This window comes from Euprymna scolopes, chromosome 6 (assembly GCF_053919585.1).
Source record: "Euprymna scolopes isolate OS-2025 chromosome 6, ASM5391958v1, whole genome shotgun sequence".
NCBI classification, from domain to species: Eukaryota; Metazoa; Mollusca; class Cephalopoda; order Sepiida; family Sepiolidae; genus Euprymna; species Euprymna scolopes.
In genome coordinates, this window is record NC_136487.1 from 13828485 (window position 1) to 13972663 (window position 144179).

At 35.5% G+C, this 144179-nt stretch overlaps 2 protein-coding genes across 3 annotated transcripts; one reads left to right on the top strand and one right to left on the bottom strand.

Annotated features, from left to right (window-relative positions):
• Positions 1-22613: 22613 nt before the first annotated feature.
• Positions 22614-64717, top strand: LOC145277523 (uncharacterized). Of its 2 annotated transcripts, XM_080128963.1 has the most exons (3): positions 22618-22914; positions 36308-36522; positions 61664-64717. In XM_080128963.1, the coding sequence occupies exon 3, from the start codon at positions 61721-61723 to the stop codon at positions 62858-62860; it is 1140 nt and encodes a 379-aa protein (XP_079985089.1). In that variant the 5' UTR covers positions 22618-22914; positions 36308-36522; positions 61664-61720; the 3' UTR covers positions 62861-64717. The 2 variants fall into 2 exon arrangements, with proteins under 2 accessions (XP_079985090.1, XP_079985089.1); XM_080128964.1 differs by lacking the exon at positions 36308-36522 and having other exon boundaries at positions 22614-22914.
• A 65683-nt stretch (positions 64718-130400) lies between these two features.
• Positions 130401-131303, bottom strand: LOC145277453 (uncharacterized). The gene has a single exon (XM_080128815.1). The coding sequence runs from the start codon at positions 131301-131303 to the stop codon at positions 130401-130403; it is 903 nt and encodes a 300-aa protein (XP_079984941.1).
• Positions 131304-144179: the final 12876 nt, after the last annotated feature.

Genomic DNA, 144179 nt, shown 5'->3' on the forward strand with positions numbered 1-144179 from the left:
ATATATATATATATATATATATATATATATTTAAATAAAATGGGTTAAGAAATTCCAACAAAAGAAAGATGTATATTTAAATAAGGGAGTAGTCACCAACAATGTGTATTTTTTAACATTATTTTATTATTCCGGGTCTTGGTTTTTCATTGAGAATTATGTTTGGATCATTGTAATAATGTTTTTAAGTCATTGAAATCGTTTTTCTCGCGCGTTTCAGAAAATAATTTCTGACGAGGACGCTTCACAGAAGTCTGAAATACACATTGTTGGTGACTACTCCCTTATTTAAATATATATATATATATATATATATATATATATATATATATATATATATATATATATATATATATATACATAAGAGGGGTTTGTGTTTTTCTCGCGCATGTTCTAAACATACAAGACGGTTGACGTCATTCCTACGCCAATTGGTTACATTTACTGCGCGTATGAAAGTAGTTCCATGATATTACGACATTAACTAAAAATATGTTTTATAGAAGATAGGTCTGGGCATTTATTTTTGAGCGTAGTTTTTACTTTTTTTTCAAACTATTGCACATTATTTTACGACGTTGCCAGTTTCACTTAAGGTTAGTAGTAAAATATTTAGTGTACATCCGTAAACCATTAGAATAGCTAAGAAATTATAATCATTTCATGATAAATTTATATATAAAATTGATCTATTCTAAGTTCAAAATTTGTTCTTTTTCCTTTTCGGGTAAGTTTTACAGAGTATTTACACGTAATCACTTTAAAAAGTAGAAATTCATTTTTTTTTGTTGGGGATTTAACTGATGATATTAAACTACGAATTTTCCATTATTATTATTATTATTATTATTAGTAGTAGTAGTAGTAGTAGTAGTAGTAGTAGTAGTAGTAGTAGTATAACTATTATTATTATATGTACCTTAGTTTTTTTTATATTAAAAGAAATAAATCTATTGACCAACAATATATTTATAGGGTTAAAGAATATTAATATACTTTGTATGAAAGAAAGCTTAGAATATTTGAAAAGCCCTCCCCTACATGTTAAGAATGGTTTTCTAAATAGTAACATTATTATCTAGAATACATTCTTAACATAGAAGGGGATTTCTCAAATATTCTGTACCAAAACCGTTTTCTTATTTTGCATACCAACCGTCGATTATTTTCAGTTGTTTATTAAACAAAATTTAATGGCATTTATACACAAACGATGAACTAATAAAAACCAGCTTTGTTTTAAAATCAAAATAAATGTTAAACGGCGATTTTAAGTAATTTGAAAATAAAAAACGCAATGAATCTTTAATTAAATACTTACAACCAGTTTAAAAGAACCAGAATCAGCAATTGTATCGGGGAAAAAAGATTTAAGAAAAGTTTTTTTTTTTTTTTTTACATTTTCACCTCAAACAAAGCACATTGCCACTGTGGTGTAGGGGGCTACTATCAGGAGCAGCAACTGCTGGGGCACTATGTTGGGATTTGGCCAGCAAGATGTCGGTTCACGTTACACTTGAACTTCTGCATGTCAGTACAGTAAGGGAAGCAGGGACCTGGAATGGAATTCCACAGTCTAGCGGTTCTGGGGAAGAAACTACTGGAGTAGAAAGATCTTTTACATCTAGGGATCTCTACTGTGTTGGGTGGGATTTAGCTGCGTGTCGGTTTTGTCGAGGGTGTCTACGTCGTGGGGGCACAAGCGTCTGCAGTTCCCCAGAGCATTCACCATTAAAATACTTGTAGAACAGGCAGAGGGATGGAACGTTATGGGACAGAGGCTGAAGCTTAGATGCCAGTTCAGGGCCTATCAGATTGGCGACTCTCTTTTGAACCTTGTCTAGGAGCGAGAGACTAGCAGCAGATGCACCAGCCCAAATATGACAACAATACTCCATACATGGGCGAATGGTGTCCTTATAGAGGTACAGGATACTTTCAGGTGTCAGTAGTTTTCTAGCACGGTAGAGAAAGCTTACATTTTCGCAGTGGCCCTGGCAATGCTTTCAATATAATTGTTCCAACTCATGTTTCCTGTGAACGTTAGACTGAGGAGTTTGAATGACTCTCAGATAAAGAGTCACTGGCCATTGTTATTGGTGGCAGAGAAGGTTTCTTGTAATTATTGAAGGAAACTAGTTTAGTCTTAGCAGCATTGAATGTGACCATCCATTTATGTCCCCATTTGACTACAGATTGGAGGTCATCATATAGTTTTTTTGCTATTTCTTTAGTTATGTGTTCATTTTTTTTCCTGTCATGCCTGTTATAGAGTGTGGTGTCATCAGCATATATACCCATCTCAGAGGCAGTTTTGTCGGGGAGGTCATTAATAAATATTAGGAACAATAGAAGTCATGGCGTATTCCGTATGTATAATTAAGTAAATAGATATTTGGGCAAGTTTTCAGTAAATGCAAATAGATAGAAGTTGTGTTAGTGTTTCTACTATTGAAGGGAGATAATTTCAGTTTTCATTTAAGAGTCATCATCAAGCGTTTTGTATGACAGGGAGTATCGGATTTGGTTTAGTATTGTTCGTTGCAAAACCATCTAGGAAGAGGCAATTGTTATGTAATGAAGATCCCTTTGCATCCGAGTGCATACTTTGGCTGGTAAGTACCAAACTGGATAGGAATGAACTCTAATGCATGTCAGAGGTAGAAATGTATAGATGTTTAGTGATGATTGTTAGGCGGTTAGCATGTGAAAGTTAGGAGCTTGAGGCTAAGGATTCCACTACTAAGGCGTATGTATAATGTAGGGTTTTAGTGGCAGCTAGAGGGGGGAGCAGATTGTTAGCTTTCAAGGGTCGGGGTTATTAACTTACAGAACACAGTAAAGTTTCATTTGGATTTAGAGTTTACAGTATCGTTTTAACTTGGGAGAAAGGAATAAAATCTTCCCTTCTTTCCCCTATTTTGCATGCAGGTTAGACATAGGCAGTCATCTTGGAGGTAAAGAGAAACAATTATTTCGTCGTGATTCGGAATTCATATTTATAGGCAGTCGTTAAGGTTGGGGACAAAACAATTGTATCTATTCAGAAAAAAAGTCCTAGTGACGCAGCTAAGATCACTGTAGATTTCAGTTACAGTTTTAGTACAGTTAATCATAAGCTATATCCAGAGGTTTGGTAGAGAAATAAACAAGGCGTCTTTATTAATGCTAGCGAGCATATGGCAATTGTAGATATTAAGTATATTACTTAAATAAAGTTCTTCTGACTTCTACGGTAGAAAAAATAAATCCACGCTTGTGTTATTTTCGGAAAATTTATCCTGCCTAATGGTATTTTATCTCTAGCCTTAGTACAGAGCGTGGAATTATTTAAACTGGAAGAGAACGTGGTTGAGTTTTGCTTGGTGGGGGGTGAGAATTCATAAAACTAAGCAGAGAAAAGACAAATGCATATATAAATTAAAATACACAGAATTACAAAATCAAATAAGAAATTTAAAAGAGATGAAATAACAAAGTTAGTAATTTTTAAAACTAGGATGATTTAGGATAATACTTACCACTTAACTTGCTCCACGCACGACAACACGGGTTTTGTTTCAATATTTTTCTTTTGCACTCGGTTTCCCTGTTTTAATGTGGCTTTTCCCCAGTATGAGTTCTCATTAGTTAAAAAAAGAAATTCAATATGAAATCAGTTGATTGATGAGTTACGAGCATTTGATAATAGAGAGTGACATTCCAATGTATATGTATATGTTAATTTTACTTCTTTTTTCCTTTTTGACTTTAGTTCTTCTCGCTTCGAAGGTAGATAAAATAAATCCATGTTTGTGCTAATTTCGGAAAATCTATCCTGCCTACCGGTATTATTATTAAATTCTCTCTTATTTAAGCTGGAAGAGAACGTGGTTGAGTTTTTGTTGGGGGGGGGGAGAAAGAATTTAAAAATCAAATAAGAAATTTAAAAGAGAAGAAATAACAAAGTTCGTATTTTTTAGGACTAGGATGATTTAGGATAATGCTTAACTTGCTCCACGCACGACAGCACTTACGGTATCACGGCTAACCAAATTTGGAGGAGGGGGGAGTGATTTCTCGAACCGGATATTGTGTGTTTTTGTTGGATTCCAGCAGCTTACTTATGACACACAGTAGACTTATTTGTCTGTACTGAGAGGGAGATGAATTATCACCTGAATTCTTAAATACAGGGAATACTGATGAGTTTTTCTAGGGTGTTGGAAAGCACCTCTCCTTAAGGCAACGCTTAAACAGTTTTGTAAGTATGTGGGCAAGTTCTAGTTGAAGCTTTTTCAGCACTATAATTGGAATTCCAACAGAGCCAGTTGCTTTACTGGAATCAAGGTTCTTGATTAGCTTAGCGACCTCACGCATAGATATTTGTATGTTGCATGGCGTGTTGTGTGTCATAGGAGGAAATACGGGGAGCTGATGGCCTTGGTCGCATAGAGTAGAATTAGCTGCAAAGTTCTTGGCAAATAGTTTGGCTTTGTCTGATGCTGACGAGATGACCTCAGGTCCATTGATGATGATGGGATAAAACGCACGCTTCTGTCCAGGATCCTGTTCGCTATTTGCCAAAACTGGTGGAAACCAAGCCGCTGCTCAGCTACTTTGGATTTAACAGACTGAGCATATAGCTGTCTTGCATGTTTTATTACTCTTTTATAGTGGTTGCTGGCAGTCACGGAAAGCAGCTTTAGTCTCAGTACATCTACTACGCTGGTAGCTATGGAGAAAGTGATGTCTGTGCGCGATGGCAGCAGCACATTCAGGGGAGAACCATGGCTGGCTGTTAGGTTTTTGTTGGAATTTTTTTGATGGTATGAATCGGTCTATGCCTACAATTATCCATTCGGTCAGGTCTGACACAATAGAGGACACATCATTGTCTTTCTATTTTCCATTCGACTTCCGGCGAACATCTGCTTTCTTTGAGTTCCCAGTATTTGTTTGCTAGAGTTGTTTTCATTCGGTCTTTTTTATTTTTTAATGTACTTTTGTGGTCATAATATCAGATTTTGAAATCTAAGGAAGTCATTCCTACTTAATATTTCTTGTTATTCAGGGTTTCTTTGGCAAATATTGTGGCCTGGTAAACTATGCTTTTGGTTAGACATTTATTTTGAAGTGAGCAAAGTGTGCATTTATCTTGTTCGTTAAAAGTATTTTTATTTTTATTTCTAGTATGGTTGTTGTTGTCCGGAGTTGGCTTATTATTATTATTATTATTATTATTATTATTATTATTATTATTATTATTATTATTATTATTATTATTATTTCTAGTAGTTACATATGTGTCGTTTGTGTTAGTTTTATTTTTGTCATGGTGTCGACTTTTTTATTGCTTATTTTGTTGTTGTTTTAATTGCTGTTATTTAATATTTTGTTATTATGTGCTTTAATTATCATCTCTAAATTTTCGCAGCAGCTGTATGATAATCAATGCCTTACACAAAATTTTCAATAAAATAACCTAAAGTTATGTTATCCTACAGCGGCTTTTTAAATCATTTTAGCTACAACGAATAAGGGAAATTGTATATTGATGTAGCAAAAAAAGGATATTGAACTTTAAATCGAAAGTGTATGCTAAATCCTGTAATGGACGTTCTTGGTATTCGGCAGGTAAAAAGATCCAACGCGTATTGTAATAAATCCAAGGAAGCTGGTAACAATCCAATATATACATATTTTCACAGTTTTTCTTTAGTTTGATTGGATATCCAGCAAATCGTTGATTATATTAATCCGGTAAAAATAAATTTTCATATATCAGTTTCAAAATTCAGTTGAAACCAAAACATATCTGTAGACAAGCAAATAAGATTAAATAAAAATTAAATGAAAAGTGAAATTAAAATCAAATGAAAAGTGAAATAATTAAATAAAATAATTGTTTATTAAACCAAAGCAAAATAGTCTTTAAAAATCAGATGCAGTTTTTGTTATCAAGATTATATTTGTAAGGTAGCACAAGTGAAAATATTATAATCTATATTATATGTGGATTTATTACAATACGCGTTGGAAAATATGTATATATTGGATTGTTACCAGCGTTTTGGTTTTATTACAATACGCGTTGGATCTTCTTACCCACCGAATACCAAGAACTTCCATTATAGGATTTAGCATACACTTTCGATTTAAAGTTCAATATCTTTTTTTATGACTGCATCAATATCCAATTTCCCTTATTCTATGTAGATAAAATGATTTAAAAACTTTAAAAGCATTTCATTAAATTTTCTATGTTCATTACCTTTAGCAAATCAGGTGCAAACCTTTTATAATATTTGCTAATATTTTCCTCCGAAATTGAAAACTCATGAGTTAAGGAAATATATTTTACTATACTGCATTCTTTGTCTTGCATACAATGAAATTTCTATATTTGAAATTTAACTTTTTCAAATCACAAATTTTAAATTCCTAAATTATGATTTATTTGTTTTGTCTAGTATATTGAGTAATTTTATTTAGCTGGGATAGTCTTATATAAAATATTACATTCAATGATATTTTGTAAGACCGATAATCACTGAATTTGCACAACAGTAGATTTATTGTATTTCACTACTCTGAATTATATATATATATATATATATATATATATATATATATATATATATATATAAAGCTGAATGTGTGTGTGTGTGTGTGTGTGATCACGAATAGCCGCCTATATGGTTGACTATCTTAAAAAACCGATTACATATAATGATAGAAGATGTATCAAGACACAGTAATGGGTATGTTTGATCTCGCAGAGCGGTGGTTCATTAAAATTGTAGGGTCTGCGTTCGCGCCTGGTCCACAAAGAATGGAAATAAAAAGATTTTAAATTAAAAAAAAACGTTTACAAGTGTTTTTGATATAGATGTACATAAGAATATTTCGATAAGTATGTTTCAACTTAAATAGGGAGGGTATAATAAAATTGTGGGGTCTGTGTTCGCACCTGGCCTCCATAGAATGGAAATAGGCACAAACTTTAATACAGACTTTTCATATCTATCTGCGATAGTATACTTTGATAATTATGTTTCAGTTTGAAGAAATATGGTATAATAAAATTATGGAGTGTTCGTTCGCGCCTGACCTCCATGGAATGGAAATCTGTCACAAGGTTTAACAGGGGTTTTTTTTAATATAGATCCACAGAATATTGTGATAAGTGTTTCAATGTGAACAGGTATGGTATAATAAATTATGGGGTTTATCTATTTTATTTTTACTTTCATCATATTTTACTTTGGTTTTGATATCCCCAAATTCGAAGCTATCTTTTTACAACCCTTCCTTTTCATAACCTATTATACTTTCATAAATCAGAGTCCATTTTCTGCAGTCTGTTTTTGAACCCGGTCAACGACGGGTAGTTTTTCTGGAATATATATATATATATATATATATATATATATATATATAATTTACTGTCATAACTACACTACACTGATGATTGAGTTAGCATGAAGCAGTAGTTTATGTAGCTTTAAATAACAAATTATTATATAAATATATATGTACATATAATTAAATAAAAAGGCGTATATATATAAATTTATATATATATATAAAATTATATATATATATATATATATTTATATTCTAGCAGGAATTGATGACTGTGTGAGCAGAAAACACTAGTGTGAATTGGTCTAAATTTATAATTTTTTACAAATCTTTACGTAATATAATTAAATAAAAATATATATATATATACATATATATATATATATATATATATATATATATATATATATATATATATATATATATATATATATATATATACAAAGGTACGTAGTGTTTACCTGATATACGCAATGGTAAACTTCAAACTAATATAAATAACAGTATTTAAACTGTAGAAAATTTAAGTCCAACCGAATTAAAAAAGCTCAATACACAATAGAGAGTAGAGCTTATTATAAGAGAAAGAAAATTAAAACTGTAAGTTGAATGTTACAATCAAAATTTATCGTTCGACTGAATACTCCAAAAACAATTTACAAAGTGCTTATTCCGCGGAGTTTCAAAGAATGCTATTCTTCTTATTTTTCTTAACAGAGGACATAAAGAAATCAGCAAATTATATTTGTAGCAATATTAGAATTTTCTAGTTAAGGCATTAAGTGAAACCGCAATTATAGTGATTATTAGGGAAGGGTGCATAGCTTCACCCCCTCAAAATAGAATTCAACTCACAATTGATTATGTAATTATAATAAAAAAATTAATTATGTAATGTTATAAATATAATTTAAAAACATTTTTAATGATGCAATTTTTTAAGTTGTAAATTTATTATATTTTTTACTAGAATATCTTGTCCTTTTCTTTTCCATTTTTAACAACTAGTCCTTTACTTTTCCTTTTTACTGCTCGCATTTTTCGATTATAATCCATGATCTTTCCAGACTTCTAGTAAATTCACTTATTCTTTGTTTAATTTCAGTCTTATTTTTTGCCCCCATAAACATAACATACACATATGTAATGACAATGTACGCCACTCGTCTGCTTTCAACAAAATCCATCAATTATTTTTGAACACCAATAAATTCATTTTTTGTTTTATTGAACGAAAATTGAAAAAATAAATTTCACAATATAGCTGAGAAAGTGATCTATAAACTATAATAATTGTTTGAAATTTGGTCGAAAGATTAGTGAGCGGTGAACCTTTAAAGCAGTTCTAAATGACTAAAACTGTCACTTAACCATCTATTCAAACACTAAATACGCATTAGATACGTTTGAAGCCAGAACAACGCATTATAACAAAATAAACAGATGTTTATTTTGTTTGAAATTTATATTGAATTTTATAAATATATTTCGAAGATACACTTTATAATCAGTTTTTCTTTCTTTTTTGTTTCCATGTTGTTGGAGCATTTTATTCAAACTCAACCAGCGCTTCTATCAAGGAACACAAACCCTAACGTGAATTCCGCGCGACCAACGCACCGTTCCAAGATTCAAAAAGACTACCGTAAAAACAACAAACGGACTTCTACTGATTCTAATAAACAAAGAAATAATTCAAAAAATAAAATAAAAGCATTTATGAACAGATCTTTTATTATCTATATTTTATTGTTTCTCAACATATCAGGGTTCTTCCAAAATATAGCCTCAAATTTTTAACTCAGAACATTGAAGATCTACGTAGACGGGAGTTTTAGCATAATAACGAGCGACCTTTTATGCTCCAAAATTTATTTTTCTACATAGTCACCACCCTTCTCAATGCACTTTTCGTGGGAATTAAATGACACATTTCTGCTTTTGACGCACGCCTACGCAGTTACTTTCTTAAAGTCTTACAGCGTCAATATCTGCAACAGACAGATGAAACTTGCAGGTCATGACTGCATAAGTTCAGACATCATAACAATCCAATTTGCAGTCGGGGGAAAAAATAGGAGGCATTACTTTTAGAACGGTTATCGCAATTGGAGTAAGTGGGATTGTAACACTAAAGAGAGGCCACATCAGACCTGTAGGGTTGATGTGACGTTTCTTTTGGTTGAAAGTAATTTTTTGTTCCCGGACGATGACCGGGTTGAAGTAATAAAAATTATTATTAATTTTTATTTGTGAATAAATTCTGAGCTAAGTCTGTTGTTGAAATGGCGGCGGCAAGAGTGCCTTTGTAGCGAGAGGATAAATCAAATGCTGGACTTCAAAAGCGAAAAAGAATGCATAAAATATGTTAGCCAAAATACACAGGCGTTTGATCTCCAAGGGCCGGAATCATAGTGGTACAGTAGCCGGAGGGGTGGGGATTTCACACCCGCAATTGGCAAAACTATGAGCCAAAGTTGACCTGGGAATTTGACAAGTTGAAAAGTCGGGTTGTTTTTGATCTAAGAGAAACACACGCAGTGACTCGGCATTATGTTTAGAACAAAGAAGAGGGAAAAAAATGAATTGTCCGAAATTTCAAAACAATAAAATAACGTATCGAGAATTGTCATTTGGTGAATCAGGTCGAATGTAAGTTATTAAATATGTTTACTCGGATGGGAAAATGTGTTGTCCGATAAGTTCAAAGCGACAAATGCATTCTTGGTCTTTTGACGTAAACAAAATGTCTGATATAATAAAATGGCCGACAACCAGAACTTAATTCAAAGATAAACTAAAATCCCTTTGAATTATCAAAGCGAAAGGTGAGATCAATAGATAATTTTAAAACAAATAAAATCGCGTGATTTGCTTTAAGTCAAAGGAAAAATAATTTTCCTGGATAGGGGGAAATTCCATTAGTAAGCCAGGGAGGAGTTAATTAATACAACGTGTAAGTTGGGCGTTAATTAAAGGAGGAGTCAATCCAATTTTGGAAATGGACCAATGAAAAAGGGCCCTGTCGAAGTATAATCAACCAATGAGAAAAGGCCCCGTCGAATTATAATCAAGCAATTTGATTGGTCGATGGCGAACATGGGTGTCGTCATCATTCCATAATTGTATTATAAAAGAAATGAAAAATCAGAGTGAAGAAAGTAAGAGAGTCAGAAGAAGAAGAGAGAGTCCGGAATCAGAGTCTCGGCAGAATCACCTCTCTCTCTCTCTCTCTCTCTCTCTCTCTCTCTCTCTCTCTCTCTCTCTCTCTCTCTCTCTCTCTCCCTCGCTTGTTGCCTGATAACTCAACGCTTATAACGTGTCGATCACTTAACGAGAATTACGCAAAGTCCACGATACCGACCAGGTATTTCAACAACAGAAGCTCAGTTGTAGAACTAACTGCTTGCTTGAATTAATTGTCAACTATATGTATATGCTGTAAATACTTCTTTTATGAATTTCCGAAATATATATTATATTAACTAACCTCCGGAGTTTTGTTGCTGATGTGCGTTGATCCGTATATATGTACATTCTTTATTTGCCATTTGTGACACCGTATCCGTCAACGAACACCCAGGATAACTAGACGATCCACGGAGAACAGGCCTTGAGGACCGAGCATCCGAGAAGAATCCCCAACGCCTTAACGAAGAACTCACTGGGTGACGCGACGTACTAACGGTTGGCAGACCTGGTTGCCCAGTCGACATATCATAACTTCACCGACCAGGGTGCAGATCATAGCTGGGTCGCGATCAGAGGGTCAAGGGCGTGTGTAGGCACACGTTGAAAGGTCACATCTGGTGCCGTGACCAGGATTTTTACCCTGAAAAGCTTCTACGGCACATCAACCGGGAGGAAAAACTCAGAAGAAAAACCACGGCACAACGTCATTGAAGAACCAATCGACAACAAACACTACCACGGCACAACGTTTTTTTAAGGAAATCATAAACTACAGCGCAGCGTTATTGAATTGAAGGAGAAAACCAACCAGCAACCAAAAACTGCAACGGCTGCTTGCATTGAAGAACCAATCGACAACAAACACTTCCACGGCACAACGTCATTGAAGAGACAAACCAACAACAAGAAACTACGACAACGCGTCATTTGGAAGTTAAAGAAGAAAGAAGAAAAAGAAATCACAAACTGAACAGTATAGACTTTTTTCTTGCGCTCTGTGAGTGAGCGTGCAACCCCAAACTACGGGAACTCGACTCTCGGAACCTGAAGCGAAGCGGGATATAGGTGAGACCCTCTTATTTTTTTTGTGATTTTTTGACTTGGGTATTTTTTCCGCAGTGGTTTGGGGGCGCCTGGAGGCATTACTTGTGGAAATAGTGAGAAAGGGATAGACAGGCGAATCCCCGTTTGACAAGAATGACGGAGCCGGTGGAACATAAGAGCGAGGCTTTGGGGGGAGCAGAGAGGGTGGTGACGGAGACTGGGACTGAGAGAGATTGGGCGAGGGAGTTACTCAGACTGCTACAGGAGGCAGCTGAGGAAGTGGCGGAACTGGCTGAGATGGCAACTAAGTTGTTGTCGGAGGGTACCCTGAAAGAAAAAGGGGCCATCCAGGCTAGGCCGGCCAAGGTGCTAGAGAAGGGTAGCACAGAAGGGAAGATAAGGGCAGACAGAGCCCTATCCAACGGCCGAGAATGGACACTGATCCACGCCACATTATCGGGAGAGGCGAGCACACAAGGACCACCTCGGAGGAGGGGGCGCTCGGCCAAGCGGACCCGACAAACCCCGCCCCAGCCCGAAGTCGAGAAGTTCGAGAGAGGAATGTCTCGGATGTCCAACTTTGGGGGATCGAGGAGGATTGGGAGACAGAGGCGGAAGCTGATCCCAACATAAGAGAGTTGGGGAGCGCTGCAGGGGATGTGTCACTGCAGCCCCAGGAAAGAGGTACGAGGGCCAACAAGGGGCCCCAATCCGGCCTCTGTCAACCGACCCCTGATGAAGGTGAGTGGTATTGTTTCACTTACCACCCTGATGGGCACATAAGGAAAGGATGTCCCACCAGGAAGGGGGAGCCGCCCGGGGCGGACCCCAGAGAGAAAGTGCTGAGAACGGACGGATCCCTAGGAGGCCTGTTGTTACCGGCCCCTATGTCCGCGGCGGTGGCAGGATACAGGGAGGACCTCTGATGATAGAGGGCCCACTGGCGGGGGGCGCAACTGCCGGAGGGGAAGTTAAGGGAAAAGTGATCGGCAGCGAATTTGTTCGAGGTGCGACCGTCTATATTTGTCCTAATGAATAGGTGAGTACGGGTGGGCAAGGGCTCTGCCTAGGCGTATCACCATCGATGAGTGGGACGGTTCCACACCGGATCCTTTGAAGCTGAAGCACCCTAGTACCGAGAATACCCCTGGCAGGGCGGCACGAGGCCAGTGTCCGGAGGAGAGTTGGGGGCGACAGGAAGTTGCGACCCGCCAACTCTATAAGCACGAAGAGATGGATTAGAGAGAGAGAGCGCCCTAGGTCACGATGAAGACAGATTAGTTGGAACTAGGAATAGAACACTAGGGTAAGCTCTCGGACTAAATCTATTATAAGAGATACGAGAATAAGTCGACCGAAAGCACGAGTATCGGCCGCTTAGTTAAATGCTAGTTGTCTGGAATACGCATTAGTGGAAAGGAAAATCTAACGGGGATCGCATGTTAGGAAGAAGATAAGCACCCTTAACGTTTCAGAAGAAAAGCACAAGAAGGAAGAATTCTTCAGAATGTCTTCTCGTTAATTCGAAGGACGCCAACGGTAGTGGTGTGCACGGGCGGAGACAACCTTCTGTAGCCGTCATAATTGTTGACGGGAGAAACTATAAAATTCGGCAGAAAAGCCGGGAGGTCTCAGTCAAGAATGGTTGACGGGAGAATAAGTAGACTTGGAGGTCGATAGAGTGGGCGATAATACCTATGACAGGTAGGTCCTGAAAGAAGGAAGTGGATAAAATTCGGCAGAAAAGCCGGGAGGTCTCAGTCAAGAATGGTTGACTGGAGAATAAGTAGACTTGGAGGTCGATAGAGTGGGCGATAATACCTGTGACAGGTAGGTCCTGAAAGAAGGAAGTGAATAAAATTCGACAGAAAAGCCGGAGGGTCTCAGTCAAGAATGGTTGACTGGAGAATAAGTAGACTTGGAGGTCGATAGAGTGGGCGATAATACCTATGACAGGTAGGTCCTGAAAGAAGGAAGTGAATAAAATTCGGCAGAAAAGCCGGGAGGTCTCAGTCAAGAATGGTTGACTGGAGAATAAGTAGACTTGGAGGTCGATAGAGTGGGCGATAATACCTATGACAGGTAGGTCCTGAAAGAAGGAAGTGAATAAAATTCGGCAGAAAAACCGGGAGGTCCTAGTCAAGAATGGTTGACTGGAGAATAAATAGACTTGGAGGTCGACATAGACGGGCGGTAATACCTATCATAGGTAGGGCCCGGGGAGCTCTGTTTGGTGTGGTTGCTGAGGAAAATGTCGAAAGTATTTGACAAAGATTGAGGGCCGTGGAAAACGGCCAGAAGACATTAGCCTATGTAAATGGAGCGGTCTCTCCATACTTAAGATGAAAATAGAGCAACACTTAAGCACCCTTATTGGGCGTTTTGCACACCTGCAGGAGGAAGTGTTAAAAATTCGGCAGAGAAGCCGGGAGGTATATCAGTCATAAAGGCTGACTATACAACCTGAGGGGGCACAGGGTGTGCCCCTTCCCAAAATGCCACGGATGGGCATGCGCATTCTAGGGTTGAATGCCACAAACATCCTCAAGTGATTGAAGTCTGTTGTCTGAGGTCTGCAGTGCATGATTTAAACCCTACGAACCACGAACCAAAAGAGAAGGATTACGAGATTAGCCCTATAGGGGTTAGAGCTGAGGTAACTCCGAAAGAAGGTGCATCTTAGAATAGTCGAAAAGGGACAGTTAAGACTAGATTAGTCTATTGGAATCGCCTGGTTATGATTAGACAGCTTACAACGTCAGTTGGACCACATAATTAAGCAGGAGTCAACGAGCGACCCTCCTAACTTGGTGATGGTGGGGGTCTGACGGGTGGAATAGGGGTTATAGCAGGGCTATTAGTGGTGGTGATGTGTTATTTGAAGAAGTGGATGTATGGAATTGAGTGTTCGAAATGCCTCTTGGAGACCCATGGCGCTGCGGGGAGCAGCCCTGGTCAGGGATCACAAAGGGTTCGCATTAACCTGGCGAAGCTACAGACGAGCGACGAGGAACCCGCCCCAAATCCACCCCTACGACAAGAAGCTGAACCTACAGAATATTTTTAAACACTATTAAGTGATAGGACTAATTGCATGCTTAATGTTCCAAAACGAAGAAAAAAAAAGAGACACTTTTCATTATTACCGATTTTGTTACACGAACTTTGTGCTTATGAAACCACCACTACGAACAGTTATTGAACACTCTGAGTTAAGGCAGTAGCCATTTATATGAACTTTCAACTTCTGCATGATTATTTGTTTTGCATGTAATTCAGCAATTTCTCGCTTTCAGAGTAGGCCAGAATTGTGTTATGAGATGAGAGAATCTCTTTGAGTGTTAACGGACATGGGGCGCCGTTATCCTGTGGAGAGCGTCGCCCCATGGGGGGCGAATGTAACACTAAAGAGAGGCCACATCAGACCTGTAGGGTTGATGTGACGTTTCTTTTGGTTGAAAGTAATTTTTTGTTCCCGGACGATGACCGGGTTGAAGTAATAAAAATTATTATTAATTTTTATTTGTGAATAAATTCTGAGCTAAGTCTGTTGTTGAAATGGCGGCGGCAAGAGTGCCTTTGTAGCGAGAGGATAAATCAAATGCTGGACTTCAAAAGCGAAAAAGAATGCATAAAATATGTTAGCCAAAATACACAGGCGTTTGATCTCCAAGGGCCGGAATCATAGTGGTACAGTAGCCGGAGGGGTGGGGATTTCACACCCGCAATTGGCAAAACTATGAGCCAAAGTTGACCTGGGAATTTGACAAGTTGAAAAGTCGGGTTGTTTTTTATCTAAGAGAAACACACGCAGTGACTCGGCATTATGTTTAGAACAAAGAAGAGGAAAAAAAAATGAATTGTCCGAAATTTCAAAGCAATAAAATAACGTATCGAGAATTGTCATTTGGTGAATCAGGTCGAATGTAAGTTATTAAATATGTTTACTCGGATGGGAAAATGTGTTGTCCGATAAGTTCAAAGCGACAAATGCATTCTTGGTCTTTTGACGTAAACAAAATGTCTGATATAATAAAATGGCCGACAACCAGAACTTAATTCAAAGATAAACTAAAATCCCTTTGAATTATCAAAGCGAAAGGTGAGATCAATAGATAATTTTAAAACAAATAAAATCGCGTGATTTGCTTTAAGTCAAAGGAAAAATAATTTTCCTGGATAGGGGGAAATTCCATTAGTAAGCCAGGGAGGAGTTAATTAATACAACGTGTAAGTTGGGCGTTAATTAAAGGAGGAGTCAATCCAATTTTGGAAATGGACCAATGAAAAAGGGCCCTGTCGAAGTATAATCAACCAATGAGAAAAGGCCCCGTCGAATTATAATCAAGCAATTTGATTGGTCGATGGCGAACATGGGTGTCGTCATCATTCCATAATTGTATTATAAAAGAAATGAAAAATCAGAGTGAAGAAAGTAAGAGAGTCAGAAGAAGAAGAGAGAGTCCGGAATCAGAGTCTCGGCAGAATCACCTCTCTCTCTCTCTCTCTCTCTCTCTCTCTCTCTCTCTCTCTCTCTCTCTCTCTCGCTTGTTGCCTGATAACTCAACGCTTATAACGTGTCGATCACTTAACGAGAATTACGCAAAGTCCACGATACCGACCAGGTATTTCAACAACAGAAGCTCAGTTGTAGAACTAACTGCTTGCTTGAATTAATTGTCAACTATATGTATATGCTGTAAATACTTCTTTTATGAATTTCCGAAATATATATTATATTAACTAACCTCCGGAGTTTTGTTGCTGATGTGCGTTGATCCGTATATATGTACATTCTTTATTTGCCATTTGTGACACCGTATCCGTCAACGAACACCCAGGATAACTAGACGATCCACGGAGAACAGGCCTTGAGGACCGAGCATCCGAGAAGAATCCCCAACGCCTTAACGAAGAACTCACTGGGTGACGCGACGTACTAACGGTTGGCAGACCTGGTTGCCCAGTCGACATATCATAGCTGCACCGACCAGGGTGCAGATCATAGCTGGGCCGCGATCAGAGGGTCAAAAGCGTGTGTAGGCACACGTTGAAAGGTCACGGGATTGTAACGTGCTAGATATAAAAAATTAATTCGCTTAATTGTTGTATTCACACCTGAGAGTATCCTGTATCTCTACAAGGCCACAGTTCGCCCATGCATGGAGTATTGTTGTCATATCTTGGCTGGTGCATCTGCCATTAGTCTCTCGCTCCTCGATAGGGTTCAAAAGAGTCGTAAACCTAATAAGTTCTGAAGTGTCAACTAAAATCCAACCTTTGTCCCGAACGCCGAAATGTAGCATCCTTGTACATATTTTACAAATATTTCAATGGTAAGGGATCTGAGGAACTCCGATCACTAGTACATCTCGACGACAATACCGTCGACAAACCCGATAAACAGCAAAATTCCACCCCTACATTGTAGAGATCCCTAGATGCCATAAAGCCTTCTCCTCACATAGCTTTTTCCCCTCGGACTGTTGCATTTTGGAATACCCTCCCGGGTCCCTGCCTCTCTGACTATACTGACATGCAGAAATTCAAATGTAATATAAACAGACATCTGGCTTCCAAGCTCCCTACATTGTATCAAAATGTAAATCTGGTCCCAAACAGTAGTTTCTCACGACTAAGTAACCCTATGACTTGTTGGGTTGAAAGGACAATAAAAAAATAGTGTCTAGAAATTCATTTCAGTTAATGTATGTGAAAGCCGTATTCGCAGGTTGTGTGTTCGGCTTAAAGTCAAAAAGCCACACAAGAGATATAAACTTCATATCGAATTCAGTAAGCCCCTAAAAGTTGTTATGGTAAAAATAAATACCGTAATATTTATACCCTTTGAATTAACAGGGACCATTATTCGATGAGGTGGGGTCAAAAAATTTTATTGTATAAAAAAAATATTTTTCTTTCATACTTTTTAAGATTTCTAGATCGTTCCAAAATATTTTCTATTTAGCTAAATTTCGTCAAAATCGATAAAGAGATGGATAGATAAATAGATAGACATATAGAGAAAGAAAGATAGCAAGAGAGATTTAAAAAAGAGCGTATTTATTTACAGCAAACAGTTTTAATAGCTGATTTCCTTGTCTTATAGATCTCAAAATGCATTGCAATGCTAATGAAATATCAATAGAAAGACTTTTATAGAATTCTATTTTAAAATAATACACACACACACACACACACATATATATATATATATATATATATATATATATATATATATATATATATATATATACTAGCAGACTAGTCGTTGACTGGGTTCAAAAACAGCCTACAGAAAATGGACTGTGATTGATGAAAGTATGATAGGTTATGAAAAGGAGGGGGTTGTAAAGTGGTAGGTTTTGATACTCAAAAAATTTACCATAAGCAAAATATGATGAAAGTAAAGATAATTTTCGCGAAAATATATTTTTTATATCAACTTTGTTTCCATTCGTAGCCAAGAGTGACCAACAAAATGATGTTTCCTTACAGAGAGAAAATGTATATATATATATATATATATATATATATATATATATATATATATATATATATATATATATATATAACTACTTCATTTATTCGCATAAATTTAATATACGAAAGTATAGATAAGCCTGACGAATCCTATAGTTGGATGAAACGCAGAATATTCAGTGTAGCTTAATCGCCATACATATTTTATAAATTACTATATATATATATATATATATATATATATATATATATATATATATATATATATATATATATATACAAGAAATAAATGTTAACATAGTCAATAAAAGTTACTTTTATGGTAGAAAAGTTCATTTCATTGGTTTGTATTTTTAAGTAGTTTGTAAAAAGTTTTTTTTTAATTCACGAACCGATTTTTAAAAAAAAAATCAAAATGGCAGCGACTTTGAAATGGAGAGCCCCATTTTCAATTTGAAGGAGGGGCACCTGAGTATTCTGTGTTAACAATTTAAGAGAGTTCCGTCAACGTAAGGAATATTTATAAACATATTTTAATGTTTTCCGTTATTTTGTGCTGGAGGAATATTCGATTATGGCATGTGTAGTTTATATAAAAATTCATTTAAGTAGGTATCCCCTCAAATTTCGTTTTAATTAAGGTTCGCTGAAATTATTTTAATTAAAGAGCATTAAAAACTATTTCAAAACAAAAAAAAACACGAACTGAACTTTTACTGACTATGGTAACATATATTTCTTGTATATTTATTTTTTTCAGGTAGTCGTTTGTTGGCCTTTCTACTAAACACTCTTACTAAATAATATCGACGAAATATCGAAAAACAAAAAAAAACAGTTTTGAAAAATAATGAAGTTTTACTTACTTTAGTAAAATAACTCGAAACAGCAAAATGGGATATTAAAAAAAGTAAACACGTAATTACTTTAGTTTTTTAAAGCAAAGAACCGATATAAACATGAATAAGAAGAAAATGGCGCCTTTTTCAAGCAGAACAGCTTCGTTTCAGTTTTACAGTATTGAACGGTGTAGTATTACGCAGTCGAATTCAGGGCTGTACTATTGTAATATAAAGAACACGCAGAAAGGGTTGTAATCAACTGAATACCTTCTAGTACACTGACAAAAAAAAGCTTAAACAGATATATAAATAAAAATAAAAAGGTTATGCAAATGTTTTTAAAAGACACGTAATCACGTGAGCAGGATTTTTTCCTTCTTTTGACACGATAACAAGTAACGTTCTTATTTTTTATTATTTATCTATTTATCTATTTTCGAAAGAGTGCCACGTGCAAGTGGAGAAGGAAAAAAGCAGAGTTATGCAAAATTTGTGACGAGAATTGTCTAAAGTTCCGATTTTTTTTTTCACTTTAATAAGAACATGAATTTATGAGGTGAATTTAGACACAATATGATTCAACTCAAAAAAATAAATAAAAGCTAACGTAAATTAAGATTAAAGTTAAGGTGTTATTGCGTACCCTCGCCCCTTTTTTTAGAAAAAAAACTTGTTAAACTTTGTGACATATTTACATTCTATTGAGGTCAGGGGCGAACGCACACCCCATAATTTCATTATACCATATTTCTTCAAACTGAAACATAATTATCAAAGTATACTTACGCAAATAGATATGAAACGTCTTTATTAAAGTTTATGCCTATTTTCATTCTATGGAGGCCAGGCGTGAACGCAGACCCCACAATTTTATTATACCATCCCTATTTAAGTTGAAACATACTTATCGAAATATTCTTATGTACATCTATATTAAAAACACTTGTAAAGGTTTTTTTTTAATTTTTTCATTTTTTATTTCCATACTTTGGGTGCCAGGCTCGAACGCAGACCCCACAATTTTTATGAACCACCGTTCGGCCAGATCAAACATACCCATTCCTGATCCTCGATACATCTTCTATCATTATATGTAATCAGATTTTTAAAATAGTCAACCATAAAGGAGCCTATTCGTGACCAGATACACACACACACACGTTCAGCTTTATATTATAGATATATATTATTCACAAAAAAAAAGGATTTGATTTGGGAATCGTACGTAGGACAGCCCCCGGTGTGCTTGTGGTATTATGTTGAATGAAAACTCTACCTAGGATCAGCATAGACCAATCAAAGGTACGGTGATGAGGATGGCCATAGACTCCCTAACTTTTTTATTGGCCTTGTGTCCATTTTTTGTTTGTAAATTTTTTTCAGGATAAAAAATATATCAATTAAAGACTATTTATTATAAATTTTAGTGAAGGGCGTCACAATTTTGTGGACCGGGATTTTTTTTTTCTGTTTACAACGAATCGAGTGACTTCAGTCATACGAAATGCAAGAGTAACTTCGCAGATATTTTGAAACTTAATTTTCATATCGTTTATTTTTAGCACAATGTGACTCACCACATCTTCACCAACGACCAACTTGAGCATGGAAAATCTCAGCTATTAGTCACCTAAAAAATTAAGCCATGCAGAGTTAAATTTACGTCACAATCACATTGACACACCCGTTTTCGCCAGATCACTAAAGTTAAGCAACGTTGAGCCTGGTCAGTACCAGATGGGTGACCATTTGGGAAGTCTAGGCGCTGTATGTACCTTATAGGAAGGTTGGGCGTGGACCAGCACCCTCACCCTGAAAAAAGAACCCCTCGCTATAAAAGTATCTCACAAAATTGTGGATGGCCTGTGCCCCTCCGGGATCTAAAGATTATGGATAGAGAGTTAAATTATGCAACGCAGCATAATTCCTCACTCGTGTAATAACTAAGAATTGGTCTTTCATGGAAATAGCTACAGACAATGCATGAAGCCAACTGATATAAGAAGTAGTTTTTGACACTATTGATCTATTTCCTATTTATCATTATGTAGTCCAGTTGAGCCTTGTGTCCATCTGAATATGTGAACGTCCATAGTTTTCCTTCTCTCTTCGGGAAACGATTGTTGACACAAATCAGATCATTTTCTATTAGAAAGCGTTCCATGTGTTATCTGTTTCTATTTGACGTTTGATGATATGCAAATTTTTGGCGTTGGTTTGTGCTTAACTGTGCATCGAAGTCGTCGTCGACAATAAGTATATTATGTTTTAGAATAGAACTGATGACAGATGAAAATCATCGTTAAGGTCAAGATCAAAGGAAACAGTCAAGACGAGCGTTTGAAGAAATGGAAGTGCCATTTTAAAAATCTACTCGGCAAAGAGGCCATTCTATTTGGGTTTTCCGTCCAAATTAATCGTAAATACCAGTTAGCAATAAAAAAAACAGGGCAATTCACTGAAACTGAACTGGAAATAATTTTAAGAAAAATATGATGAAAAAAAATCAAGAAAGCAGCCAGTTTAGGGTGAGAGGTGCTAGACAAAGTGGATATGCATAGCCACCATCATGCAACACAAGTAGACTATCAGCTTCATCCACAGGAATATGATGTCGGGAATGCCCACCAGAGATGAATGCAGGGTTTCTTTCCATACGCGACATGACACTACAAAAATCCCGATATTATAAAACTATTAGCAATGAAAACTGGGTTATTCACTGAAAATGAATTGGAAATAATTTGGAGGAAACTATGATAAAAACATGAAAGCAGCCAGTCTTGACAAAATTCCAGCTGAAGTATGGAAAACTGGCAAATGTAATGACCGTATGCTATATTATTGTAACGAAGTATACGCTATATTATTGTAACGAAGTATACAAGGTCAATGCGAGTAAGTCATGGACTGAAAATTGCATGCTACCCTTCCCAAATAAATGAGATTTCAGTCAGATAAATAATTATAGAAGCATCTCACTTACACCAATAGCTGCTAAAATGTACAACGGGGTGCTTCTCAATACAACTTGGAATAGAAGAGATGATCAAAAGAAATCAAAATGGGTTCAGAAAAATCTTAGTAAAAAAAAAAAAAAAACTTAAAAGTAAGTTAGATGGAATTTAAACTAGAATGCTCCGGGCAGCGTTTAACTGACAAACACACCCAACAGTCTGTAAAGTCAGTAATAAGAGAAAATAATGCTGTGTTTGATCTAGTAATGAAGTCGATTTAGGATTACGATTAGTATGAAGTCTGATTTGAAGCTTTTTCAACTGTTTCAAGAATTATTTGTAACGTGCACAGATGTGTTTGTGCGTTATTCGGTTGGAGTATTTGATAAAAACATATCTGATACATTTATAAGTGCATATTTTGTGCAATTTTGCAAATCAGAGGAATTGCAGGATATTTTGAGATGGTTTCAAAGTGAGAGTTCCAAATATGACAAATAAAAAAAATGGTAAAAATAAGAAGCAACATTCATAATGCCAAACAAAATAATCACGTTTACACAACGACTCCCGGTAGATCCTCGAATGTAAGCAACATCGGGTCTGGTCAGTACCAAATGAGTAACCATTTGCGAATACAAGGCGCCCTATGTAAGAAGACGTCGACATCTTGCAAAAAAATACAAAACGTCATCATCTACCATAGCCGGCATACGCATGTGACTGGGAACCGCCTACGAGTTTCATATTCCATTGACACTTTCTACTTCGGGGGAAACCAGTTCAACCCGCCAAGCATTTTCCCACGAGCCTTTATTTTGACATTTATAAATCTACGTTTTCTTTCTGCTGGTCTTCTGCGGCATTTACGTGACAAGGTGTGGTTCATTTGAACAATTCGTGCGGATCAATAAATCTCAGTTTGAAAAGTCGACCAATCGAGCAACGTTTTTAACAAATATCGATTCATTACTTCGCTTTATCATCGACGTTGAAAGTTTTTTCTAAACGAATTCGACAGCAAAAACAACGACAAACAAATAGTGAAGGTGGGTGATTTTTCTCATTTATTTGTTTCCAATTATTATTTCATACTTTTAATAGCTTTATTTAAATGCATTTGTTCACGTTTCATTCTGTTATAAAGTAGTGAAAGATGCATATTCAATTACCGAATTATATATATATATAAATATATATATATATATATATATATATATATATATATACATTTTCTCATTTATTTGTTTCCAATTATTATTTTTTCTACTTTTTGTAGATTTATTTAGATGCATTTGTTCACGTTACAAAATAGTGAAAAAAATTATTTTTATTTCCAATTTTATTTTCTTAAACAAATTTACACTAATTTATTAACAATGTTGCTAATGTCCAATACCGTGACTATGTAAATTTGTCCGGAAATCTAATATATATATATATATATATATATATATATATATATATATATATATATATATTTGTGTGTGTGTGTGTGTGTGTGTGTGTGTGTGTATAAACAACCTAAGATATGGGAAATTTCAAATCAAGGTGAATAAATAACCGCCAATCTAAAACAAAATCGCCTTACATCTTCATACTAATGACAACTTAAACACGGAAAATAGAATTCCCCCTTACCACACCTCCAAAAAACACTACTACTCACATTCACGAAGTATACACACCAATTCTCCCAGAATGTAGATCGCACTCAAATATCTTATAAAAATAAAACAATGTAATTTCGACAACCGTTTACATATCAATTTCATTTTGGCCTCAAGTGTTGTCTGTGTATTGGGACTCCACTGAAATCAAGTATGCACATATATAACAAATAATATTTGTATAATAACCAGACTATATATATATATATATATATATATATATATATATATATATATATATATATATATATATATATATATATATATATATATATATACTAGCGTTGCCCGGGTGTTTGGAGATGTATGTTGAGCAAAAAAAAAAAAAAAAAACGGTAAATTTTGTTGATTTTGACCACGATTATGATCCCTTGACATTAATGGCGCAAATCAAGTTATTAAGTTAGATCCATGTCCAAGGAATTGATATCTAATTGGAGGAGGAGTCAAATCGTAGAACTTTTATTTGTTAACAGCAAAATTTCTGGCCAAAACCGATCACAAAAATTTTTTCAAACCTTAGTACACTGTATATCAAATTTTGAGTCTGTAGATTTAAATTGATAGAGTTATTGCGTAGGGAAATGTACACAGACACACACGCAGACACACACAAAGCCATGTTCATTTTATAGATATACTAGCATTTCAACCCCGTATTCCCCGGGTGTTTGGATGTGTATGTGTTACATAAGGGCTGTCCCCTTTTCATGTAAGTATAAAAATAGAGAAATTAGTTAAAATGAAAATGAAATAGCAATAGACGAAATTCGAACCTCGTAATTTAGGTTTAGAAACAGATTACGTGTGAGAATTAAAAAGAAGGAATGTAAAACAAACGATTGTTTAGAATAGAGATAAAATATTTCAAGAAAAGAATGTGCACTGTCAAGTTTGTTATGAAATTTTAATTGAAAGAATGCAGCTATAAGATAATGTTTTTAACATATTGGAAAAATAGGTTACTGAGTATAGGTTAAAATTCCTTTTGTAGAAAAAGGAAAAGTTTTGGACACGCATGTCCAGAACACGTGAAAGAAGGCACATGTTTTAACATGTGTATGACGTCACGGAAAATAGAAAGTTCTAGGGATAGAGAAAAAAACTTTAGAGTAGAAAAAGACAGTCAATTAGAGACAGTCGGTGAGAAACTCAGAGAGAGTCTGGAGTTTGGAATTCGAACGTCTAGGAAGCGAGACGTCACTTTGAAACTAAAATGCGAAGCTTTGAATTCTTGATGAGAAAACCACGGCCGGTCGTGTGAAGAATAAACTCATCTGTGTTTTTGTAAAACGCCGTCTTGTGTTTATGATTCTTACAAAAAGGTAAAGTGAAAATTGTATTATATATTTGTGTTATAAAATGTCATTGCATACACGTCTCGACATCTCATGTCTACACAATGTCTGAACAGTGAACACTATCTCATCATTCTAAGAGCTTTCTTCTTCTACACGTCTAAGGAATGAACATTTAAAATATAGGAATCGTAATAACATTAACAATCTCTCATAACATGAACAATCTCTCTAAGTCTCTTACAACAACATCTCTTTATCTCTAAGACTCTCTTTTAATGAAACCCCTATATGTAACATATGTTGAGCAAAACAAAAAAACAAAAAAAAAGTGGTAGTAGAAAGGCAGTCTCGAACCCGTACCGCGAAGGAGGAAAAGAGCGGGAAAAATCTGACATCTTTGCTGTTACGACCACCGCCAAACCGGAAATGACTTATTTTTACATTAAGGCTAGGCAATCGAAAGGAGAGGATGACTTTCAAAAATATCAGCGAAAAAAGCGGCTCCTCCCTGTAGAAAGGTGCCCAGTTGAAAGTGAAGATATTAATGTTTTTAGCCAAATTTTCGATAGTTGTCGTCTGAAAGGTCGAACTTCAAACCGATACTGATCTTGGTAAAATCCGTTGCCTCTGTCGAAAGTTTTAGGCAGACATGCAAACATACATACATACATACATACATTTATATATTGGTAACTAAAAATCTTCGACCCAAACCGATTTAAAAGCTTGCCATATCTCTGGATACTCTTTATGTCAAATTTCAAATGTTTCGACCAGAAATTGTCTGAGTAATTTGTTAGAGACCGCTGAGGTCAAAATTTTTTTCACTTTGACCCCTATTATGAACCCTTAACATTTATTGTTTTTGCCTCAAATCAAGTTATTAAGTTAGATCCATGTCCAAAGGAACCTATATCTAACATTTCAAGTGTTTAGACCCAAAATTGTCGGAGGAGTTTGGTAGAGTTCTCAAAGGTCAAATCTTTGAACTTTTATCTCTTACCAACCAAAATTCTGGCCGAAAACCTATCACAAAGATTTTTCCAAATCTCAGTACCCTGTATATCAAATTTCGAGTCTCTAGACTTAAAATTGAGAGAGTTATTGCGTTGGGAATTGTGCACGCACACACACACACACACACAGAGATACACAGATACGTCCCCTTTTATAGATATGTGATTAAAAGTAAAGAACCTTACCTCAGGCATCGTGCGGCTCGAGTTACGAAAGAAAAAAAAGAGAATATAAAAATGGCCGCCCCCCCCTGGTATTTATGGACTGATGATCACGTGATGTGACGAGAGGGGGGTATGCAAATGAGATGTGGTTGGGTCTCTCTATAAAAGAGCCGTCTTCTTTATTTTGGGCGTCAGTGTGGAAAGTGCAGAGAGAAGAGAACAGTTGGATTTGAGTTTGAGACTTTTGATCTGAGGTTGAGTTCAAATTCAACGTTAAGATAGATAGATAGATAAATAGATAGATTAAATAAACATATATACGTATACATAAATAAATATGACAACAATTTTGTGTTTACTGTAAACTTTTTACGCAAATATTACGCAAATATAAATCATATAGAATATCTGCATGAATATAATTACACGTACTAGTTAACTAAAGAGGATCATCCCATAAGAAAACAGAAAAAACTAATAGAAAATTAATTTAAATGAATGTTTTAAAGAATATGCAAATTAGCTAGTTTTTTTTTGTTTTTGTTTTTTTTGCTACTGACTGCAATTCCAGAACCCATATATATGAAAATTTTATTTTGTTTTTAAATAAATAGAATACAGGGTTTTTAATATGAATATCAATACCCACAAAAGAAAAACGAATTTATTGGAGTATATATACACTTGTGCCCGATATTATTCATACCCCTCCTTGAAAATTGAGTTTATTAGGTGTAACTTTGTAAGAATTTATTGTTTACGTCCATATTGATACATATTCTTAATAAACCTCTTCTGATCATTTTCGTCATTTTAAAATCTCGGGATACTTGTAATAAAAGAAATATACAGCTATTTATAAAATCTGCAATGTTCAAAAATAATCATACCCCCTTATTTTTTCAGTATTAATCGAGTTTCTGACTGTTTGTTTCCTGTTTGATTCTTATTTTGAATGCTTTTATACAACCTTTGATTAATTTCATTTCGTTTTTTGCATTTTTCAGAAATTAAAATGATATCAACTGAAAACCAATAAAAGAATAAAAATTATTAGAATGGGGAAGAAAAAAGAGCTTAGTAATGATCTTAGTACTAAAATTGTGAATTCACATAAGGATGGTTTAGGTTACAAGTCAATTTCCAAGAAATTTGAGGTCCCTACAGCAAAAGTACAGAGCATCATCCAAAAATTCCAGAACCACCACACAACAAAAAACTTGATTGGTAGAGGAAGGAAAAGGAAACTGTCTGCTAGAGCCACCAGGAATATTGTAAGAAGTGTTAATGCAAATCCAACCACCACTACTAAGGACATTTTAGAAAATCTGGAGTCTTCTGGCATAAAAATATCAAGGCAAACATTGCAAAGGACTCTGCATGAAAATGGTCTGAAAGGAAGAAGACCAAGAAGGACTCCATTGCACACCGGAAAACACATTGCAGCACGTCTAAAGTTTGCTAGGACCCATGTGAATTCTCCAGAGTCCGTTTTCTCAAGTATTTTGTGGACTGACGAAACAAAAATTGAATTCTTTGGCCATATGGATTCTTCTTACGTTTGGAGGAAGAAAGGAGAAGCTTACAACCCAAAGAACACCATACCCACGGTGAAACATGGTGGTGGTAGCCTAATGTTTTGGGGCTCCTTTTCGGCTAGTGGTCCAGGTAGTTTGGTCAAGATAGATGGAACCATGAAGAAGGAGCAATATTTGGAGATACTCCAGAAAAACATTAGACAGGATGCGGAGAAGCTCCATTTAGGACCAAACTGGTTCCTTCAACAGGATAATGATCCAAAACATACTGCCAAAATAGTCAAGAAATGGTTTGGGGATAATCAAATTAATGTTTTGGAATGGCCTAGCCAGAGTCCCGACCTGAACCATATCAAAAAACCTCTGGCACATATTGAAAACTGAGGTTAAAAAGCGGAAACCTAGAAATTTGAGGGATTTGGAGAACTACTGCATTGAAGAATGGTAAAAAATCAGTGTTGATGCTTGTAAAAACCTTGTTGATAAATATCCAAAACGGTTACAGGCAGTTATTAAGAATAAACGGCATGCTATTGACTATTAGTAAGAGAGGTATGAATAATTTTGAACTAGTGCCATTATTGTTTTTCTTTGTATAATGTTTCAAACTTGCATAATTTATTTATTTGTTGAGTTTACATTACATGCTTATGCTTGATTTATTGTTTGAAATCCCTTTAATATTGTCTACCTTCTGGTTTGAGCAATATTCTTATAGAAATCTCAAAGATCCGAGGGGTATGAATAATATCGGGCACAAGTGTATATATATATATATATATATATATATATATATATATATATATATATATACTTGTACTTTTTTTTAGAAAAAGAAATCCCATACAGTGCTATATTATTAGGGAAACCCCTTTCTCGAAATAAGAGCAATATATTTTTTTGTATAATATATACAGGAATTTACATCGGTAGTCGGTACCGACGGTTTCAAGCCCGGTAGTTGAGGACTGCTCTTAATGTCCGCCTCAGGCTCTCTTCAGCCGACTCTCATCTCAGGGATGAGAGTCGGCTGTAGAGAGCCTGAGGCGGACATTAAGAACAGTCCTCAACTACCGGGCTTGAAACCGTCGGTACCGACTACCGATGTAAATTCCTGTATATATTATACAAAAAAAAAAAATATATATATATATATAAATGTTTGGAGGTACAAAATTTATATATACATTTAAATAAAAGGGGCGGAAATCTCTCAAAAGCTCTTTCGACTATCATCTCGTCAGGAGAGAATCGATAGTATAAAAAAATTAAATAACAATGTCGAAATAAAGAGCAAAAGGGGGGAACGAGTAAACAAATACTAAAAGTGCCAGAAAGACGATTAAAAGTAAATTTAATTGGTGAAAAGCGTTTAAAATGGCACCGCGAGGGAAGGACAAAAAAAAAAAAAAAAAAAAAAAAGGGTTATCAAATTTCCCCGAAGAGATTCAACGCCTTCACCGTATCCTTCTGCCGGCATAAAGATGGTTTACGAAAGGCAATAGAGACAGACTCCAAAATTCTTAAATGATTTTTGGAGTCCGCTCTATGCAGTACCTCAAACCACTCTATTTTATACTGATTGGCACAACATGGATTATCAACCAAATGTTGGCCAATAGCAGAGTCCAAAGTTGTAGAGCAAGGAAGATTCATAGATCCTGCTCTACCCTGTCTAATTTTAGAAGGAACGTGTTGGTTTATACGAGTCCACAAATGCAAGGAGACTTTTTTTTTTGGTCCTTCCCTCGCGGTGCCATTTTAAACGCTTTTCACCAATTAAATTTACTTTTAATCGTCTTTCTGGCACTTTTAGTATTTGTTTACTCGTTCCCCCCTTTTGCTCTTTATTTCGACATTGTTATTTAATTTTTTTATACTATCGATTCTCTCCTGACGAGATGATAGTCGAAAGAGCTTTTGAGAGATTTCCGCCCCTTTTATTTAAATATATATATATATATATATATATATATATATATATATATATATATATATATATATATATATATATATATATATAGATAAGAAAATACACTTAGACCGATCCATTGGTTGTGTTTTCTGAGCTCTCCCACTTAATATTTCATGCAGAATCTGCACTATTGTTTACGGATTAACATTCTCTCTCTCTCTCTCTCTCTCTCTCTCTCTCTCTCTCTCTCTCTATCTATCTATCTATCTATCTATCTATCTCAGCTTTCATATAAATTCTATCTAGGTTATTAAGCATTGTCCAAATCAACATAAGACTTAATAAGAATAACATGATATTATAATACATATCAGCTGTCTTTAGATTATTGAGTACATTTAGGTTCAGCATCTACACTTCCAATTTACCTACTGCCTTATTGCAAGCACCTGCCATATCTACAGAATTGAGCACTATTTTATCTAGCATATAATATTTACCTTACTGCATTAATAATTTATTGCTCTAGAGTTTGTTTTAGATTATTGACAGAGGGCCATAAATAAGATGCAATATTTTTAAATCATGTAAAAAAGAAAAATATTTAGAAGGAAATAATGAACATATTTATACTTGTTTCATTAAAAAATATTAATTCGTAATGAGAAAAATCAAGATAAGATTTAAAAAAATAAAAAAAGACAAATTTAAAACACAAACATCAAAAACGAAACAAGTTTAAAACACAAACATTTACAGTCGACAAAAGCGAAAGTGCAGTCAGTTAGAACTTAGATCAGATAAACATAAAATAATTTGAGTCCTGGGCATTCGCGTGAGAATTAATATATAAGAGGTTTTTTTTTACACAGTGATCACCACTTATCAAGGCCCAGAAGCCACTCAGGGATAAGGGTTATTGCAAATACATTACGTTAGTATGGAGATTTGATGAAGTGTTTACTTAAGGGGGCGGTTCATTAGGAATTTGTTAACATTGGACTTGAACACATCCAAGTTGTAGTCCGGTAGGAAGCAGGCAGACGGAACAGAGTTCCACAGGCGTGCAGTTCTAAGAAAGAAGCTTTGTTCATGGAATCCGCGTTTTGATTTAGTAAGTAAAATTTCGAACATTATTAACTGAATAATATTGCCAAAATTTAAATTAATACATTCATTACATATTGTTATCATAATCATCTTCGAAGCGACCGTACACAAAAAATGTTCTTGATATTGAAATCCATAGAACAAAAAAAAATAATGTCTTGAATTTATATTTTACTTTACTACAAACACACACACATATATGTGTGTGTGTGTGTGTGTGTGTGTGTGTATGTGTGTGTGTGTGTGTTTAAAAAGCGTTGGTAAAAGCATCTTGAAATGGAAAATAAAGACTAAACAGATAAACTGCTTTAGAATAAGCTTTTAGATATAAAAATAATATTTCTTTTTTGTTATACTTAATTCCGGATTTAAAAATCCCTCCTCAGAGAGAGAGAGTTCTTAAGTTTTGTTGGTCTTTTTTTATTTTTCTCGGAAGCAAAAGTTAGATGTTGTGTTATCGAGGTTGCATTTGCTAGTATTGCTCGTAGAACTCTATTTATGACATATTGTAATCATATTATATCATAATCGCCTTAGAAACGATCGTACGCAAAAAATGTTCTTGATATTGAATTACATAGAACTAAAAAAATAATGTCAATAATTTATATATCTTACTCTAATATATATATATATATATATATGCATATATATATATATATATATATATATATATATATATATATATATATATATATATATATATATATATATATATATATAGCAAAAGTGCCCATCGTTGACTGGGTTCAAAAACAGCCTACAGAAAATAGATTCTGATTTATGAAAGTATGATAGGTTATGAAAAGGAAGGGTTGTAAAGACATAGCTTCGAATTTGGGGGTATCAAAACCAAAGCAAAATATGATTAAAGTAAAAATAAAATAGATAAACCCCATAATTTATTATACCATACCTGTTCACATTGAAACACTTATCAAAATATTCTGTGGATCTATATTAAAAAACCTTGTTAAACTTTGTGACATATTTCCATTCTATGGATGTCAGGCGCAAACGAACACCAAATAATTTTATTATACCATATTTCTTCAAACTGAAACATAATTATCAAAGTATACTATCACAGATAGATATGAAAAGTCTTTATTAAAATTTGTGCCTATTTCTATTCTATGGAGGCCAGGTGCGAACACATACCCCACAATTTTATTATACCATCCCCATTTAAGTTAAACCATACTTATCAAAGTATTCTTATGTACGTCTATATCAAAAACACTTGTAAAGGTTTTTTTTTTAATTTTTTAATTTTTTATTTCCATACTTTGTGGACCAGGTGCGTACGCAGGCCCTACAATTTTAATGAATCATCATTATGCCAGTTCAAACATACCCATTCCTGTGTCTCGATACATCTTCTATCATTATATATGATCAGTTTTCTATAATAGTCAACAATATAGGAGCCTATTCCTGACCAGACACACACACAAACGTTCAGCTTTATATTATATATATTAACAAAGTGTCAGGAGAAGCATTTTGAAATGGAAAATATAGAATAAACAGATAAACTGGATTAGAACACGCTTTAAATGCGAAAATGATATTTACTTTTCTTTTTTATTCTAATTAATTTCGGATTTAAAAATCCCTCGTCAGAAAAAGAGTTAAGTTTTGTTGGCCTTCTTTCCATTTTTTCCCCTCAAAAGTAAAAGTAAAAACAACCCTGATTTTGTGTTATCTTTTGCTCGAAATAGCAAATGATACATAAACATACAAAATTCCTCTCTCATAAGAATAATAAATATATTAAAAAACCAAATTCAATTTTTTCATTGTGTATACGGTCCCGAGCAACGCCGGGTAGCCCCGCTAGTCTATATATATATGATGTTGTGTTATCAAGGTCGCGCTAGCTGGTATTGCACGTAGAACTCTAGTTTTCCTTTATATTTATTAAGATGGAAAAGCGGGCGGACGCTAAATTATAAGTTGACCAAGTGTCGGCAAGTAGAAGCATCTTGAAATGTAAAATATGGAATAAACGGATAAACTGTTTTCAAACACGCTTTTGGATGCAAAAAAAATGAACTAGTAAAAATAAAATAAAATTCTTTTTCGCATCCAAAAGCGTGTTATTATATATATATATATATATATATATATATATATATATATATATATATATAACTATTTCATTTGCTGACATAAAATTAATATACGAAAGTATAAATTTATGCGTAAACTTTAAGTATTTACTTCAAAAGTGCTCAATACGTAGGTAGAGCTAGTTAGTAAGTTATAAAATATATATGGAGATTAAGCTCCACTGAATATTCCGCGTTTCATCCACTCTAGGACTCCAGGCGCATAAGAATGAAGAGTGGATGAAACGTGGAATATTCAGTGTAGCTTAATCGCCATATATATTTTATAACTTACTATATATATATATATATATATATATATATATATATATATATATATATATATATATTACAGAATTATTACGTAATATATATATATTACGTAATAATTATACGTAATATATATATATATATATATATATATATATATATATATATATATATATATATTACAGTAGACCGCAGGTTTTTACATCAGAGTTTCCTTCTCCCAGATGCATGTCTTAACATTCATTACTCCCAGTGCATTATTCCCAGTGAATTTGTATTTTAGTCAGAGAGACCAATTATTTAAAAAGTGTCATTAAAATTAATATTTGTTTTCTCAAAATATAACGATAATTTATATTTTATTAGTTATTTTGTCTTCATATCAACCTTTATTTTGTATTTTGTGCAATAATTTGCTTTAAAAATATTTGAATTCAGTAAATGTGAAAGTGAAAACCTAAAAAACACAACACACGCATTTCGAAAAAAAACTTTAGAATTTTGGTTTAAAATTAATATTTGTTTATCCAATCATAAAACCAAAAAGATATACAGGGATGTTTTTGTCTTATTTTTTTTACAAAAAAGGAGAAATTATTTATAGTAAAATTGGGTAAAGAAATAACTATTTAAAGAAAATAAAATTATCTAACGGGAACAGGAGTAATAATGAAATTTTAAGAAAAATAACATCATTAAAATTAGGCTAGACTACAGGGTGACCCAAAAAAAACAGGACATTCAATTGTTTTTCTGAGCATTTTACAGTCAACGAAGAAATAAAAAGGTCAAACACCCTAGTGTTTTGATGTGATGTTTTGAATATAATAAACTAGTTATGACCAAAGTTTCATTTCATTCGGACAAAAGACTAAGAAACGGGGGCTAATTAGAGTTCGGGTCCGTTTTTGGGGGGTCACCCTGTATAAATATTCCCAGTTTCAGAATCTCGAGCAATATTGACGTATTAATTGGAAAAAAAGAAAAGAGAAGAAAGGAAACGCAGGAACCAAGCAAGATATTCTGTACTTGGAGTTTGTCCCTTGCCGTTGAACATTTACGGAAGAAAAGTGCGAATATTTTTCATTAAATTTTGTCGTTGTTTGTGAGGACAAAAAATAATTGTCAAATAATATGCATCGTCTTAAAAGACAGAAAAAACTCTGTAAGAAATTAAAAAGACAAGTTTTATTTGCTAAGCGTGTAAATATGTTGAATATTGAAGGTGACAGCCCTCGCTTGTTAGTTAGAAACGAAGTAATTAGAATCGAATATTATTATTGAGGTAAAATTCTGAAATCGAACGCAGTTATTAAAGGTTAACATGAATACATTTTTGATAGTTAGATACGATTCCATGAATGCAGTGAATTATCCATTGTAGTAAGAAATACAGGTTTGAAATAACTTATACAACAAGGAATACAGGTAAACAGAAAGTTGTGTCGGTTTAATTTGGGTCCGAGTAGGAATAATGGAACAATGGAATTAAAGAATGTCCACAGAGAAAATCTGGGACTGGTGTTGCCAGGACACGTGTTGGAAGCAGGTACATATGCATGTGTATGGGATTCACTTGTTTGGACCGCGTGCTGACGTCACTAAGAAGTATAGAATTAATATATTAGTCAGACTAGTATGAGTCCGAGTCAGTCCTAGTGAGATTCGGGAGAGAGAAGCAGTTAGTCCAGCAGACTGACAGACTTAACCGAAACTCCTAAAAAGCAAAGAAGTCAAGAAAAGTCGACAATGTAGCAGCGTTAGCAGGCATCGAATTCCAATCACCAGCTGATAATGAATTAATGTCTTGTATTTGTTATGTAAGCCTTTTGTCTTCGTTCGACTTTGAACCACAAGGTAATGTGTTTTGTCTTCACCCCATTGTATAAAGAATTTTGTATCGAAAGCCTCCTTCCAAAGGTTGACTGCATCCCCCTCTTCGATAATGCATCTTCCTCCTGTTTAAAGAACTTTCATTACACTTCTCTTCGCATCAATTGGCCCACAGAGTAAGATCAAAGTGCAGTATCTGGTCTTCAGATGCTGCACTTCAATTTCTTGTTCTCTCTCAGTGGATTAGCAATATTTCACGACGGAGACAATGTTTTTCTGCCTTTTCTCCACGTTAAAAAACGATCCTGGTGTCTAACTCTGTTCGTGGGGAGGCATTGTAAATAGGAACTAAGGGATGAAGAATTGTTCTCTCTCTCTCTCTCTCTCTCTCTCTCTCTCTCTCTCTCTCTCTCTCTCTCTCTATCGCTTCTATTATAAATGTGGACTCCCCAAGTATTGGGTCTTGTCTCGTCTCTGTATACCCCGCAGCGCAACAACAAGTATTTTGATTCCGCTTGACGTAAAATACATTTAAATATATTTAAAATCATGCTATTCGTACTTATAAATAAAAACACATGATGGCAAACGTATGTTTAAAAATGACTTGATGTCATCAGCTAGAATCGAAACCAAAACATGTCGCGTTCCAGCCGCGTTGTCTACTGTTTTTTTTTTTAGAGAAAGGTAACAAAGTCTAAATATTAACACACTTGAAGAAATGAATGTTATGTGAGCATGCGCCGAAAGAAGTAAAAACATGGCGGCCAATTGAAATGACCATTTCGTATTTCAATTTGCCAATATACGACTGTACACGTTATTCATCAACCCAAACAAAGACTTTACTCGTTATGAACCATCCTTGCTGTATAATTCCTGTTTCTTGTTTATCTCAGTTTCATGTGACCAGTAGTTTTAGAATTGACCTGTTAAATATTTACACTTACATATATCTATTGCTTTTTTATAGAGATTTGAAAAATTCATATCAAATCAATACATTTTGTTTTTATTTTTATTTTTATTTTTATTTATTTATTTATTTTTTTTTTTTTGCGTTTCGAATATAAAAAAGAGATGCATTGACATTTAAAACCAACTATAGATATTTTTGTAACAGGTGTTTCTTTCAAACTTTGGACGAAAAGGTCAAGGTTGAAAATTTAAAACGAGATCATGAAGAATCAAACAAAAGTTTTTGTTGTTGTTTTTGTTGTTGTTGATAGGTTCTTTGTGGTTGTCGTTGTTGTTGTTGTTGGGTTCTTTGTTGTTGTTGTTGTTGTTGTTGTTGTTGTTGTTGTTGTTGTTGTTGTTGTTGTTGTTGTTGTTGTTGTTGTTGCTGTTGTTATTGTTGTTGTTGCTGTTCATAGAAGTTAATCAAATGAATCATTATGGTTATATAATAGTGCTCAATAACATGTAGAGCTATATGTTTATTTAGTATAATTGTTTTATTTGAACAAACATTTTGCCATGTGTGGAGTATATGGATATAACGTTATTTTAGGTTTGCCCCATCGTCGGATCAAGTTTTTAAGATGACAACAAAATGTGTAGCCAACAGAAAACTATATATATATATATATATATATATATATATATATATATATATATATATATATATCGAAAGAGGTGTGGGGAGATTGTTGTCATTTAAACCCCAAGGAACACTACCAGTTATTATCAGTAACCAATCCCTGATGATGATCTCTGTGAAAACGTGTGAGTATAAATACAACTACTACTACCACTAATAATAATAATAATAATAATAATAATAATAATAATAATAATAATGTAGAAAACTATGGGAAGGGGAAGATTGAGATGTTACAGAGGACGGTAATGATAAAACTTTTGAAATCTTAAAGGCAATCATCGAATGATGAAAGTAATTCACATAAACTACAAACACTAACCAGCAACGTAGAAACTGCGTTTATATATATATATATATATATATATATATATATATATATATATATATATTGAAAAATAATCATACATTGAGGTGAGCAATGATAGACGAATAAACAGTTAGACATTTCTCTACTCAAACATACCCGTCTGTCTGCTTTTGTTTGTTTTTCTTTTCTTTACTTTCATGATTCCGGTCTTTCGTCACATTGTTTTTGGCTTTTAAAACTTCCATATATACATATTCCTTTACCAACAATGCTTCAAGCAAACTACTACCTACTCTTATATATATATATATATATATATATATATATATATATATATATATATATATGTATATATATATATATGATTAATAACTTAATATTCTATCTTCTCCCACCCTACTATTTTCTTTTTTATTATATTTATAATATTTAAATATTTTTATTTTCAACTAATATTGAACACGTCTAAATATTGCAATCAGACAAATAGTTAGCTTCAAATATGTGTATGTTGATTTATCCAATTTTGCTAAACTTAAATATGTCATAATTCTTCTTATATTTATTTTAAAATAAATTATTCATTTTCCATATATTTCTTATTCCAATTTATAAAATATATTTATTTTATTACAATAAAAGATTCAATTCCAATCATTCTTTTCTTTTTTAGGTTATTTTTAGATCATAATAAAACAATATTGTTGAATCATAGTTATCAGATTTAAATTAAATTCTAAATAATATAAAGCATACCACCCTATTCCATGTTGTTATTTATTTATATCCTATTATAATCTCTATATATAATAAAAAACGTCGCAGTTTTCCCCCTCTGGGCCAAAATACTGTAGGTTTACAACAACAGATTCCACATGTAAATGCATTATGTTTAAACTATTAGCCAATATATTTTGTAACTATAGAACAACATTATATACACATTTAGCCGCTATAATAAAATCTTATGTTAGTCCGAGGAGCATCACGATCACAATATCACCATCTTTAATTATTCTGTACTTCCACCGCTCTCACTTGACACCGGCACTATTTCTACATATTCCTACTCTGCTTAACTCTACCAATACCCACTTTTCAATTAAATGGACCATCCTAAAAAAAGTTAAGTCTTATACTCCAGGATGTAAGTCTTGTCACCTGTGTACATCTGAAGCTATAACTATTATAACCTCCCCTAAAAGTAGTAATATAATAAACTCTAAAAACGAACTGATCTCTTATTGCAAACATATGTCCAAGTTTAAATATGGTAAATTAGAAATCACATAGCTATTAATTTAACCCTTCAAATATATATCTTTTCCCATAATTTTTTTTTTATAATCTTACCTTCTAAGCTTTTTATATTTTTAAATTTTTTTAATTTTTTTTAATTTTTTTTGTTTTTCTTTATTTCTTTGGCCGGTTTTCCATCTGCTGTCTCCGTTTTATGGTATAAGTATACCGATTAATTAAATATATACATCAACCTACTCATTTTTATTCTATGTATTTGTTTACTTATATTTAACTATATGCATTTACATACACGTTTATTTGCCTTATTCCGGAGTTTGCAGATACCGGCCTCTCCTCTTATTTTGTATGTAAGTATGTATGTTTTTTGTTTAACTTGTATATGTTTTTGGATATGTGTATATGTTTATGCATGCGTGTGTGTTTGTATATATATGTATATATATATGTGTGTGTATTATTGTATATGCATTCATATATGTGTATATATATTTATATGCGTGTTTGTATGCATATACATGTATGTGTGCATTTGTGTGTCTGTATGTATGTATATGTGTATGTATGTATGTATGTATGTATGTATGTATGTGACTGTATATATATAATTTTCTATTTATTTATTTATTTATTTTTATTTCTTATTTTATATTTTTATTTATTTTTTATTTTATTTTATTTTATTTTATTTTTATTTTTTTATTTTTTATTTATTTTTTTTATATATATATATGTATGTGTGTGTTTGTGTATATGTATATGTATATATATATATATGTATATATGTATGTATATTCATAACAGACGCCCCATTTCTTGAACTTGGCCATTTATTTGTTCTTCTGATCAGTTTTCTTAATTTATTTCTGAGACTTTAACGTGCATATCTAAGCTGACCTAATTATTAACGCTAACTTTCGCGCTTTTTGTCTGGGTCAGTTTGACCTTGCTTTTCAAATTTAAATTGTCACCGTTTTTTCGGGTTTTTTTCAAGCCTTAATTTTTTTGATTCATCCAGCCTTGACAGACGTGTTTCAAATATTATCTCTAGTACTTTTCTTTTAATGATTTGGAATTCATTCCATTTGCACTTTTTTCCAAGAAAATCTGCCTTTTGGATGATTTTGGACCATTTGGAATTTACCCAGTGGATTGAAATTTTAAATTCGACTGTTTAGGATTTTACCATTTTTGGATTTTTACCCTTCACCGGACTATCAATTCATGTGAAATCTTTTTATTATTTTTCTTTTGCCTCCTGTTTCCCCTTACCTCACCCTTTTTTTAACCAAGTAAGATCTTTGACTTACTTGTAGTTTCATTAAATACTTTTATATGCAAAATCCGATCCTGCATTTTGCTAATTCCTGCCCTCTGATGAGAAGGAGATTATTTCTTCGAAACTCCGCGGATTAAGGACTATCCACTTATCTTGTGCTTCCTTTTTTAAAATTAAATATGTTTTTAACTCTTTTTCAAGATGTCTTTTAACATATTTTATTAATCATTTGTTCATATATACATATATATATATATATATATATATATATATATATATATATATATATATTGAAAAGGGGAGGTCCCTTTCTCCCGAAATTAATCAAAGGTCCATACCACCAACGGACTTTACATACACTGGACATACCAGCAATTTGGTTACAAAATAATTATACATTGAGGTGAGCAATGAATAAAAAATTAGACATTTCTCTACTTAAACATGCCCGTCTACTTTTGTTTGTTTTTCTTTTCTTTACTTTCATGATTCCGGTCTTTCGTCACATTGCTTTTGGCTTTTAAAACTTCCATATATATATATATATTCCTTTACCAACAATGCTTCAAGCAAATTACTACCTACTCTTATATATATATATATATATATATATATATATATATATATATATATATATATATGAATTATAACTTAATATTCTATCTTCTTCCACCCTACTATTTTTTTATTATATTTATAATATTTAAATATTTTTATTTTCAACTAATATTGAACACGTCTAAATATTGCAATCAGACAAATAGTTAGCTTCAAATATGTGTATGTTGATTTATCTAATTTTGCTAAACTTAAATATGTCATAATTCTTCTTATATTTATTTTAAAATAAATTATTCATTTTCCATATATTTCTTATTCCAATTTATAAAATATATTTATTTTATTACAATAAAAGATTCAATTCCAATCATTCTTTTCTTTTTTAGGTTATTTTTAGATCATAATAAAACAATATTGTTGAATCATAGTTATCAGATTTAAATTAAATTCCAAATAATATAAAACATACCACCCTATTCCATGTTATTATTTATTGATATCTTATCATAATCTCTATATATATAATAAAAAACGTCGCAGTTTTCCCCCTCTGGGCCAAAATACTGTAGGTTTACAACAACAGATTCCACATGTAAATGTATTATGTTTAAACTATTAGCTACTATATTTTGTAACTATAGAACATTATATACACATTTAGCCGCTATAATAAAATCTTATGTTAGTCTGAGGAGCATCACGATCACAATATCACCATCTTTAGAGTAAGTAGTTCCTATTTTTTTTCTCTAATTATTCTGTACTTCCACCGCTCTCACTTGACACCGGCACTATTTCTACATATTCCTACTCTGCTGGGTTATAACCGCTGCTAACTGATTATTCGACACACACACATACAATAACTTTTACATATTCCTATTTACAAATAATTTCTCCCTCGCCGAAATTCGGCACACCTGATTGGCTGCTAGGTAGACATTCTCATATTGTGATATTCGCATCTTCCACCATTAAACAAACGGTTCGACACTTACAATTCACCACCATTTTTTTTACATATCCATTCGTTCATTTACAAAACTTTTGCTCTAGATTTATTATTTCCTCATAAGCTACATTAACTTTTCATTGCTAGACTTTTCTGATATTAAATTAAACCATATATAAACCAAATTAATACATATACTCATAACGAGGGATATATATATATATATATATATATATATATATATATATATAATATAAAGAGAGAGGGAGAATGTGAGGGAGATACAGATAGAGACATATAGAGAGTGGAACAGAGAGACAACCGTGTTACACGTTTATTTGTAGTCACTAATTCATTCACGTGTTATAAGGGTTACTTCGAGGCCCAGTAAAGTGACCAATTCGACAAACGCGTTTACTTTTTATCGTCTCCTTTTTCACTCTGAGCTCCGCTTGGCAGTGTTGGTAACTTATTTTTTCTTTTTAGTTCGCTCGACACAGTACTAGATGTTATTTGCACTTTTTTTTATATGGGGTTGCTTAATTTTTTAACTTTTTTTTTTCACCTGCGTGCGTGCAAGAGTATTAACTATTATTGAATGTTTTGCTTCCATTTATAAATCTCCGTAAGTCACAAACCAAAATACAATTGTAGTTTGCTTTTATGTGGACATGAAAGATACCTGAGTGTAATTTAGATAATTTTAATTATGTTTAAATGCAAATACATCACAAACCTAATTATTTTACTGTGAACTATATTTATGTCAAAAATACATAAAATGAGAATCACTCTCACACTTACGAAAGCCGTTTAGGGCGGTTGGTGGTGTCCATTTTGAAAGCCGTTCTAAACCTGAGGGGGTTGCTGGTTAGGCTACAACAGCAACAAAAGTACTTTAATGTTTTTACGCGGTGGATGGGGGGTGCATACTAATACCGGGTAATGCCGGTTAACGGGTCCAACTAGTTTTATTATAACTGTCATAATTCTATTATTATATTTAGTTTATTTATTTGGGTCAGTTTTACTTTAAATCACAACCTCATCCTACCTTATTTGTTGATTTGATTTTATCTTATTTTATATATGCATTTCTTTATTTCTTTATTTAATTTATTTCTTTTTATTAATATTTTCTCTAAGATGTATCTTTTCATTTATGATGTATCTTTTCATTTGTGATACATCTTTTAATTATTCCACTCTTACACATAATTATGTTTTAGTCGAGACAGAATATACTTAGATCTATGCTAACAATTTTGAACTGTTTCTTGTTGTTTGTTTAGAATGCTTTCTTTAGATATTATATAAAATGATTCTAGATTGCAGATGTGGAATCGCCCAGACTTATTAGATGAGTATTCACGAGCACTTTCTAGTGTAAACCATTTCAATTTGTATTCAATGTTATTCATTTTTAATTTCCTTTTCTTTTTCTAATGATGTTTTCTTATTATTTACAATAGGTATTTTAAATGTTATTAAATCTTTCTTCGAATCGAAAATCCGTGGACCCCAATATATGTTCTGGTTCTATTATTATCAATTACTTCACATTTATATACTATATTAGAAATGGGACATTTACTTTCTAGCAGACATTCGTCAATATTTATACAGTTGCAAAGTGATTCCTCTAATGTTTTGATTTAAGAAACCACCTTCTTAATTTAATTGTCTATTTTTGCATTGTTGCAACTTAGTCTTCACTGAATTAGTAGTTGTAGAGAAAGATAATTTAATATTATTTCGGTTTATAATTTTTCCCAAATTAGTTCTTTTTGGAAAATATTTGTCAATAATTTGAAAGAATCGTTCGGTAAATTACTTTTATGACGCGGATAAAACCATACGTATTTTCTACGTTTAATTATTATTTTTATATCCGATAATATTTTGTGGATTTCTCATATTGCTATCGTCAATTTATTATTACTAGTATTATTGATTCTATTTTTTCATGCGATTAGATTTGCCCATTACCATGCTGTATGATAGAACCTGTGACGGTTTCGGGTTAGATACTTTTCCCTTCATTAATTTATTATTTTTATTTTTAATATACTTTATTTCATTTACTTTCTAACGGACACTTTCAATATTTATACAGTTGCAAAGTGATTCCTCTTCAATACTTTGATTTAAGAAAACACCTTCTTAATCTAATTGTCTATTTTTGTATTGTTATATTTTATTACAGTTTTCACTGAATTGGCAGTTGTCGAGAAAGAGAATGTAATATTATTTCGGTTTATAATTTTTTCCCAAATTAGTTCTTTTTGGAAAATATTTGTCAATAATTTGAAAAAGTTCTTCGGTAAATTATTTTTATGTGTGTGTTATAAGGCGGATTAAACCATACGCAATTTCTACGCCTATTTTTTATTTTTATTTTCGATATTACTTTGTGAGATTCTCATATTTTTATCCTCAAGTTATTATTGTTTCTATTATTGCTTCTATTATTGATACGATAAGAGTAACCCATGACCATGTATGTATGATGGAACATGTGATGGTTTCTATATCCTCTATATCCTGATCTAGCTAATGCTTCATTCTCACTATCAATATATGTCTATTATAAGATAATCCGGATATTCTTTTCGTTAATTAGATATAATGACTTTCTTTTGTGGTTTGATTTATAGTAAATATAAAACGTTTGATTAGGTTTATAATATCGTTCATATGTATTGTTAATTAAGTTTACTATTTCATGATTTTTATATGTGGTTATTGTAAGTCAATATCTTTGAAGAAAATATTTAACATTTGTATACTTTTTTTAGTTCTATTACCGGAGTTGATAAAGAAAAGTGCATCGTCTCCATAGCTCCCGCTTATACTTGGTAACTTTCTAGCTAACTCATTAGAGACCTACCAAATCAGTATCTTATGAAGAGTCTGAGGAACCCATCGTTATATCAAAGTTTAGTTCTCTGTTTTATTTAATTCAGTATTTATTGTCGTATTTAATTAATGTGCTTTTGAATAATTTTATTATATCAATTTCTTACATTTGAGTAATGCATTGAATCAACTCAGAACCTCATCAGGACCATATAGAGTGAAACGATAAATTTGTCTAAAGAAAACAACAATACAGCTTTATTTTAAAACGCTTATTGAAAAAGTCAATTCTGGTAACTTAATTATGTTGTAGAGCTGACATCTATATAATGTAGCCGCGTTTAACCTCAATCATCTTCTCGATACGAGTCTGGAACTGGGAACATGCCTTTTTCACAATCGCCGGCGGAACTCAGCGAATACTCGGCAGATGGCAGCAATCAGGCTGGTTTTTGGTGTTGTGAGAGGTCATGTAAGCAATGTTCTCGACATAGGACCAAACGAAACAGTCCAGTGGGTTCAGGTCGGGGGAAAAGGGAGATCAGTGAAGAAGCGCTACGTCTAAATATATATATATGTGTGTGTGTGTGTGTGTGTGTGTGTGTGTGTGTGTGTGTGTGTGTGTGTGTGTGTGTGGACAGACAGGCAGACAGACAGACAGATAGATAGATAGATAGATAGATAGATAGATAGATAATGTAAAGTTTTTATATTTAAATTTCATTCAATGAAAATATAGTTTTCAGAACAAAAACAAATTATTTGGACATATTTTTATTAATTTCCTTAATCCATGAATTTTCGATGTAGGCTCACTCCTCATAGGGAAAGTCATTAGCGAAATATTCGGGTTTGATATAATTTTTCTATTTACCATATGCATAGAAAATATATTTTAAAGATTAAAACCCTTTAAGGGACATTGAGAAAGAAAAAAAGGGTTGAAACAAAAAAGGGTATGAGACTTTGGTATCCAAAGAGAATATTAATCCTTTGATAGAATGTGATGGTGTTATTAGGTTCCAATTTGGTTGAAGATTGGTACATTAAAAGTAGAATACAATTATATTCAATACATCGCCCAGAGTAACACGTACCAATGTTCAACCAAGCTGGAACCTAATAACACCATCCCAGACACCAAAAATTGAAACTCTGAAAATAGGAGACTTAATAACGAGAGCAAGGATGCTGACTTCAACAAGGGACCAAAGACACCATATGGTCGTAGCCGTGTCCACCCAGTAATAAGTCTGGCATTCCTACTAGGAGCAACCGGCGTAAAGTGTTACAGATGCGACCGCAAGTGTCACATAGCGCGAGAATGCCGGAAATTATTTTTTGCTGGAAATCCCTCACAAACGAAGACAAAATTCAATTTAAAAAAATCACACTTTTTTAAAGTAAATGTTCCTCGACATGCGAGAAAATGTTCCTCAACATGCGAGAAATTCTAAGTACGGAATGCTTAGGCTAATTCTAAGTAATGTCAGGTCCTTGCGTTTCTTTTCTTCTCTCTTTTATTTCTAAGTAATATGTAAATATTGCTCAAGCTTCTGAGATTGATAACATTTATAGTTTAGCCTAATTTTAATAATGTTATTTTTCTTAAAATTAAATGATTATTCCTGTTTTCTTTAGATAATTATATTTTCTCTAAATAGCCTTTTAATTTACTTTAAATAACTTCTCTCTTTTTCTAAAAAATAATTTCTCCTTTTCTTTATCGTAAAGAAATAAGACGAATACATCCCTATATATTTTTTTCGTTTTTATTCATTCATAGAGCAGATAAACAACTATTTATTTCAAAGCAAAATTCTACACCCCATCGTTCACATCCGGAATGTCGATTTTTACAAGTTTCGGATATGCTGACAACAAATATTACAGTTAAATTCGAGGCTGATAATTAGTTTCACAAATATCCGTGGGCTTAGAACTAATTTAGCTGATGTTGAAGCATTTCTCCTAACAAATACGCCGGATATCTTAGCACTAAGTGAGACTAACCTACACTCTTCCATCCCCTCTAACTACTTTAACATGCCTGGCTATCTCCCACTCTGCCGTAAGGACTCTGACAGACATATGCACGGACTTGGAGTTTACATTCGTAATACCCTTACCTTGACTAGAGAAACAAACCTAGAAACGGATGATCAAGCCTTTATGTGCTTTAGACTAATCATGCCACACAACATTAGCTACTTTTACTTTCTCTACCGCTCTCCCTCGACCCAAGACTACACCATAATAAACAGCATCTGACAGCATAGACACAGCACTCTCCTTCGACACTAGCGCCCAAGTACATGTATTTGGTGACTTTAATGTCCATCACAAAAACTGGCTTGGATTCTCTACTTACACAGGTGCAGCGGGCAGCGCAACTCATAGCTTCTCTGTATCTCAGTCCCTATCGCAAATGGTTACTTTTCCAACCCGTTTCGCTGATCAGGAAGAACAACACGCATCACTTTTAGATATGTTTTTGACCACAGTTCCTGATGATTGTGTAACGAAAGTCGACAGCCCACTTGGGAACGCTGATCATGCCGTGATAATGGTTGAAATCGCCCTAAACTCTAGACCCAAAACTGAAGAGCCAGTGCTCAAAACAACGAGATATTATAAAAAGGCTGACTGGGAAGCCATCAGAGATCTTATCAGAGACGCCCCATGGGGAAATATTTTTCTCTTCCTGCTGAACAGTGTGCAACCGAGACCACTGAATGGTTCAAAACTGCAATCGAAGCGCATGTTCCCATGCGGAAATTCTATAGCAAGCCCCACTCTCCGCAATGGTTTACTTCGACTTGCGCAACTGCCATTGCTCAAAGGCGGCATGTATTCCGCAGGTTTAACCGACATAAGTCCAGTTCAAACAGACAGAAGTACATAGAAGTTAGAAGTAACGTTAAGAAAGAAAACGCGACAGCTAAGAGGGAATTTACGGAAACCACTAAAAAACGCATCGAAGCACAAAAACTAGGAACTCGTGGCTTCTGGAAAATCTACAACAGTGTAGTAAATAATGGGCAATCAACAATTCCCCCACTAACCAACAATCACGAGGTTGTTTGCTCAGCAACCGAAAAGGCTAACATGCTTGCCAGTCGGTTTGCCTCAAACTCCACACTGGACCCTTCCATCCACCCCCTACCGCAATTTCCTATGCGGACAGACGCCACGCTAGACGATCTGAAAATCACACCTGCTCAGGTGCATGCTATCATAAAAAACCTTGACACTTCAAAAGCATGTGGACCCGACCTCATCTCAGCTGTGCTATTAAAAAAGTGCTCAGCTGAAGTAGCTCCAGTTCTCTCCAAACTCTACAACAAATGCCTTAATGAATCATGCTTTCCGGGCTGTTGGAAAACTGCTTCTGTGGTACCAGTATTCAAGAATTCTGGCGAAAGAACTGACCCATTAAATTATCGCCCTATTAGCCTCCTTCCACTTTTTGCCAAAATATTTGAGACCTTAATTAACCATGCTCTAGTCCAGCACCTTACAGATGCTAAACTTCTGACCGACCAACAATATGGATTTAGACAAGCCCGTTCCACAGCAGACATCCTCACTGTAATCTCTGAACGCAGATACCATTCACTGGACAAAGCGGGAGAGGGAAGAGCGGTAGCTCTAGATATATCTAAGGCTTTTGACAGGGTATGGCATGAGGGTCTCCTCAGGAAGATTAGATCATACGGTATCACTGGTAGAATACTTAACATAATTAAATCCTTCTTAGATAAGAGAAAAATCCAGGTTGTCCTCGACGGTCGTACATCTAAACAATATGATATAAATGCGGGAGTGCCCCAGGGATCTGTCCTTGGACCTCTACTGTTCCTGGTATTCATAAATGACCTCCCCGACAAAATTGCCTCTGAGATGGGTATATATGCTGATGACACCACACTCTATAGCAGGCACGACAGGAAAACAAATGAACATATATCTAAAGTAATGGCAGAAACACTAGAGGATGACCTCCAATCAGTAGTAGAATGGGGACAAAAATGGATGGTCACGTTCAATGCCGCCAAGACTAAACTGGTTTCATTCAATAATTACAAGAAACCTTCTCTACCACCTATAGCAATGGCCAACGACTCTTTATCTGAGAGTACCTTTCAAGCTCCTTGGCCTAACGTTCACAGGACAGGAAACATGAGTTGGAACAATTACATCGAGGGCGTTGCCAGGGCCGCTGCGAGGAGGGTGGGCTCTCTCTACCGTGCTAGAAAACTACTAACACCCGAAAGTATCCTGTACCTCTATAGGGCCACCATTCGCCCATGTATGGAGTATTGCTGTCATATTTGGGTTGGTGCATCTGCTACTAGTCTCTCGCTCCTTGACAGGGTTCAAAAGAGAGTCGCAAACTTGATAGGCCCTAAACTGGCATCTAAGCTTCAGCCTCTGTCTCATCGACGTAACGTTGTATCCCTCTGCCTGTTCTACAAGTATTTTAATGGCGAATGCCCTGATGAACTGCAAGCACTTGTGCCCTCACGACGTGAACACCCTCGACAGACCCGACAAGCTGCAAAATCCCACCCCCACACTGTAGAGATCCCTAGATGTAAAAGATCTTTCTACTCCAGTAGTTTCTTCCCCAGAACTGCTAGACTTTGGAATTCCATTCCAGGTCACTGCTTCCCAAACTGTACTGACATGCATAAGTTCAAGTGCAACGTGAACCAACATCTTGCCTCCCAAACCCCTACATAGTACCCCAGCAGATGTTTCCCCTGATAGTAGCCCCCTACACCAAAGTGGCAATGTGCCTTGTTTGGGGTGAAAATGTAATAATAAAAAAAAGACATTTGTTATCCAGCGTAAAAGTTAATGTCATCCCTGGCAGATATATTTTTCAAAGCCGAGAAACTAGTAGTGCGCATGCGTACCTGCTTTTTGAATAAACACCCCAACCTCCTCGTGTTAAGAACGGCTTTCAGAATAAACACTTCAATTCTCCCCATGTTAAGAACGGCATTCTGAATAAACACCTCTCCCACCCTATGTTAAGAACAGTTTTCGGAATATTAAACCCCATTATTTTCCATTGGACGAAGTGAAAGTTATTTGCCTTGTCGTCTGCTTCAGTTACACGCGTGCGTATTACTAACTTGTGAAAACAAAATGGCTGCCAGGGATTATATTAGTTTTTACGTTGGATATCATATCATTTCATATCTGGTAAACGAGATCAGCCACAAATTTAACTGTGATATTCGTTGTCAGCATATCCGAAAACCTATAAATGTCTATATTTATAATCCAAAAATCGTCACGAGACTGAAATCAACCAATGAAAGGTTGACACGAAAGCAATCTTTCAAACATAAACAGAAGTTCTCTTGCCCATTATTTTTAAACGAAATTCAATAAAATTTAAATTTGCTCAAAAACAATAAATTTTGTAAAGTTTATGTTCATCCACCAAAACTTTACATTATTAATATTTAGTTATGATATTACTATAAGTTAACCTTAGTTATTTCCTGTAGAATTCACTACAGCCGCCTGGAATACCACATCATAACCTGATATTGAAGGAAAGAGGTTCAGTTATATTATTAAGAAATTTTGATTAAACGAAACTGTGTAACAGCAGACGGTTAGCAATAAAATCTTTGAAACCTAATGTTCTGGAAGCCATTATGATAACTTGACAGTTTAAAGGTGAAACTGTGTTAATTCCTTATTAATTCTGATATACCATTTCAGTTCAAATGTTTACAATTCCCAATAAAAATGAGTTTTGCAAGGTCTATAAATTAAGCTCAAGGACAAAGCCTCAAATTTGTTGAACTTAATCTTCAGACACATTGTTTCCACATGGCCAGTTGTATAGAGAGTTTTTTTATTCATAACTTTTAATGCATGAGCAATCAGCGCATGCATTAAAAGTCATGAAAAGAACTCTCTATTTACACACCTGTTAGATGTCACACCCAAAATGTTTATGCAGAGGTTCTTCAAAATTAATGCTACACGTACCTTTACCATTGTTCAGGTATGCACTGCTTGAAACTAAAATTTAATTATTCCATTAACAGAATAGATTACTAATGTCATCTTTATATATATATATTGTACATTAAACAGTCAAAATAAAATAAGGTTTAACAGTTTTTAGATATGCACTATGATATAAAATAATAGTTGCAATACTTGCATCATATTTTGTAAGAGGGAGGATTAAAGATAAAAGATTAAACTAGAAAAGAGAATTAGGGCTATCTCTATTAAATAAAACGCACTTACTGCTCCTTCATCATTATAGAAAAAGAAACCACTGTAAATTAATGTTTCGTTTAATCAATAAGATAATTATGGATGAGGACGGAATATTCAAATATCTCAAAAAAAAACCTTGCAACGCCGGGTACTTCAGCTAGTATTATAATAAAGTCGTGGTTTTTAAAGGAAAAAAATGGGTATCATCAGTTAGAATTTAAACTAAAAGCAAAACTGTAACATTCAAAGCTGGTGACGTTACCACTGTACCAACGTGACATGCATACAAACTAATCAAAGATGAATGTACAAAATGTATAACGATTTTTTTTTCAATTTTGACGCATTTTTCATCTCTTAAAAGCTATTTTCATCGGTTAAGGACCCATAAAAGAACGGCCTGTAAAAGATCCAATCATTTGAGCCCCCCCCCCTAGCGCTGCTCTGCGAGTTTTAGTTTTGGAGTTGATACAGTTTGAAAATATGGAAACAGACAGACAGACAGACATATGACCTTTTATATATTAAGTTGTGGCCAATCGCGATTTTCAGTATGGAGCAGTTAGCACGGTAGAACTCAATAACCGCCGTTCGTGAACTGGAAGTGATATTTTGTGAAAAAACCTAAAAAAAACTGTCCGTGAATAAAGACACAGCCTTCCACAGCCAGGAATTCAGGACATTTGACCGCACTAGCCAATGTCATCTACAGTAACGGGGTCCGAGTGAAGAGAGTTAGGGTTATGTCACTATCAGCAGGTCCTGAGCACAGTCTATACCAAGCATATGCTCCCGAGGAAGCTCACAGTTCTTAAGAAGCCCACCTTTTGTGAAGGAGTACTCGGCGAAAACGACCACCACCGTGGTGGCACCTATGGGATCATAAGATCAGGGAGATGTGTGGACAACAGCAGCAATAAGTGCCAACGGTTGGCGCGTGTCTTCTGTATCGTGGTTCGAGGCGGCAGTATAAAAAACGGTTTTGATTTTTGTTCCATGGCAGTGACATTTTTATGTGATGGTTGCTGTTGGTTTGGAAGAGGAAGAAAAGAGATTTACGACGTTGGCGACGAAGGAGGAAGAAATAGAACGCTGATTGCTAAGAAGAATTCTTAGTTCGACCCTTTTTTTCCTGCTTTCACTGCTTTGAGAAGCCAACGTTTGTAAATTCCTAGATTGACAGGGAATATATTCACCTATGAATTCGTTTATCTCTTTAAGTTAACACGACCAGAAATATTTGTTTGATTGTGTGAACTATTTTATCTACGTTTATGTGACCATTGTCATTATGGTATTGCACGAGTACACGTTTCCTGGTGAGATGGTACGTATAACCTTATCAGATGTTCGTCGTCGGTTTGGGACAAGTGATATACTATTTCGTCCATTACTATATATTCCTTCCATTCACTTTTGACCACTCTACTATTCTTCATTCTCATTTTTAAGTCTAAAATGTCCTATTGTCTATCTCTACTTGAGGATTGCCATTGTTCTGACTAGTATTCACAGGTACGAGCAAAAATGGTGAAAAAAAAATAAGAGAGACATAATTTTGAAAGCCGATTTATAATTTTTTGTGGGTTTCTGACTACTTTTGGATTGTATTTGAAAGATTAAGGACTAAAGTTAATTTCTAAAAGGAAAAAAATATTTGTACACGTGAAAAATAAAGTTATGACACATGTTTTCACGGTGAGCTAACTAATTCAGCAAAATTTTGAAGTTAAATAAATTCCTTGTAAAACTCCTTTGAAAGATAAATATTAGCTTTCTGGGTCTATTTCAAAGATAATTAGTAAAGTCCTAAGACATTGAATTAAATAAAAGAAAAACTGTTGTTCAACAAATAGCTTAATTAGCCCTCAAAAGCAAGAGATTCTCGCTTCGTTCAACCGAAAGAAAACAAAGTCCTCGTCACATATTATAGGAAAGTCCAAAATATCAGACAGTCGAGAGAATGTCTGAAAAATAACGCCAGGTAGTTAAAGGAAGGTAGGGGTGCTGTTTTCCTTTTATCTTTTTTTTTTCTCTCCCAGATGTGCATCCGTACATTCGTATCGTGAACGTTTGTCTAATTTTTAACATTTTTTAATTTAATTATTTTTATGTTTCTGCTTTTAAATTAAAAAAATAATTTTCAAGATTATATAAAAGTTATGTTACACCGAAAGTTTTACATTCATGCAAGCGAGGAAAATATTAAAACCTTACATATAAAAATTATGGAAACCTTGTAATTCAAAAACAAAAGTAGAAATATTTTTTGCAATTACAAATTTTTTAGTGCAAATATTAAATAAACAATGCTTAATTCAATGATAATATCGGTAGTTCGAGAAATCAATTTTTCTTTGAGTTATATAGAATTCATTAATACAGACTTTAGTGGCTTTTTTCGTAATGTTCCTGTGAAAATTAATTTTTTAATTGTTATAATTTATGATGCTTCATTTTCAAAATAAAAAGCAAAAATAAATTCATGCATTTTTTTACTACTGAAACCATAAGTTTAGTAAAGGTATTTTTGTTTAAACAAAATAATAAATTTCCACTAAGATTTAAATAAAAATGTGTTTGTTATATACCGTGATCATTGTTTGTTAAATGCTGAAAATTTCATTAAAATTGGTTAATTTCCTGGTTTTGGGTGGATTTTTAAGTAAAAGGAGGGGTCAAAATGTTTATACATTTTGAGCATCGGCATTCATTTGGCACGTACTTAGTGACAAGAGATCCGCGCAAACATCTTAACCTCTCTATCTTTTAGGCGCTCTATTAAAAAATCTCAGCACTTCTTATTAATTCATTCATTCGACACGTCAACTTCGATATATGCGCTCTCCGCCAACCGTAAAATCTTCTGCATTTCTACTCTGTCCCACGTAGCTAACTCGACTTTGCGCACATTGGGATTTGCAAAAATCCCATAATACTCCTCCAACATTTTTTTCTTCTATTCTTTTCATATTAACGGTACATTAGTAGGGATATCAGAATTTTAGGGAAAATTTTGACACCCCTAACACAAAACTGCGAATAAAATATAAAAAAAACTCGTAATTTCTCTTTTTAAAGTGGGTTGTTTATTTTATGTATGGAATATGCTTCCAAAATAAACTATTAAAGTCGTTTAAAAATAATAGAAATATTATTTTTTATTTAAAAAAATAGTGTTTACAAAATGCCGGCGCGCCTTCATGCATCCATGTTTACGTAATGAAATCAACTGAATTTTACGAGTTAAATATGTTTCAATTTTTAAAATTTAAAGATCTATCAAAAGTTTTCTATTGGTTCGATTTTTACGATATTTTCAGGTTCAATGTGAAATTTTATGGTCTTTCCAATAAACTGAATACAATAGACAAGCATTTTTTTAAATGTCTATTAAAATTTAAATAATTAATTTATGTACCAAAGTTTTATATATCACAATTTGAAGATAAAAGATCAGTAAATAATATATTGTAAGTTAAAACAAAAAAGGAGTGTTTTTTGGAAATTTACCTGTAAAGTCCAAAGTATAAAACCTTTTTTTTAAACCACGTTGATTTTTTTTTTGTTTTTTTTTTAAGTAAAACCATATAATCTTCTTATATTGCACAGAAAGTTTCGTTTTATTACGAAAATTATTTCTATTTCATTCAATGTTTTTTTTTTAGATATTAAAAAACAATTCACTCCATAAAGCTTAAATGCAATATATTAAATCAAAAACTCATGTATTTCTTTGGGAAAAGAAAAAATTCTTCGACTGTTTTTTTTTTTAAGGTAAAAACTTATAAGTAAAATGTGACTCGTTTTTAACTATGGAGACACAAATTTCTTAAAGGACAAGGCTAAACGTCTAACACGTACGTTGGTTTTTTTTTTTTTTACGTCCTTCTGTTTATCCGTAGTTCAAAATAAGGAGAAACACTACTTCCGGTTTTTCGAAAAATGCTTACATAATAGCGCGTTTTTCAAATAGTCTTTTAAAAAATTCTTTTATTTAAAAAATAAATGGAATTTAAAATATAAATATGGATAAATTCTTAACAATGAAGACTGAAACTACACATTGAATTATTTTTATAGGTAAGTGATTTCTTTGGATTTTATATCGATTTTTTATACTCGAAACAAGTAAAATTTCGTTGATTTTCTTCAAATCTTTTTAAAAGAAAACCGATTAAAAAAAACAAATATTACATAATTTGCTATTAAACCTGATTTTTTTTTAATTTGGTCTTTGTTCTTTTAATTGAAAAAAATATTAGGGTTTGAATTACATTTCTCAAGTAGTTATAAGCTTGTAAAGATAGGAGGTCGAATTATTTAAATTTTTTTCACGCATTCTTAACATCGGTTTCTGACACTGCTAATACATTAGTGGAAATTAATCCGTAAACAAACTGTTCAACCAAGCGACTTGTGGTAGGTTTAAATAAAGGGAAACAACTCATTAGAATTTAAAAGTGAATTATCTATCTTTTTACTGTAATTAAAAACTATAAAATATTACGAAGAGAAATTTTATATTAAAATTAAGATTAATGAAAATAATTAAACAACAATAAAAAATTATAATTTATGTAATAATAAATTTAATTAGCTTAATAAAAAAACTGAATATAATTCAGTTTTATATGGATATAAAATTCAGATAAAATCGACAATTCGTATAACCGGAAATAGAATATGAAAATTTTGTAATTAGTTTCGTATAAAATTAAATAAATATATAGACATATGTTACATATATTACAATTATTAACATTATCTAAGTAAATATATATAGATTAATTATAAATAATAAATCAATAAAATATTTAATAGAATACTTTAGTAGTGTATATCAAAATTAATGCAATTTATTAATACTAATATTTAAATTTTAGTGAATTTACTTGAAAATTCAGAATGGCGTAATAAAAGATAAAATAAAAGGTAATTACAACTTCTCTTTCAATTGTCGGATTTTGTAATCATTCCCAAAAGCATTTTCTTTTCTTTTGGTGGATTGATAGTTGCTGTTTCTTCTGATGAGTTAAGGGAAAAATAGATTCATTGAATGATATTATAATTAAATGAATGATTTTTCGCTATGAAACAGTCGCTATGAAACAGTCGCTGTCAAGAATTATAAATTTCAACACAAAGCAAGAAATAAATTGTAAGATCATCAACATCATGAACTTTCGAATATATACTTTTGTAATGTGTTTGTTATATGCCCTGTAATTACATTGAGCTTCATAAATTAAGGATTAGTCTATAAAAAAAGAGGAAAAATGTGAAATATAATTGAAATATCACACTTTCACACACACACACACACACACACACACACACACACACACACATATATATATATATATATATATATATATATATATATATATATATATATATATATATATATAAAACTAACATGAAAAAAACAAAACCTAACCTAGATTTAGAACAGGTGGTCAAGACACTAGATATTTTTATAGTAAATTCGGAAGCTTTTCATTGGTTGGTTATTATAACTTGTGATTATAAAAACGATCGTCGAAATCATACCCCCCCCACCATTATGAGTCAAAAACAGTTTTTTGTTGGAATCAGTTGTTTTGTTTTTATTCTTCTTTCATTTACGTTTTTTGTAAAGCTGACTTTCATTATTTTTAAAAGTCTTGTTTCGTTTTTTATTATTCAGATTTGTACATATATTTCTAGTCTTTCTTCAGTTGTTAATATCTTTTGTTTTAGTTCTTTATGTTTCTTGTTTTGCTTTTATTGTAGTTTTTAGCAATATTTTAGCTCTTTCTTGTTACCTGTCATCTTTTAACCTATCGTAGTCTTTCATGCAAAAAAATGTTTGCACTTTTCTGCACCAACTCAACAATTCGTACTAACTCTTCTTATAACATTTTTCCCCGCTTCCGATACAATTGCTGATTCTGGTTCTTTTAAAAGTTAGAAGTATTTAATTAAAGATTCATTGCGTTTTTTTATTTTCAAATTACTTAAAATCGCCGTCTAATATTTATTTTGATTTTAAAACAAAGCTGGTTTTTATTAGTTCATCGTTAGTGTATAAATGCCATTAAATTTTGTTTAATAAAAAACTGAAAATAGTCGACGGCTGGTATGCAAAATAAGAAAACGGTTTTGGTACAGAATATTTAACAAAGCCCCCTTCTATGTAAAGAATGCATTCTAGATAATAATGTTACTATTTAGAAAACCATTCTTAACATGTAGGGGAGGGCTTTTCAAATATTCTAAGCTTTCTTTCATACAAAGTATATTAATATTCTTTAACCCTATAAATATATTGTTGGTCAATAGATTTATTTATTTTAATATAAAAAAATAAGGTACATATAATAATTATCGTTATACTACTACTACTATTACTACTAATAATAATAATAATACTAATACTACTAATAATAATACTGCTACTACTAATAATAATACTAATACTACTACTCTACTACTACTACTAATAATAATAATAGTAATAATAATAATAATAAAACTAATAATAATACTAATAATACATATAATAATAATGATGATAATACTACTACTACTACTACTACTAATAATAATAATAATAATAATAATAATAATAATAATAATAATAATAATGGAAAATTCGTAGTTTAATATCATCAGTTAACTCCCCAACAAAAAAAAAGTGAATTTCTACTTTTTAAAGTGATTACGTGTAAACACTCTGTAAAACCTACCGAAAAGAAAAAAGAACAAATTTGGAACTTAGAATAGATCAATTTCGTATATAAATTTATCATAAAATAATTATAATTTCTTAGTTATTCTAATGTTTCACGGATGTACACTAAATATTTTACTACTAACCTTAAGTGCAACTGGCAACGTCGTAAAATAATGTTCAATAGTTTTTTTAAAAAAAAGTAAAGACCTACGCTCAAAAATAAATGCACAGACCTATCATCTATAAAATATATTTTTGGTTAATGTCGTAATATCATGGAACTACTTTCATACGCGCAGTAAATGTAACCAATTGGCGTAGGAATGACGTAAACCGTCTTGTATGTTTGGAACATGCGCGAGAAAAACACACACTCCTCTTGTGTATATATGCTTAATAAATCATTTAATTACTTGACATTAATTACTTAATGCATCTTTTACAATTTATCACGCCTCAACAAAACATTATTAGAGTGAACTATTTTTTTTGTCTTTGCGAATTAGTCCACCGGGCAACTTATTCCGCGTAATATATAATATTCAATAGAATATTGATTCTATAATAATACATACGCAATCTGCATAAATTAAAATATCATGTTTAAGCGTATTGTACGGCCGGGCAACCATCTAGTTTAACATAATATCCTTTTCGAACCAGTTAAGAACATGTCAATAATTTCGTTTGTTTTAAATCTTGGCTGTATTAATGTTGCTGATGAAACTTTAGTATAAAACACATCATTATTATAGATTGTAAATAGCATGCCTCCTTTCTACTACTAATAACCGTAAGTCACATAGTAATACGAAGAATAAACAGATTATGTGTGGTTTTATGACTTTGCCAATCAAACTTAGGACTAATGGTTAACTGCCCTAAAAATGTAGAATTCCATCAGCAAAGTTTATTTCTCATTACTGCCTATACACAATACCGCGATGCTGCTTCCCAGATGACTACAACATGGTAGTTTTCAAGTCCAATGTAAACAAGGTATTGTTTAACCTTCCTTGTTACCGACCATCACTAAGATGTCCAATTCTTATCCTCGAGTGGCCTCTGGATCTCGATAAGCGGTGAAACCCTAGTATAGAAAAAAACTCGACTTTTTATTCTAAAATAAGTATTTTTTTATTTTAGTGTGTTTATATCACCTAAAATGTAAATTTTATTTTTAATCATTTTAATTATTTTATTTCTTTTTCATTTAGGAAACTTCTAAATGTTTTCTCTTTATGCATTGTATCATAGATTTTGATAAAGCCTTTCTGAGATTTTTATTAATATTTTCCACTTGTGCTAAAACTGAAAAAAAAATCTATAAAACATTATTTCAGAGGAAGTGGTGGTCAGACGCCAACAAGTTTAGAGGGCACTGGAAATAAAATTAAAATAACTTGCCTTAACGTTTTTAATCTTTTGATATTAAACTATTAACTCTCTGATAGGTATCATAGTATACGAATACGCGTGTAAAGGAATTTGAACATGTTAAAAAGCATAAGTAAGTGAAATCTGAAATATTTACTTTGTTTATCATAATTTACCAATAAAAACATGAAATTATACTTTGAGATGCTACATATGGAACGTGATTTTCAACTCTAAGCCGCATAGCCTTAGTATTGTGAATAAACGGTCTTCTAATAAATAAATACATATTTCTTTCTTTTTAGTGTCGATAAAAAATCAAGAGTTGTTTTTTCAATCGGAAATAAGGCTAAAATTTTTCCGATTCCGATTAATCATCCCAACACTGCCACACACATGTTCCTCTTTTTTCTTTTCCTGGCGGTTGCCATGCCGCTTGTGAGTAATTTATTCTATTACACCATTTTATTTGCCTTTACATTTAAGACCACACCTATTCATAGCTTTACCTTCATTTTGGGGATTGCGATCCAATTTCCTGTCTAAGCTCTGTTTAATTAATGTTTTTTGTTTATCGGGATATGGCTTCCTTTTTATTAAACATTATTAAACATTAAATATTGATTTTGGTCATGCATGAATTACGTTGTTTAAGTCTACAATATTATCTGTTGAGATGTACGGGAGATGTCAATTCACCTTTCCTGTTTCTGATTTCACTTCTCTTCATTCTTTTTTCTTGGATGTTTGTTTTGTCCTCGTTCATAATTTTGTTGATTTGTTCGATCGCTGTCACTTCTTCTCCTGGCTTGTAGTAATTCGTTTCTTCAGTTTCGGTGTTTTTTTTTTTGTTTTTGTTTTTTTTACTAATGTGAAGTTTTATTAGGCTGTTTTCTGCTCTTCTACGTCAATCAGATTTCCTTTTATTCCCATTTCTCTTGAGGATATGCCTTGCTTGACCTGCCATCATTTTTTCCAGTATTTTTTAATCAGTAGATATGTTGTATAGATTCTTTGTGCTTTTCAAATAGCATCTTTGTGTGTGATTGATTTAATGATAACACTTCTGTGCTTATTTTTTAGTGGTCGATTTTTGCTCTAATTTGTTTTTAGTTACTAACTTGTATTTGGTCCGTGATATTGTCGTACATAAAATTAGCAGTACCAACATTCATAGAATATCGACTCATCATCATCATCATCATCATCAGCAGCAGCAGCAGCAGCAGCAGCAGCAGTAGTAGTAGTAGTAGTAGTAGTAGTAGTCATTATTTCTCGCACAGGTCCTCATCAGAGATTGCTTACTGGCCACAATCGGTGGTGTTCCCAAGAGTCTGAGTGACAAGTCTCCTCAAATTTCCAGTATTATCCACCTTTTTTGCAAAACTTTGCAGATCAATTTACATCATCACTTTCCATTGACTTTTCTTTGGCAATAACCATTGGCACGCATTGGCCTTCGGGACAAGAGCAAAGTGTAGTATCTGTTCTTCAGATGCTGCACTTCAATTTCTTGTTCTCTGTCAGTGGAGGAGAAAATTTTTTCTTTTGTTCCTTTTCTCCACGTTAAAAAACGACCCTGGTGTCTAACTCTGTCCCGTAGGGAGGCATTGTAAATAGGAACCATTGGCAATCAATGGAATTTGGGTCGCATTAAGCTTCCCTAAGGTTCCTTTTATCTTTGCATTTATCTACTGGAAGTCTGGTTAGTGTTTTTTTTTTCTTCTTTGCGATCTTATATATTTCTTGTTTTGTAAATTGTGTTTCTGGATATTTTGCAATTTTGTATTATTTTCTGTTTCTGAATTAAATTTTTTTTTTTTTTTTTTGATGAGGATTGATTATTCGTATGATTTGGGTTCTCCGTACTACTGTTCTCATCTTGAATTTTATTTGCACAGCGTTTCTGTCGCTGTAACTTCCAATCTTCTTCATGTGTATCTTGTGGAACTCGGGAATCTGTCTGTCGAATGCGGGAACATTTTTCGAAATCAGGAACATGCAGAGAATTCCGAACGGAACCCTCTGTTAATTCATGGGGATACAATTCTCTCCTTGCGTCAACCATGATTGGGTTGGATTCCTAATTCTTAATTTTATTTTAAGTGGTGCCCGCACTCCAGAAGATTGCAACTTTACAATTGAATTTTATCAAGTACTTTATCCACTACGCCACAGGTCCTTGCGGGCAATTCTAGTGTGAATTTTAGAAGCCTTTAACCTATTTCCTTATAGATGCATAATGTTATTACCTATCATTATCTACCACTATTTACTACAACATATTATTACTATGTATACTATATAAAATAATTATTATTTATAATTACATGTGTGGGTGACTATACTGCTCCCTATCTTGGGTTTAGCATTTCGGAAAGTGTCATTAGTGTATTAAGCGACGTTCTTTGTGTAAACAAATCGAGCGGAGGCATTTGGACGATGTCAAAATTAAATATCGTTAAATTCATTACCCACACTGTAATGGTGAGAAGCCTTGACTGTCATTTGGGCGGCGAGGTTTCAATCCTGGCTTGAGGCAGGTGCCTGTCTAATCGCACTAATGAGCTGTTAAACAGCCAAACATTACTGTATGTGGATGACTATATATATATATATATATATATATATATATATATATATATATATATATATATATATATTAGTAACTTATAAAATATATATGGCGATTAAGCTACACTGAATATTAGGCGTTTCATCCACTCTGGGATTCGTCAGGCTTATGCGCGAATTCTGTGGTTGTTTCTCGTTTTTATATGGTCCTCTTCTGTTGAGGATTTTAGTTAGCGAATCAGCTTTCTAGCATCCACCGCGCCCCTTCCTATCCGCCAATGGGCATGCATTTTATCGAACATGATATTAGGTCCTTGATCTTACTGAGGATCTGTGACACTTGCCTTTCTGTAATCAAAGTCGGATTCTTCTTTACAGTACCCACCAGATCTTATTAAATCTTTCCATTTGTTACCATTCGACTCTATCTATTGACACTGTAACATTGGCTTTGTTTGTTGGTAGTATTATAGTATCGTCACGACTGCGTATTGACTTGATAAGCAATACTTCTTTCTTTGAGCAGTTTGCCTTAGAAAGTTCGGAATTCTCGCGTGCTACTTTCACTTTCCACCTTAGTTCATCTCTTTGTAACTTGGCTTTATTCAAAGCTACTTACTCTGTTAAAGCTATTATATCCAAGTATGGAATACACTTGTTACGCATTCTTTCTTCGACCAGCTCCTCTTGCGATCCTTTATGTTCTCCTGGAACTGATTAGTAGTTTCAAGGTCGGCACTGGTATCTGCATAGGAATGTGAGGTGGTTAGTCATTCTTGCCAGTTTTTGGTAGTTTTTTTAGATTTTTTTCTCACTAAACACTACGATTGTTAATTACTTAGGACTTTTACCCAATTATGGCTGACGGAACGAGACTATGCTACCCCATGGATCAAATAACGGGTTCCGTTCGAAATTCCGTTCAGATTTCCGAATTCGACAGAAATATTCCTAAGTTCGACAAGACACACCTGAAGAAGTTCATAGATTACATCGACCGAAACGTTGCAGAAATAACATTCAAGATGAGAACAGTAGTCCGTATCCTCCAAATGATACGAATGAAACATCATCGTTATACGATTTTTAATGTCTTTTTCTCTTTCTTATGCTTTCAGAAAGATGCTTGAAAATGGTTTTCTGTGTACCTAAGATTGTGATGAAAATAAGATTTCATGAAAATGCGACACTTTAAATTGATTTCCCGCTCTCTGCTAGCATTTGGATCTTGTCTGATTCTAATAAAGTTTGCCTATGAAGCAAATGTCATCAAGAAGCCATTCCATGTTTCACTCTTACTAACAAAGTTTCAAGTTGGCGTCGAAAAGGAAAATCAGATTTCAGTTTTGAACACGCAAAACCGAACTAAAAACAGAAATCAAGAAATTGTGTCTACGAGTCAACGAAATCGGATGAGCACAACATCCTATCCCAAAGTGGAACAAAAAATTCCAAAGCCGAAAATTCTCACGGGTTCATCAATGGATAATATGTTTCTCTTGCTTGCGAATCAACGGGCATCTGCCAAGAAACAAACCAATTTTGTAGTGCCAAACGTTGTCCACTATGTCTGGTTGAGTAGCGGCCGAGACTTGAAATTTCATGAAGTACTCGGTATACTGTCGGCACAAAAGTACTTGAACCCAGAAGTTATCAAATTGCATTGCGATAAAGAACCAACAGGAAAATGGTGGTCATTGTACAAAAATAGGTTGACAAGTCTAAAAATAGTGAATGTTGATTCAAATATTAGAATAAATGGTATCGAACCATGGGCTATACCAGTAAAATCCGATATTCTAAGAATGCGAATTCTTCAAAGAGAAGGCGGAATTTACTTGGATTTTGACGTCATTGCCATCCAAACATTTGATGATCTTCGAAAATATGAGTTTACACTCGGTCTTGAATATCATGGCAATCCTGGTCGACTCAATAACGGCATCATCATCGCAGTACCAAATGCGCGATTCTTTAATATATGGTTGGAATCGTATAAGGATTTTACAGCAAATGAATGGGATGTGCATTCTTGCGCAGCTCCGTATCTTCTAGCACCGAAATATCCATCTTTGATCCATGTCGATGAGAATCGTCTTAATTACCCGGGTGGCAATCTACTTAAAATGATTTATAATCGCATCTATAACTGGACCAACAACTATGCCATGCATTTGTGGTACAGAGTGTATTCGCAAACCAATACTACTATACTCGAGTTCTCTCCAGATAACATTAAAACTTTAAATTCAACCTTTGGGGAACTCGCTCGTCGGACATTTTATGGTTCACCAGAATTAATTCTGGGCACATAATATATGGAGTGTTTAAATTAGTTAATAGTTAAATTTCTCTTAGTTTATTGTTTATATATTACGATATTATCTGTCTGCAACAAGCATTTCTTTATATCAAGAGCACTTTATGCCGCGGAACAAAGAACAAGATTTCATCTCTAATCTGTGAAAATCTTTTTAAACCGGCTTATTGTATTTATCATTTTCAGTTCAACTTATGAATCTTGTTTTTTTTTTATTTTCACCCCAAACAATACACAATGCCACTTTAATGTAGGGAGCTACTATCAGGGACACAAATTGAAGGTATACTATGTAGGGAGTTGAGCAGCAAGATGTCTGTTTACCTTACACTTATGTTTATTTTTCAGTTCAACTAATGAATCTCGATTTCTCAAAATAACATCTGAATACCAGAAACTGCGAATTACATTTCAATATTAACCTATGTTTTATTATTGGTAACAAAAATCGCTTTTGTAACCTGTAGAGAAAATTGTTGTTTACCATTAAAGCGTCCGAGCGTTTGTGCGTCCTCTGGAATGAAGCTGTTGGGGGTGGGGGAAGAATCGAGATGGCAGCGCTCACAGATTTTATATCTAAGCGGTATTGCAAAGTAACGGAAAATCTCGCGTCTCATGTGCAAAATCTCGCCGCTTGACTGCATAAAAAGAGGTCGCGTAGAGAATGCGGACGAAGGGTGACGAAAATTCTTGGAGACGATTGTTACGTGTTACTGAGAAACTGTCTGTCTTGCCTTCTTTTATTTTTCTCTTTTCTTTTTTTGCGTCATTGTTTAATTATTAATTTCGTTTCATTATTATGACAATTACTGGAAAATATGATTCGCTGATGTTCGCACTAATTATGGCATGCATGTGAAACGCGTTTACCTTACGTTTCTTGCGAAACCACATACAAAAGACTAATGTTTTTTTCAAATTATTATGCGGGTTGTTTTATTGTTTTTTCTTTTACAGTCACGTGACCCGCCGCCATTTTATCGCCGATGATGTGACGTTATTTGTCCTCGCGCGAAAGAGCAGGACACAAACTGTTTTAAATAATAATAATAATAATAATAATAATAATAATAATAATAATAATAATAATAATAATAATAATAATAGCAAAGGCTTTCGCTAGCGAGGATTACTATTGACCGTAACCAGTTATACAGTCCTTTTGAAATTTTCATCTCTATTTTACTCGTTATGTACTGAATATTTGTTAATAAAACCTATATGAAATATGTTCCTTATTAAATTTTAAAGATTTTCTATTCGGAAAGAAGTTTTAAAAATTTAATCTAGAAAGGTATTTTAAAGTTTAAATCAGATTTTCTCATTATTCAGACCTGTATTTCAAAGAGGGGGTTGCAAAAAATGAATTGTGGTGTGAGGAGAAATACAAACTGAAACAGAGAGAATATTCAGACCTGTAATAATACAAAGAGGGGGTTGCAAAAATGAGTGTTGGTGTGAGGAGAAATACAAACTGAAATAGAGAGAAGGAGAGCTTAAAAATATAATCTTAAAATATGATACAAGTAAAAAAGCATTCCATCCAAGACATGAAAATTTAAAAACATTATCTTTCATCTAGCAATTAATGATATAGATATAAAATTTTCAATGATTTTTTTAAATTGCAACAAAATCTACATTACATAAAATAAATCCAAGGTAATTTTTTTATTCAATTTAAATTAAATTTTTATACCTTACTTTGTAAAATTTATAAAAGTGCACTTTGAAGATAAATAAATTTCAAATTTTGATAAAATACTTTTTTAACTTGTATTAAACAAAAGGCAGGACGTTCTTGTTTGTTTATAAATGAATATTCGAAAGGCAATAAAAGAATTTTACGTTATTGTTATGTTATGCTTATATCATCTTAATTACACGTTCATTTCTTTATATTTTGTGATTTTCCATTTGGATCCGATATGGAAATTTTTACGATCGTCGATCATTTATCAAATTATCTGTTTCCATGCATTCCTTCTTTAAAGAAACAATGATATTTTTTTATTTATATTTTTCAATCCAACTCACCTTTTAGTTTCTTTTGATTATTATTGTCTTTTCAGCCCAAACAAGGCACAGAGAAACTTAGTCGTGAGGAACTGTTACATGATAAGGACTGTCTCCTTTTCATGTAAGTATAAAAATAGAGAGATTTAGTTAAAATGAAAATGAAATAGCATAGACGAAATTCGAACCTCGTAATTTAGGTTTAGAAATAGATTACGAGAGAGAATTAGCAAATGGAATGTAAAAACAAACCATTGTTTAGCTTAGAGATACAATAGTTTTAAGAAAAGAATGTGCATTTGTCAATTCTGTTATGAAATTCAATTGAAGAATGCAACTATAAGATAATTTAATAAACATGTTTTTAACATATTGGAAATATAGGTTACTGGGAATATAGGTTAAAATTCCTTTTGTAAACAAAGGAAAAAGTTTTACACACGCATTTCCAGAACACGTGATAGAAGACACATGTTTTAATATGTGTATGACGTCACGATATAGTTAGAGACTTTAGAGTTAAGCAGAGAGAGTCTGAAAGAGTCTGGGAGAGTCTGAGAGAGTCTGAGGACGACAGACGGCAGTCTGGAGTCGAGAGATGGGAGTCGAACGTCTGGAAGCAAGACGGTCACCTTTGAAACATAGAATGTAAAACTTTGAATTCCTGACTAAGAAAGACACCGACCGGTCGAAGCAGAAATAAACCCATCATGTGTTTTTATAAACGTCGTCTTTGTGTTGTAATTCTACCAAAAGGTAAAGTGAAATTGTCATTATATGTCTTATATATCCTGTGTTTTAAAATGTCTTCACATACAATGTCTCTACATCCCATATCTACAATGTGAACACTAAGACTGTCTCAACACTGTCTCCTCAAACTAAGAGCTTCTTTCTAACACTTCTAAGCATGAACATTTTATATACGAAGCATTTCTCCTAACAAATACCCCGGATATCTTAGCACTAAGCGAGACTAACCTACACTCCTCCATCCCCTTTAACTACTTTAACATACCTGGATATCTCCCACTCTGCCGTAAGGACTCTGACAGACATATGCACGGACTTGGAGTTTACATTCGTAACACCCTTCCCTTGACTAGAGAAACAAACCTAGAAACGGATAATCAAGCTTTTATGTGCTTTAGACTAATCATGCAACATAACATTAGCTACTTTTACTTTCTCTACCGCTCTCCCTCGACCCAAGACTGCACCGTAATAAACAAAGTATCTGACAGCATAGACACAGCACTCTCCTTCGACACTAGCGCCCAAGTCCATGTTTTTGGTGACTTTAATGTTCATCATAAAAACTGGCTTGGATTCTCTACTTACACAAATGCAGCAGGCAACGCAACTTATAGCTTCTCTGTATCTCACTCCCTATCGCAAATTGTTACTTTTCCAACCCGCTTCCCTGATCAGGAAGAACAACACGCATCACTATTAGATCTGTTTTTGACCACAGTTCCTGATGACTGTGTAACGAAAGCTGACAGCCCACTTGGGAACGCTGATCATGCGGTGATAATGGTTGAAATCGCCCTAAACTCTAGACCCAAAACTGAAGAGCCAGTGCTCAAAACAACGAGATATTATAAAAAGGCTGACTGGGAAGCAATCAGAGATCTTATCAGAGACGCCCCATGGGGAAATATTTTTTCTCTTCCTGCTGAACAGTGTGCAACCGAGACCACTGAATGGTTCAAAACTGCAATCGAAGCGCATGTTCCCATGCGGAAATTCTATAGCAAGCCCCACTCTCCGCAATGGTTTACTTCTACTTGCGCAACTGCCATTGCCCAAAGGCAGCATGCATTCCGCAGGTTTAACCGACATAAGTCTAGTTCAAACAGACAAGTACATAGAAGCTAGAAGTAACGTTAAGAAAGAAATAGCGACAGCTAAGAGGGAATTTACGGAAACCACTAAAAAACGCATCGAAGCACAAAAACTAGGAACTGGTGACTTCTGGAAAATCTACAACAGTGTAGTAAATAATGGGCAATCAACAATTCCTCCACTAACCAACAATTACGAGGTTCTTTGCTCAGCAACCGAGAAGGCTAATATGCTTGCCAGTCGGTTTGCCTCAAACTCCACACTGGACCCTCTAAACCACCCCCTACCTCAATTTCCTATGCGGACAGACGCCACGCTTGACGATCTAATAATCACCCCTGCTCAGGTTCATGCTATCATAAAAAACCTTGACACTTCAAAAGCATGTGGACCCGACCTCATCCCAGCTGTGCTATTAAAAAAGTGCTCAGCCGAAGTAGCTCCAGTTCTCTCCAAACTCTACAACAAATGCCTTAATGAATCTTGCTTTCCGGGCTGCTGGAAAACTGCTATTGTGGTACCAGTATTCAAGAATTCTGGCGAAAGAACTGACCCATTAAATTATCGCCCTATTAGCCTTTCTCCCACTTTTTGCCAAAATATTTGAGACCTTAATTAACCATGCTCTAGTCCAGCACCTTACAGATGCTAAACTTCTGACCGACCAACAATATGGATTTAGACAAGCCCGTTCCACGGCAGACATCCTCATTATAATCTCTGAACGCATATACCATTCACTGGACAAAGCGGGAGAGGGCAGAGCGGAAGCTCTAGATATATCCAAGGCTTTTGACAGGGTATGGCATGAGGGTCTCCTCAGGAAGATTAGATCATACGGTATCACTGGTAGAATACTAAATATAATAAATTCCTTAGAGAAAAATCCAGGTTGTCCTCAACGGTCGTACATCTAAACAATATGATATAAATGCGGGAGTGCCCCAGGGATCTATCCTTGGACCTCTGCTGTTCCTGATATTCATAAATGACCTCCCCGACAAAATTGACTCTGAGATGGGTATATATGCTGATGACACCACACTCTATAGCAGGCACGACAGAAAAACAAATGAACATATATCTAAAGTAATGGCAGAAAAACTAGAGGAAGACCTCCAATCAGTAGTGGAATGGGGACAAAAATGGATGGTCACGTTCAATGCCGCCAAGACAAAACTGGTTTCATTCAATAATTACAAGAAACCTTCTCTACCACCTATAGCAATGGCCAACGACTCTTTATCTGAGAGTACGTCTCTCAAGATCCTTGGCCTAACGTTCACAGGAAACATGAGCTGGAACAATTACATCGAGAGCATTGTCAGGGCCGCTGCGAGGAAGGTGGGCTCTCTCTACCGTGCTAGAAAACTTCTAACACCTGAAAGTATCCTGTACCTCTATAAGGCCACTATTCGCCTATGTATGGAGTATTGCTGTCATATTTGGGCTGGTGCATCGGCTACTAGTCTCTCGCTCCTTGACAGGGTTCAAAAGAGAGTCGCAAATCTGATAGGCCCTGAACTGGCATCTAAGCTGTCCCATCGTCGAAACGTTGCATCCCTCTGCCTGTTTTACAAGTATCATAATGGTGAATGCTCTGATGAACTGCAATCACTTGTGCCCCCACGACGTAAACACCCTCGAGAGACCCGACAAGCTGCAAAATCCCACCCCCACACTGTAGAGATCCCTAGATGTAAAAGATCTTTCTACTCCAGTAGTTTCTTCCCCAGAACTGCTAGACTTTGGAATTCCATTCCCGGTCACTGCTTCCCCAACTGTACTGACTTGCATAAGTTCAAGTGCAACGTGAACCAACATCTCGCTGCCCAAATCCCTACATAGTACTCCAGTAGATGTTTCCCCTGATAGTAGCCCCCTACACCAAAGTGGCAATGTGCCTTGTTTGGGGTGAAAATGTAATAAAAATATATATATATATATATATATATATATGAATCTCTTCATAACACGAACACAGAACGCAACATCTCTCTTAATAAGACTCTCTAAGACTCACCTTTAATAAGACTTAATAATAATAATAATAATAATAATAATATAATAATAATAACTATATAACAGAACTACTATTTAGGACCAGATTAGCAGGGATACTACTTAGGGAGTTGGGCAGCGAGATGTCTGTTCACATTATACTTGAATTTCTGCATGCCAATACAGTCAGGGAAGCAGGGACCGGGAGGGAATTTCAAAGTGTAGCAGTTCGAGGGAAAAAGAAATTTGAGTAGACGGCTTTACGGCATCAGGGATTTCTAAAGAGTTGGGGTGGAATTTTGTTACTGATCAGGTTTGTCGAGGATATTGTCGTCGATGGGGTACTAGTGCTCGGAGTTCGTCAGAGCACTTGCTATTGAAATACTTTTAAAACATGCACAAGGATGCAACAGTACTCTATGCATGGGCGAGCCGAGGCTTTGTAGAGATACAGGCTACTCTCAGGTGCGCGTAGCGTTTTAACACGGTAGAGAAGGCCAGTCTTCCTCGTAGCAGCCTTGGCAATTGCCTCAATGTATTTGTTCTTGTTCATATTGTCTGTGAATGTTAACCCTAACACCAGAACACCAAAAAGGCACTGATAATTACATTCCAATCTTAACCTATACTTTAGCAAACCACTTATTCTGTAACAAATTAATCCTCTTCACAATTGTCATGATGTATTATTAGTAGACTATGACAAAAGAATATTCTTTTCATTGTTTTGACTCTCGAGTATATATTCGACACAGTTAGACACAGATAATCAACCGAGAACCACATCACTCTATCTAAAAACATATAAGATATTAACTGATATATACTCGAGAGTCAAAATAATGAAAAGAATATTCAGAGCCCTATTTATTAGTTATTAATGAATTTCATTATTACTATTATTCCTTCCATGCAAATTTCATGCAAAAAATCGGGAATCTTTCGGTCAAACTGGGGAATATGCACGGATTTTGAACGGGATCGTTTATTTAATCAACGCAGGGACCGATGGAGGATTGTAACTTACACTTTTCTGGAAGTTGAAGGTTCAATCTTTGGTGTAGGCGACACTCAAACTACAATTGCAAATAACTTAGGACTCATGGTTGACGAAATGAGAGCATGCTGCAATATAAATAAAAGTTTCTAAAAAGGATAGACAGATGGTCGTCGGTATATGAACGCAATTAGTTACGACTAACTAGTTGTCAATCAATTTGAACGCAAGCGTGTAACAGAACGCAAACGCAAATGACCAATCCGCCTGCGAAGTGACGTCAAAGCGAGGAGGACGGAAATAGGCGCCTTACACACGTGGCCGAGTGCAACGGAGAAAGACATGTCCTCAACATGGCCGGACAAAGACAAAGTACTGCGTATTCGACACAGCAGAGTCTTGTTAAGCACATGGAGTTGCAGAAGACTTTCGAACAAGAAACAAACCGTTATTCTAGAAGTACCTGTGAATAAATGTCTGTAGGTTGAACTGCAAAAAGTGAGTTGAATTCTTTCTTTGCCTTTGTTTCCTTACGACTGTCTGCATACAACTACGTTACAAGTCGACCCATATTAATTTTTTTTTAAGTCATCGGGGAAAGTGTATTTTTTATTTTCATTTCATCATCTTTTGGGATAAAAAATTCTTAAAACAATTGTTGTCGAGATAAAATTTCCCCATACAATGTCGTAAAAAGATGTGGTGCATTTACGACAGTGACATGGCAAAATGCAACATACAAATGAATACGAAGACTATGTCGAGAAACGGAGTGGGACACTCGTAGGAAAATATATACAGTGCTAATATATATATATATATATATATATATATATATATCATGTATGTATGTATGCATGTACTATGTGTATGTGTGTGTGTTTCGTAGCGCAAAATCATTCATTTAATTATTACATAAATCAAGTAATCTCAAACATCGCGTAATAAAAAAAAAGAAAAACGAAATTGCAATTTTTCTCCCATTTTGGAATCAGGCCCATGTGCATTTATTTTCTTTTAATACATTGTTTGGATCTTTTTTTCTTCTAATGATTTAATGGCAAAATAGATTCGTTGTTTGGTACTTTTTCTTATGGTGACTTAAGGGCAAAATAGATTCATCGATTAATATAATAATTAAATGAATGATTTTGCGCCACGAAAAAGGTGCTGTCAAGAATTGTGCATGGCAACGAACTCGAAGGAATAAATTGTAAGATTAAGGAAAAGACTATGTAACTAAAGAAAAAACGCTAAAAAAAAAAGGATAATTTATATTGAAATAAAACAAAATATACAAACAGCAGTAGTCGTAGCACGTATCGCCAAAATGGCGTACTACGAAAGTACAGTGACCATCCTGAGTGTTGATACCTATGGGTCTATTTATACCGTTTGGAAGAATTCTATATCGTGTGCATGGTGAGTCCCCACTAATAATATAACTGATGAGATGATGTCGTCGGCCGATAAAAAAGGTTGCAAACACCATGTAATGATTCACCATTCTGAGATTTTTTCTGGAATTTGTCATCATTAAATTACCGACCTCTTTGAAGATATCCGTTCTAATGACATATACAAGCAAATTGGAAGACTTGAATTTTGAAAGAAATTTTCGAATTCGTAAAACATGATCGGAAAAATAATACATGGTTATTGAAAATAAATTCTGTTCATTAAGAATTATTAATGGCAATCTTTTTTTGTAGATATAAAATGCTGAACCAATATCAAGCATATAAATGTGTAGGATGCTGGTTACATTGTCACATAACCGTGCATCTTCTGTGGTAACACAAGCTGTCATTAATGCTAATGTTGTAAAAGTTGGTTATTTCTCGTGGATGCTAGTTTGTTTTACAAGTTTTGTTTAAACAGAACAAAGGCGGAAAACTGAAATGCGTGTGTGAGAGAGTGTGTGTTAGAGAGAGAGAGAGAGAGAGAGAGAGAGAGATAGAGAGAGAATTGAAAGGAAGCTTATAACACATAAAATACATATGTCTCAAATTGCGGTTGTTTCATTCTTTCTTTTACAGTCACAGTGTTATCCTAAATCATCCTAGTCCTAAAAATTACTAACTTTCTTATTTCTTCTCTTTAAATTTTTTATTTCATTTTGTAATTTGTAATTATGTGTATTTTAATAATTTATATATGCATTTGTCTTTTGTTTTTTTTGTATAGTTTTAAATTTCCCCCCACCCCCACCCAGCAAAACGCAACCACGTTCTCTTCCAGGTTAAATGATTAATTCCACGCTCTGTACTAAGGCTAGAGATAAAATACCATTAGGCAGGATAAATTTTCCGAAATTAACACAAACGCGGATTTATTTTTTCTACCATAGAAGTCAGAAGAACTTTATTTAAGTAATATACTTAATATCTAAAATTACCATATGCTCGCTTGTATTAAGAAAGAGGCCTCGTTGATATCTCTACCAAACCACTGGATATAGCTTATAATTAACTGTTACTATAATTTGTAACTGAAATGTACAGTGATCTTAGCTTCGTCACTAGGACTATTTTCTGTATAGATACAATTGTTTTGTCCCCAACCTTAACGACTGCCTATAAATATGAATTCCGAATCATGACGAAATAATTGTTTCTCTTTACCTCTAAGACGACTGCCTATGTCTAACCTGCATGCAAAATAGTGGAAAAGAAGGGAAAAATTCTATTTCTTTCTCCCAAGCTAAAACAATACTTGAAACTCTAAATCCTAATGAAACTTTACTTACCCGGACCCTTGAAAGCTAACAATCTGCTCCCCCTTCTAGCTGCCACTAAAACCCTACATTATACACACGTCTTAGCCTCAAGCTCCTAACTTTCACATGCTAACCGCCTAACAATCATCACTAAACATCTATACATTTCTACCTCTGACATGCATTAGAGTTCATTCCTATCCAGTTTGGTACTTACTAGCCAAAATATGCGCTCGGATGCAAAGCGATCTTCATTACATAACAATTCTCTCTTCCTAGATGGTTTTGCAACGAACAATACTAAACCAAATTCGATAGTCCCTGTTAAGCAAAACTCTCGATGACTCTTAAATGAAAACTGAAATTATCTCCCTTCATTATTAGAAACGTAAACACAACTTCTATCTATTTGCATCGACTGAGAACTTGCCCAAATATCTATTTACTTAATTATACATACGGGATACGCCATGACTTAAAATGTACCTCCAGTTATACCCTTACTATACTGCACCTACATCTTAACCCCCCTGTAATCTAAATATACAGTGACTTAGCAAAATTCTTAGCTCAATTCCTAATACCTACTCACACTATAACGTTATCCTGAACCTAAACTAACATAAAGTTTTAAAAAATGGAAAAACCTAAAGGTAAAAGTCTTAATCCGCACTAACGTCTTTCTAACAAGCCTGCTCAGATAACTGCATCCACTGCATGTCCCTAAATCACTTTGAGGAGTGTAACTATTCATTAGGTATATGACTTCTACAAACTAACCCTGTAACATTAACTAACCACGCGGGGTCGCAGAAATACCTGGATTAGGACCCAGGCGCAGAGCAAACCCTCTCAGAGCTGATGGACCCAGTAGATCTTCCCAGATCACCCGTCCAGGAGAAGGAAAACTCTGAAACTAAAATTAACGGGGAGGGAGGCCTCTCCAGTCTTGGATGACAACCTTCCTAGAGCTGGTGACTCAAACAAATTACCGGTCTGCAAACCTAAATTGCTTAAGGAGTAGATAGGCTCTGTCTATCGCCCGGCTTCCATACTCCTTCTTTGCCTATTAGTCAGGCGCAGAGACACTATCACAGTGAATCGACAAAACACTTAGTGGTAGATCTTGTTTCTTGTCTAGGGCAATGAACGCCATTTCCCCACTCCCGACACATCTCACCCCTCAAAACAGGGCACTTGGGAGTGCTTGAGTACCACACATGCCTGTGCAATTAGATTGTGTTGACCTTCTCCTGATGGGTTGAGTGTACCGGATTGACAGTTCCTGGCTGCTGTTCCCGACTAGTAGTACAGGTGCCCTAACTCTTTGGTAGCGCTTAGAGCGGCTGCTCCATCAACAGTTGAATAATATCGGGATGTTTGTAGTGCCATGTCGCGCATGGAAAAGGACCCTGCACTCATCCCCGATGGTCTTTCCTGATGCCACAGTCCTAGTTGAAGAAAGGTCAGCTAATGGTCTACTTGTGTTGCATGTCTGATACCCTGCATAACCTCGTTCAGCGCCTCCTCACCTAACTGTAACTCTTTAAAAACATGATGATAGTGCAATAAAAAAAAAATAAGCTTAAACTAGGCCTAGGAACAAACAAATCCAACTTGCCTCCTCCCTTGAGGCTTGCATTCACAAATATCCGTGGGCTTAGAACTAATTTAGCTGATGTTGAAGCATTTCTCCTTAAAAATACCCCGGATATCTTAGCACTAAGCGAGACTAACCTACACTCCTCAATCCCCTCTAACTACTTTAATATGCCTGGCTATCTCCCACTCTGCCATAAGGACTGACAAACATATGCACGGACTTGGAGTCTACATTCGTAACACCCTCCCCCTGACTAGAGAACCAAACCTAGAAACGGAGGATCAAGCCTTTATGTGCTTTAGACTAAACATACAACATAACATTAGCTACTTTTATTTTCTCTGCCGATCTCCCTCGACTCAGGACTGCACCATAATAAACAAAGTCTCTGACAGCATAGACACAGCACTCTCCCTCGACACTAGCGCACAAGTGCATGTATTTGGTGACTTTAATGTTCACCACAAGAACTGGCTTGGATTCTCTACTTACACAGATGCAGCGGGCAGCTCCAAAATGGTTACGTTTCCAACACGTTTCCCTGACCAGCAAGAAAAATACGCATCACTTCTAGATCTGTTTCTGACCACAGTTACGGAGGAGTGTAAAACAAATGCTGACAGCCCACTCGGGAACGCTGATTATTCAGTGATAATGGTCTAAATCGCCCTAAACTCTAGACCCAAAACTGAAGAGCCAGTGCTCAAAACAGCGAGATATTATAAAAAGGCTGACTGGGAAGCCATCAGAGATCTTATCAGAGAATGGTTCAAAACAGCAATTGAAGCGCATGTTCCCACGCGGAAATTTTATAGCAAGCCCCACTCTCCCCAATGATTTACTTCTACTTGCGGAACTGCCATTGCTCAAAGGCAGCATGCATACCGCAGATTTAACCGACATAAGTCCAGTTCAAACTGACATAAGTATATAGAAGCTAGAAATAACCTTAAGAAAGAAATAGCGACAGTTAAGAGAGAATTTACGGAAACCACTAAAAAACGCATCGAAGCACAAAAATTAGGAAATCGTAACTTCTGGAAAATCTACAACAGTGTAGTAAATAATGGGTAATCAACAATTCCTCCACTAACCAACAATCACGGGGTTGTTTGCTTAGCAACCGACAAGGCTAATATGCTTGCCAGCCGGTTTGCCTCAAACTCCACACTGGATCCTTCTAACCACCCCTTGCCTGACTTTCCTTTGCGGACAGACGCCACGCTAGACGATCTACAAATCACCCCTGCTCAGGTACATGCTATCATAAAAACCTTGACACTTACAAAAGCATGTGGACCCGACCTCATCCCAGCTGTGCTATTAAAAAAGTGGTCAGCCGAAGTAGCTTCAGTTCTCTCCAAACTCTACAACAAATGCCTTAATGAATCATGCTTCCTCACACTTTTCGCGCAAAATATTTGAGACCTTAATTAACCATGCTCTAGTCCGTCACCTTACAGATGCTAAACTTCTGACTGACAAACAAAATGGATTTAGACAAGCCCGTTCCACAGCAGACATCCTCACTGTAATCTCTGTATGTAGATATATCTAGAGCGGTAGCTCTAGATATATCTAAGGCTTTTGACAGGGTATGGCATGAGGGTCTCCTCGGGAAAATTAAATCATACGGTATCACTGGTAGAATACTTAACATAATTAAATCCTTCTTAGATAAGAGAAAAATCCAGGTTGCCCTCGACGGTCGTACATCTAAACAGTGTGATATAAATGCGGGAGTAACTCAGGGGTCTATCCTTCGACCTCTATTGTTCCTAATATTTATTAATGACCTCCCCGACAAAACTGCCTCTGAGATAGGTATATATGCTGATGACACCACACTCTATAACAGGCATGACATGAAAACAAATGAACACATAACTAAAGAAATTGCAAAAACACTAGAGGATGACCTCCAATCTGTAGTGAATGGGGACAAAAATGGATGGTCACATTCAATGCTGCCAAGACTAAACTGGTTTCCTTCAATAATAACAAAAAACCTTCTCTGCCACCTATAGCAATGGCCAGTGACTCCCTATCTAAGAGTACATCTTTCAAACTGCTTGGCCTGACGTTCACAGGAAGCCTGAGTTGGAGCAGTTATATTGAAAGCATTACCAGGTCCGCTGCAAAGAAGATAGGCTCTTTCTACCGTGCTAGAAAACTACTGACACCTGAAAGTATCCTGTACCTCTATAAGGCCACCATTCGCCTATGTATGGAGTATTGCTGTCACATTTGGGCTGGTGCATCTGCTGCTAGTCTCTCGCTCCTAGACAAGGTTCAAAAGAGAGTTGCCAATCTGATAGGCCCTGAACTGCCATCTAAGCTTCAGCCTCTGTCCCATCGACGAAACGTTGCATCCCTCTGCCTGTTCCATAAGTATTTTAATGGTGAATGCTCTGACGAACTGCAGACACTTGTGCCCCCATGACGTAGACACCCTCGACAAACCCGACAGGCAGCTAAATCCTACCCCCACACAGTAGATATCCCTAGATGTAGAAGATCTTTCTACTCCAGTAGTTTCTTCTCCAGAACCGCTAGACTTTGGAATTCCATTCCAGGTCCCTGCTTCCCTAACTGTATTGACATGCAGAAGTTCAAGTGTAACGTGAACCGACATCTTGCTGCCCAAATCCTAACATAGTGCGCCAGTAGCTGCTGCCCCTGATAGTAGCCCCCTACACCACAGTGGCAATATGCCTTGTTTGGGGTGAAAATGTAATAAAAAAAACATGACTCGCCGCCATTTTTTCGTTGATAATGTAATGTTATATGAAACAAAAAGCAGGACTTATTGTTTGTTCATAAATGAATATTCGAAAAGCAATAAAAGAATTTTACGTTATTGTTATGTTATGCTTATATCATCTTAATTACACGTTCATTTCTTTATATTTTGTGATTTTCCATTTGGATCCGATGTGGGAATTTTTACGATCATCGGTCGCATTTATCAAAATTATCTATTTCCATGCACGCCTTCAAACAATGACATTTTTCTTAAATATTTTTCAATCCACAATCGACCTTTTAGGTTTTTTATTATTGTTAGTCCAAAAAAGACACAGAGCCACTTAGTGGTAGGGAGCAACTATTTGGGACCAGATTTGTGGGGATATTATTTAAGAAGTTAGGCAGCGAGATGTCTGTTCATATTACACTTGAATTTCTACATGTCAATACAGTCAGGGAAGCAGGAACCGGGAAGGGAATTCCAAAGTGGAGCAATCCGAGGGGGAAAGCTATTCGAGTAGAAGGCTTTACGCCATCAGGGGATGTCTACAGTCTAGGGGTGGGATTTTGCTACTTCTCATATTTGTCGAGGGTATTGTCGTTGAGGGGTACCAGTGCTCGGAGTTCGTTAGAGCACTTGCCATTGAAATACTTGTAAAACAGGCACAAGATGCCACGTTTCATGGATGGGGCAGAGGTTGGAGTTTAGTTGATAGATCAGGACTTATTAGGTTGGCGACTCTTTTTTGAATCCTGTCAAGGAGTTAGAGACTAGTAGCAGATGTACGAGCCCAGGTGTGGCAATAATACTTCATGCATGGGTGAATCGTGGCCTTGTAGAGATACAGGATACTCTCAGGCGTGAGTAGCTTTTTAACACGGTAGAACCAACCTTATTCGCAGCAGCTTTGGCACTTGTCTCAATGTATTTGTTCTAGTTCATGTTGTCTGTGAATGTTAACCGTAACACCTGAACACCAAAGGCGCACCGAGAATTATATTCCAATCTTAACCTATATTTTAGCAAACCGCTTATTCTGTAACAAAAGTTATCCTCATCACCATCGATGTATTATAAGTTATAGATTAGTTTCAGTCTTACTATTATTTCTTCTATGCAAAATGATGGGTAAATATGGTTCGCGAATGTTCAGACGAATATTCATAGACAATAACATTTCAGTCGATAAAATTCAAATAAGAAATAAAAAGAAATTAGAAAAATGTCTCAAACTGAAAGGAAGACAAAATAGAGAAAATGCATCATTATGGAAATAGAGTCAGTGTTTCTTTCCGAATTTATTTTAGATGATAAAGATTGTTCAAGTTGCTATTTGCTTTTTCTCTTTGAAATGGTTTTGTCCGGCAGTTGTTTACTCGTTAAATTTGATGTAATGGGAGGCGATAAATATTTAATATACAGGACGGAACGATAAAATTGTTGCCCTAGAAAAAACAACATAATTCCATTTCCGTTTGTTGAAAGCCGGTTTTCTTTTTTGTTGCAGACCATCATCTACCAGTTGGCCAGTTGTGTGCAAATCCCAAAGGCGACAGGAACCTTCTATCATGTCTGAAAGTGACACAATATTTAATGAGCGAAATCGGAGATGCGCTGCTGTCCAACATGCTGTAGCAGACGAACTTGCAACAAGCACAGTAGCAGGAATTAAATCTCGCGGCTCGAGAGTTAAATCTTGCGTCTTACTGGCTTGCCCAATCACAATCCAGCTCTCAGTGACGTGACCGAGTGTAAAACTGAGAACGCTCTCCCTCTTACTTCCTTTCCTCCTGGCCCTGCTTTTGGCCCCAGACTAACGTAAGTACAACAAGACAACATGGCTTTCGTCAAATTTGTTTCCACGTGTGCTTCATGAGACACTAACCCTTTGTCCCGTCTCTACTATCGGACGCACGCTCCTACGATGTATACACTGAACAACTTTCTCTTTCTTTCTCCTACAACAGGCTTGATCTATATCTAACCTTCGTCTCCACACCAGGAACTCTTTTCATGACTACTATAAATACAAGTGCGTTCTCCTACTAACCAGTTTCTCTCTTATACACGCTACTAACGAAGATGACAAATAAAGTTGCTTTTGAATGTTAAAATGAAATTCCATTTCATGGTCTCTTATTCTATAATGATTTCTACCGATCCAAGTTAGGACCCATTACCAGTATCTTCCAAATGCAAATACGGACGGTTCAACGCCAGATGGCGTGCCCAAAGTGATGAAAACAAAGTTTCTGGATACATTTATGGTCTTTGGTGTGGTTTCAAGTGAGGGCAACATCATGTCACCTCATATCTTCGAAGCTGGCTTGAATGTCAACACCAAAGTGTATCTGGATGTGCTGAAGAGTGTGGTGATTCCCTGGTGTGATTAGGTGGCGGCTGGCAGACCCTGAATGTGGCAGAAAAATTCGGCTCAACGTCCAAAGAGACCCAGGCTTGGCTTCAGAAGTGCTACGACTTTGTAACTTTCTCTCACTGACCCCTCTCCTTCCCTGACCAGAACCTGTTGGACTACTTCGTTTGGTCATACGTTGAGAACATAACTAACATGAATTTCCACAACACGAAAACCAGGCTGATTGCCGCCATCCATTGAGTATTCGCCGAGCTCCCATCAGCGCTTGTGGAAAAGACATGCTTCCAGTTCCGGGCCCGTATAGAGGTGGTGACTAAGGCTGAGGGCGGCTACATTGAATAGATGTCGGCTCGACTACATAATAAAATTGAAACAAAAAAAATTATGAAACTACACTAAATTTTTTTTCTTGGTTTCACACCTCCCTTCGCCTCGACAAGAGTCGGACGAAAGGTACCTCGAGGTTCGTTTTGTATATTGTTTTTTATTTTTTTAGTGGAATAGTCTTTTGACGAATTTTGGTGTCAATTTTTTCTCCCTGCATCGATCTTCCTCAAAATTCTGATCACTCCACTTATTCTTTTAAAAACTTTAATAAAATTTTTACTACTAAATATATATATATATAAAGAACAAGTAATAAAGCATGTTAAAACACTTCGAAAAAGAGTTAAAACATATTTGATTTTAAAAAGGGAGCACAAAATAAGTGGATAGTCCTTAATCCGCGGAGTTTCGAAGAAATACTTTCCTTCTTATCAGAGGATAGGGATTAGCAAAATGCGAGATCGGATTTTGCTTGAAAAAGTATTTTATGAAACTGCAAGTAAGTCATAGATCTCACTTGGTAACAAATAGTGAAGGAGAGGGAATATGGTGAAGAAAAGGGTGATTTCACGTGAATGGATAGTCTGGTGAAGGATAAAATATCCAATAACGGTAAAATCCAAAAATCAAAATCCAAAAAAGTTGGTTAAGTTTCCATTTCCACAAGTAAAATCCAAAGGAATCGCGTAATTGGATGATGGTCCAAAGTAATCCAAAAGGCAGAAATCCGTGGAATAATTCACAAATAGAGGCAAGGAAAAGATGTGCGTAGAAAAAGAATTTAAGTCGACTGTCAGGGCTTTATATATATATATATATATATATATATATATATATATATATATATATATATATATATATATATATATATATATATATATCCCTAAAACCTCTGTCCTTGATGGGGGCGAGACTAAAACTTGCTGCTATCGTTTCAAATGATCTGAAATAACAGCAAAGGGAGACTTGATTCCAAATATTTCTCATGTGTTATATCTCCCCTCTTTTGGAAATAGGTTAAGATTATAAATATCTTCAGTATCAAATAATCCTTATACACTGTGAAATTTACATTATGTATGAAAACCAAAAAGGGGGAAAATATAACATATGAGAAATATTTTTAATTAAGTCTCTCCTTGCTGTCATTTCAGGTCATTTGAAATCATAGCAGCAGGTTTTAGTTTCTTCTCCATCAATGCCAGACGTTTTGAGGAAATATCAGATATTTCGTAATTCATGTGTAAATATAGGAAAGAAATGATTGAACATTTTGTGGCTGTAAACAAGTATCAAAAATATGCTCTGGATGATGGATGATTCCCTTAATGTGTAACCTTAGGGGCAAATGTCATAGATTCCACTACACACTTCAGGCCATTATCTTTCGAATGAGCTTTCATTTGTAAAATTCTGATCAAAAGTCGCTGAGATTTTGAACTGATAAAATTGCTAGAAAAGTGGTATATATAATGCGAGGAATGAGATATAGTCTGTGTTGCGAGGAATGAGATATAGTCTGTGTTGTTGGAAGAAACGAAAACAGGTGGCGATTTACAAATCAATAAGTACATAAATATATGTCTATATATACATATATTTATTCAGTTGTATTAAATACAAATGTCTTACTTGTTATGTCTGCGACAATATCCATATAATTTCGGGAAAAATTTCCTTTTCAAATGGTAGACGTTACAGATCGATTCAAAGCATGCAAGATGATGGAGCGGAAATTGGAAGACTGTGTGGAGCCTCGGATCAAATGTAAGGAGGGGTTTATGCATGGCCTGTTTTAGGTAATTTTTGTTCCTTTTTTATAAAAAGTATATATATTTTTTTTAGATTATAACTTGTTGCTTTAGCGTAAGCTTATTTTTTATATTGTATATTCTATGTCTATTTTGCTGTCTTTAGTAATTTTTTCTTCTGCTCTCTATTATTCATTTATTTGTTTAATTTTTTAACATCCTAGCATATTCAGTGGAATGACTTGGTGTATCTAGGTCACACAAGTCGCTACCAGGCTGGTACTGGTTAGCTTTTGAAGGAGAGAAGTAGAAGGGGGATGTGAGAGAGGAGCTGAGGGGGTGCGGTATAGGGCGCCCTCAGACGCCTATTGGGGTGTTTAGGTTAGCGGTGCGGTTGTCAGGAATAGGAAGATAGCTGGGAAGGGGGGCGCTGGATTGACATTCCTTGAGAATTGTTAATTTATTTATTTTAATAAAACTATAAGTGGTTATAAATGGAAAAATTTTTCTATTTTATTCTTTATTGTTATTATTATCATTTGTTTATTAATTTATTTGTGTTTGTTGTTAGTGTTTATTTGAGTTTGAATAGGTGGGTTAGCTTAAATTAAAAGGTTTTTTTAATTGGTTTATGTTACTTCAGCTAACTATTTATTATTATTATTTTTTTATTTATATATATTGCTGTTTTTTACTTATTTATTTAATTTCTTTTATTTTTATATATAATTTATATGGGAGGGGGCTTGTAGTAAAGCCATATCTGCACTATGAGTTAGTGTATGAGTGCTGTGCAGTGGTGTACCTGTTATAATGGGGTAAGGTTATAATGATAAGTCTTTGTTGGGAGCCGTATGTAAAGTTATATAATGAATGATGATCCGAGCTCCAGTCCGTTGTTAAGTTCTGGCCGTAATTTGGATATTAGTAATGATTCTTTTATGCGAAGATTCCCAATATTGCGTTCTGTGGTTGAAATATCGACTTTAATAGATATATTAGTGTTTCTGCAGGTGTTGAGGTGTTTGTGGAATGATGATGCTTGTGTCTGTGTGTGTTTCTTGATTCTTATGTGTAGGGGTCTTGTGGTGCTGCCCACGTAGAATTTTCCGCAGGCAAAGCATTCTAGTTTGTAGACTACATGTGTGCGGTGACATATGGTTGCGGGGTATATGGGGAAATTTGTCAGTGTGCATGGTGGTGGGTCCTCGTTGTGCTTGCGTTTGGAGAGCTGCTCTCTAAGGGATGGTCCGGAGTGGGCTAATTGCATATTGAGATCCTCCCTTCTTAAAACCCTACGGATAGCCGTTGTGATCTTGTCACTGAGATTTGGCATTTTAAGGAAGGGGGTATTGGTGAGGAAGCTTCTTATACGTTTTCTCGTGCTCCAGAGGTGTTTAATGACAGTGATGGTGTATCCGTTTGTCTCAAGAACCTGGTGGAACTGTTTTGTGCATTCTGTCTTGTCTTTAGGCTTACTGCAGTTGTTTTGAATGCGAATGATCTCATTCCTTGCATATCGATAATAGCCTTAGTAGGGAGGGCCAACTTGTAGTGTACAAATATACTTCGCTGGCTGCTTTTCGGTAGAATTTAGTAGTGACGATACCCTCGTCTGATATTTTCAGGTTGAAATCTAGGAGTGATAGGGATCCGTCATCGTTGGGGTGTTCGATGGTGAATTCTATGTGTGGGTCGGTATCGGAGAATATGGTGTAGATGTTCTTAGCATCGGCGTGTGATGATGTGAGGATCAGAACATCATCGACATATCTCGAGAGAAATATGACTAGGCCAAACTATTTGCAAAGAACTTTGCAGCTAATTCTACCCGATGCGACGAAGGCCATCAACTCCCCATATTTCCTCCTATAATACAGAACAAGCTAGGTAACATACAAATATCCGTGCATGAGGTCGCCAAGCTAATAAAAAACCTAGATTCCAGTAAAGCAACTGGCCCTGATGGCATTCCAATTATAGTGTTAAAAAAGCTTCAACCAGAACTTGCTCCAATACTTACGAAACTATTTAAGCGCTGCCTTAAGGAGAAGTGCTTTCCGACCCCCTGGAAGACCTCATCAGTTTGCCCTGTATTTAAGAATTCAGGTGATAAGTCATCTCCCTCTCAGTACAGACCAATAAGTCTTCTCTGTGTTATGAGTAAGTTGCTGGAATCCATATTAAATAGAGAAATAGTAAACCACCACAGCAGGAATAACCTTCTTAGTGACACACAATATGGTTTCCGCTCTGAAAGATCTACCGCAGATGTGCTGACGGTTATATCCCACAGGATTAGTGAATCTCTTGACAAAGGCTTCCTTTCTAGGGCAATTGCTCTTGACATATCAAAGGCCTTCGACAAAGTATGGCATAAGGGTCTACTTCACAAGATTTCCAGCTACGGTATAACTGGAAATGTTTTCTCAATCATTAATCATTTCTCTCCGATAGGCTCATAAGAGTAGTGGTAGATGGTCAAAAATCGGAGGCCTGCAATATAAATGCTGGAGTCCCTCAAGGGTCAATCCTGGGCCCAACTCTCTTCCTGATCTACATCAATGACCTCCTTAAACACATACTTAAATCATTCGTTGACATCTATGCTGATGACACGACCATCTACGGCAACACATCAAAGGCTGTAAATGACGAAGTTCTCTCTGATTCTCTCTCCTCTGATCTCGAGCGCGTGGTTCAGTGGGGGAAGATGTGGCTAGTTACCTTTAATGCATCCAAAACCAAACTCCTATCCTTACATCATCAACGCTCTGATCCCCAGCTGGCATCAATTGTGATGGATGGCTCTCGTCTGGGTGAGGCCCCGTGTTTTGACAACTTCTGGGTTTGACCTTTACTCCTGATCTGAAATGGAACACGTACATCAAGTCTGTTGCCAAGGTCGCTGGAAATATGGTGGGATCCTTCTACCGCTCCAGAAGATATCTCACTACTGATGCAATTCTCTATCTATATAAAAGCCAAGTACTGTTGCCATATCTGGGCAGGAGCTGCCAAAAACAGCCTATCATGCCTTGACAGAGTACAAAATAAACTTCGTGGTTTAGTGGGGGATGCCCTTTTCTCTACCCTGCAACCCCTCTCCCACAGAAGAGACGTTGCGAGCCTATCCTTGTTTTATCGTTATTTTCATGGCAGGTGCTCGTCTGAACTCCAATCCCTGGTTCCCCCTCGCCAATCTTTCACGAAAAACACCCGTCTAGCTGAATCCACTGTGAAAAATTTCCCCCACTCTATATCTGTGCCTAAATCAAAACGCGGATTTCATGAACAAAGCTTCTTTCTTAGAACTGCACGCCTGTGGAACTCTGTTCCGTCTGCCTGCTTCCCTCCGGACTACAACTTGGATGTCTTTAAGTCTAATGTTAACAAATTCCTAATGAACCGCCCCCTTAAGTAAACACTTCATCAAATCTCCTCACTAACGTAATATACTTGCAATAACCCTTATCCCTGAGTGGCTTCCGGGCCTTGATAAGTGGTGATCACTGTGTAAAAAAAAAAAAAAAAAAGAGTTGCACGTGTTGAGAGCTCGGCGTTCTACTCTGTCCATGTACGAGATGGCCAGTATTCCTGAGAGACTGGAAACCATGGGCAGTCCTGTAATTTGTCTGTATGTTTGGCGTTGGTAGGTGAAGTATGTGTTGTCTACTATTATAAGTAAGAGTTTGTGGATGTCTGGGGGAGTGAGGCCGAAGCAGTGTAAGTTGCAGGAGGAGATGTGGTCGGTGAGAAAGTTTTGACAAAAGCGTGCACCTAAAAACAAACTTTTTAACAGTCTTACTAAAAATAACTTGATCCTCAGCCACTTCACTAGTAGCGAATGATAACAATTTTGACATGTTCAGGCTACACGTTAATATTCAAACAAAATGAAAGTAATTTATGGTTGAACACACAAACTGCAAATTGCTATGACTTTGCTTTCCTTTTTATATTTCAACACAAGACTCGTTCTCCTCTATTTAACTTAATTTTGTGTAATAAATAAGAACACACCCATTTATCAATACAGGAAAATATAGTTGGTTACTTGTGTAAGCCATAAAAACGAACTGTGGGAGACGTCGAAAGATACGCCAAAAGCCAAAGCTTAAGTATATTACCAGTATCGACTACGAACAACCGTTTATTAAAGTGACTTATTCGATATTTTGTAGCCAGTTACTTCAAAACAAATATAACCCTTTCCGAAACATATAATTTTCCAAATTTGTTAACTTGTTGTGAATAAAATTTGAAAATATTTTTGTACAGATTTCCTTGTCTTTTATTTATGGTTTGTTTATTCAAGTTGTTCCACAAAACGCTTTAGATTCAAATGGTTTAACAGAATTCTTTAGTTTTCAGCCAACAACGACCAAGATTTCTTTGACTCTACAACTTTGATCACGTGGTGCAATGTGACAATTTTTAATAATTTTAACGCATCAAGAACCAAGCTTTTATATTTTCAACATAAACACTATGATCCTCACTTGTTGATATGGCTGGCTCTCGTCTAAAAGAGGCTCCTTGTTTTGATAAGCTTCTGGGTCTGACCTTCACTCTTGACCTGAAATAGAAGACTTACATGAAATTTGTTGCCAACATTGATTGAACAATGGTTGCTTCATTTTACCGCCCCAGAAGGTATCTTATTAACGACGCAATTTTCCATCTGTATAACAGACAGATATGTCTTAAAATGAAGTATTGTTGCACTATCAGGACGGGGGCTGCTCTTAGTACCCTAAAATAACGTTACATGCGGCCGCAGCCGAGATTGAACTCACTACATGAGTTTGTAGTGTAATTCAAATCTTGTCGGCAGCTGAATACTTGATACTTCGCTAGGGCTATCAAGAGAACATATTTTTTCGTGACGCCAGATGAGCTGCCTAACACGGCTTAAGAGAGGCCCATATACCCTCGAGAGAAGGATTATCAGCGCCAGATTTCCAACCTGGTATTTTACCTCTCGGGGTACATACAGCGCCTCGCCTTCCCAAATGGTCACTCATCTGGTACTGGCCAGGATCGACGTTGCTTTAATTCGGTGATCTGGCTAGAACAGGTGTATCAACGTAATTGTGCTCCCTATCCTGCCTTGACAAAATTCAAAACCGACAAACCTAGTAGGTGATGCCTTTTCCCTTCCCCACAACCTCTTTTCCAGAGAAAAGATGTTGCGAGCCTGTTTCTGCTCTTCTGCTCTATCATTTTCATGGTAAATGCTCGTCTCGCTACAACGACTATCAACAATTTCCCCCAATCTCTGTCAGTGCTTAAATCTAAATGCAAATTTCATGAACAAATTTATTTGTGATTCTCGAGGAAAACATTTCATACAGCTTTCCTAGAACTGTCCACCTTTGGTACTTTGTTCCGCTGGCCTGCTTCCCAGTTGACCAGCTTCAAGTCCAATGTAAACAAGTTCTTGTTCAGGGGTCCCCCTAAATGATCCATTTCGATTTTATTTCCACTAGTAAAGATAACTATTACTACGCCCGGTAACCACCGTATACTCATTAATCCTTATCCTCAAGTGGCTGTCAGGCCTTGATAATTTGCAACCTCTTTTTAAAAGAATTTTCATAGAACGTTTAAGATTTAAACTATTCCACAAATCGCTTTAGACTCAGACAATTCTATTCAAACGGTCGCACAGAACGCTTTAGATTCGAGCGATTCTACAAAAGGTTTGTAAATTCAAACGGTTTCACGAAATGCTTTGGATCCAATCAGTACCATAGAACGTTTTAAATTAAAATAGTTCCACAGAACGCTTTAGATCCAAACTGTTTTACGGCATGCTTAAGATTCAAACAGTTGATAAGAACGTGAGCCGTGAAATCACTTAAAGCTTAAGTAGCTTTAAGCGATTTTACGCCTCGCTGAACATTTAAACGGTACAACAAAACTCTTAAGAATCAAATGCTTCCAAAAAACATTTAAGACTCTAACGGTTCCAGGGAATGCTTTTCCATCCACACGGGTTTACAGAACGCTGTAGAATGAAACCGTTCTCCGGAATGCTTTAAATTCAAGCGGTTTTACAGAAGGCTTATAAACTTAAACAGTCTCACGAACGCTTTATATTAAAATAGTTCCAAAGAACGCTTTACATTCAAATGGTTCCGCAAAGCACTTTAGATTCGAAAAGGTCTCAAGGCTTTTAAATTTGAACGTTCTGACAGCATGTGTAAGATTATAACGGTTGAAAAAGTATTTAAACAATTCCATAGCTCGCTGAATAATCAAACGATCTCACAAAACACTTTTGAATCAAATGCTCCCACAAAAGTATTTAAACTCGAACGGTTCTAGAGGATGCTTTTCAATTCAAACTATCTCACAGAAAGCTTTAGAATGAAGCAGTTCCACAGAACGCTTTAAATTCTAAACGGTTGCAAAGCAGCATTTAAATTAAAACTCTCCCGTAGAACGATTTAGATTAAAATTTAGATCCAAGTGATTCCACACTTGCGATTCAAACGCTACCACATAACGCTTTTAATTCAAACAGTTCAACAGAATGCTTTAGATTTGAGTCGTTCACCAGCACGTTAAGGATTCCAACGATTCTACTGGAGGCATGAGATTTTACACAAAATTAAGATTGAAGCGGTGCAATAGAACGCTTAGATTCAAACGGTTTCACAGAACGTTTTAAATTAAAACGGTTTCACAGATGGCTTTACATTGAAAGAGTTCGGTGCAATGCTTTTGAATTAAAAACATTCGCAGGACGCTTTAGATTCCAGCCATTCAATCACGGAAGTGACCGATTTCATAACGATTTAGTTTAAGACGTTTCCACAGAATGCTTTAGATTCAAGCAGTTCTACAGAATTCTTTGCATTCAAACGGTTCCACAGAGGTCTTTTAAATTTAAACGGTTTCACAGAACGATTTAGATACAAAAAATAAAATAAAAAAGACGCTTTAAATTCAAACCCTACCACAAAACGCTTTAGACTCGAACGGTTCTGCAGAATGCTTTGCAATTCAAACGGTTTCACAGAACGCTTCAGGGTAAAACGGTTTCATCGAACGTTTTAGATATGGACGGTTCCACAGAAAGCTTTTAAATCTAAACGGTCTCACAAAACGGTACTACATAACGCTTTAGATTTTTACTGTTCCACAAAACTATTTATATTTGAACGGTTCCATACAATACTTTTAGGTTCAAATGGTCTTGCAAAACGCTTTCAAATGGTTCCACATACAGCTTTAGATTCAAGTTGTTCAACAGTTTTAGATGCAGACGCTATCACATAATACCTTAGATTCAAACAGTTTCACGGAACACTTTAAAATCAAACGGTTCCATAAATCAGAACGCATTAAATCTATACCACAGAACGCTTTAGATTCTAACGGTTCATTCGAACGCTTTTAGATTCGAGCGGCCCCGCAGAATGCTTTATATTTAAGCGGTTTCACAGAATGCTTAAGATTCAAACAGTCAAAATAAAAAACATGGAAACACAAAAGAATACACCGAGTCCAACTAATATATATATTAGTTGGACTTTCGATGTGGGTGACACTATCGACCCTCTAAATACTAAAGTACACATGTACTTTCTACCGCGAGGTAAAATACCAGGTTGAGAAACTGGCGCGGTCTATCCTTCTCTCGAGGATAGATGGGACTCTCTTAAGCCGTGGTAGGCACCCCATCTAGCGATGGCGTCACGATAAAAAAATACTCTTAATAGCCCTGGCGAAGCATCAAGTATTCAGCTACCGACAAGATTTGAATTACACTGCAAACTCATGTAGTGAATTCAATCACGGCTACGACCGCGCTGGGTGGATGGCGGCTACTGCAAAGTGAAAAAGAGTCCTACCTTGAAAACGAAAAGTAAGCTGTCACAGATCCTCAGTAAGAATAAGGACCTTATACTACCTACAAAATACAGACAACTAGTACAATATTACAGCAAGCTTCCACACCTATACGGCCACCCCCTACACATATACGTTCTACTGCCGAGGCTCCATTTCTCAGTTGGTTGATCGGTTCATTTTTCCATCTGCTCTGACTCACGAACCTTCTCCCTCGGTGTCGAAAGTTCAATTCCCGCCAAGCGTACAAGTTATCACTGTCCGTCGCAACGGGACAGTCAACAACAGCACTGTCATAAAACACGTTGTCAGTCGCAAAGCACTAGCCCTTGCAAACTGTTCCTTCGCCGACATAAAACTAAATATATCTCTATCCATTGTTTTATCTTTTAGTTACTCCCACTCAAACCAACAATCCTTGTTTCTTTTTGCCTTCCGATCTATTGTCTACTAATAAATTTTATTTCTTTTTTCCTTTGTTACCTTTTCTGTTGTCATATATCATTTTTCTTTTCTCTGCTGCACAATAGGACTTAGAGTGGGGGTCGACTATAGTATAACATCTGCATATTGCAAGAATCAGGGAAACAGGCAGCAGGGATGAAATTCCAATATAAACGTAAGCATGACTGATGAAAGCAAACCGCATCTCTACTTATATATATATATATATATATATATATATATATATATATATATATATATATATATATATAACACTTTGTCTCTGTGTGGAAGAGAATCCGTTCCATATGAAATCCAAAACGACCTGGCCAATGTTTTTGAAATTTCACACAAATGAACTTTATATTCATGGGAATGTTTTTAGATAGACTTGGGATCGGAAGATTTCCGATAACTATCGAAAATCGATAATTAGAAAAGATCACATTAAAGAAAAACAAGTCAGATTTTGACAAAAGTTAACACTTTTAGACAGACTAACATCACAAGTGAATTTGAGAAGTTTTATCATAGAAAAAGCAGAAGAGCCGGCATATAAAATCAAGAGCAGGGTCTTTGATAAGACAAGACCGTGTTGGAAATGAATTATTCTATTTAGAGCACAATTGAACCATGATACTTGACTTTTACGTTTTAAAGTTTATTTCAAGTCATTATGTTTTATTGTTTTATCAAAAAGGGGTCACCGTTGTATGATCGTCTAATGTTCTATTTGTGATATATTCATATCTAATTGTTCATATGCATTTGTGTGTGTGTGTGTGTGTGTGTGTGTGTGTGTGTGTGTGTGTGTGTGTGTGTGTGTGTGTGTGTGTGTGTGGTACATGTATTTTGGACATACCTTAACTTCATGCGTCATTGATCTTGTCCACCTGGAATTCATCTTGTTCTTGGAGAGAAGACTGAAAACCTGTTTTGGACGAATATTCATTCACTCCAAGACAATGAATTAGTTTTATATAGTTTTTATTTACCTTCCAGATGTCGATCGCACAAGAATGGAAAGTGAAGGGCAGGGGACGACCTGTTAAGCCGTCCGCTCTTCTCTACGTCCAAACCCAAACTCACTGACTCCAGCTAACCTGATCACGTGACTCACTTCCGTTAAAGCTGTCTACAATATGATTTGACATATTTCTTTCTTATTTTCGATTTATTTCCTTACATTAATTCTCCCCGCTTTTTATCAAAATGTATGGCGAGACATACATTTTCTACTACCCACATTTACTAAAAGGGAATCCTAAGCTCACCCCACTGGCAAAACAAACTCTTATGCCATTATCCAATAAATTATAACATCTAATAAATAAAATAACATCCACAAATAATACTATGTGGCGCGAATCCTTGCGCCCTCGAAAGTCAACAACTACTTGTGACCCCATGGCCTCCATCTCACATTTTAGGATCCTGCAGAGATCACGATAATCTCTTCACAGCTATAACTCGTTTCCATAAGCACAAGACTCCTACGAGATAAAAGATTTTTCTTATAACATTACGAGAGCATTTTCTTATGTCTTCCGCCGAATTACGAATCCGGAGAAAAATCCCACGAAAAAAAAACGAAACAAAAAAAAATCCACGACCATCTCGAAAACTTGAATAAATACCGACTGAACCCTTGACTAATTCAAAACTCAAGAACTAGTTGACTTCTTACTCATGACCCCGTAGTGTCTTTTTTTCTATTTCTTACTTCGGTACACTGCTTAAATCTTATTTCTTTCTTTTTCCCAATTTTTATTATTATTTTTATTATTATTATTATTATTACTATTATTATTATTATTATTATTATTATTATTATTATTATTATTATTAATTAACTAACAACATGTTCTTTCTTTTAAATTAATCATTATTTTAATAAACCCCACAAGGCAAAGATCACTCCTTCTCCATTCTGCGAAAAAAAATACATGTCAAAGAACAAGAAAAACCTGCACAATACTGATTCGAACAAAATATCAATTACATAAAAATAATTTTTAAAAAAAACTCTTTATAAGCATTCACAAGGTCTCATCTCACCAAGAATAAAATTCCAAATAACAAAACACAGATTTGTGGAAGCCCAAAATGTCCACATCATCAAATTCTGAGGTCGGCTGCATCACCTTTACCATTTCAAAGAATATCATCAAAAATAAAATAATTTTTTTTTTAAAAAACACAGTCGTTTACAAAAAATACATAGACATTTACAATTAAAATACATAGTCGTTTAAAAAAAACGGCTCACTTATAACTTCCAGACAATCCTTCATCAAAACAAAAGTTCAACGACAGATCCATAGAAACTAAAATTGTCCACGTCACCCAACTCTGGGGTTTTCTGAAAACAGATCACCTTTTACTTATCTGAGTGATTATTATTATGGCTACTTTTGCCATTTATCCCATATCAGGGCGTTCCATTTGCTCCCTGACGCTGGACTGAAATACATTCCGCTCTGCCATATTGGAAAAATTTTTCTTTCCAGGTCGGTAACAGCGACTGGCTTCAGGGCATATGACGCAACGGAAAATATCGGGATTTCCACACATGAATTTTTCCATGTTGATTCTACGCGAAATCAACGGAAATCCCAATCACCCATAGACAGCACTTGTGTTGTTGTTTTTTTATCTAAAAAATACATTTTAAGATTTCACTATACAATTTACATCCATTTACATACAATGAACAACATTTTTCCAAACCAGAAAAAAAATTCCCAAGAAAAAACACCTTACAAATTGGAAAAAAATTCACATTGGCAGAAATTGTCCATTGTTTTACACAAAAAGAACACCGAGTGTTACAGTTAATAATTTCGACACATTCCAAATTCTAACAAACTTTTTTGATTGACATGTTTCTCTTAAGCTGACAGTTCTTTTTAACCACACTGTAACTAAAATTCATGAGTTCTCTTCTATTTCATTTTTTCTTTCTTTCTGTTTTTCACATTTCTGTATTAATATTTATCTTCTATTGTCTTTGTTTTGAATTTTCATATTTAAAATCAACAATTCGTTATTAGTATGTCTATCGATATATCTTTTTTCCTTATTTGTTCTATTTTTTCTACAGAGTAACGTTCTTTTTTCTTTTCTTTTTTCAGCATACCGTTCTTCCGTTTTTTCTTATTAATTTAGCATATAAATCTATCTATAATTTTAATGTGTCTATTTTTCTTCAGAACCATTCCTTTCTTTATTTCCACCACCCCGTTGTGTCTATATTTTCTTCCACCGTGGTAACCTCCAGGTTCGATTTTTGTCCGCCCCCCCCTTGTATGGGTGCACTGGTACAGGAGCACCAAAATGGAGTTTTTTGTATTGTTATCATAAAAGGGATACCGTTGAATGATCGTCTAATGTTCTGTCTATTTGTGATATATTCATATCTAATTGTCCATATGCATTTTTGTGTGTGTGTGTGTGTGTGTGTGTGTGTGTGTGTGTGTGTGTGTGTGTGTGTGTGTGTGTGTGTGTGTGTGTGGTACATGTATTTTGGACATACCTTACTTCATGCGTCGTTGGTATTGTCCACCTAAAATTCATCTTGTTCTTGGAGAGAAGACTGGAAACCTGTTTTGGACGAATATTCATTCACTCCAAGACAATGAATGGTTTTATATAGTTTTTATTCACCTTCCAGATGTTGATCGCAGAAGAATAGAAAGTGAATGTCTTTGCTTGCATAGGTCTTATTTTCACACACGTCAGCGTCCCCCCACCAGTGAAGGGGAGGGGACGACCTGTTAAGCGTCTGCTGTTCTCTACGTCCAAGCCCAAACTCACTGACTCCAGCTAACCTGATCACGTGACTCACACGCAAATCCGATCAGCTGACCCTCACTTCCGGTAAAACGTGTCTACAATATGATTTAACATGTTTCTTTCTTATTTTCGATCTATTTCATAAAATCAACAGTAAATTTTCTACAGTTATATATTTCAATGTAGATTACAATGTATTGTGGAGTAAATCACCGCGGTGGGGAGGCATATGAACTTTCTCCTGGTGAACCGCGGTGGGTCTCCGACTAGAACAGCTAATCGATTTCGTTGAAGAATGGGCGATTTCACCGATGTTTATGACAATAGAAGTGTAGAACATTCATTGATTCCTATTCAATCTTGACCAACGTTAAGTCTCCCTATTAGTTTAAAGTAATAACCGCAAATTTCCTTAGTCAAGCGGGACACATTTTTAAACACATATTCTTGACTATAACTAACAAGGTTTAGTGAAAGAATCGATGTAATAACGAAAGGGAAGAGTCAGTTCGTAAACTTCGTTTTAATTCGTTTTAGTTCAGCAATTTTTCTTCTTTACCATGTTATGCGCGCTTCGCAAAACACAATGAAACGTACGCTGCTCATAAGGGACAATCTATCTTCTATACTCCTATTTATTTAGGGGGTTTGTGTATTGATATTTATATTAAAACCCTTTTTTCTATTTATTTAAAAAGAATATAAAACTTTGTTATATATGGTTTGTGGAATTGCATTCATCTGCAAAAGATCTAGCTATATTCTTTTAAACATTCATTTTTTTTTAATTTTTTAATCATTAATATATCGGGTCCAAAATAATATAATGATAAATACGAAACCCGCATTAATCAAAATATCATATTTAAGCGTATTTTACGACTGGGCAATGCCAGTCGGCCTGCTAATCAAATATAAATAAAAAAACAAACAAACATTGTATTCAAAAACAAGAAAAAGAAGGAAGATGATTAAGAAAAGTGAAAATAACGACAAAAAAGTAAAAAACATGAAAATTTCAAGCTGACAACCAAGAAACAAAATGTTTCCCCAAAATGCCTGACATCATGTGTGGAGATTCTGAAATCTATTTATCATATCTAACATATCATATTTCACCAGTTTATATATGTGTGTGTGTGTGTGTGTGTGTGTGTGTGTGTGTGTGTGTGTGTGTGTGTGTGTGTGTGTGTGTGTGTGTGTGCCATTCTTCGTCTACGTTTATTCTACTCTCAACCAGCCAGCAATAGGTATACTCAAATCTACAACTGTTCTGCTGTTAGTCTACCGGAAAGCACCGGAAACAATTAAAATGGTCTGAGTTTTTCTTGGCCGTAGGATGTGGAAAATCTAGGGATCGTGCTAACAGAAAATAGGATGCGTGTGTAAAAACTGTATGTCATACATTTTTGATAAAATAAAAGGGAAGGAGTGTTATGATCTTAGTCAATCAGAAAATACCGGAAACTATTAAAATGATCGATAATTATGATGAAATTATAATTATCGATCATTATAATTGGTAAAAGTATATTGTTAGATAGAAATATTTTAAAAATGTGAAAAGTTAAATTAATTTGAAATATTAACATTTAACAGTTGTCAGAAATGTTAACTTGATGTTAATTTGACGGATGGAATTTAAGATAACCATAATATAAGCAAATATACGTGACAAAAACCAGGAAGGATCTTTAGGCTACGTGTAGTGATGACGTAGTAAAAATATAGATTTTGAGACGTAGTTACGTGTGAAATCAGTTTCGATACGCAACGTGTTAGAGATGGATGAGGTTTTATTACCGGACGCCCATGAAAGTCAGACGGGAGCGACTTATAAAAATGTAATCTTATACAAAGCGTGCCAACTCTGAAAAAGAACCCAGCAAAGAAATGAATGATTATTTATCAAAATATAATTCTCATCTAACCTTTTTCACCTTGGAGAGAAGCACATTTTATTTCAGGACACATGGAAGGGACGCGGGGGGGACTTCAGGCATGTTTTTGCTTATGTTCTAACAGACAACGATTTCTATAAACTTTTGATTTATGCACAAATCAATACCAAAGAGAATACACAAGACGAATCACATATCAGAGCACACATCTGTTAAATAGACAGCTGTATATATATAATACAAGACAACCATATATATGCTCGTTATAGAGCTCCGCTATTCACATACACCCCAAGTATACTACAGATTACCGTTTGATGTCGTTTCAAAACCCTCGTTCCGATACACCGCAATCCAACATATACTGGCAACAGCCAGTGACCTTGCTAAAAATAGTTGATATTAAGACTTTTTGTTTAGAGAAATAAAATTGGTCACTGGAATGTAAAAATAAGTTTTAGCTAAAATGTTTAAAAAAAATGCTTGGCTAAATATAAACTAAATAAATGATAGGTTGACCTTGATAAATGAGCATACGTGAACATAGGTCACGTGTTAATGAGACGCGTCATTGGATACCTTACGTCACCGGAACTCACGAATAAAACATGTCTGACAAGTCGCAGATGAGAGTTAAAGAGTGTAGGAGTTGTCGGCAAACCGTGCAGGTGCATTCATCCGAAGTTCATGCTATAGAATTTAATCAGTGTTTCGTTCTCTTCATTATTATTATTATTATTAGTAGTAGTAGTAGTAGTAGTAGTAGTAGTAGTAGTAGTAGTTTTTAAACTAGACATAATCAGGAATTGCTCACTGACAACAACAACGTAGTCTACGGACATACGGTGTTCAGTGTTTCTAGTTTTCATAAAAGCAGACGAGCTTTTTTCGCATCAGGCCAATCTTCGCAGTCGAGGTTGAAAAGGTCTTCACACCTTTTAAAGAAAGCGTTGAACGTTTGGTCTTGATCAGTAACGAAGGGGAATATCTCCACAGTGTTCCATATCATGTTTGGCGGTACTGCTCGTGTTAGGTTTATTGGTTAATTATTTCAGAAGTAATTCCTGACTTTTTGTAAACGTTCTTCCGTTTTTTCCCCTGTAGAATCTACGGTTTTATGTAATTCCTATAGTTCTTTCTTCAGCTTTCTGCTGTTGTAGCAACTGTTGTTTTTGCAGTTCGTGTTGTTGTTGTTGTTGTTGTTGTTGTAGTAACATCCTTAAAATGAACTTTTAAAGTTGTCGATCTTATAGACCTTGATCTTTTAGGGAGGAAAAACATTATTTAACTGGAGAAAAACGTATTTACCTCTTTATTATCAGGTTGACAAGAAAGTTCTTGTGGTTTTTAACTTTTAAATTCCTATGAACATATCTAGGCTTAAACAAAAAATGTATTGCACGAAATAAGCACACCTAGAATCAACATACTTTTGCTGACACAAAACAAGTGACTTGAGGGGAAAGAGAACGAAGAATGGAAGAAAGCAAAAATCTTGCATTCTGCTGGCGATTAAGTCGCTGAAGGTATTTTTAATATCGCCTAGGTTTTTTAAGCCTTTCTAACGCAGAAAGTCGTCGAGATGCTTGAAAAAGTGGTAGTCGGTAGGGGAGATGCCTGAAGAGTATGGTGAATGAGGCAGAATTTCGTAGTACAGTTTGTTCACCTTTGCAGAGTCGATTTAGCAACGTGCGGTTGTTGTCAAGGTTTCTGATGCAGTTTATCCATTTGTTGACACTACTTTTCCGCCATAATAGTTTCGCCTGCGTTCAAAAAACAGATTAGACCGGTCGTAGAACACTAAACAATTTGCGTGACCTTCTTTTGGTGCAAATCTTGCTTCAGGAAGTGTCGTGAAGTTTCGTCGCTACTGAGCTGAGCGTCACCGGTTGTCGTAAAGAACACACTTTTCATCGCAAGTCACAACCCGGTTGAGAAATGGATTTTCTTACGTAAAAGAAGAGGAAAGAACTCTTCATGATGGTGATTCTTTTGGTTATCGTTTAATTTGTGAGGCACGCATTTAAGTGTTATGTCTTTACAATCTCTCTTAAGTGGTTGAAAATCGTCGTATACGTTACGTCTAATTAAGACGCAAGTTCTCGAACAGTTATGCGATGATTAGCTTCAACTAAGGCTCTTAATTGATCGTTGTTAACATCTGGTGACTGACCACTCTGCGCATCATCTTCAAGACTTTCGCCACCGCCGCGAAATTCCTTAAATCACTATTGTGCTGTGCGTTCAGTAGTAGTTCCTGTGTCAAACGTTTCATTGATCTTGCAAGGTATTTCAGCAGGTTTTCAGCCTATCTTGAATTGAAATAAGAAAATTGTGCGAATTTGCTTTTTTTTCCATTTTGTATTCAACGTTCTAAAAAGAATACATAATTGTTTCAAAATGATTGTAATTTAAACGATTAGATAGAGCGAAAAACGTTCTTTAAAATGATATATAAAGTTGAGTTATTAAAACGAAAACTTGCTTGAAAATATATCAATTAAAAATTCCGCAAACGCTTTTTTCTCAACGTAATATGATTAATACGCCTGTAATTCATAGAATGCATAACAAACATTAATATAAAAATAGAATTTTGGTAGTCAAGTGAGAGGAAAGGCGCACTGCGTAAAAAATAATTGTTTATTTTATATTTTATTCACATATTTTTTGTGTTTTGAGCAGTTCCTTTCGTGGGGTTGCTTTAGTAATAGCACTTCAGTACTAGGTTATTTTTGTGGTCCATTACTTACTCTGAGTTGTTATTGGTTTGCTGCTTTGCTCATTTCTACTTGTCTGTATTTGGTCCGTTTAATTATTTGTACCTAAAATTAGCGGAGATACTTACCTCGTCTAGATGGGAATCTCCCGACTGGTTTCCCGTTCAGATTTTGTTGTTGGATTCTTTCCTCAAGCCATTACTTATATCGTTATATTCGATACTATTGGAGGGGCTTTCTTCTGGTGTAAAATACGCTTAAATATGATATTTTAATTTGTCCAGATTTCGTATGTATTATTATAGAGTTGTGATTAGAAAAGTGTTGTGGGGGAAATCACCCTCCAAATGGACTGTTCTCTCTCTCTCTCTCTCTCTCTCTATATATATATATATATATATATATATATATATATATATTATTTATATATTTATATAAACCATGGACTTTTTTATCCCAGGTGTGGATTAAACACCAGACCGACGCTCGCCTGCTCGGTGACGTTTAGTACTTTTTTCAGTTGTAACCTTTTTACATTGTTGTTCCAATAAGACATTGTTTAAACTCTATTCCGTTGTTCTGTTTCTTTGTGGCTTATTGCAAGCCATAACACTGGCGACATTGGATTCGGAGAACGTACTCACGTTTAAAAACAGTGTTCTAAAAACTAAACACTGACGACATTGGATTCAAGGAGCATACTAAAATCGAAACCAGTAACGACATTGAAAAAAATACTCGCGTTGAAATAGTATTCTAAAAATACTAATGACGTTGGACTCAAATGTTATCAAGCCTAAGGTAGTGACTAATATAACACTTACAACTGAAAGGTTTACGGTAACTAAAGAAAATTAAAATTTAAATTTAAAAAAACGCAGATCATTACGGGAAAAAAAAAGAGTTGAAAAGAAAAAAGTTCATCACGACTTTCAAAGATAGCGCTGTACTTTTGCAAAAAGAAAAAGGTTCGTCGCGACTTAGAAAGGTAAATTTTTATACTTTTGGTTTTCGCTGCGAAAATCGGGCGTTATTTTTTTCTCTCTGGAGAAAAATATAGACTTGTTTTTTTTTTTTCTTTAGACAATTAATTTTTTTTATATATTTATGTTTTTCTAGTAATTGTCTGTATTTTTTAGATGAGTTGTTTTCATTGATTGAGATTGTCGGACTGACTTCCTCATCTTGGTTGTTATTGTCACAACGTTTCGGCCGTTTTGCCCTCCGGCCTTCGTCAGGTGAACGGTTTGTTAGGAGTCTCGAACCCAACCCTTTATTATTATTACGGGGGTACCGTGTTCGGACTCCAGCTAGGCTTTGGGACATAGTTGCTGATTCTCTGTTTTTCAATGTTACTTTTTCACTGCCTTCGTTCAGGATTGAACTCAGCACCTTTGGGTAACTGTAAACTTTGATACAACGTCTAGGACCACTCGGCCATATGTCACTAGGACAATGCTTAGTTGGTTTTTATTAATGTTAAACCTATGTTGTTATTCAAGGTTTTCTCTCTCTATCAGAGGTGTCCAAATTGCATTCAGCCTGGTTTGCTCAGTAGGTGTTATGTCCGAGCATGTGAGCTGTTTCTTTAAGTTTTCTCACTTTCCAGTGGGTCTCTCTGTTTATTATTTTTACTTCATCCCATAGGGGGCGATGATCCCCCCTCTCCATCCAGACATGGTTGGCTATACCCGATTTTTCCGTCTCCCCTTTAGTTACCGCTTTTCGGTGTTCTTCCACCCTTACTTTAAGGGGGCGGCATGTTTCACCCTTGTAAACCTTTCTGCAACTGCATGGGATGGAGTATATGCAGTTTTTGGTCATGTTCTCCTCCATGGGGGGTCACTCGTACCAGGTGTCGTCTGAGTGTTGACTCGCTTTTGAATACCGTCCTGATGTTGTAGGGGGCACATATTCTCTGAATCTTTTCGGAGATGCCTCGTATGTATGGTAGGCAGACCGTTGGAGGTTTTTTGGGTTTCATTCTCCTCTCTTATACTATTAACACGTCTGGTGGATAGTATGCTATCGTGGTAGTCGTTACGACGGAGGGTATTCTTCAACCTGACCATTTCTTGGTGGTATGTAATGGTGTCGCTACTTATTGTCTCTGCTCGATGTTGTAAGCAGCGTGTGATTCCATGTTTGATACTGTATGGGTGATGGGAGTTGAAGTTTAGGTATTGTCCGTTCACGTTCGAAATATACTTCGCTGGCTGCTTTTCGGTAGAATTTAGTAGTGACGATCCCCTCGTCTGATATTTTCAGGTTGAAATCTAGGAGTGATCGGGATCCGTCATCGTTGGGGTGTTCGATGGTGAATTCTATGTGTGGGTCGGTATCGGAGAATATGGTGTAGATGTTCTTAGCATCGGCGTGTGATGATGTGAGGATCAGAACATCATCGACATATCTCGAGAGAAATATGACTAGGCCAAACTATTTGCAAAGAACTTTGCAGCTAATTCTACCCGATGCGACGAAGGCCATCAACTCCCCATATTTCCTCCTATAATACGGAACAAGCTAGGTAACATACAAATATCCGTGCATGAGGTCGCCAAGCTAATAAAAAACCTAGATTCCAGTAAAGCAACTGGCCCTGATGGCATCCCAATTATAGTGTTAAAAAAGCTTCAACCAGAACTTGCTCCCATACTTACGAAACTATTTAAGCGCTGCCTTAAGGAGAAGTGCTTTCCGACCCCCTGGAAGACCTCATCAGTTTGCCCTGTATTTAAGAATTCAGGTGATAAGTCATCTCCCTCTCAGTACAGACCAATAAGTCTTCTCTGTGTTATGAGTAAGTTGCTGGAATCCATATTAAATAGAGAAATAGTCAACCACCTCAGCAGGAATAACCTTCTTAGTGACACACAATATGGTTTCCGCTCTGCAAGATCTACCGCAGATGTGCTGACGGTTATATCCCACAGGATTAGTGAATCTCTTGACAAAGGCTTCCTTTCTAGGGCAATTGCTCTTGACATATCAAAGGCCTTCGACAAAGTATGGCATAAGGGTCTACTTCACAAGATTTCCAGCTACGGTATAACTGGAAATGTTTTCTCAATTATTAAATCATTTCTCTCCGATAGGCTCATAAGAGTAGTGGTAGATGGTCAAAAATCGGAGGCCTGCAATATAAATGCTGGAGTCCCTCAGGGGTCAATCCTGGGCCCAACTCTCTTCCTGATCTACATCAATGACCTCCTTAAACACATACTTAAATCATTCGTTGACATCTATGCTGATGACACGACCATCTACGGCAACACATCAAAGGCTGTAAATGACGAAGTTCTCTCTGATTCTCTCTCCTCTGATCTCGAGCGCGTGGTTCAGTGGGGGAAGATGTGGCTAGTTACCTTTAATGCATCCAAAACCAAACTCCTATCCTTACATCATCAACGCTCTGATCCCCAGCTGGCATCAATTGTGATGGATGGCTCTCGTCTGGGTGAGGCCCCGTGTTTTGACAACTTCTGGGTTTGACCTTTACTCCTGATCTGAAATGGAACACGTACATCAAGTCTGTTGCCAAGGTCGCTGGAAATATGGTGGGATCCTTCTACCGCTCCAGAAGATATCTCACTACTGATGCAATTCTCTATCTATATAAAAGCCAAGTACGGCCAAGGATGGAATACTGTTGCCATATCTGGGCAGGAGCTGCCAAAAACAGCCTATCATGCCTTGACAGAGTACAAAATAAACTTCGTGGTTTAGTGGGGGATGCCCTTTTCTCTACCCTGCAACCCCTCTCCCACAGAAAAGACGTTGCGAGCCTATCCTTGTTTTATCGTTATTTTCATGGCAGGTGCTCGTCTGAACTCCAATCCCTGGTCCCCCCTCGCCAATCTTTCACGAAAAACACCCGTCTAGCTGAATCCACTGTGAAAAATTTCCCCCACTCTATATCTGTGCCTAAATCAAAACGCGGATTTCATGAACAAAGCTTCTTTCTTAGAACTGCACGCCTGTGGAACTCTGTTCCGTCTGCCTGCTTCCCTCCGGACTACAACTTGGATGTCTTTAAGTCTAATGTTAACAAATTCCTAATGAACCGCCCCCCCCTAATTAAACACTTCATAAAATCTCCTCACTAACGTGATGTACTTACAATAACCCTTATCCCTGAGTGGCTTCCGGGCCTTGATAAGTGGTGATCACTGTGTAAAAAAAAAAAGAGTTGCACGTGTTGAGAGCTCGGCGTTCTACTCTGTCCATGTACGAGATGGCCAGTATTCCTGAGAGACTGGAAACCATGGGCAGTCCTGTAATTTGTCTGTATGTTTGGCGTTGGTAGGTGAAGTATGTGTTGTCTACTATTATAAGTAAGAGTTTGTGGATGTCTGGGGGAGTGAGGCCGAAGCAGTGTAAGTTGCAGGAGGAGATGTGGTCGGTGAGAAAGTTTTGACAAAAGCGTGCACCTAAAAACAAACTTTTTAACAGTCTTACTAAAAATAACTTGATCCTCAGCCACTTCACTAGTAGCGAATGATAACAATTTTGACATGTTCAGGCTTATTATTATCTGGCTACACGTTAATATTCAAACAAAATGAAAGTAATTTATGGTTGAACACACAAACTGCAAATTGCTATGACTTTGCTTTCCTTTTTATATTTCAACACAAGACTCGTTCTCCTCTATTTAACTTGATTTTGTGTAATAAATAAGAACACACCCATTTATCAATACAGGAAAATATAGTTGGTTACTTGTGTAAGCCATAAATACGAACTGTGGGAGACGTCGAAAGATACGCCAAAAGCCAAAGCTTAAGTATATTACCAGTATCGACTACGAACAACCGTTTATTAAAGTGACTTATTCGATATTTTGTAGCCAGTTACTTCAAAACAAATATAACCCTTTCCGGAACATATAATTTTCCAAATTTGTTAACTTGTTGTGAATAAAATTTGAAAATATTTTGTACAGATTTCCTTGTCTTTTATTTATGGTTTGTTTATTCAAGTTGTTCCACAAAACGCTTTAGATTCAAATGGTTTAACAGAATTCTTTAGTTTTCAGCCAACAACGACCAAGATTTCTTTGACTCTACAACTTTGATCACGTGGTGCAATGTGACAATTTTTAATAATTTTAACGCATCAAGAACCAAGCTTTTATATTTTCAACATAAACACTATGATCCTCACTTGTTGATATGGCTGGCTCTCGTCTAAAAGAGGCTCCTTGTTTTGATAAGCTTCTGGGTCTGACCTTCACTCTTGACCTGAAATAGAAGACTTACATGAAATTTGTTGCCAACATTGATTGAACAATGGTTGCTTCATTTTACCGCCCCAGAAGGTATCTTATTAACGACACAATCTTCTATCTGTATAACAGACAGATATGTCTTAAAATGAAGTATTGTTGCACTATCAGGACGGGGGCTGCTCTTAGTACCCTAAAATAACGTTACATGCGGCCGCAGCCGAGATTGAACTCACTACATGAGTTTGTAGTGTAATTCAAATCTTGTCGGCAGCTGAATACTTGATACTTCGCTAGGGCTATCAAGAGAACATATTTTTTCGTGACGCCATTACCAGATGAGCTGCCTAACACGGCTTAAGAGAGGCCCATATACCCTCGAGAGAAGGATTATCAGCGCCAGATTTCCAACCTGGTATTTTACCTCTCGGGGTACATACAGCGCCTCGCCTTCCCAAATGGTCACTCATCTGGTACTGGCCAGGATCGACGTTGCTTTAATTCGGTGATCTGGCTAGAACAGGTGTATCAACGTAATTGTGCTCCCTATCCTGCCTTGACAAAATTCAAAACCGACAAACCTAGTAGGTGATGCCTTTTCCCTTCCCCACAACCTCTTTTCCAGAGAAAAGATGTTGCGAGCCTGTTTCTGCTCTTCTGCTCTATCATTTTCATGGTAAATGCTCGTCTCGCTACAACGACTATCAACAATTTCCCCCAATCTCTGTCAGTGCTTAAATCTAAATGCAAATTTCATGAACAAATTTATTTGTGATTCTCGAGGAAAACATTTCATACAGCTTTCCTAGAACTGTCCACCTTTGGTACTTTGTTCCGCTGGCCTGCTTCCCAGTTGACCAGCTTCAAGTCCAATGTAAACAAGTTCTTGTTCAGGGGTCCCCCTAAATGATCCATTTCGATTTTATTTCCACTAGTAAAGATAACTATTACTACGCCCGGTAACCACCGTATACTCATTAATCCTTATCCTCAAGTGGCTGTCAGGCCTTGATAATTTGCAACCTCTTTTTAAAAGAATTTTCATAGAACGTTTAAGATTTAAACTATTCCACAAATCGCTTTAGACTCAGACAATTCTATCCAAACGGTCGCACAGAACGCTTTAGATTCGAGCGATTCTACAAAAGGTTTGTAAATTCAAACGGTTTCACGAAATGCTTTGGATCCAATCAGTACCATAGAACGTTTTAAATTAAAATAGTTCCACAGAACGCTTTAGATCCAAACTGTTTTACGGCATGCTTAAGATTCAAACAGTTGATAAGAACGTGAGCCGTGAAATCACTTAAAGCTTAAGTAGCTTTAAGCGATTTTACGCCTCGCTGAACATTTAAACGGTACAACAAAACTCTTAAGAATCAAATGCTTCCAAAAAACATTTAAGACTCTAACGGTTCCAGGGAATGCTTTTCCATCCACACGGGTTTACAGAACGCTGTAGAATGAAACCGTTCTCCGGAATGCTTTAAATTCAAGCGGTTTTACAGAAGGCTTATAAATTTAAACAGTCTCACGAACGCTTTATATTAAAATAGTTCCAAAGAACGCTTTACATTCAAATGGTTCCGCAAAACACTTTAGATTCGAAAAGGTCTCAAGGTTTTTAAATTTGAACGTTCTGACAGCATGTGTAAGATCATAACGGTTGAAAAAGTATTTAAACAATTCCATAGCTCGCTGAATAATCAAACGATCTCACAAAACACTTTTGAATCAAATGCTCCCACAAAAGTATTTAAACTCGAACGGTTCTAGAGGATGCTTTTCAATTCAAACTATCTCACAGAAAGCTTTAGAATGAAGCAGTTCCACAGAACGCTTTAAATTCTAAACGGTTGCAAAGCAGCATTTAAATTAAAACTCTCCCGTAGAACGATTTAGATTAAAATTTAGATCCAAGTGATTCCACACTTGCGATTCAAACGCTACCACATAACGCTTTTAATTCAAACAGTTCAACAGAATGCTTTAGATTTGAGTCGTTCACCAGCACGTTAAGGATTCCAACGATTCTACTGGAGGCATGAGATTTTACACAAAATTAAGATTCAAGCGGTGCAATAGAACGCTTAGATTCAAACGGTTTCACAGAACGTTTTAAATTAAAACGGTTTCACAGATGGCTTTACATTGAAAGAGTTCGGTGCAATGCTTTTGAATTAAAAACATTCGCAGGACGCTTTAGATTCCAGCCATTCAATCACGGAAGTGACCGATTTCATAACGATTTAGTTTAAGACGTTTCCACAGAATGCTTTAGATTCAAGCAGTTCTACAGAATTCTTTGCATTCAAACGGTTCCACAGAGGTCTTTTAAATTTAAACGGTTTCACAGAACGATTTAGATACAAAAAATAAAATAAAAAAGACGCTTTAAATTCAAACCCTACCACAAAACGCTTTAGACTCGAACGGTTCTGCAGAATGCTTTGCAATTCAAACGGTTTCACAGAACGCTTCAGGGTAAAACGGTTTCATCGAACGTTTTAGATATGGACGGTTCCACAGAAAGCTTTTAAATCTAAACGGTCTCACAAAACGGTACTACATAACGCTTTAGATTTTTACTGTTCCACAAAACTATTTATATTTGAACGGTTCCATACAATACTTTTAGGTTCAAATGGTCTTGCAAAACGCTTTCAAATGGTTCCACATACAGCTTTAGATTCAAGTTGTTCAACAGTTTTAGATGCAGACGCTATCACATAATACCTTAGATTCAAACAGTTTCACGGAACACTTTAAAATCAAACGGTTCCATAAATCAGAACGCATTAAATCTATACCACAGAACGCTTTAGATTCGAACGGTTCATTCGAACGCTTTTAGATTCGAGCGGCCCCGCAGAATGCTTTATATTTAAGCGGTTTCACAGAATGCTTAAGATTCAAACAGTCAAAATAAAAAACATGGAAACACAAAAGAATACACCGAGTCCAACTAATATATATATTAGTTGGACTTTCGATGTGGGTGACACTATCGACCCTCTAAATACTAAAGTACACATGTACTTTCTACCGCGAGGTAAAATACCAGGTTGAGAAACTGGCGCGGTCTATCCTTCTCTCGAGGATAGATGGGACTCTCTTAAGCCGTGGTAGGCACCCCATCTAGCGATGGCGTCACGATAAAAAAATACTCTTAATAGCCCTGGCGAAGCATCAAGTATTCAGCTACCGACAAGATTTGAATTACACTGCAAACTCATGTAGTGAATTCAATCACGGCTACGACCGCGCTGGGTGGATGGCGGCTACTGCAAAGTGAAAAAGAGTCCTACCTTGAAAACGAAAAGTAAGCTGTCACAGATCCTCAGTAAGAATAAGGACCTTATACTACCTACAAAATACAGACAACTAGTACAATATTACAGCAAGCTTCCACACCTATACGGCCACCCCCTACACATATACGTTCTACTGCCGAGGCTCCATTTCTCAGTTGGTTGATCGGTTCATTTTTCCATCTGCTCTGACTCACGAACCTTCTCCCTCGGTGTCGAAAGTTCAATTCCCGCCAAGCGTACAAGTTATCACTGTCCGTCGCAACGGGACAGTCAACAACAGCACTGTCATAAAACACGTTGTCAGTCGCAAAGCACTAGCCCTTGCAAACCGTTCCTTCGCCGACATAAAACTAAATATATCTCTATCCATTGTTTGATCTTTTAGTTACTCCCACTCAAACCAACAATCCTTGTTTCTTTTTGCCTTCCGATCTATTGTCTACTAATAAATTTTATTTCTTTTTTCCTTTGTTACCTTTTCTGTTGTCATATATCATTTTTCTTTTCTCTGCTGCACAATAGGACTTAGAGTGGGGGTCGACTATAGTATAACATCTGCATATTGCAAGAATCAGGGAAACAGGCAGCAGGGATGAAATTCCAATATAAACGTAAGCATGACTGATGAAAGCAAACCGCATCTCTACTTATATATATATATATATAAAACACTTTGTCTCTGTGTGGAAGAGAATCCGTTCCATATGAAATCCAAAACGACCTGGCCGATGTTTTTGAAATTCCACACAAATGAACTTTATATTCATGGGAATGTTTTTAGATAGACTTGGGATCGGAAGATTTCCGATAACTATCGAAAATCGATAATTAGAAAAGATCACATTAAAGAAAAACAAGTCAGATTTTGACAAAAGTTAACACTTTTAGACAGACTAACATCACAAGTGAATTTGAGAAGTTTTATCATAGAAAAAGCAGAAGAGCCGGCATATAAAATCAAGAGCAGGGTCTTTGATAAGACAAGACCGTGTTGGAAATGAATTATTCTATTTAGAGCACAATTGAACCATGATACTTGACTTTTACGTTTTAAAGTTTATTTCAAGTCATTATGTTTTATTGTTTTATCAAAAAGGGGTCACCGTTGTATGATCGTCTAATGTTCTATTTGTGATATATTCATATCTAATTGTTCATATGCATTTTTGTGTGTGTGTGTGTGTGTGTGTGTGTGTGTGTGGTACATGTATTTTGGACATACCTTAACTTCATGCGTCGTTAATCTTGTCCACCTGGAATTCATCTTGTTCTTGGAGGGGAGACTGAGAACCTGTTTTGAACGAATATTCATTCACTCCAAGACGATGAATTAGTTTTATATAGTTTTTATTTACCTTCCAGATGTCGATCGCACAAGAATGGAAAGTGAAGGGGAGGGGACGACCTGTTAAGCCGTCCGCTCTTCTCTACATCCAAACCCAAACTCACTGACTCCAGCTAACCTGATCACGTGACTCACTTCCGTTAAAGCTCTCTACAATATGATTTGACATATTTCTTTCTTATTTTCGATTTATTTCCTTACATTCATTCTCCCCGCTTTTTATCAAAATGTATGGCGAGACATACATTTTCTACTACCCACATTTACTAAAAGGGAATCCTAAGCTCACCCCACTGGCAAAACAAGCTGTCATGCCATTATCCAATAAATTATAACATCTGATAAATAAAATAACATCCACAAATAATACTATGTGGCGCGAATCCTTGCGCCCTCGAAAGTCAACAACTACTTGTGACCCCATGGCCTCCATCTCACATTTTAGGATCCTGCAGAGATCACGATAATCTCTTCACAGCTATAACTCGTTTCCATAAGCACAAGACTCCTACGAGATAAAAGATTTTTCTTATAACATTACGAGAGCATTTTCTTATGTCTTCCGCCGAATTACGAATCCGGAGAAAAATCCCACGAAAAAAAAACGAAACAAAAAAAAATCCACGACCATCTCGAAAACTTGAATAAATACCGACTGAACCCTTGACTGATTCAAAACTCAAGAACTAGTTGACTTCTTACTCATAACCCCGTAGTGTCTTTTTTTCTATTTCTTACTTCGGTACACTGCTTAAATCTTATTTCTTTCTTTTTCCCAATTTTTATTATTATTTTTATTATTATTATTATTATTATTATTAATTAACTAACAACATGTTCTTTCTTTTAAATTAATCATTATTTTAATAAACCCCACAAGGCAAAGATCACTCCTTCTCCATTCTGCGAAAAAAAAATACATGTCAAAGAACAAGAAAAACCTGCACAATACTGATTCGAACAAAATATCAATTACATAAAAATAATTTTAAAAAAAACTCTTTATAAGCATTCACAAGGTCTCATCTCACCAAGAATAAAATTCCAAATAACAAAACACAGATTTGTGGAAGCCCAAAATGTCCACATCATCAAATTCTGAGGTCGGCTGCATCACCTTTACCATTTCAAAGAATATCATCAAAAATAAAATAAATTTTTTTTTTAAAAACACAGTCGTTTACAAAAAATACATAGACATTTACAATTAAAATACATAGTCGTTTAAAAAAAAACGGCTCACTTATAACTTCCAGAGAATCCTTCATCAAAACAAAAGTTCAACGACAAATCCATAGAAACTAAAATTGTCCACGTCAGCCAACTCTGGGGTTTTCTGAAAAAAGATCACCTTTTACTTATCTGAGTGATTATTATTATGGCTACTTTTGCCATTTATCCCATATCAGGGCGTTCCATTTGCTCCTTGACGCTGGACTGAAATACATTCCGCTCTGCCATATTGGAAAAATTTTTCTTTCCAGGTCGGTAACAGCGACTGCCTTCAAGGCATATGACGCAACGGAAAATATCGGGATTTCCACACATGAATTTTTCCATGTTGATTCTACGCGAAATCAACGGAAATCCCAATCACCCATAGACAGCACTTGTGTTGTTTTTTTTTTTATCTAAAAAAAATACATTTTAAGATTTCACTATACAATTTACATCCATTTACATACAATGAACAACATTTTTCCAAACCAGAAAAAAAAATTACAAATTGGAAAAAAAATTCACATTGGCAGAAATTGTCCATTGTTTTACACAAAAAGAACACCGAGTGTTACAGTTAATAATTTCGACACATTCCAAATTCTAACAAACTTTTTTGATTGACATGTTTCTCTTTAGCTGACAGTTCTTTTTAACCACACTGTAACTAAAATTCATGAGTTCTCTTCTATTTCATTTTTTCTTTCTTTCTGTTTTTCACATTTCTGTATTAATATTTTTCTTCTATTGTCTGTGTTTTGAATTTTCATATTTAAAATCAACAATTCGTTATTAGTATGTCTATCAATATATCTTTTTTCCTTATTTGTTCTATTTTTTCTACAGAGTAACGTTCTTTTTTCTTTTCTTTTTTTCAGCATACCGTTCTTCCGTTTTTTCTTATTAATTTAGCATATAAATCTATCTATCTATAATTTTAATGTGTCTATTTTTCTTCAGAACCATTCCTTTCTTTATTTCCACCACCCCGTTGTGTCTATATTTTCTTCCACCATGGTAACCTCCAGGTTCCAATTTTTTCACCCCCCCTTGTATGGGTGCACTGGTACTGGAGCACCAAAATGGAGTTTGTTGTATTGTTATCATAAAAGGGATACCGTTGAATGATCGTCTAATGTTCTGTCTATTTGTGATATATTAATATCTAATTGTCCATATGCAGTTTTGTGTGTGTGTGTGTGTGTGTGTGTGTGTGTGTGTGTGTGTGTGTGTGTGTGTGTGTGTGTGTGTGTGTGGTACATGTATTTTGGACATACCTTAACTTCATGCGTCATTGATCTTGTCCACCTGGAATTCATCTTGTTCTTGGAGAGAAGACTGAAAACCTGTTTTGGACGAATATTCATTCACTTCAAGACGATGAATGATTTTTTATAGTTTTTATTCACCTTCCAGGTGTCAATCGCAGAAGAATGGAAAGTGAATGTCTTTGCTTGCATAGGTCTTATTTTCACACACGTCAGCGTCCCCCCCCATCAGTGAAGGGGAGGGGATGACCTGTTAAGCCGTCCGCTCTTCTCTACGTCCAAACCCAAACTCACTGACTCCAGCTAACCTGATCACGTGACTCACACGCAAATCCGATCAGCTGACCCTCACTTCCGGTAAAACATGTCTACAATATGATTTAACATGTTTCTTTCTTATTTTCGATCTATTTCGTAAAATCAACAGTAAATTTTCTACAGTTATATATTTCAATGTAGATTACAATGTATTGTGGAGTAAATCACCGCGTTGGGGAGGCATATGAACTTTCTCCTGGTGAACCGCGGTGGGTCTCCGACTAGAACAGCTAATCGATTTCGTTGAAGAATGGGCGATTTCACCGATGTTTATGACAATAGAAGTGTAGAACATTCATTGATTCCTATTCAATCTTGACCAACGTTAAGTCTCCCTATTAGTTTAAAGTAATAACCGCAAATTTCCTTAGTCAAGCGGGACACATTTTTAAACACATATTCTTGACTATAACTAACAAGGTTTAGTGAAAGAATCGATGTAATAACGAAAGGGAAGAGTCAGTTCGTAAACTTCGTTTTAATTTGTTTTAGTTCAGCAATTTTTCTTCTTTACCATGTTATGCGCGCTTCGCAACACACAATGAAACGTACGCTGCTCATATTGGACAATCTATCTTCTATACTCCTATTGATTTAGGGGGTTTGTGTATTGATATTCATATTAAAACCCTTTTTTCTATTTATTTAAAAAGAATATAAAACTTTGTTATATATGGTTTGTGGAATTGCATTCATCTGCAAAAGATCTAGCTAATTTGCATATTCTTTTAAACATTCATTTTTTTTTTTTTTTTAAATCATTAATATATCGGGTCCAAAATAATATAATGATAAATACGCATTAATCAAAATATCATATTTAAGCGTATTTTACGACTGGGCAATGCCAGTCGGCCTGCTAATCAAATATAAATAAAAAAACAAACAAACATTGTATTCAAAAACAAGAAAAAGAAGGAAGATGATTAAGAAAAGTGAAAATAACGACAAAAAAGTAAAAAACATGAAAATTTCAAGCTGACAACCAAGAAACAAAATGTTTCCCCAAAATGCCTGACACCATGTGTGGAGATTCTGAAATCTATTTATCATATCTAACATATCATATTTCACCAGTTTATATATATGTGTGTGTGTGTGTGTGTGTGTGTGTGTGTGTGTGTGTGTGTGTGTGTGTGTGTGTGTGTGTGTGTGTGTGTGTATGCCATTCTTCGTCTACGTTTATTCTACTCTCAACCAGCCAGCAATAGGTATACTCAAATCTACAACTGTTCTGCTGTTAGTCTACCGGAAAGCACCGGAAACAATTAAAATGGTCTGAGTTTTTCTTGGCCGTAGGATGTGGAAAATCTAAGGATCGTGCTAACAGAAAATAGAATGCGTGTGTAAAAACTGTATGTCATACATTTTTGATAAAATAAAAGGGAAGGAGTGTTATGATCTTAGTCAATCAGAAAATACCGGAAACTATTAAAATGATCGATAATTATGATGAAATTATAATTATCGATCATTATAATTGGTAAAAGTATATTGTTAGATAGAAATATTTTAAAAATGTGAAAAGTTAAATTAATTTGAAATATTAACATTTAACAGTTGTCAGAAATGTTAACTTGATGTTAATTTGACGGATGGAATTTAAGATAACCATAATATAAGCAAATATACGTGACAAAAACCAGGAAGGATCTTTAGGCTACGTGTAGTGATGACGTAGTAAAAATATAGATTTTGAGACGTAGTTACGTGTGAAATCAGTTTCGATACGCAACGTGTTAGAGATGGATGAGGTTTTATTACAGGACACCCATGAAAGTCAGACGGGAGCGACTTATAAAAATGTAATCTTATACAAAGCGTGCAAACTCTGAAAAAGAACCCAGCAAAGAAATGAATGATTATTTATCAAAATATAATTCCCATCTAACCTTTTTCACTTTGGAGAGAAGCACATTTTATTTCAGGACACATGGAAGGGACGCGGGGGGGGGACTTCAGGTATGTTTTTGCTGATGTTCTAACAGACAACGATTTCTATAAACTTTTGATTTATGCACAAATCAATACCAAAGAGAATACACAAGACGAATCACATATCAGAGCACACATCTGTTAAATAGACAGCTGTATATATATAATACAAGACAACCATATATATGCTCGTTATAGAGCTCCGCTATTCACATACACCCCAAGTATACTACAGATTACCGTTTGATGTCGTTTCAAAACCCTCGTTCCGATACACCGCAATCCAACATATACTGGCAACAGCCAGTGACCTTGCTAAAAATAGATGAGAGTTAAAGAGTGTAGGAGTTGTCGGCAAACCGTGCAGGTGCATTCATCCGAAGTTCATGCTATAGAATTTAATCAGTGTTTCGTTCTCTTCATTATTATTATTAGTAGTAGTAGTAGTAGTAGTAGTAGTAGTAGTAGTAGTAGTAGTAGTAGACATAATCAGGAATTGCTCACTGACAACAACAACGTAGTCTACGGACATACGGTGTTCAGTGTTTCTAGTTTTCATAAAAGCAGACGAGCTTTTTTCGCATCAGGCCAATCTTCGCAGTCGAGGTTGAAAAGGTCTTCACACCTTTTAAAGAAAGCGTTGAACGTTTGGTCTTGATCAGTAACGAAAGGGAATATCTCCACAGTGTTCCATATCATGTTTGGCGGTACTGCTCGTGTTAGGTTTATTGGTTAATTATTTCAGAAGTAATTCCTGACTTTTTGTAAACGTTCTTCCGTTTTTTCCCCTGTAGAATCTACGGTTTTATGTAATTCCTATACTTCTTTCTTCAGCTTTCTGCTGTTGTAGCAACTGTTGTTTTTGCAGTTCGTGTTGTTGTTGTTGTTGTTGTTGTTGTTGTAGTAACATCCTTAAAATGAACTTTTAAAGTTGTCGATCTTATAGACCTTGATCTTTTAGGGAGGAAAAACATTATTTAACTGGAGAAAAACGTATTTACCTCTTTATTATCAGGTTGACAAGAAAGTTCTTGCGGTTTTTAACTTTTAAATTCCTATGAACATATCTAGGCTTAAACAAAAAATGTATTGAACGAAATAAGCACACCTAGAATCAACATACTTTTGCTGACACAAAACAAGTGACTTGAGGGGAAAGAGAACGAAGAATGGAAGAAAGCAAAAATCTTGCATTCTGCTGGCGATTAAGTCGCTGAAGGTATTTTTAATATCGCCTAGGTTTTTTAAGCCTTTCTAACGCAGAAAGTCGTCGAGATGCTTGAAAAAGTGGTAGTCGGTAGGGGAGATGCCTGAAGAGTATGGTGAATGAGGCAGAATTTCGTAGTACAGTTTGTTCACCTTTGCAGAGTCGATTTAGCAACGTGCGGTTGTTGTCAAGGTTTCTGATGCAGTTTATCCATTTGTTGACACTACTTTTCCGCCATAATAGTTTCGCCTGCGTTCAAAAAACTGATTAGACACACCCGCAGAACACTAAACAATTTGCGTGACCTTCTTTTGGTGCAAATCTTGCTTCAGGAAGTGTCGTGAAGTTTCGTCGCTACTGAGCTGAGCGTCACCGGTGGTCGTAAAGAACACACTTTTCATCGCAAGTCACAACCCGGTTGAGAAATGGATTTTCTTACGTAAAAGAAGAGGAAAGAACTCTTCATGATGGTGATTCTTTTGGTTATCGTTTAATTTGTGAGGCACGCATTTAAGTGTTATGTCTTTACAATCTCTCTTAAGTGGTTGAAAATCGTCGTATACGTTACGTCTAATTAAGACGCAAGTTCTCGAACAGTTATGCGATGATTAGCTTCTACTAAGGCTCTTAATTGATCGTTGTTAACATCTGGTGACTGACCACTCTGCGCATCATCTTCAAGACTTTCGCCACCGCCGCGAAATTCCTTAAATCACTATTGTGCTGTGCGTTCAGTAGTAGTTCCTGTGTCAAACGTTTCATTGATCTTGCAAGGTATTTCAGCAGGTTTTCAGCCTATCTTGAATTGAAATAAGAAAATTGTGCGAATTTGCTTTTTTTTCCATTTTGTATTCAACGTTCTAAAAAGAATACATAATTGTTTCAAAATGATTGTAATTTAAACGATTAGATAGAGCGAAAAACGTTCTTTAAAATGATATATAAAGTTGAGTTATTAAAACGAAAACTTGCTTGAAAATATATCAATTAAAAATTCCGCAAACGCTTTTTTCTCAACGTAATATGATTAATACGCCTGTAATTCATAGAATGCATAACAAACATTAATATAAAAATAGAATTTTGGTAGTCAAGTGAGAGGAAAGGCGCACTGCGTAAAAAATAATTGTTTATTTTATATTTTATTCACATATTTTTTGTGTTTTGAGCAGTTCCTTTCGTGGTGTTGCTTTAGTAATAGCACTTCAGTACTAGGTTATTTTTGTGGTCCATTACTTACTCTGAGTTGTTATTGGTTTGCTGCCTTGCTCATTTCTACTTGTCTGTATTTGGTCCGTTTAATTATTTGTACCTAAAATTAGCGGAGATACTTACCTCGTCTAGATGGGAATCTCCCGACTGGTTTCCCGTTCAGACTTTGTTGTTAGATTCTTTCCTCAAGCCATTACTTATATCGTTATATTCGAAACTATTGGAGGGGCTTTCTTCTGGTGTAAAATACGCTTAAATATGATATTTTAATTTGTCCAGATTTCGTATGTATTATTATAGAGTTGTGATTAGAAAAGTGTTGTGGGGGAAATCACCCTCCAAATGGACTGTTCTCTCTCTCTCTCTCTCTCTCTCTATATATATATATATATATATTCTATTTATATATTTATATAAACCATGGACTTTTTTATCCCAGGTGTGGATTAAACACCAGACCGACGCTCGCCTGCTCGGTGACGTTTAGTACTTTTTTCAGTTGTAACCTTTTTACATTGTTGTTCCAATAAGACATTGTTTAAACTCTATTCCGTTGTTCTGTTTCTTTGTGGCTTATTGCAAGCCATAACACTGGCGACATTGGATTCGGAGAACGTACTCACGTTTAAAAACAGTGTTCTAAAAACTAAACACTGACGACATTGGATTCAAGGAGCATACTAAAATCGAAACCAGTAACGACATTGAAAAAAATACTCGCGTTGAAATAGTATTCTAAAAATACTAACGACGTTGGACTCAAATGTTATCAAGCCTAAGGTAGTTACTAATATAACACTTACAACTGAAAGGTTTACGGTAACTAAAGAAAATTAAAATTTAAATTTAAAAAAACGCAGATCATTACGGGAAAAAAAAGAGTTGAAAAGAAAAAAGTTCATCACGACTTTCAAAGATAGCGCTGTACTTTTGCAAAAAGAAAAAGGTTCGTCGCGACTTAGAAAGGTAAATTTTTATACTTTTGGTTTTCGCTGCGAAAATCGGGCGTTATTTTTTTCTCTCTGGAGAAAAATATAGACTTGGTTTTTTTTTCTTTAGACAATTAATTTTTTATATATTTATGTTTTTCTAGTAATTGTCTGTATTTTTTAGATGAGTTGTTTTCATTGATTGAGATTGTCGGACTGACTTCCTCATCTTGGTTGTTATTGTCACAACGTTTCGGCCGTTTTGCCCTCCGGCCTTCGTCAGGTGAACGGTTTGTTAGGAGTCTCGAACCCAACCCTTTATTATTATTACGGGGGTACCGTGTCCGGACTCCAGCTAGGCTTTGGGACATAGTTGCTGATTCTCTGTTTTTCAATGTTACTTTTTCACTGCCTTCGTTCAGGATTGAACTCAGCACCTTTGGGTAACTGTAAACTTTGATACAACGTCTGGGACCACTCGGTCATATGTCACTAGGACAATTCTTAGTTGGTTTTTGTTAATGTTAAACCTATGTTGTTATTCAAGGTTTTCTCTCTCTATCAGAGGTGTCCAAATTGCATTCAGCTCTATGCCTGGTTTGCTAAGTAGGTTGTTATGTCCGAGCATGTGAGCTGTTTCTTTAAGTTTTCTCACTTTCCAGTGGGTCTCTCTGTTTATTATTTTTACTTCATCCCATAGGGGGCGATGATCCCCCCTCTCCATCCAGACATGGTTGGCTATACCCGATTTTTCCGTCTCCCCTTTAGTTACCGCTTTTCGGTGTTCTTCCACCCTTACTTTAAGGGGGCGGCATGTTTCACCCTTGTAAACCTTTCTGCAACTGCATGGGATGGAGTATATGCAGTTTTTGGTCATGTTCTCCTCCATGCGGGGTTCACTCGTACCAGGTGTCGTCTGAGTGTTGACTCGCTTGGCGACACCTAGAAAAGCGTCATATGAAACTGGCAAGACTCGCTAACCATCTAACCTTCCTGTACAGATGTAGAGACTTAAAACTCATACCAGCAGTGTTGACATTACAAACAGCAGTGGATTCCAGGAAGGCACGTAGAGTCGCGGAAAGGGCAAGGCATGCCCTCGTTCGAGAAAGGATCCAACACACCCGCTGGAATAAACAAAAACTAAGGAACGAAATCTTCAACACCTTAATATCGTTCCTTGTCAAAGTGACCCAAGAGGAAGACAGGGTGAGAATCCAATCAGATCTGGATAAATCGTACAGACAAGAATATGAGAAGGTCAAAGGATGTCAAATCAAGAAGCTCATTAAGCTCAAAGACCAGAGGAATGTAACATCAAAACACCGCTCACCTGTGAAAGCGGTCATCAACCTCAGCAGCCGCCAACTGAGTCACTCAGAGGAAGCAGTACTAAATAAAGGTCTCAACTTCGCAACAACAACCAAACGCGTTCCATTCTTAGATATCATAACACACATGGAAGATATAGCCTTGAGAATCCCATCAACCCAAGGTGATGAAATAAGATGGAAAGTGAGACAAGTACTCGAGAAAGCCAAGCCTCCTAAATTAAACATTTCTCGGGAGGATAGGCTGGCTATAAGAAACCTACAGGGTGACAGCAGTATAATAATTCTGCCAGCAGACAAAGGCAATGCTACTGTGGTGATGGACATGTCGGAATACTCTGAAAAAATGGCAGGCCTAATCACAGATGGTAGCTACGGTAAAATAAAGAAGGACCCAACTTTGAAAACCGAAAGAAAGCTGTTACAAATCCCTACCAAAAACAAGGAACACATCGCTCCGATGAGATATAGACAGCTGGTCCAGCATTACAGTAAGCTACCACATATGTACGGTCTCCCCAAGATACACAAAGACGGTATTCCACTCAGACCCATAGTGAGCTGCCAAGGCTCAGCATGCCACCCACTGAGCAGGTACCTTGTGGATATAATAAACCCATTAGCAGGCAAGTCAGCAACACATGTAAAGAATTCTGCCCACTTCACGGAACTGATCAAGGGAGCACCCATCAGTACAAACCAAATGGTAAGCCTAGATGTGGTTAGCCTGTTCACTAAAGTCCCAACTAGTGAGGCACTAGCAGTAATTCAAGACAAACTAGCTGCGGACCTCTCCATAGAAGAGCTCACATGTGTAGCATTGCCAAACTTAATGGAAATGCTGACATTCTGCATAGAAACAACCTACTTCAGAATGGGTATGACCTATATCGACAAGAGGAGGGACTAGCTATGGGCTCGCCATTATCACCAGTGATGGCGAACATATACATGGAATACTTCGAAGACATGGCCTTAGGTTCAGCTCCCTTAAAGCCCACCATGTGGCTAAGATACGTTGATGACACCTTCATACTCTGGCCCCATCAGGAAGACATCCAGGCTCTCCTAGACCATGTGAACTCAATAAGACCATCGATACAGTTCACAATGGAGAAAGAAAAAGATAACCAACTGGCCTTCCTTGATATACTCATATCACGCACAGAGCATGGGTTTAAGACATCCGTATATCGCAAGCCTACCTTCACCGGACAATACCTAAACTTCAACTCCCATCACCCATACAGTATCAAACATGGAATCACACGCTGCTTACAACATCGAGCAGAGACAATAAGTAGCGACACCATTACATACCACCAAGAAATGGTCAGGTTGAAGAATACCCTCCGTCGTAACGACTACCACGATAGCATACTATCCACCAGACGTGTTAATAGTATAAGAGAGGAGAATGAAACCCAAAAACCTCCAACGGTCTGCCTACCATACATACGAGGCATCTCCAAAAAGATTCAGAGAATATGTGCCCCCTACAACATCAGGACGGTATTCAAAAGCGAGTCAACACTCAGACGACACCTGGTACGAGTGACCCCCGCATGGAGGAGAACATGACCAAAAACTGCATATACCCCATCCCATGCAGTTGCAGAAAGGTTTACAAGGGTGAAACATGCCGCCCCCTTAAAGTAAGGGTGGAAGAACACCGAAAAGCGGTAACTAAAGGGGAGACGGAAAAATCGGGTATAGCCAACCATATCTGGATGGAGAGGGGGGATCATCGCCCCCTATGGGATGAAGTAAAAATAATAAACAGAGAGACCCACTGGAAAGTGAGAAAACTTAAAGAAACAGCTCACATGCTCGGACATAACAACCTACTGAGCAAACCAGACATAGAGCTGAATGCAATTTGGACACCTCTGATAGAGAGAGAAAACCTTGAATAACAACATAGGTTTAACATTAACAAAAACCAACTAAGAATTGTCCTAGTGACATATGGCCGAGTGGTCCTAGACGTTGTATCAAAGTTTACAGTTACCCAAAGGTGCTGAGTTCAATCCTGAACGAAGACAGTGAAAAAGTAACATTGAAAAACAGAGAATCAGCAACTATGTCCCAAAGCCTAGCTGGAGTCCGAACACGGTACCCCCGTAATAATAATAAAGGGTTGGGTTCGAGACTCCTAACAAACCGTTCACCTGACGAAGGCCGGAGGGCAAAACGGCCGAAACGTTGTGACAATAACAACCAAGATGAGGAAGTCAGTCCGACAATCTCAATTATGTTTTTCTGTTCAATTTATTGTCTGGAGGAAGAAATAAGAAAGAATAAAACGGTTTTATAAAATTCAGCGAATGTTTTGAAATTGCTAATGCTGACAAAGCAAAATGGACGAATTGAAAATAGCGTTAGGACATTTGACCAAGTTGCATATCGATGCCGCAAAGCGTCAGTCATAATACGAAAAACACTGGACTAAACGTTAAATACAATTCGAGGAACAGCAAAAGGAAGTTCAAAAACAGTTAGCCGAACGTTAATTACGAACAGAGGAATTGCTTACAGAAATTGTTAAGAATAATGCGAATGCGAAAAGCAATTCAGCATTTTCTCAGAATACAATATGGGCCGCGATAGACAATTTAAATACGAGGAAGAGGAAAAATAATTCGCAGCGTATTTTCGGCGTCATAAAGATTTTTTTTTTAATATTGACTGCAGCAACTGGTCTGATCAAAAGAAAACTATACTTCTACTACGAAAATTGGAAACGGCTGAGCATTATAAATTCGTGGATTACATCTTGGCTTGAAAAACAGCAAATTTATCATTCAACGAGATGGTAAATTTGTTAACAGAACTTTTCTAGCCGAAAACGTCTCTTTTCCATAAGCGTTGAAGATGTTTGAATGTGGTAAAAGACGTTAATGACGATTTTGCCACCAACGCAGCTGTAGTGAACAAACACTGTGATGATTTTAAGTTGTCTGAACAAACAGCAGACAATTTTAAATGTCTTGTGTTTGCGCAAGGGTTAAACTCGGGGAAAGATGCGGAAATCAGGCGCAGAGTACTTACAAAATTAGAAAATGAACTGAACTTAACACTTCAAAATTGACTAAGGATTGTCAAAAAGTAGAAATTATTTAAAAAAAAAACGATGCAAGAAATATCGAAGCAGGCATCGCGAATATAAAAAAAGTAACTAAGAAAAAACCGTCGAAATGGCACACAGACACTAACCACCGAAACTAAGAAAACCTAAAAACACCGAGCGCTTGTTTCAGATGTGGTGGAATACATTGGGTAAGGGATTGCCCATTTTTAACAAAAAGATACCATTTATGCAATAAGATCGGTCATAAAAGTTCGCACTGTAGGAAAACTCAGAATAGAAGCCGTGTACGTCAAACTAGAGCAAATGACGTTGTAGTTGAAGATATGTAACAGTTAACATTTTCAGCAAGGCTATTAAATTCCAATTAGCCAGTGGATCGGATCTTTCAATAATAAATCTCAAAACGTGGAAAATATTACGAAAGCCGACTATGTTAAAAACTAACGACGACGGCGACGGCCGTTAATGGTACAAAAATTCATTTTGAAGGTGAATTAATTACAAACGTCACTTTAAGGGGTAAAACAAAAAAAACTAAGATTATATGTGCTAAAAGATAGTGAGAACCTGTTCGGTTCTGACAGCATGGAGGAGTTTTGTCTCTGGGATCTTCCTATATCCACATTCTGCAAGAAAATAGATACCCGCCCAGTAGAAACGGAGAAACTTATAACTTGTTATAAAAAAGAATTCACAAACGTATTTACTCCTGACCTGGGGGAAATATACACACTGGCCGCAATCGCATATCTTGATGACATTATCATAGTGAGCAAAAGCAGGGAGGAACATGAAAAACATATCAGACAAGTATTCAGTTGAATACAGGATTATGAATTTAAGATCAAAGCAGATAAATGCGAGTTCTTTTTACAAATAATTAAATACCTGGGTCAAATAATCGGTAAAGATGGCAGACGCCCAGACTCAGATAGGGCGACCGCTATTAAAGAAATGCCAGCACCAGTAAACATAACTCAATTGCAGATTTTTTTTAGGTTAGGCAAATTATTACCAGGGGGGCATCCTAAATATGCACAAATTGCGCGCATCACTTAATGAATTGATAAAAAAGTATAAGGCTTTGGAGTGGACAGAAGATTGCCAGACATCATTCCAAGAAATAAAAAGAATCCTGCCTTCAAAACTATTCCCAGCGCATTTCAACCCGCAGTTGGACATAATAGTAGCTAGCGACGCTAGTCAATATGGCGTCGGGGCGTGCATGCTACATCGAATGACGGATGGCTCGAAACAGCCTATTGCTTTCGTATCACGGACTCTCTTGCCAGCGGAAAAGAATAATTCTCAGATCGAGAAAGAGACCATAGGAATTATATTTGCAGTTTCAAAATTCCACCGGTTCTTGTACGGAAGACATTTTTTCTACAAACCGATCATAAGCCGTTGATATCCATTTTTGGATAAAAAAAAGGACTTCCAACATTCACTGCGAACCGACTATTAAGATGGGGAACTATTCTGCTGAACTATAATTTTACAATTCAATTTCTCCCCTCAAAACAACTAGCCCATGCAGACGATCTATTGAGACTTATTCCTGCCAAAATGGAACCTCTTGAAGATTCATTAATCGCGGCACTACGTATTAATAGTGATGTAAAAACCATGATAAACAATATTATCCGCGAACTACCGGTCACACTTAAGGAAATTAAGTCAGAATCCCTAAATAAGAATTTCATTCAAACCACGAAGCAGAAAGTAGCACTGGTAGACACCAGTTCAGACATTTTTTCTGGTTGCGACGAAATACTGTTATACGGTGAAAGGGTTGTCATCTCCCAAACCCTTCAAAAAAGAATTCTCGGGGATTTTACCATGGGGCATCCAGGAATAAACAAAATGAAAAGCCTAATGAAAAGTTTTGTTTATTGGCCAGCTATGGACCAAGATATTACCGACATGGTGAAAAGATAACATATAAACCTTAGCCTAAGGCTGAACAGCCATGGTTGAGGATCCACATCGATTATGCGGGACCTGTGGAGGATTTTTACTACCTGATAGTAGTTGACTCTTACTCTAAATGGCCAGAGGTACTAAGATGCAAAAAAACGACCACGGCAACAACGACAATTTTTTTTATTGGACTTGTTTGCTCGGTTTGGTGTTGTAGACTGTTTAGTTAGCGACAACGCTACACAGTTCACCTCGACAGAGTTCAAAGAATACTTCGAGACGTATCAAGTCAAGCATATTACGACACAGTACCACGCCAGAAGCAACGGCCAGGCCGGACGCTTCGTCAATACGCTTAAAAGGGCATTAAAAAAGGCGTCCGGTACACCGACAGAAAAGGCCCTTCAGCAATTTCTGCAGGTTTACAGAATAACGAGAAATCCGAACAAACCAGATGCGGGATCCCCAGCAGAAATCATGTTTGGACGGAAAATAAAATCCGTATTTGATAAACTGCTACCCAAACACATAGTACACAACAGAACCTCTACAATGCCAACGAAACGGTTTAACAGCAGAGATAACGTGTCTTTTAGATATTTTAGAAATAACATTTCTTTTTGGGAACAGGGCACGATCTTACGAAGAATCGGCCATATTACATACATCATTCAGGGCCCAAAATTCCAACATAAGAGGCACCTGAACCAAATCAGGAAACGCTTCTACAAGATCAAGAAGAACCACTGCAGGACAGCAGTGAGGCGATTGAAACTGTGTACGACTGTTTTGACATAGACCCTCCAAAAGGGATGTCAGAATCGAGACACTCCGGCAGAAAGAAGAAGCGCACAGACCCCTTGGTGGTCTGCCCCAAAAGGAAGAAATACTGATTTTCACAACCGCGGAAATCAGCTTGAGAAGGGGGTGTTGTGGGGGAATCACTCTCCAAATGGACTGTTCTATCCATTAAATAAACCATAGACTTTTTGATCCCAGGTGTGGATTAAACATCAGACCGACCCTCGCCTGCTCGGTGACGTTTATTAATCTTTTTAGTTGTAACCTTTTTGCGTTGTTGTTCCAGTAATACATTGTTTAAACTCTATTCCGTTGTTCTGTTTTCTTTATGGCTTATTGCAAGCCATAACAAAAAGTATTTAAGGTGCCGTCGGCTAGAATCGAAACTGAAGCTGTAGCATTACAAAGCTGGTGAGTGTACCACCGTACCAACGTGACACGCATATGAACTAATTAAAAATTAAAAATTAAAAATAAACTAAGATAAATGTTCAAAATTTATAATGATATTTTTCAATTTTTAACCATTTTTAAGCCCTTAAAAACTATTTAAACCGAGCCATAAAATAACTGTCCGTAAAAAATCCAATCATTTGAGGACCCTAGCGCCGCTATGCGACTTTCAGTTTCGGTAGAGATAGAGTTGGAAAATATGGAGACAGACAGACAAACATATAACGTTTTATATATCAGATTAAACAACCACTTGTTTTACTTTGTAAATTAACAAAAACAGAAAATAAGTCCATTTCTAGATGTCTATACTAGTTGTTTGATATTGTATTTTATATGGCGAGTTTTATATATATATATATATATATATATATATATATATATATATATATATTGTTAGTTAGTTATAAAATATATATGGCGATTAAGCTACACTGAATATTCCGCGTTTCATCTTCATCTTCAGTATATATATATATATATATATATATATATATATATATATATATATATATGTATATATATATATATATATATATATATATATATTTAGTGGAGATGTTAATTAATAAAAGCTGAAGAAAGTTCTCAATACTGTTGTAGAGCAAATATGCGTTTTATTTTTATTACCGTATCTTTCTGTTAAGTTACATTATTGTTTCGGCTACACGGCCTTTTTTGTTTTTTGTTTTTTTTTGGCCGTCTGTAGCGTTCTCAGACTTTTACAGAAATGTTCGCTATTTTGGAATGAAAGAGTGGAAGAGTGAATGAGGTCAGGGGGATGCGAGGAGGGCGGAAGTGGAAGAGAGGAAGGGAACAAGGTGGGAAGGTGGGGGCGTTTGGTATGTCGATAATGTTTTAGTTTTGGGGGTTAAGCAACTTGTGGGGGAGGGTCTGGGAAGTTCATTTCTGGTGTGGCTGAGGGCATAGGGATACATGAGGGGAAGGGGAATATGAGGGGCTGGGAGGAGGGGGGTTACTTTAAAATTTGAGTCTTAGTGTTAAAGTTTTTAGCGTCTTGTTGGTGAGGTGATCATGTCAAAACGCACTTTATCTCCTTTTGATGGATTGATTATTGCTATTTCTCCTGATCAGCTAAGGACAAAATAGATTCACTGGTTGATATAATAATTAAGTGATTGATTTTGTGCGACGAAACAGATACTGTCAAGAATTGTAAATGTCAACTGGATTAAAAGAGTAAATTGTAAGATGGTCAACATTATGAAGTTTAGAATAAAGACTTGTCATTCATATATATATTCATACACACATACATATACATATATATATATATATATATATATATATATATATATATAGAGAGAGAGAGAGAGAGAGAGAGAGAGAGAGAGAGAGAGATTCAGCGCTATTTTTTGAATTCTGTGGTGCTTTGAGAGATCACGAGTTGAATTGAAAAATAAAAATTTCGTTGTATAGAATAAGGGTGTGTAAAAACACTTTTTTATTATTACATTTTCATCCCAAACAAGGCACATTGCCACATTGATGTAGGGGGCTACTATCAGGGACATAAGCATCAGGGGTACTGTGTAGGGAGTTGGGCAGCAAGATATCGGTTCACGTTACACTTGAACTTCTGCATGTAAGTACATGTGGGGAACCAGGGACCCGGAGGGGAATTCCAAAGTCTAGTGGTTCTGGGGAAGAAACTACTAGAGTAAAAGGCTCTGTTACATCTAGGGATCTCTACTGTGAAAGGGTGGGATTTAGCTGCTTGTCGAGTTTGTCGGAGATATTTACATTGAGGGGACACAAGTGCTTGCAGTTCGTCAGAACATTCACCGTTAAAGTACTTGTAGAACAGGCAGAGGGATGCAACATTTCGTCGATGGGACAGAGGCTGAAGCTTAGATGACAGTTCAGGACCTATCAGATTGGCGACTCTCTTTTGAACCTTGTCTAGGAGCCAGGAACAAGTGGCAGATGCACCAGCCCAAATATGACAAATATGTTGAATACAATGAACCAATCAAAAAGTTAAAGAGTAATGGTTGTCACCACGTGACGTACTTTGCTCCGCAGTTGTGCTCTGACAAGGAGATCACTGTTTATACAGAAATTAGTGAGATAATGTCAACCCAATTCAGCAATAAAATTAGACACCAAAAACTCCTTTGTTTTCGGGTTTTCATTTTTGAATAAATCCGCGGAAGACATTATTTCTCAAAACGAATTCGCTGGCTGAAAAGAACAATAAAAATCTGATTTTATATTTTATATTACATGGCAAAATAATTGCGACAGTGTGCCTAACTATGAAATGAAATAATTTTACATAATAATTTTAGCAAGAAAAGTAGGACAAACACCTTTTTCGGATGGGCACTTTTATTGATAGTACAGACATGAAACTCTAGTCATCTTTGAATCACAGCTACAATGCACTTGCTGTACCGTTCCAACAATTACTGGAAGGCCTCGTGTAAGTCCTCTTGTATGAGCGTGTGAATGACCCTCGTCATAGCTCTTTCATCTCCTCAACTGTCTCATAACGATAGGCTCTAAGGTTTTGTCTGAGCTTAGGAAAGGTCTGGACTATAGGGAGGATGGGGAACTATCTTGATGGCCATTTTGGTCAAATGGTCTATAACAAGGATGAAACACCCTCTGGACAAACATCGCACAAATCTTCCGAATCTTCAGTTCCTCAGTAAGATGTATAGCAATAACATACTGAATTTTCAAGAGTCTACAACAATTTTAAATGTATGTACAAAAAAGCATGGAAACTCATTGAAGGCACCTCGTATATTCCATAATGTGTCAGTAATATTAGTGCGAATACTAGCGAAGCATATTTTCCATCATTTTTGACAAAGGACTGTACAATCGTAATATTTATAACATTGACACGTAGTTAATAATTAGTAGTAAATAATAACGATGCTGATTTTGTTAGAAAATTTTTCAGATAAAATATAGGTTAAGATTGGAATGTAGTTCGCTGTGCGTTTTTTTTTTTTTTGCACTTTTTGGCAGATCTTGAATTATATGTTGAATTTTAAAAAACAATTGTGATTTGTTGTTTAAAAAAAGATTGTGTGAAAACAATTTTGATAAGAATTTCACTTATTAGTGAGGAAGTCCTATGCTTTCTTCCACAGCAGATCTCTGGTAGAAACCTCACTCTATATAAATAATGCTTGTCGGAGATAGATTATTTCGATATATATATATATATATATATATATATGTTTTTTTTAATTTTTTATTACCGTTTTATCTGTTTGCTTACATATGTTTCGGATGTTGGACCATGTTTACGATCAAACAGCCGCGTCAGGCGTTACAGATATGGTTGTTAGTATTCGGAAGAAGTGTTTTAGAAGAAATACGAGAGAAAAAAAGAGGTGGGTAGGAGATAATAAGGGGGAGGGAGACGGGTATCGACAATATTTCAGTTTTGAAGGTTAAAATACATTAGATTGTATTGTGTGTGTAGGAGAAGCAGATTCAGATATTGGATATAAGGAGGGAGAGGGGGAGAAAGGATGGTAAAGAAAAAAGAGAGGGGGTAAGGAGAGGAGGGAAGGAGTTTCAATTTTTAGGTTTTAAATTTTGACTGCTTTTTGCTTGTTCAGACAGGTATATGAAGTAGATGAGAGAGAGAGAAAGGGAGAGAGAGAAAGAGAGGGAGAGAGAGAAAGGGTTTTGTAGGTGTTATAGGTTCCGTTTAAAATTTTCGTAGTCGTTATAAGTTGACTCGTCCATTTCAGTTGACAATGAGTTGTTTTAGATAGTTAAGGATTAATACATACGCTAACGCACGCGCAAATACGCATACATACACATACATATGTACATTTCTACAAATCCATATACAGACACATACGCACATACACATATATATATATAAACAATGTATATGTAGACATACCTGCATCTATATGCAGACATACACACACATACACACAACTCCTATACACATATACATACTCACATATATACATAGACAGATATACATATATATATGCACACACACCTACATATATACATATACGTGGAGAAATAGATCTCCAGTAAGAATAGATGTACATATACATACATACATATATACACACATATGTACCCATATACACGTATATACAATTACATAAATATACATATTTATAAAAATATTAATATACGGACATATATAGACACATATATATGCATATATATATATACATAGAAAGTGTATATTTATACCAAGTAAATAAAGTAAAGTTAGGATAAATAAATAATAATAAATAAGTAAATACATGGGTGTAGTTAATAATGAGAGGTTAGCTAGACGCATCGTTAAGTTCATATATATATGGGGTGGGCTCCTAACATGGTGCTTTGGGCAGTGGTCATGTTTAAGTTTATTTTCAGTGTTAAATGTATTGTGGATACAGGCATATACATACATACATACACATACATGCATATAAACTCAGATATAGCTATACTTGTATCCATACGTTCAGCCATGCATACCCATAGATACACATATATATACAGACATTAACATGCAGATGTACGCAAGCACATGCATATGCACATAGATACAGATATACCAATATACATTCATGTATATACACACGACCTATGAGCATATAGACATACACGCGCACATAGAAACATATACATAAACACACATAAGGATATATATATATAGATCCAGTCATGCCCGCACATAAACATACATATACATATGAAGATACATGTACAGATCTCCAGTAAGATGTAGATGTGCATACACATACATACATATGTGCATGTACACACATGTATCCATATACACGTATATACAATTATATAAATATACATACTCATAAAAGTATAAATATACACACATATATAGATATATATATATATATATATATATATATATATATATATAGGGGGGGCTCCTAACATGGTGTTTTGGGCAGTGGTTATGCTTAACTTTATTTTCAGTGTCAGGTGTCCATATATCTCTACCCACGCCTACCTGAATCTTCTACCCCCCCCCACACACACACAATACAATCTAATGTATTTTAACCTTTAAAACGGAAATATTGTCGATAACCGTCTCCCTCTCCCTTATTATCTCCTACCTCTCTGGTTTTTTCTCGTATTTCTTCTAAAACACTTCTTCCAAATATTAACAAGCATTTTTGTCAGGTCTGACGCGGCTGTTTGATCGTAAACATGGTCCAACATCCGAAAATATGTAACCAAACAGATAAAACGGTAAAAAAAAATAAAACACATGTTTGCCCTGCAATAGTATATAGCACTCTTTTCAGGTTTTTACTAATTACCAGTTTTACCAAATATATATATATATATATATATATATATATATATATGTATATATATATACATATGAGAAAAAAACTAAGAGAAATTAACTTATTCCTTACTAATTTAGACATTCTATACATCACAATGCACCTGTTTATCAAGAGATCGTCATCAATTAGCAAGTAAGTCCTGTGCAGTTGATCTCTGGCAGAGTGTACCCCTTTTTCTACTCTAACGATGTCCAGTGTGTGACTTCACAGAATTTGGCTGTTTCCTTGGTGCTCAGTGATCACTCTGGCGAAGGCATTGAGTGGTGAACAGTCCTGTTCAGCGAATCACTAATTCCTCCACGTTGCGAAAAGTTCGAACGGACAAATCGTTCGGTATTGGTCGCCAAAATCTGTGTCACTAGGGAGCAAAGGTCATTTAAGCCAAGAGAAGAAAGAATAACACTTCGACAACTCGTCGATTTTTGTGTCGGATAAAGTAATAATAATTATTTGTAAAAAAAAAAAGTATGATTCTTCACAAGGTTTAACTTAATATTCGTATCTAGATGACACTCTTTAGTAAAGTCTGAGCGATTTCTAAGTTTAGAGATTTCAACCCTAAGCCCGAGGGTGAGTCATAACCACGTCGGCAGAAAGAGCAGAGTAAATCCCTGAAGCTGACTTACGCATTGATAATTAAGGAAGGGTGCATAGCTCCTTACCTTCTAAATAGAATTCTACACACAATTCTCGATAGTACGTTACTGTTCTAACTACTTGCCACGTTCATTGGTTCTAATATGCGACGATCCGCCCTTCTGACTCTGGGATGATCAGCGGGTTTACAACACGCTCTTTCTTTCCTTCTTCTTTCCTCTATTTTCCATTTCCCCTTGTTACTATGAAAGGGGCAGTCCCAGAAAGCACAGATGCGGTTCCTTAATTTGCATTAACACAAGCCTTCTTTTTAAATTTTAGTCAACTTGAACTACGGGAAAAATCCAGTAATTCAATTATCAATTCCATCTTTTCTACATCGAGACGTGTAGTATTTTTAGATTGACAAGCAATTTTCGCTACTTTTCAGAAAATTCGTCAATGGCGTCTTGTTTCCGATATTGGTCAAGCATCATAATATTCTTTTTATGATACGAATAATAATTTAAAAACAAAACAGCTAAATCTTCCTCTGAAATTACAATACTACCTTTATTTTTCAACGTCACTTAATTTTCATCGTACAAATTCTCGAAAAGTGAATTTATTATCAGGTATATATTTTTCTTTCTTTTTATGGGCTAGAATAACCAAAAAGTCCCACCTTAGAAAGAAACAAAGTACTTAGTTATCAAAACTCGGTTTTTATGACTTCGATAAGTATTTAACACAGTTTCAACTTATTATTTTTGATTTCTTTGGCATATCAACCCTTTGTTAACTCGTCAACATTGTCACAAAAAACCTCACCGTATATACGTACATGGGTGTCGGGGATGAATAATGTGGATATGGCAAGATAATGTGGACAAGAAGAGGGAGAGAAATAAATTAATTCGCACTAATTCAAAACGTCTATGTATTATGTATCTATAATTAATTCTGGCGATTCATAAAATGTTCGACGAGCAAGCTCACCAAAAGTTGAATTTAAAGTTTTAATATTGTTTGGAGTGAAATTTACTATAATCGGATTGCCTTTTGAATACACTCTGTACCATAAATGCATGGCATAGTTGTTAGGCCAGTTATAGATGTGAACGTAAATCATTTGGAGTAGATTTTCACCCGGGTAATTAAGACGATTCTCCTCGATATGTATAAGAGATGGATATTTCGGTGCTAGAAGATACGGAGCTACACCGGAATGCTCATCCAATTCGTTTGCTCTAAAATCCTTATACGATTCCAACCATATCTTTAAGAATCGCGCATTCGGTGCTGCGATGATGATGCCGTTATTAAGTCGGCCAGGATTGCCATGATATTCAAGACCGAGTGTAAACTCATATTTTCGAAGATCGTCAAATGATCGGATGACAATAACGTCAAAATCCAAATAAATTCCGCCTTCTCTTTGAAGAATTCGCATTCTTAGAATATCAGATTTTACTTCAATCCTCAATGGTTCGATACCATTTATTCTAATATTTGGATCAACATTCACTATTTTCAGACTCGTTAACCTATTTTTGTACAATGACCACCATTTTCCTGTTGGTTCTTTATCGCAATGCAATTTGATAACTTCTGGGTTCAAGTACTTTTGTGCCGACAGTATACCGAGTACTTCGTGAAATTTCAAATCCCGGCCGCTGCTCAACCAGACATAGTGGACTACGTTTGGCACTAGAAAATCTGTTGAAGGTGTGTCGTTTTTCCGGAAAAATTTCAGAAAACGAAACATATTTTCCATTGGTGAACCCGTGAAATTTTTCGGCTCTGGAATTTCTTGTTTTGCTTTTGGGTACAGTGTTGTGTTCATCCGATTCCTTTGACTCGCAGACACAATTTGCTGATTTCTGTTTTTGGTTCGGTTTCGCGTGTTCAAAACTGAAATCAATTTTTCCGTTTTGACGCCATCTTGAAAATTTGTTTGTAATTGTGAAATATTAAATTGTCTCGCATTGATACTGGGTTGGAAAATAAACTCTATCAGCAAACAAAATCCAAAGATAACCAGTGAGTAGCAAATCAACTTCCAGATTCGCATTTTCATGGACTTTTCTTTTCGCTTAGAATTCCGATGCGACGGACTAATCTGGAAAAAAAGAGAGAAGAAAACGACATTAGAAATTATTTAATAATGTGTTATATCTTCGCTATGTCCAATATGTTTTTCAGTCTCTATAAGTTCTTAAAAATGAACCTTTGTCATTGTCTTGATATATACACTTGGCAGCGAAATAAAACCACACACAACTGATTATAAGATATTTTGTTCCTTCAAGATAACCTTTTCGATGTCCGAATGACAGTTTTGACATTAGTGCCGACGCACGTGGCGGGGTTGTTGTATTTTTGCAGTGGAGAAAAGTTTGTCGCTTTACTAGCCGTCGTATTCGCTCTCTCTTCTTTTCCTGTTATTTGCATATCTATGTTATATGACATAGATGACTTCAACATTACACCATGTATTATCTTGAAATGTCAGTCAATCTCGCTGGCCTAATCTCCGGGGATTCTACGTCTCCAATTTTGACTTCTTTGGTGTCATTCCCGGAGGCACCTGCATCCAACCTTCTGACTTTTCTTTGACGTCATTCCCGGGCATCTGGATTACCCAACAAATGTTTTAATTTTCATTTACAATATAAATCATACTCAGCAGAAATGTCATAGCTACTAATTTCTAACTTAAGCGCACGTGTGTATTGACTGGTGTTTCGCTCAGAGGTTTATTTATTTGGTTATGCTGAAATATAACCACCTATCAAGGCGAAAAAGCTACTCGAAGAGAAAACTTAGTGAACTTTTTAGTTAGATAATTGGGTGCTAATGCACTTACTGATCCGTGCAATTTTTTTAATCGTATTTCCAAGTTTATGATATGTTTTAGTAAGCCCCACTCTCCCCAATGGTTTACGTCGACTTGTGCAACTGCCATTGCTCAAAAGCAGCATGCATACCGTAGGTTTAACCGACATAAGTCCAGTACAAACAGACTGAAGTATATAGAAGCTAGAAATAACGCTAAGAAAGAAATAGCGACAGCTAAGAGAGAATTTACGGAAACCACTAAAAAGCGCATCGAAGCACAAAAACTAGGAACTCGATACTTCTGGAAAATCTACAACAGTGTAGTAAATAATGGGCAATTAACAATTCCCCCACTAACCAACAATCACGAGGTTGTCTCCTCAGCAACCGACAAGGCTAACATGCTTGCCAGTCGGTTTGCCTCAAACTCCACACTGGACCCTTCCAACCACCCCCTACCTGACTTTCCTATGCGGACAGACGCCACACTAGACGATCTGAAAACCACCCCTGCTCAGGTGCATGCTATCATAAAAAACCTTGACACTTCAAAAGCATGTGGACTCGATCTTATCCCAGCTGTGCTATTAAAAAAGTGCTCAGCCGAAGTAGCTTCAGTTCTCTCCAAACTCTACAACAAATGCCTTAATGAATCTTGCTTTCCGGGCTGTTGGAAAACTGCTTCTGTTGTACCAGTATTCAAGAATTCTGGCGAAAGGACAGACCCATCAAATTATCGCCCCATTAGCCTCCTCCCACTTTTTGCCAAAATATTTGAGACCATAATTAACCATGCTCTAGTCCATCATCTTACAGATGCTAAACTACTGACTGACAAACAATATGGATTTAGACAAGCCCGTTCCACAGCAGACATCCTAACTGTGATCTCTGAACGTATATACCATTCACTGGACAACGCGGGGGAGGGCAGAGCGGTAGCTCTAGATATATCTAAGGCTTTTGACAGGGTATGGCATGAGGGTCTCCTCAGTAAAATCAGATCATACGGTATCACTGGTAGCATACTTAACATAATTAAATCCTTCTTAGATAAGAGAAAAATCCAGGTTGTCCTCGACGGTCGTACATCTAAACAATATGATATAAATGCGGGGGTGCCCCAGGGTTCTATCCTTGGACCTCTATTGTTCCTGATATTCATAAATGACCTCCCCGACAACATTGCCTCTGAGAGTGGTATATATGCTAGTGACACTACACTCTATGGCAGGCACGACAGGAAGACGAATGAACACATTTCTAAAGAAATGGCAGAAACACTAGAGGAAGACCTCCAATCTGTAGTAGAATGGGGACAAAAGTGGTTGGTCGCGTTCAATGCTGCCAAGACTAAACTAGTTTCATTCAATAATTACAAGAAACCCTATCTACCATCCATAGCAATGGCCAACGACTCTTTATCTGAGAGTCCATCTTTCAAACTCCTTGGCCTAACGTTCACAGGAAACATGAGTTGGAACAATTACATTGAAGGCATTGCCAGGGCCGCTGCAAGAAAGGTGGGCTCTCTCTACCGTGCTAGAAAACTACTAACACCCGAAAGTATCCTGTACCTCTATAAGGCCACCATTCGCCCATGTATGGAGTATTGCTGCCACATCTGGGCTGGTGCATCTGCTACTAGTCTATCGCTCCTTGACAAGGTTCAAAAGAGAGTCGCAAGCCTGATAGGCCCTGAACTGGCATCTAAGCTTCAGCCTCTGTCCCATCGACGAAATGTTGCATCCCTCTGCCTTTTCTACAAGTATTTTAGTGGTGAATGCTCTGACGAACTGCAATCACTTGTGCCCCCACGACGTGTGCACCCTCGACAAACCCGACAGGCTGCTAAATCCCACCCCCACACTGTAGAGATCCCTAGATGTAAAAGATCTTTTTACTCCAATAGTTTCTTCCCCAGAACCGCTAGACTCTGGAATTCCATTCCAGGTCCCTGCTTCCCCAACAGTACTGACGTGCAGAAGTTCAAGTGTAACGTGAACCGACACCTTGCTGCCCAAATCCCTACATAGTACCCCAGTAGTTGTTGCCCCTGATAGTAGCCCCCTACACCAAAGTGGCAATTTGCCTTGTTTGGAATGAAAATGTAATAATAAAAAAATAAAATAAATAATAATAATAATAATAATAATAATAATAATAATAATAATAATAATAATAATAATAATAATAAAAAGGCTAAAGTACAGAATAGGTACAAAACACCCCCCTCCTCATGTTCAGAATGGCTTTTTAAATAATAACGTTTTAATTTCAGCACGGATCAATAAGTACACTAGTACCGATAATTGATCAGTTCCATCACAGGATTCAGAGGTGTTAACTGATAATAAAAAACTATTTCATTCAGATGTTTATATTTAGCCGAACTAAAAGTATTTTAGTTAAAACTATCGATTAATACATTAAACCTAATATAGAAGAGTGAGATCAAAACTATGTATGTATGCATATATATGATTTGGGTTCCATCAGCTAATATCGAAACCAAAACTACAACTCTCCACCCTCATACCTTAGCCTCTGTGCTACGCTTATGTGCGTGTGTGTGTCCACAGAATTTTATAATTATATAGATAAATATCGAATATTCGCCGTGATTTTCATGAATAGATTAATCAATATCAGAGTCGCACATCTAAAACAATCTACTTAACATGCAGTCACACAGCTGTTAAATCTGTTGTCATTAAGCGCATTCATATTTCCAATTTATCCTTATATTAGAGAGACTTATACGAGCTTCATATAAACTTCGTATTTCGCTTTCCTTAAAAACATTCCTTAATTATAATTACATGCAACCCTTACTTCTGTATTTCTTTTTATTTAATTAAAGTTTCATTTTATTATCAAATTTATTTTGATAAACATTTATTTTGCTTCTGAATTTTTGAGATGACGTTCGGTTATTCGTATTATTTGGATTCTTCGGACTACTGTTCTCATCGTGTTGCAGTTGAAAAATCAATTGTAAAAGTGATATTCTCCTGGAGGTAGAAAGTTAAATTCTCAGTTTTGGTGAGCGAAAAATATAATTGCGAATTACTTAGGACCTCTATGCAGTCATAGCTGACGGAACGAGAGCATGCTACCCCCGTGAATGAAAATAAAAAGAATTCGTTCGAAATTCCGTCAAAGTTTCTGAGTTCGGACCGAAACATTTTAGAGTTCGACAAGATAAACCTGAAAAAGGTTGGAGTTTACATCGACCGAAATGTTGTGAAAATGACACTCAAAATGAAAACAATAGTCCGAAGAATCTAAATAGTACGAACATATTGTTGAATATCTTAATGTTTTTTTTTGTTTTTTTTTACACAGAGGTCACCACTTATCAAGGCCCGGAAGCCACTCAGGGATAAGGGTTATTGCAAGTACATTACGTTAGTGAGGAGATTTGATGAAGTGTTTACTTAAGGGGGCGGTTCATTAGGAATTTGTTAACATTAGACTTGAAGACATCCAAGTTGTAGTCCGGAGGGAAGCAGGCAGACGGAACAGAGTTCCACAGGCGTGCAGTTCTAAGAAAGAAGCTTTGTTCATGAAATCCGCGTTTTGATTTAGGCACAGATATAGAATGGGGGAAATTTTTCACAGTGGATTCAGCTATTGCTGTTATGTATTCGTACTGATGTTACGATGTAGTTATTGACGCCTTATAAATCTATTACTACATATACTACTACTACTAATCAACTACCACTCATTTCTATCTGTCATAAAAAAGATGGAAAATACTTGAGGACTAGAACGCACTGAGAACATAGGCCAGAAAAGAGTTTAATTAAAAAAAATTAAAATTAAATATTAATCACCTCAATTAAAATTGGGACCTAGGGAGAGCTACTTAAATTAAATTAAAAGTTGAGTAAAAGATAACAGTTATAAAATATAACTGTCACGTAGTAATAATAATAATAATAATAATAATAATAATAATAATAATAATAGTAATAATAATAATAATAAGAAGAAGAAGAAGATACAATGAATAACAATAATGAAAACGACTAAACTATTAAGGAAAATAGAGAAAGGTAGTTTTCTTGAGGCATTGCTGGTAAATAAATATATGGGAAAGTATAAGAAGGCAAGAGCAATGCAAGGAACCTGATGTTGAAGTGATTTGACGTATGAGCAAAAACAGACAAGCAAACAAAAGTTCTGAATGGGTTATTTTTTCTTCGTATATCCATTTATTTTCCAAAACGACCACAAAAGCAAACCAGTAAATATGGACTCACTGCTTGAAATAACCGGAATGATGAAAGTCTTCAATATTTCAAGAATCTTTTTCAAAAAGAAAAAAATGCCAAAAGAATGCCGTTAAAAATAAAATAAAATTTTTTTTTTAATTTTTAAATATCTACAGGATCTTCGTTCGTTTGTCTATTTTTGTCCATACGTTATACATATACAAATGTAAGTAATGCACACTTACAATATCGTATTCATTGCAATGCAGATTTTTGTTTTAGTTTATTTTCTGAAACTTAAGCCCCTAAAAGAACTTTATTTAAGTATGATACTTAATATCTGGATTTTAATCTGTGTGGATAAAAGACGGCAGGAATTTATTTAAGTGTGCTTAAGTATTATCTTATCAACCATACATGGGTGTTAATAAACCTGGTCTGCAACCACAGATATAAAAAAAGCATCTGGGCAAGAGCTGCTAAAAACAGCCTATCCTGCCTTGACAGAGTACAAAATAGACTTCATGGCTTAGTGGGGATGCCCTTTTCTCTACCTTGCAACCTCTCTCCCACAGAAGAGACGTTGCGAGCCTATTCTTGTTTTATCGTTATTTCCATGGCAGGTGCTCGTCTGAACTCCAATCTCTGGTCCCCTCTCGCCAATATTTCACGAAAAACACCCGTCTAGCTGAATCCACTGTGAAAAATTCCCCCCACTCTATATCTGTGCCTAAATCAAAACGCGGATTCCATGAACAAAGCTTCTTTCTTAGAACTGCACGCCTGTGGAACTCTGTTCCGTTTGCCGGCTTCCCACCGGACTACAACTTGGATGTCTTCAAGTCCAACGTTAACAAATTCCTAATGAACCGCCCCCTTAAGTAAACACTTCATCAAATCTCCACACTAATGTAATGTACTTGCAATAACCCTTATCCCTGAGTGGCTTCCGGGCCTTGATAAGTGGTGACCACTGTGTAAAAAAAAAAAAAAGCATACAATATCAAAATGAAACGTTGAAATTTGCTCTGTTTTTATTTATTGGGGTATTTTTCTTGTTTTTGTCTTGTTTTTGTTTTCTTTTGTCGGCAATTGAATTTCGTCATACAGACACGCACACACACACACACACACACACACACACACAAACACAAACCAAAAAAAAACAGGAAAAATCATGATAGATTAATTTACTATTTTCAAACTGACAAGTCACTGCAAAAAGTTATGCGCCAACCAAAACCCTAACACCATCTTTTGAACCGTTATGTACATTAACAACTATATTTTATCCTTAGTAAGAACTATTTCTTCTAAGTCAATTAATATAAGAAAAAAACGGCTAATAATAATTACGCAAAACACATTTCTGAATTTAATGAAACGAGAATTTATCTTTAAACGTTAGAGGTCAGAAGAACTTCATTAAGTAATATACTTAATATCTCCAATTTCGTATATATTATAAATATGTCCATATTGCTATTTTACATCAAATTACTTATACTGGATGTTCGTTAGCTTATACCTTACTTCTAGTTATACCTGAACTGAAATGTACTTTCATAGTTATACCTGAACTGAAATGTACTTTCATAGTTATACCTGAACTGAAATGTACTTTCATAGTTATACCTGAACTGAAATGTACTTTCATAGTTATACCTGAACTGAAATGTACTTTCATAGTTATATCGCTACTTTAATCTGTACTGTATGATGTTTAATTTTTTTCTCTCAAAATTGAGCAAATGGTGTCGCTAGCAATGCTACGCATATCCAATTATATCCAATAGATAATTTGCCTCCAAGTCGACTGCCTGTGTCTGTTTTGCATAATAAACATTATCCCAAATTTTTATACTTCTAAACTCTGCCCAAAAATCTGTATATTCTAATGTGCATTTATACCGTGTTCTGTAAGTTATAACCATCTCTGCTGAAAACTAACCAGTTGCTCTTCTTCCCAAACTGTTATAAAAACCACATGCATTTCACGTACTTTTGGAGAAGGATTTATCTTTCGGTCCTTAACTTTATCCAGGCTAACCTTTTAAAAATCGATACACACTAAACATCTACAGATTTCTATTATTAATGCATGTATTAGCGTATATTCTTATCCTATTGCTTATACATATTAGCCATAGTTTTGTGCTTAGATTTAAAGTGATCTATATTAAATAGCAATCTCTATATCTCTTTCCATTAAATGGGTGAAAGTAATACAAAAAATAATACAAAAAAAAACTGAGCCGATAATACTTTTTTGTTATGCAAAATATAATTTCGAATTTTTAACAAAAGGCGAAGTTATCTTTCTTCGTTACAAGTCAGAACTTTATTATGAAGTATACTTAAAATCTACAATTTCTATGTGTCCGCATTTACTGTAAATATGCCCATCTTTCTATACTAAATTATAAATGCTAGATACGACATAGCTTATCCTTTAATTCCAGTTTTACCTGTACTGAATTGTACTTCAAATCATATATATGTCGCTAATTTACCCTATATTGAATAGATACATTTTATTATTCCTTCTATAGTCTTAAATATCCAGAGTTCGGGCATCAACTCTTACTTTAATTCGTAATATCCATTTAATCATACTTTAACATGTTATCCTATTCCTAAACTAACATATGAACAATATTTTAACAAAATATTAACGCCTCCATCTCAAACCAATCAGTTACAAATTTAGTTGCTTCGACTGCATGAATTTTTATTATCTCCCCTTATCCTGTAACAACGAAATGGAAAGCATAGTAATGTCCTTTTTAATTATTTTGAGGAGTGTATTTTTTCAGTAGATATATAACCTTTAATAACTAACCCATTAACATTAACAACCCATGCGAGGTCGTAAAAATACCTGGTCTATGACGCGGAGGCGGGGCTAACCCTCTCGGTGCTGATGGACCCGTAGATTTTCTCAGGTCATCCGTCTAGGAATAGGAAAACTCTGACGCTAAACCTAGGGGAAGGAGGCCTCTTCGGTCCTGGACGACGACCTTCCTGATGCTGGTGACTCGGACAAATTACCGGTTTGTTAACCTTAACTGCTTAAGGAGTTGATAGTTTCTGTTTATAGCCCAGCTTTCATACTCCTTCTTTGCCTATAAGAAAGTCGCAGAGGTGCGTTCACAGGGACTCGGAAGAAACACCCAGTGGTTGACCTTGTTTCCTGACTAGGGCTATGAACACCGTTTCCCGCTCCCACAACATCGAATCCCTCTAAAATTGGGAACTTTAGGAGTGTTTGTGTGCCATATATGTCAATGCAATTGCATTGAGTTGATTTTTGTCTGATGGGTTGAGGGTACCGCATTTATAGTTTCTGGCTGCTGTTTCCGACTGACAGTACGGAAGCCCTAACTCTTTGGTAGCGCTTAGAGCGGTTGCTTAATCATCAGTCGTATAATATTGGGATAATTGTAGTGTCATGTTGCGCATAGAAAATGGACCCTGTACCTATCTCTGGTGGGTTTTCCCGAGGCCACAATCCTGTAGATGAGGAGTCGACTGATTGTCTACTTGTATTGCGTGTTTGGTATTCTGTATAAACACTTTGTCCAGTACCTCTCACCCTAAACCTGAAACTCTTAAATAAAATAAAATGGCAATCTAATTAAACATTGGGATTAAACCAGGCTTAAACTCACACAAAATCAATGTGCCTCTTCCCTTAAGGCTTGTATTCATTTTTGTTGAATCATTTCTCCTAGCAAACACCCCTGGATATCTTAGCGCTAAGTGAAACTAACCTACACTCTTCCATCCCTCTGACCACTTTAACATGCCTGGTTATCTCCCACTTTGCCGTAAGAACTCAGACAGGCATATCCACGGATTTGGAGTCTATATTCGAAGCACCCTCCCTTGACTAGAGAAACAAAACTAGAATCAAACGACCAGGCCTTTATGTGCTTTAGTTTTAACATGCAACATACTTTCTCTACCGCTCTCCCTCGACCCAGGACTATTCTAATTAATCAAGTCTCTGACAGCATAGATACAGTTCTCTCTCCCTCTTTCTTTCTTTCTCTCTCTCTCTCTCTCTCTCTCTCTCTCGATACTAGCCCACGAGTACATGTATTTGGTGACTTCAATGTCCAGCACAGTAATTGGCTTAGGTTCTCTTCTTACACAGACGCAGCTGGTAGCATAATACATAGCTTCTCTATATCTCATTCTCCTATCACAGACGGTTACGTTTCTGACACGTTTCCCAGATCAGCAAGATCAACATGCATCAATTCAAGATCTATTTTTGACTACAGTTTCGGGTGATTGTCTAACGAATGCCTAAGCTAAAAAATAAAATAAAAATTATTTAAGGAGAGAGGATAGCCGGTATCTTCAAATTCAGGAAAAAGCAAGAAAAAAAGTAAGTAAATGCATATATTAAAATATAAGTAAATATACATACAAGATAGGAAAGTGGGGTAGATTTTTATTTTATTTTTTATTTTTATTTTTATTTTATTTTATATTTTATTTTTTATTTTTATTATTCTTTTATTTATTTATTTATTCTTTATTTATTATTTATTTTCTATTTACTTATTAATTTATTTATTTAGTTTCCACTTAGTGTCATCTAACAACTCTTGCTGACATTTTTAAGTGATGACCTGTACATTTCAGTTGACCTATATTATTTTGCCCTATATATTTTTTCGCACCTTTAACATTTCCTGTCTGGGTCATTTGGACTTTTATTTCCCTTTATTTTATATTTTATATTTAACTTTATCATCATTTTTTTTTTGTTTTCTCTCCTTTTTTTCTCTCTCCTCTTTCTCTTCCCTGATCTTTCTTATTTATATTTATGTCTCGGAAGTAGAGTGAAAAGCATATCTTATTTTTCTTTTATTAATATTATTGGCATCTTTTCTTTTTTCCTTGTACACATTTTTGTGAATTATTCCATGGATTTCTGCCTTCGGATTATTATAGACCATCTTCTTCCAATTACGGGATTTCCTTAGATTTTACTTGTACGAATGGAAATTCTTTTAACTTTCTTGAAGTTTTCCATTTGGATTTTACTGTCACTGGATTTTTTACCTTCCACCAGACTATCCATTCATGTGTAATCACCTTTTTCTTCACCATATTCCCTCTGCTTCACTTTTTTGTTTTCAAGTAAGATTTTAGACTTACTTGTTGTTTCATCAAATACTTCTGCATGAAAAATCCAATCCCGCATTTTGCTAATTACATAAATATAAATAAGAAAGATCAGGGAAGAAAAAGGAGAAAAAATGGTGATAGAGTTAAATATAAAATAGAGAAACAAATGTCAAAATGACCCAGACAGGAAATGTTAAAGGCGCAAAAAAATATATAGGGCAAAATAATATAGGTCAACTGAAATGTACAGGTCATCACTTAAAAAAAGGTCAGCAAGAGTTGTTAGAAGACACTAAATGAAAATAAATAATTTAATTGATAAATAAATAGAAAATAAATAATAAATAAACAATAAATAAATGAATAAAGAATAAAAATAAAAAATACAAAATAAAATATAAAATAAAACAAAAAATGAAAATAAAAAAATTAAAAATTAAAATTATTTAAGGGGAGAGGATGGCCGGTATCTGTAAATTCAGGAAAAAACAAGAAAAAAAGTAAGTAAATACATATAGTAAAATATAAGTAAATATACATACAAGATATGAAAGAGTGGGTAGATTGATATATTAGATAGATAGGAAAGTTTAAAGAATAAAGGAGAAATTGCAGATAATATAAGTAATAACCTTTTTCTTCACCATATTCCCTCTGCTTGACTTTTTTTGTTTTCAAGTAAGATCTTTGATTTACTTGTTGTTTCATCAAATACTTCTGCATGCAAAATCCGATCCCGCATTTTGCTAATTCCTACCCTGTAATGAGAAGGAAAGTATTTCTTCGAAACTCCGCGGATTTAGGACTATCCACTTATCTAGTGTTTCCTTTTCAGATTAAATATGTTTTTAACTTATTTCAAAGTGTTTTTTAACATATTTTATTAACTGTTTGCTCGTATATATATATATATTAAAAAAATTCAGAAATACGGGAGGAACTTAAAATACTTCAAGAAAAGTTCGTCATAGTTCCGATTGATAAAGCGGCAAACAATATAGCCTTTATATGTAAAAAATATTATATACAACGGTTATTGATAGAAGTAGGACTTATAGGAAACGATTCGGATACTTATAAAGTAAGTAATAGTAATTTAGATAGTATTATTTTGAATAATAGTATTATTAATGAAAAAGTAGGATTAAAGTTAGAAGATAAACACAAAAATCTTCCATGTATGTATTGGATACCTAAAATGCATAAAAATCCAGTTGGGGCTAGATTTATTGTAGGTTCAAAGACGTGCATCACTAAACCTCTAAGTAAAGCTATATCTAAAATATTTAAATTAATTATAAATCAAATAAATAATTTTCACCTGAAAAGTAAATTCTATAGTAATATAAATCTATTTTGGGTAGTAAATAATTCAAAACCAGTGAAAGAAAAATTAGATAAAATAAATTCCAGAATAAAAGCAAAATCTATAGCTACTTATGATTTTAGTACGCTATATACTAAAATTCCGCACAAAAAACTTATAAAAGAGTTAAATGATACTGTAGATTTGGCTTTTCAAGGTGGAAAAGGTAAATATATAGACTTTTCAAACTCTAATGCTTTCTGGTGTAAAAATAAAAATAGCAAAACTAGTATTTCTAAAGGTATTTTAAAAATGCTTGTAAGTCATCCTATTAAAGAATGCTATTTTCAAATAGGAAATAAAATATTACTCCAAACGATAGGTATCCCAATGGGATTGGATCCGGCACCATTTTGGGCAAATTTGTATTTACATAGACTCGAGTATATATATATATGTCATCATTATTAAAAACAGATATATCTAAAACATATAACTTTCATGGGTGTAGGAGATTTATAGATGACCTTATATGCATAAACGATAATGATGAATTCGAAAAAAATAAACATCTTATATATCCAAACGAACTAAAATTAAATTGTGAACATAGAGGACAACAGGCTACATTTCTGGATTTAGATATAAAAATTGAGGATGGAATTTTTCTTTATAAAATATTTGATAAAAGAAACGCTTTCCCCTTTAAAATAGTACGTATGCCCCATAAGGATAGCACCTGCCCCGTTTTTGTGTTTTATGGAACCATTATGTCAGAGTTTTTGAGAATAGCTCGTGTTACTCTAAAATTAACAGATTTTATACCACCAGTTTCTAGCTTAGTAATAAGGATGATAAAACAAGGTGGAGATAAAAATAAAATATTTAAACAGTTAAATAAAGCATTTGTTCGTTATCCTGATGCTTTTGAATCGTTTAAGATAAACCAGATTATATTGATAAAGGAAATCCAAAACTATATTAGCAATGTATAAATGTATTTATAATTACATATAATAAATTTATATAGTTAAAAAAAAAAAAAAAAAAAAAATGTATATATGTAAAAATAAAATATTTTTAACCTTTATATATCTAATTTTAAATAAATAAGAATGTAAATATACAAACTACTAACTATAGTGGGGGTGATAAGTAGTTAAATGGATTAATCCAAATCTTATAAATACAAGACTGATAAATTAAA

Excerpts from the sequence above, each read along its gene's own strand:
- LOC145277523 (XM_080128964.1), top strand. The coding sequence starts at position 61,721 with ATGAAAATGCGACACTTTAAATTGATTTCCCGCTCTCTGCTAGCATTT.
- LOC145277453 (XM_080128815.1), bottom strand. The coding sequence starts at position 131,303 with ATGAACACAACACTGTACCCAAAAGCAAAACAAGAAATTCCAGAGCCG.